The 144179-nt window shown below is 36.0% G+C and overlaps 3 protein-coding genes across 3 annotated transcripts in view; 1 reads left to right on the forward strand and 2 right to left on the reverse strand.

The window, feature by feature from the left end:
- Positions 1-2027: 2027 nt before the first annotated feature.
- LOC148835072 (GDNF family receptor alpha-1-like) lies at positions 2028-85126 on the reverse strand. Its single transcript, XM_088916870.1, has 9 exons — positions 84049-85126; positions 83072-83374; positions 81717-81800; positions 27537-27888; positions 22848-22957; positions 20675-20809; positions 11789-11988; positions 6179-6223; positions 2028-4773 (listed from the first exon to the last, which is right to left on the reverse strand). The coding sequence occupies exons 1-9, from the start codon at positions 84086-84088 to the stop codon at positions 4621-4623; spliced, it is 1422 nt and encodes a 473-aa protein (XP_088772996.1). The 5' UTR covers positions 84089-85126; the 3' UTR covers positions 2028-4620.
- A 7823-nt stretch (positions 85127-92949) lies between these two features.
- Positions 92950-118807, forward strand: ccdc172 (coiled-coil domain containing 172). Its single transcript, XM_088915451.1, has 8 exons — positions 92950-93028; positions 96451-96536; positions 99671-99787; positions 100374-100539; positions 105750-105851; positions 106408-106510; positions 115225-115312; positions 118763-118807. The coding sequence occupies exons 1-8, from the start codon at positions 92950-92952 to the stop codon at positions 118805-118807; spliced, it is 786 nt and encodes a 261-aa protein (XP_088771577.1).
- Positions 118808-134043: 15236 nt separating this feature from the next.
- Positions 134044-144179, reverse strand: part of LOC148835074 (uncharacterized) — an 11198-nt gene continuing 1062 nt past the window's right edge. The window contains exons 3-6 of the mRNA XM_088916748.1: positions 143256-143370; positions 141738-141850; positions 135382-135496; positions 134044-134825 (exon numbers count right to left, since the gene is read on the reverse strand). Coding sequence (XP_088772874.1) covers positions 134650-134825; positions 135382-135496; positions 141738-141850; positions 143256-143370 — 519 coding nt within the window. The 3' untranslated portion in view covers positions 134044-134649. The remainder of the gene's footprint in view (positions 134826-135381; positions 135497-141737; positions 141851-143255; positions 143371-144179) is intronic.

The raw sequence follows: 144179 nt of genomic DNA on the forward strand, positions 1-144179 counted from the left end.
TCAAAAGCCAGAAAAATGTCATGCAAGTGTCTGGATGTGGAATTAAGTGAGCTTTTGGGTCTCTTCTGCTTGTAAAATACCAAATCGTCCAATCTCCACGAGCTTCTTTGGCTCATGGAGGGTATTTTCTTGTTCCTGAAGACACGTCGTTTTGCTGATTAATAGAGCAGGGACTTTTCTGGATAGTAAATGAATCAGGTGCATAAAATATCCATGAAAAACATAACCTTTGTTTTGTCAACATTAATGTTCACTGAGAATTTGGCATTCAGTGAGCTAATGACATAGAGTATGGGAAACAAGTGAAACATACTTCCCTACACAAGAGCCTTTATTTGACCATGGAAATGAGGGTCCAAAATGTAATTCAGGCTGCTGTGAGTCTGGTCTGACAAGCCTACTCTACTCTTACTCAAAAGGACAAAATAGTTTTTAATTGTTTTAGAATATAGGTCGTTACTCATTTAGTGAGTAGTATTTAGGAATATTACATTTGACAAACTGAGCTGAGATTTAACTGGCTAGCGGAAATTGCCAGAGATTTCTTACAGAGCTACAGCAATTAAAGAAAATACACAAACCACAAGCTAACTTGTGATCATGAACTAAATGACTCCTGTCAACAAGGTCACCTATCCATGCTAATATTTTTCAGGCTGCTAAAACCCTTGGTAGTCATATGAAGGCACATCTGTATCCAACTCATCTTTATGAAGATGCTGAGTGTGATTTTTCCCCCTAATTTATTTGCTATTTTGTTTAACGAGCAAATCTATATTTTAATTACGGGTAGGATATATGTGTATTTGATTTGCAGAACAATAAAAATGAGCAGGCAAGAGATTTTATCTGTCTCCTGGGTATGTAGGATGAGGCTGTTTAAATTCATAAGGGGCATCTTGCTCATTTGTGAAATCTACAGAGGCAGTTTTGTAGTCAACTATTCCCACTTGGTCTCATAATGAGGTCTGTTTATTCAGTTATAGGTGTTGGTTTGCAGAGCAATGCTTGTAACCCAAAATCTGTCTTTAATTCTACATACCCAGAAAATCATTTATCGTCATATCAACTGTCTGTGTTTTTTAAATCACCAATATAACAGAAAATGTCAATGGACACACAACATGGAGTTTATAGCAGAAATTCAGTTCAGAAGTTCAGGAGGAAGGTTAGATCGTAATCTCTCACACTTCTGCTCGCTTATGAATATAAGACTCGCACCTGCACCCTCATCTACACCCCTGCAGCAGCTCCCCAGTTCAGTCCTCGCAATAGAGTGAGGGGGTTCAGGCAGCCTCTGCCAGACAGCCAAAGCTAAAGCTCTCTAAATATTTTGTCCCTCTATCATATTCATTAGGATCTAACTGGACTACTGAAAACCCATCAAAGGTGTGAGGTTAGGGAAGATCTAGATCACTTTCATTGCAATGACATGTCTAACTAGCCTACGAGAACTGTTGTACCAACAAATCTGTTTTGTGTGCATCTGAGTCATACTTCACTGCCACACCCTAACATGCTCTTCACCTTTTAGTCATAATTTATTATATGTATTTTATTAGGTAATTGTAAATAGATAAAATGGTCACATATCCATTTATATGTAGTATTTTTATCCAGACTGTACACATCATAAAATATTAAGAATTCACTCTATTCAAATAGTTAGCTGAAAGAGATGTTTTAATGCTACTTAGTGTTTTCAAGGTGATTAGACTGCAGTCTCATGGTTTTTTTTACCTCCAGCATTCTATACCTATTAGTCTTTCATATTTCTAAGCTAACAATTGTTTCTGGTATTTTGGGAATATTTTGTATTTGCTCTCCCTGTTGTCCACTAGTAATTCTAAGTGCTCTAGATGAATTTGAAGAAGTTACACATCTTTGTCAGAACCACATCAGACATGAAATGACATGTCTTTTGTCATGGGCACATCTTTATTGTATTAAAGGCTGACATTTTATAGGGTATCATAAAAGACAGAAGTTTAAGGGTACTTTCAAGAAAAACAAGACAGTATCAGAGATTGGGTCAACATTTTTAATGATCATTTTTGTAGAATAGGTCGTACATTTTCACAAGCTAAGTAGTAATGTGGCATATAGCTGAAGGATCTTTAAACTTCTTTCCATAAGTATAAATGTTCTTTTTTACAACCAAAATAATGTGGATTGTATGATTACAAATAATGAATGTTTCATTACATTGCATTCTGGGATTATAATTACTGTACCCAAACCCAACCTCTGCAGCATTTTCTGGTGTCTTAGATCCTCTTATTTAACCTATAAGAGGAGTTGTTCAATGCAAACACTCAGGTTCCAAGTTTGGAAAAGACTGCTTCTGTTCCTGTCTATAATACAAAGGCTACAATTTGCTTGGCCATGTGCCCATCAGCCAGTAACAAACTGGCATGCAAATATTTCCTAACAGAATAAACCCCAAATGATAACTGTTAGTTACACAAAATGTTAATATATTGAGATTTTGCTCATATTTTGTGCTGCATGTTTGCTTTGGAGAAAGTAGTCTAATACAAAAGATTAAAATTCCATCCAGGTAAAAGGAAAAACACAATTAGAAAAATAAAAAGGTATTTCACCATAATCAAGCTTATAGTTGGGCAGCAGCAGAAATGAATGTTTTAACATACTAGTCCTATTAATCTAGGACAGATGTAACAATAATATAAAAAAATACATTTGCTAAAAGCTTTCTGCATTATACTGTATGTATCACTTCTTTTTGAAAGCCTAAACCCCAAGAGAAACTACAAAGCATATTAACACATTTAAGAAAATGTTGTTTTTAATACACATTTTCCAAATTCTGTCCTCATTTGTGGTTTTGTTATACATATTTCATCTTCTCTGGTTAGTTACATAAGAATATTATATATTCTGTACATAGATGTGACCAATATATTTTTATCCTGAAACATGGTGTAATATATGCGAAAGCCACATAAAATAATGCACCACAATATAAACAACGGTAACGTATGTGTGTTGTTGAAGTATGTTTACTTTTGTATGCATATATTCACAGTAAATCATATTTATGGATATAACTAATTATTGTGGGATTGAGGGTTATTTATCTTGTAATTAATTGCAACTATTTAAACTCAGTAGACATGAATACTATGTGTTCACTATGGTGCGAAGGCAGTAATTTAGCAGCACTTTTACAAATTACAAAAACTTATAGAAGAAATATATTTTATGCTTAGATCAGGTTCATCTCTCTTACTGACTTTGTCTTTTTATTGCAGATCACGGACAACATTACGCAAATGACACTGTTTTTTATACAATATGTATGTGAATGTAATATGAAGTTACTGTATATACTGTATAGCAGCTGAATTGCAAACTGGCTGTTTTTGTGATTATGTGCAATGAGACTAACACTTTATATAAAGTGGTCATTATATTAATCCATATCTGATTGAATCTGATACAGAATTGGATGGGCTCTGAAACTGTTACAGAAGAGTCCTTACTGTAGTATGCAAGCAGAATCTGGCAGCATTCTTTACTGTAGTGAAAAATCTGCAGTTAACGTTTCCTAATGCCCTTTTTTTACTTCTGTCCCTTTTTGGAGCTATAACAATATGCATACCATTTTAACAGTGAGCAAATTAATATATTGAATGTGTGATCATTACAGACATTTTTAATGGACTGTGATCTGGTTTGGGGTAAGTTTACTGGATATAATAATTATTATATGACAGAAATAAAATCCAAATCCTGTAAATTTGTAAGTGTGAGATGCCCTCAGTTTTAACAAGCTGTTTAAGAATTTGCAGTTACTGTATATTTATCATGTTTTTTCCCAGGATTTGCAGGCTGTCAAACTGAAAGAAGATGTAATAAGACTATATGAACGGTTTTGAACTGAAGGGTTAATTCTTCATGTGGAGGTAACAAAATGGAGGACGGAACCAAGATGAAATTCATGTATGGAACAGAACTGACTCTTCAGTATTGTAAAACCACCTACATAAACAATTAAATAAGGAGGACATTAGTACAGGTAAAAGGTTTGGTTTTCCTCATTTAAATATCTGTAGCAATCCATCCATTAAAAAGGGTGAAGCCTTGAGAAGTCCTCTCTGCCGACCCATCTGTTCACTTCGTGGCTCTCAAGTCCAGCCAGCCACCCTGGCATTATTGTCATCCCTTGTCAGGGTGGAAAAGACAGATGTTGCACACATGTACACCACAAACAAGATTTTCAACAATGAAAATGCTCCTCACAGGTCTTAAAACCAAGTTACTGTACACCAATCAAATCCCTGCCCTTCGCCTCCTGCCCCTCATCTTATCTTAAAACCTTACCCTTTTTTAAGTTGTTTTCACTGAAAGACTCCATATGACCACAAGCCATTTTGGTTTGGAATGTAGCACTGCACTGAGTATTCATACAGCCCCCAAAACACCAAAAGCAGCTTCCATTTTTTTTTTGAAAAACAAAATCCAGTTACAACAAAATTATCTCAGAACAGAGATTCAAACCTAGCCTCTAGAACCAGAATTAAAAAAAAATACAAGACCGGGAACAATTTTTTTTAGTATTTGTACAAGTCTGTCCTTTTCTCTTATTTACTGTGGCTACAATATTTCTGCTGAGTTAAAAGCCATAATGGTTGAATGGACCATTGTGACCAAAATCAGCATCAGGCCACTCAGATGGGAAGATGTAGTGGCCCTAGAGGAGATCTTGGACATGGAGTTTGAAGGATTTGGGTCATTAATCTGCAGATCCTGTGAAAAGTGAGAAACAAAATTTTAACTTAGTTATGGACATTCTTGATCTTTTCCTGATCAAGGAATTACAATCATTTATTGCTTAGTAGTTGAAAAATATCAAAGAGTCATGCAGTGTTGTTTGCATTATGTCCTTTGCTCTTAAAAGCTGCAAAATTCAAAACCTCATGGCTCCTAGAACAATACTATTCCCAATAAAAGGATTGCTTTAGGAATAAATTGCTCCTAGACTGGATAATCACATACAGTAGAGAGCTGTTCTCCGAGGAAAACTTTGTGTTATCTATATTATCATTTTTATCAGATTTGGAATACTTCTATTTGATATCATACAACTAATTTCTCATTTAATTGGTAATATTGGTAATATTTGACTGCATTAATATTACAGACAAAATGTTCTGTGTAATGAGTACGTAACACATACAGTATATGCAGACACCTCTTATGTTTTTAAATACCTATTTTTACCCAGATATCTACAGTATATAAGCTTTTCAATAAGTTACACAAAGTCCCATGTAAAGCTTTTAAAAGGAAAAAAAAAACATTCAAAAATAGGACAAACCTTGACTGTGTGTAATCAGAAAATATTTTAAAATGGGTTCACCTGTTTTATGACACTTCTGGCTTTAAAGCAAAATACTAAATGTCACTCAATAGAATTATGCTGATTTATTATGTTGCATGACATTTAAAGAGCTTTAAATGGCAAAAGATAAGGAACAAACAAACCAAAGTACCACAAACTGAATGGAAAATTGTATGCTTGCACTTCTCTTTACACTAGCTGATGGTAGCGCATACACAGTATTGCATGGAGAAAGAGCAGGCAATTACACTTGTGTCTTCAAAACACAGTAAAGGCCTTATTTACTACTATAACAGAGGCCGCTGAGCTCTTGTCATGCAGTTTATTTTATTTTAAGTTCTGTGTAAAGCAAAAATCAATTCTTGTGTTGAAGTTCCTTTTTGATGATTTGTTCCAGCGTTGTAATAATGTTTTCAATATTATTCTAAGGATACATGTCTGGAGCCTTTGTCTATTAAAATTATTTTCACTAAGAAGAGTTTAATATACAGAGAATGCTCCATTGAAGTAAATTGTGTTTGGAAGGAAGCTATACAGTAGTTCCCTATAATTTAACCCTTTAAATCAGTGGGAAAGTTGTGCAGATAGAGCTCTTTACAATGATAAAGGAAGAGCTCCCTGGGTTCGCTGTTTGTAACAGTGTAAACTGTCTGCCATGATAAATGAAAATAAGAAAATGCTTATTTTATGTGTACGTGCAAGGATATTCAGTTTAGTACATTCAAATTCTAGAAGAAACACTGCTTTATCAAACATCTGCTCAACTGAGCAGTATTCTTTAGAGATGAAGAAAATGTCCTAGATACTTACACACTGATGTGCATCTACTGTAGCATTTGATTTCAATTTCTGAGCCTGCAGACATTAAACATAAAAAGGGTCAATTAAACAAAGGATACAGTAGCCACATACAGTACATAGTTATGACTCCCCCTTGCCTTTAAGTTCAGTTAATATGTCATCTGTTCTAAAAGGAGCAGATATGTCTCAGTATCACTACAAGAGCTGTGAGGTAAAGCTGTAGGGAGATAAACGTTTAAAGTTGAATACCAAAGCAAGTATTCCAGTTTTATTTAAGTATATAAATGGAAGCTGTCTTACATTCATGCTAATGGCATTGCACAAATATATTGTTATCTCACTCTCAAAATCTTATTTTTTTCAGTTACATATTTCTTGCAATAAATCACATTTTCCTATACAAATATTGCAAATAAATTTGTGAATCAGTCGCAAGGATTGTTCTGGAGATCTTTAACATTCAGATTTGTGAGCTAACATGCTGATTGCTAATTACTGTCACCAGAGTTTTCATAGAACTTACAATTTTAGTGAAGAACATTTTTTTTCTGAAGCCAGAAGAAACAGATTAAAATGAAACAGGTACAGGTGTGTAGATACACAGAAATTCCTGGTGAATCAGGTAGGTAACAGCAACAATGAATTTAAATGATTTTTTACATACTGTACTTATTCTCCAGTAGATACAGTAGTAAAAAAAAAGTTGTAGGCTAACAGCATCGTGAATGAAACAGTATACAGTAGCTGCAGCACTCATTTTCTTTCAGCAGGCCTCAATCTGGCTCATATTATTTTTAAAGCCTTTGTTCATACAGTATACCCCATTACTGATTATGAATAGTGGCATAATGTATTTAAAATCATATAAATTATTTCCCCCAAAAAGCTAGAGGTGTCTACCATAAACTATCTGCCAAAAATACCATGTTTTGTTAGCATCTTAGTGGATACTGTAACAACTGCTTCTTACTGTGAATTTGTCTTGTTTGAACACATCAACTCAAAAATATCGTGCAAGGTCAATATGCTGTTGTGTTTTCAATAACTTTTTTTTTCTACTGGGAAAGCCTCAAAGTGAAAAAAGTTAATTCCATCAGAGCACCTTAGGTTAGAGCACATTAAGCGGTGCTGTAGTCAGCAAGGCTGTTGCTGATGTCTGTATAAAAAGTTTTTATTTCCTGTAAATCCACCGACTTAATTAAAGGAGAATACATTGCTTGCTGCAAATGTGCCCAGAGCTGGTTCATGTAAGATGCAGTTACAGGAAAAGAAAACTTGAAAAAAAAAATTCAAAGCTAAAGCCAACATTGGCACGTTTTTAGGTCTTCGGTGAGTGGGAGAAACACGTTGCAATTTTCAAAAGAGATGTGAATACCTAATATAAAACAAAACCAAATGTCAGACGCATCTTTTTGAAGACACATCTGCTGAAATAGGTGTGGATATGACACCTAAGTCTGTATTTTTTCAGTAGTTCAGGGAGTATTTATTGTACTCAGAGACAACAAGTGCAAGAAGTTTTCCAGTAATAGAATTGTTGAGAAACAAAGTCTTGAACAGTTTAATTTCAGAACTTCCTATGGAGAGAGGTTTGAAAATGCTGGCTGTCAAACGTATATTTTGCTTACTCTTAATGGTTCCATTCTGTGGTTCATTATGAATTTATTATCTAATGGGCTACAACAAAAGCCACTTTGTTTTGGATTCCAGCTCTTGATACAATAAAGAAATACTGCTGCCAGTATCAATAGTAGTATTGTTCTCAGACTTCCTTTTACTAAGCACAGGAAAGTAGGAGTTCCAGTCATTTTGGTTCAAAGCATGACTATTGCATTTTTTTTTCAAAAAGGAACAAAAATATCTTTATATATATATAATATGTGAACCTAAAAGTAAGTTACAATCCTTGGGCTATCTGACATCATATTCTTATTTAGGTTTTTTGTTGTTTTGAAAGAAACTGTTACACTGTTCATAACACTGAAGAAAATTCATTCCTGACCTGTATCTCTGTCATAAAGGTACTAAAATGGATAATGAAATAAAGCCTAACATGCCAAGTCAACAACTTAAAAAATATATCCTTCTATATACAGTATCCTATATATTTCTTTAGATATTTTGAGAGCTACAGTACATGAATCAAACTAAACTAGTTTAGCTGTTGAACTTTGGCATTTCCCTTCAACAGAAAAGAGAAGGTTCAATTGACAAATTCCAGTAGCAGTCTTGGTCCTCTGCTATCTGCTATCTGTATGTGAGCACACTGGTCTACTGGTGGCTTTTATGTCAGTTCAGTTCTTGTCTTCTGCACAGTGGGACTGTAGAAACCTTTCGGCCTCAGTGTAGTAGGGCTAAAAGTTGTCACTATTAATGTTAATATGACTGCCAATTAGTTCAGACATGGCAGCTTGGCAGTATATTTAATACCCCAAGTTTGTACCTCAAGAGACTCCAAATAAAACATTGCAGTGACATTTTATACCCATCAATCATAGTAAAGCCCTTTTTATATTCTACAAAGACTGCTTAGCAAATATTATTGAGCACAGACAATAAATTAAAAACTATCTTTTAGAAGGTTTTTTTTGTTGCAAGCTGTTACATTTTAAAAGAAATTCAGTTCTTTGGAAACTCAAACAATTTATTTTGTGTAGATTTAGCAGCTCTCCTCCAAAATACCTAATTGTACCTACAGTGGGAGAGGTCAGCAGAGGTTAAATGGGTCAGTAAGAATTAGAACTATATTCATACTGTTGGAAAAGACTTCACAATCATATTAATGAGTATTTTAAAATTCCTCTCTAATTTATGCTTTCAAGTTCTAGATGCAGGCTACAGTATGAAAGGACTTCGATTTCTTTTGACTAGTTCAGTCTTGTACCAGACCCCTTTTCTTGCTTCTTTATTGTAAGAGATGGCCTTTGTCTGCATTATCAGTATGTTTCAGGGCTGGCGTTAATATCTTTGAATGTCTGTATTTGTGCTATATTTTCATTATCCTGTACTATTAAAACAAAGGTACACCTATTGCTGTAAGGTATGTTACTATCTGCTTTGAGACTTTATGCAAATAAGGCAGAGACTTTTAAGGAAATTATATACTTCATGTTGTTATTACATTCGAAGCATACAACAAATGGGATTAAAGAAGGAGCAATCATTTCTGAAAGCTTAGAAAGAGACTGAATTGGATGTAGAGGACAAGTTGCCCATCTTATTCAAAAATGTGCTTTATTATAGATGGTACTCTGTGACTCCCATTTTATTTTAGTTTAACCCTCACATCAGGAGGAATGGTAGAAATAGATGGTACTGATATCGGGTTACAAAAACACAATGAGTGGGTATGGCCCTGACCAAAGCATATTACTCAAAGGCATCCTTTCACTTTAAATACGTTGTTTCTAACATTCATAGGACAAATATGAAAGAAGAAAAGGTTATACAGGAATTGCTCTATTATTCCTTTTATTAATATACTGTTGGTTTTAAAAAGCTTTATCGAAGAGGGCCTTCAACTTAAAATGTTATTTTAATAACATTTATAACATCAATTAAACATCAATATAACAGTCCAAGAATTACAGTATATTAACTACTAAACTATATCATGTAATCTTCTTGTTGTTGTGCAATAGTATCTATCTTTGATGTTTGGTTCATAGTTTTTAAATGCCAGTCGCCAAAATCAGAATTTGTGAGTATTGTAATGTATATTGTATTTAATAGATAATTAATAGTAATGAGAAACAATTGGGGTAAAACTACTTCACTTTAAAATCAAAAGCAGTCTAGCTGCTTGCTAGCAGTTTCTCTCACCTATTTCTTGAAACTTGACATCTGTGTCTGATATTATTTGACTGATGCTTTAACACAGTGTCTTGTATTTGCAGTCAATTATATGGCTGGCTATTTTAATGAAGTACCTTGCTCAAGGGTATGACCACAGTGTTCCACCGAGGGATTTGAATCCATAACCTTCTAGTTATGAATCCAGAGCCCTAACCACTCCTCCCCTCTGCTGCCTGATGTTCTATCCAGTTTTAATGGCTAGAGTCTTTTTGTAAATTATTTTTGTCATGTCTCCAGGGTTTTATTATAGATTACAATGCACAATTCTTCACAGTATAGTAGTGAATGCATGCAGTACAGGCATGGGACAACACCACTTAGATTTGGGAAGGTCAGAGTCTTGTCCAATGGTGTCCGAAGGCAGGAAGGGTTTCTAAGGAAAGTGTGCAGGAAAGGAAAGGAAAACGTTTCTGTGAAAGATACTAGCACATTATTTTACAGAACCTGTGGAGTGATCTAGTAAGAGATGTGTGTGTAAAAACAACTGGAACTCGTTTGGAATATGTACAGCCCCTGCTGTTACATTTTAACATTTAGATTGCCATCTTTTGCTCCTGTGACCCTGTTGTGGTTTTGTCTGCTTAGGAAAGGAGGCTGAGCCCAGGAGGTTGGAGAATGACAGCTGTCAGATATCCAGGATGAGACTTTGATGACCATGAAACAGTGACAGTGCAATATACTCCCCAATAATGACACAGCTAGAGGCCAATAACCATGAACACCCCATATATCAAACACAGATAGTGTAAGATGAGATGATTATGGTGCTATCATTCCTCACATGAGTGTTCAGGACTCCCAGCAGCTAGGGATATGCTTTTGGTGTAATGGATTTGGTGCTCATCTTGGCTGGTGGCTTATGTGCTATGACGTCCCCAAGAAGACAGATGTTTGAAAATGGAATTTGACTGTATTGGACAGAAAGCAGTGGTTCTGTGACCTGGATCATAGTGAAGGATACCTATAACTTGTGGAGGTTGCTTTGAAGTTTATTGGGGGAGTACAGGTAGGGAGAATATAAAAACTCCTAGCAGAAAATTGCCTGTATTCTGGCAAAAATGGTTTAGTGCAGGAAGGTGCTGTGTGAATCTAGGGTCCAGGTACATAGGCTACAGCATGCAGCAAAATTATATATACTCTTAAGCAGCCTTAAGCCTTTTAACCCAAAGGAGAGAGGTGTTTGCTGAAATCGAACATGACTACCCATGAAGGACTGTGTTTACAGTCCTGTCATAAATACAGAGTCACTATTCTGGTTTGTCATGTATGTACTGAGATTCTTTTTGGCCTAAAACACTGAACAGCTGCAGCTTTTTATTTCATGCTTTGAGATGGGGTAAAAGAGATTTGCATGAGTATTTGCTGTATTATGGAGAGGTAGCAATGTTCACGTGTTGGCGTATTTATAGTACAACTTAAACATTATATAAAGTATAAATGAAAAAAATATTTGATTATAAATGATAAAAAACTTAGATTTTACCTACTGTAGCACTTCACTGTGCTTTATACTTTCCACGTACAGTTATTTTTTCCAGCTCCTATATTTTTATATGTTCTTTTTCTGAATTAATGAAAGAATGGAAATTGGAATACATTACAGAGAAAATGAAATCCTGCTGCATAGGATGAACCAAGAGTGTGCCTATTAGTAAAAACATGCTAATGAAGAAAACCCTGGAGCTAAAAGTTAAGGAGCTTTGGAAGTAGCATTCACTTGCTGCCTTAGAAGATGGGTTGTTTCATTGTCACATCACCTCTTACCTGCAAATTTGCACAAAAGGGATACAGAGACTCGTCGACAGTGTTGATCTCATTGACATGAGCCGAAGAGTTCAGAGTGGTGGTGGACCTGCCTTTGGAACCTTGGAACGGTGTTGTTGTAGAAGTTGTCGTCTGTACAGGTGGCATAGGTTGCCATACACTCAAATCAGTACCATTCCCAAAGGCCTGGATAGCATTCCCTATAAGAAGAAAATGAAAACAGAGACAGAATTTAGCTGTCAAATATCTGAGGATCCATATAATTACAGGGCTAAGAAGACAAAATACTGTACAGAGCACATGAGATTTAGTAAACTGTTAACATTGGAGTTGAGGAACTCTGTAAAACATGTCCAGAATGATTTTAACCACAAGGACAGATTATATCAGAAGTGATATGACCAGTGTTCCTATTACACACTGTGAAATAAAAACAATAGACAATTAACAGCTCCAATGAAGGAAGAAACTTTTTTCACTATGAGAACTCTGTGCTTAGGTTCTATAAAAATGAGAGCAGGAAAACTAAAGCAATCACAAGTTATTTTGTTTAAAAAATCAAAAACTAATAGAAGAATAAACTTTGCGAACACAAATTTAAAGGCATTTTTTCACGGTGTATAAGGACATTTTTGTATCTTTAATTGGAACAAAAAAAACGTTAAGCAATTATTCTGCAGGAACCCGAATAGCTTAAGAGTGATTATGACCAATTTATAATACCAGTTAATAATAAAACACTTTTCCTTTGAAGTAAAACAGTTAAAACCATTGATCCTTTAGTAGTTACGTCTCTGAGGAATAATTATGTATTTTCTCCTTGGGTCACTGAATACTTTTAACCTAGAGAAAAAAGCCCAGAAGTGTCTTTTCAACTAGTTTGTTCACATGTTTTGTTTATACTTAATAGTGGCTTTATCTTCACACGTTCTAGATTACAGTAGAAATAAGTACATTCTTATTCTAGCCACATTTCATTTTCTCTGAATTCCCACAGTTTTGTATATTTAACATTAGGAAGCAATTATTATTAATAGTAACAGGCTAAGCAGTGATATTTTCTAACAGTGCTTTATTTATAAGCACATTTTAAAATATAAGCTCTATGTGCTATGCAATAGCCTGTTGCAAGATAGTTGCAACAATTCTTTCTCAAGTCTGTCGCGTGACATCCTTTGTTTAAGAAGTTCAATAGGAGGTTGGTAGATTAATAGGTTGATAGGTTCCTCTTGTACAGTATGTTCAAGAAGTGCCTTTGTGAATTAAATTAGTCCCTTATTTTCTATATGATCCAGTAAAATGCCATAACCTACAGTACCTATCAAAAGCTGCAACTATATCCACAAGTCATCAGCTAACTTAGTAATAGCTGTTTAAGTATTGTGCAGCACTGTATCTTTTCATAAACCTCAAACGCGAAGGTTTAAATATCTTAACTTTAATCACAATTCCTAAATTTGGCAAAAATGGGCTAATAGGAACCAGGATGTTAGTTATTAAGCACTTTGGGTTCCAACTAGCTCTAACATAGATGTAACAGCAGCAGATTGTAAACCTTTAGTTACAGTACTTCACTGAAGTACTAGGCTTGCAGGTCCCTTTTATTGTTACATTCATGCAAATAAAAGAGTCAGTCGCTAAAGCTGTTAAGCTGTAACTTCACCATGACATCAAGCACAAGTAAAAACCACAACTGATCCTGAACTCAGTCCCAGGGCTAGTGTGTGTGAAACAATTCCATTAGCAGCCAACCAGACACCAAGTCAACAGCTGAAGAGACATGCAGATAAACAGTCTACAGTATATAAGCAGAACAAGCTGCTTTGGTAAACATTTACTGTTTGTTTTTTTTGTTAGCTGTTGTTGGGACTCTACAATGGAATTTACATAATTATTCAATACTCGCAATGTTCATATCATGTCACGTGGTCAGTTCAGGAATACACAAAATCTGCAAGGATTACTCTTAGCTATGAGATGGCACATCTCTACCACATATGGACTATAAGCACAAAGTGTTTCTGACTCACAGTCAAATGTTCGTCACAGGAGAAGACAGAATTGACACCTCCTGAACTTGGAGATCTGAGGCATTGGTTTAAAGGAAATAATCCGTACTAATTGTAAAATAAATTTGCTGTCTTTTAGGTTTTACTTTAGAAACATGTATCATATTTTTTATGTGACTGATAATATTTTTCTTGAGCAAAATACAGTAGGACCAACAAAACTGCATGTACAAAATATTTTAAATTGTGTCTTGTGACTTTCTCTTCAGGATTGCTGGTGTAAATTAAGGTCATTTGAATTTCGAATATCCACAACTTAAAGGAGCAGAAGTATTTTAAGGGCATGGCCTGCTGTCTTATACTATATTGTCACTCTGGCTGCAACTGTACAGCCTGTTGCTCCTCTTGATAAATTTGTTTACATCAGAGGTGATTAAATGGAAAATTTAGCAGATGCAAAAAGCTTTCTAAAATTTAAAGCAAATGCTTTCCATAATGCATTGATCCTGGGTCTTCCCATTCAGATCTATGGATTCTGCTCTTAGCTGCTATTGAGGAGAAAATCTAGGGCCTTACTTTAAGCATTTTATGAATGCCAAAGTGTGAAAGCTATGTAAGCTCTGATGTGCCATCTTTCCTGCCATCTTCAAAGCACACTGTACCCATGCATACTCCATTCCTATGTTTGGCACTGTGACTGATAAGTATTAAAAGGAATATTTTTTTATGAATCATTCTTGTTCTTCACAATATCATTCATAACCACTCATGGAGTAAGTAGATTGTTTAACCTTTTTAAATTTATACATATTTATCAATATAACAATATTCATTTTTGCTATTAATGTAATGTCTACAAACAAGACTAAATGTTTACCATTAAAACAAAAACAGTGCCTTTTCTTTGCTGAACTGAATGCCCTGGGTGGGTATGTTTTCTAATTTGCTTTGACATTGGTGAATTCTTCCTCTAATATGACTGATGAGATAAACACTCAGTTAAAATGTTCCTTGATGTGTAGCAGCTATCTGTCAGATAGGGAAGTGATAAGCTAAACTTACATGAGCTATTACAAATAAGAGATATAAGAATGAAGTTAAGCTGATGGGTGTAGGATTTGAGTTGTCTCTTCAAAAAAATAACAGATTTAGACTTGAGGCTACACATTCCTAGTTTACTAAACTTTGTGTTTTTGGCATGATTTGGCAAAGTACATGTACCATAGTATAAAGCACAACTTTTACAGCCAATACTATATAATAGTCCAGGGTTGTGTGCTTAGTCCATTGCTCTTCTCCCTCTACACCCATGACTGTAAGGCCAAACACAACAACAACTCCATCATCAAGTTTGCCAATGACACCACAGTTGTAGGTCTGATCACAGACAATGATGAGAAGGCCTACAGGGAGGAGGTCAATCTCCTTACAACGTGGTGTAAAGACAACAACTCACCCTCAACGTCAGCAAAACCAAGGAGCTGATCGTTGATTTCAGAAAACTGCAAAACGGACATGCCCCTATCCACATGAACAGGACTGAAGTGGAAAGGGTCAGTAACTTTCAAATTCCTTGGCGTCCATATCACCGAGGACCTCACATGGGCTCTCAACGCCACCTGTCTGATCAGGAAAGTGCAACAGTGCCTGTACTTCCTAAGATGGTTGAAGAAGGCTAAGATATGTCCCCAGATCCTCACTAACTTTTACAGATGCACTACAGAAAGTACACTGATAGGTTGCATCACAGTGTGGTATGGCAACTGCGGTATTGCTGACCACAAACCCCTACAGCAGGTGTTGAAAACTGCCCAGTTCATCACTGGGGTTGCTCTCCCATCCATCCAGGACATTTATGACAGACGGTGCTTGAGGAAAGCTCTAAGCATCATCAAAGACCCCACACACCCCAGCTACAGACTGTTTGACTCTCTACCATCTGGAAAATGGTACCGGAGCATTGGGCCTGGACTACCAGACTCAGAGACAGTTTTTATCCCCGCACTATCAAACTATTAAACAGCCTCTCTCACCTATGATCTGAACCTCACAGTGCCTTCTCTCTTACCAAAACTCAAACACACATTGAAATCTACCTCTACCTCACGTCAAGAAGCTCATTCCCCATAATTTCTTTGCTTTATTTCATTCTGTTAATGTATGATTTTGCACATTTAATGTTGTTTTGCACATTACCTGTTACCTGTTATTGTTTTGCACATTGCCTGTTGTCTCTGTCTTTCTTTTCTTATACAATTGTATTGTTGTTTTTTTTGTACTTCTTACCGTCTGAGAGTTAGCTAAATAGCATATACTGTACCTGTATAATGACAATAAACTTAAACGTGAATTGAATAATAGGGTTTATTTGTATTTAAAGGTTTTCGTAGCACACATTTCTTCTGTTCTTCTGTATGTATTAGGCAAACACCCCCACAGAATTTCAACTAAATGACAGATTGGGCCTTCCATTTTATCTGCTATCAGGTAAGGAGAGGGAAGGTACTGTATGTGTGCAAACAGTGTGCAAACATCTGCCTGTTAATTGTTTCCTGTTAGAAATCTAAATATGTTGACCTCAGTAGTCTGCAAACATTACTTTGGTAAGTACTGTATGATGACAGAAGTGCACTCTGAGGTGTACTGAATATTTATTACAATTAGTCTTCATCTCTTAAAATAAATGTATTTCTATGAGACATAAGTTCTATCCTTTGAATGAGAACTACAAAAAAATTGATACTATAGATGAATGGGAAAAAAATCCACTAAATGAATATACTAAATTATGTCACACTAATGTGTATAGTTCAGTGTGTTGTCAATTTCAATTTACTTCTATATACTGCACATGTACAGTACATGACAAGTACTGACATGGATGACTTGTTAAATTTGTTAAATGATGTTTATAACAAGTCTGAGAGGAATGACAAGACCCAAGCCTCAGGTGTAAGTAATCTGTTATCAATCAAGATGTCATCTTCTCACCAAAAACATTATTAATGCTATACTTAATCCCCCTTCTCTCCCTTGCATCTGTCTTTTTTATCTCACCCCCACCCCATCGCCAACCTTTGCAGCTACCCCTTGGTCACTCTTCACTCCACATGGGGATCCTACGCTGATGATGTTAGCCCTCAGCCAAGTGGGTCAAGCTAATTTTATAGTGACTAAAATATTCAAACCATTTCATTAGCTTAATATCTGAGTGTTGGTATTCGTAGTGAATTCTAGTAATAGTTCAATTGTGTTGGCTTCTTAGCTAATTAAGTACACAGTTCAAATTCTATCAACCTCTATAGCCAGACATCCATTCATATTACATTAATTAATGTGAATTCTAATTTCAAACTTTGGATCTGCTAGCAGTTGTCAATATAAATTCTAAGTAGTAATGACAGCGAAATGTGGAAAGTATTGTCAGCACATTATTTCAGCAAAGAAATCACAGAAATTTTAGCCTCCTCCGTGAACTCCTGCCATTTTCCACTTAGTGTCCATCACATCTTTAGTGTGTCCTTTGCAATACTGAAGTAAGTGGCTTATTATCTACCTTCCTGCTGGGTTTGCAGGTAACAAAACTTCTTCTGGCCCCCTGTTGGATTAATGGAAATTTGATAAGGCAGGCAGTGAGTTCGTGTGACCTTTCTTTGGAACCTGCTTGTTTGCTGCGTGCACTACCAACTGTGAGAAGGTGGGATAACCTTTTCTTTCTAGAACAGCTGGGAACTTGACATCTCTCCTATTTATGAATGCCCAATTGGATTTTCTTCAGCCCAACTGTGACAATCTATTTGCAAAAGAAAGGGCTTTATTCCTGTTTAGCTTGGTGCATTATTGTTCATGTATTGTGGTCCACAAAGTAATGGTGGGTATTCTACTTTCTAATGGCATATAACTTTGGAGGAAGGTTTTTTGTTCCTCTGAAATTAGATAGACCGTTGCATCACCTGATGTGTAGATGACGAAATATGCCTGAAATTTTGCATTTCATCATATGATTAATCCAGTTATTACCAGCAGCCAATATGCATTTATGTCACAAACTAGACATCCTTTTTTGCATCAGTGATTGCAGTGAAGATGAACTGTTCTAAATCTTGATCTAGGTGGTGCCTTGAAGATGACACTTAGATTGCCATCAAAATGACAGAGCCAGTGTTTTTCATCTTTCTTGTTTGTGTTGTTAAAGAAAGAGGGATTTATTTTTTTCTAATGACACAAAAGCTCTAAATTATACATCTGGTTATGCAGACAACATATCTGTAGGTCTGCAAAAAACATTTTCATCTACTCTACATCAGAGCAAATATGTTTGTGTATTATTTTTCTGTTTCACCAAAAACATCTTTTGGAAACTTGAGCCATATCTTATGACTTTATGGACTTCATATTCCACATACGTACGTGGGGTAAATCATGGAGCAAAAAGCATTGATATATATTCTATAACAGCATTATACAGTAGTTTTGCAACTCCAGATGCTGTTTAGTGCTGTTGAATTGCAATGCTTAATATTTTGTTCAATTTTAATTAATTCCTTTTTTTACTTTACTGTAAGACAATGTACTGCATCTGTACACACAACTATTTAGATTACCTACAGCTCATGTGACATAGATGTTAATTTGAAGCTAGACTTTATCCCCTTTTGATCTTTATCTTTTCCTAATAAATAGAACTGTCTTGTCTCCTAGAGCTCTCCATTAAAGTCAGTACATTCCTTGAGAATGGAACCTTTTCCACGTAGGTTAAATTGATTTTAAGTCCATAAAATATTGTAACAGTTACTCTAGTCAAAGTCAAAGGTTAAAAGAGGTGGAAAAAAGCAGCAGATTTTTACTCTCTTTTATTGGGAGAGCTCAAGGTCAAGTGCAGCCGTAATTATGTGAATTGGTTCATGTAGATAAAGGCAGGATAAACATTAAACAATGAGTGCTGGACATTGTTACTCTAGTGCTTATTTATACATTCTACCCCAATGACAATACTGTTGTATGTCCTTCTTTCATATTCCACACATCTATACATTGAGTTTCAAAGGAAAGAATTTAATATTTCAAACTCCCTGTCAAGTGTTATGGCCACCTGAAAAGTTTCTGTTTTATTGCTTTTGTATTATTAACGTTAGCCTGAGCTTTGTTTATTGCAAACAGTAGATGCGATGTAACAGTGTTTTTTATTTTCCTTAACCTATGCTCTCCTACCCAGACATGTTGCACCACACTCAAATGGAGACATGTCTTGTTGTAATTTGTGGGAAAGACATTATATGGCCCCAAATGAATGGAGGTGGACAAAATGCAGCAGGGTTTTTGACTTACGGGATACCGAATGAACAATTGTTAACTGTAGTTTTTATCTTTTAAGAAGAACATGACCATAGCCCTATAATTTGATGTACTCAGAGTGAATCACCTGGATAAACCATTCCACATACAGATATAGCCTTTGACCTGATGTAAGGGAGTTAATGTGCTGTTTTTCAAAATAAGGGAAAGTGCTGACAGGTGGAAGAACACAGACTCCAATCTGTCAGCTGCCATTAGCAAAGAAATGGTTTTAATCAGATGAGATAGGCTTCAGAGTCTGTTTAGAGACATCCACCTTTCTGCCTGAATGCATGAGAAACCCACAGCCTACCCTGTGGTCCACAGCATGTGAGCAGGGGTAATTGTTCCAGTTTAACCAGCATTAACCTCCAAATACAAGGCACTCTCTTCATTTGATACAGGATGAGGTGTGATCTAGCCACTGAATGTATAAACAAATAGAAAGGATACACATACTGAAATCTCAATCTCTCTTACTCATATATATCAGGTTCAGCCAGAATGTGCAAATTCACTATTTTTCAAATCCTCAAATTGAGGGCTCTACCTACAACTACAACCGATGCCTGGAATGGCATGGGATTGAGAGGGCACCTTTTTTCTTGTAAAAAAGTAAGCATAGGAAAGCTATATTTAATCTAAACTGAAAAGTCTCCACTGAGGCTTCACTAGAAGGCACTCTACAGACAGATGTAACCATACAGATTCACAAACTACAAGCTCACAATTTGAAGAGAGCACAGAGCATACAGTCACGCAACGAGGAATCAAACAAATGACAGGTCAATTGATTGAACTGTTGTAATGCAGCAATAACATTGAATGGATACTGGAACTGCCGAAAGCAAGTAATAGCTTCAATGTGCAGTGTGGCATCTAACGTAGCATATAAATGTTACAAGAACTTTGATACATTTTAATGTAAGGTCATGAAAATAACGTTATAAACATGCTCAGCTGGTATCTAGCAACCATTCAGTGCATAGCACAACAATTTGCATCCATCTACAAGTACATTGTATTGAATGTTATTTGTGTCAGTTGTGGATGATTGTGAAAGATGAAGTATGAATATTTCATCTGCAGGTTAAAACAGGTACTGGAATTCCACAAGATGATCATTGACAATTGAACTATGTAGAATATAATATTGTAATCTAGAATGTTAGTATAATTGATGTTTTAAAGATGACTTCCTTTTTACAGCAGGTTTAGTAAAGCTGAATAGTTTTTAGTGGACTTACCTGGTTTATTTAAGTTAAAAACTTGCAGTGTGTTTAGATATGATGTATTTTAAAAAAAACCCAACAACAATATTTAATTCATTAATCAAACCACAGAGACTTGAAGAATTGTGATATTGTCCTGTAGAAACCATATGCTGTCTTTTGTCTATGATGATGAACATTGCCAAAGCCGGACTTCAACCCTACAGTAGTCTGTTGGTCTTTACTCTTCTCTGCTTTCACATTACTCTGCTCTCAAAAGACAGAACTTAAAATGAACTTTAAAGAGATACATTTTGGAAAGCTTTGCTTACGAAGGCATGTGTTATTTGTGAAGAACTCCACAAACTTGTCACACTCCTCTTTATTGTTCCCACTGCCGCTACAGTCACACCAGGGCGACACGCTGATCTGACTGGATCTCAGGTAGTTCGGGGTCATGACAGTGCCTGGAAGAGACAGAGCAGCCAGACTATATTAGATCTTCCGATGCAAAGAAATTATCCTGTTAATGAAGAGAGACAGAATAATCATATTGGTATACAGGAACACAGAACTCTTCGGCTCAAATCTCCCTGTGCAATTTTTTTTTCATTAGTCACTGCAGTTGCAAAGCATGAAACTTCTATCCATCCATTTTCTAACCACTTCTTTTAATTCAGGGTCGCAGGGGAGCTGGAAGCAGCAGACACAAGGCAGAATACACCCAGGACGGGATGCCAGTACAGACACAAATACAGATGTGCACACACTCAAAAGACTTGCAAAAGACATGGTGTATCTAAGACTGTAACACACGACACAGTTTTTTTGCAAACATTGAAAAAATGGTCATGATAAACTGTAATTTATCTCTGACTAAAAAGTGACGAGACTGAATGAGAACACCCCAACAAGAACACTGACTGAGATTAATGTATGACAAGTACAGTATCTGTTTCAGTAAAGTATACGCAAATTTATTTTTGTTAAAATCTTCCATTTGAGTTCGTGTTTCACCACCCCATTAGACATTTCAAGATTACCAGGGGTGGTTGAAACAATTAATAATTGTGATTACGATGATCTGACAGTTTTTAAACATTTATTAGCCTACACAATGTGACTGCAACTTTTGACTAAATGATCAAATGTTCTAGCTCACATCATAGTAACAAGCCATCTACGCAAATGGAAGAACTATACACAGTTTCTACTTCTTTTATGTTTCAGAGAACAGTTTTTGCAAAACATTTAACACACACATTTTAAGAACAGTTGTCATTGTTTCTTACTATTACTATTATTACTATTATTCTTACTATAAATGTTCCACCTACAGTAAAAGTCCAACATCTTTTAACTGCAATTTTATTGAAATCTTATACTATCTTTGCAAATAGCCAAATGGCTGAGAACTTTCTGCAGCACTTATAATGAGGCTCAAGCTGGAGTCGGAGCTGCTGGAGTGGAACTTCTCCAGAGTTGTTCCGGAACTTGGAGCAAGGCAACCTAGAGGAGGAACTGGGGTTCTTAATTGGCTCTGAAGCCAGGCTGGAGCTGGAGCTGACCTGCCAGAGCCAGAAAATCCCAAGCAATGCCAAACCTAAACCCTGCCGTGAAACTTATTAATTACTGTTAATTACTGTATTTTGTTGTGTAGCCAGGCTACCAACGGGAACTACACTTTTCTTAGTTTTTACTAACTTTTTTTTAGTCATATAAAGAACTAAAAAATCACAAAGAACTAATAAAATAAAATGGTGTTTAGATGTTAAATGTTGGTTGATATGGATACTTTTGGTACACAATTTCCTTAATTTTCTTTTTAGTATGATGATATAATAATTGAAACCTCTCCAAACTTAAAAAAATATATATTTCCACTATCAAGAAGTAACAGCAAGAGTCAGTATTCATATACTAAGTGACATTTACATTTATTTATTTACCGGACACTTTTATCCAAAGTGACAGTTGCATAACCATATATTGCTCTATTCATGTCAATTTTAATTCTGCTGACATTTATTTAGACTATATTTCACAACAGACCTCTTCTTCAGAAATTACCTGACAGTCCTAATTTCTTCTTGCTAATCTCTAGGATCAATCATATTTTTACATTACTTTCGCGGTGTCTACCGCTGTTTCTACAATCTTTCTACACCCGTAGAGCAGGGCTCCCAAGGTCTAGTTTCATGGGCAGCAGGTTTAAATCATCAGTGCCACAAGTTCTCAGAAAGAGGCTTAAATTAGATCAGCTGAGGCTTATTTGGGCCAATTAACCAATCTTGCACAGGCCTGATGTGACTGACAATTTAGGGAGACCTACAAAAGACTTTCTGGACTGTTTCCTCCCCAAGGATTGTACTGCCACAGAGAATCAAGTGAATTCTGAAATGGAAAAACGCAATCTGACTCCACAGTGTGGCTGGGGTTTTTCATTTCAGCTGGTTAATGAAGCTTCTGAACGTGTAAACACAGGAGGTTTTGAGAAGGTCTTACCAATGAGGCCTGAGTAAGACAAGAGGCAGTCAGCATAGTTCTCCTTCAAGCAGCCACTCAGAGACCTTGGCTCCGGCTGGCAGTTTGTGAAGAAATCTGCAAGGCGTGACCTATACACAAAATGTAATAAAAATCATTAGGCATAATTTTTCATTTTTCACAAAATATTTTTTTAAATCACCAGGAGTCCTTTCATTGAAATTAGTTTTGGTAAGAAAAAGAATACATTTGGAATGTTTTGATAGTTTTGGTGCTAATTTTGTATGAATTCAAAATCAACTGCTTTCTGAATGATTCCAGAGAAAGAGTTTAAGCAATGTGTCTTTGTGAAAACCTGTGTTTCCTCTTTTCTATCTAGCATGAATTTCTACTTTCCATTCCGGTTCTGGATTCCCTGTTGTACTTAAAGTAGCTGTGAATAAAGATTAATGCCTGTTCATTTCAGAAGTATTAATATCTGGGTGAATCTGCAAACTTCATGCAAGGGGTATATAGTATATAATTCAGATTAATTTTCAATATATCTATAAATTAATCCATAAATTAATTGTGCTTGTGGTACCTGTTCTCATGGTTAATCAAGGATTATAAATGTTCATGCATTTTAAGTCTGTACTGAGCGTCAAAATGATCCCTATGCATGTACTTATATTTTTAGAAGACTGAACAGTAATCTTGGATCTTGGATATTGATTAAATGTTCATTGTGTTATTTAGATTAATTGTTCATTCAGGAGTAGTGTTATACACTTGAGTGACTGCTGAATAAGGCCGCTCACGTGAGAACAGTTTTCTTGAGAGGTGGGAATGTGACAATTGTGCCTAGATGCCTTGCTCACCAGGCTTGAGGCCCATTGAACATCAGGCCACATGAGCTGGGATGTCATGTTGCTTTTAGGTCTCAGAGACCAGTGAATAGTCACATACTTGGCAAAACCCTATGAAAGGAGTAAGATGAAAGATGATACACAAAGCTGTATATGCAACCTGATGCAAAGCATAAGATGCAGATGTACTGCTTGTAATATTTTCAAAGGTGACCACACAGGTACTAGTCTAGTAGACTCTTGATAACAAATGTTCATTGGTAAAATGAATTTACTAATGTCATGTATGTTCAATACTATGCCAGTGCACCTGCTTCAGGAAAAAATCTGTAAAATTAAATTTAGTGAATTTGTTAAAAATATATTAAATATTATAGTAATTTCAAGATACTGTATATTGTATATTTTTACAAAATCTGCAAAGCCTTCAAAAGTCTGATTAATTTAGAAACCCTGTGAGTTCTTGCTGAATGCAAATACTGTACATCATATGTTTTTAAGTCGCAAACAAAGCTTTCATAATTAAACAACCATTTGTTTAGGTCAAATGTTCAGGGGCAAATATTTTTCTATAGTTAAGAAAGACCATTTTTATTTAAACCTTGTGTACAACATAAACACTTGCTTTTGTAGTGTTTTGTAGTCATTAGTAGTATTTTCTATTTTACTCAGAAATATGAATTTTGCAATTCAAGATAATTGCATTAAGTATTAAGGGACAGGTGTTTCAGAAGTATTGTGTTAATCTCACAAAAAACAGAGAACTAAAATAATAAAATAATACTGGGCAATCTATTTTAAATAGATTTGAACTAATATTTAATACAGTCAATGGTGTTGAATTTAAATGGGTTTTTGATGTAGAAATTGTTTTTGGCCTGAGAAGCAGCTCACCAATTTCCATAAAAGTGTCAGAAGTGCAGAATTAGCATGTTGATGGAAAGGCTTATTTGTTAGAACATTGAAGTCCTGGTTGTTTAATATCCTTGTACTCTTAGGGCCCTAGAGCTGAAGAGCTCTTGAAGATGCACTGCAATCACTATAGAGTGTTTGATTATAGAAGCTCCACCCTTTCCATGCCGGTACAATACCATTTACTCATTTGTTAACATTTTCTTTCAAAACTCACAAAATAGATTATTCTGACTCACCCATCAATACCTATTTTCTTTTTCTAGCAGGGATTCTTACCTTCTATTAGTTTTTGCAGGCTGTACTACGATAATACAACTGCAACACCTTTCTCTGTAGTCTAAAATAGCATCGTCCCTGTTACACCAAATTATGCCAAATTTGGCTTTTAACAGTCATGTTTAGGCTTAAATAAATTTCCATAAATTCTGAAATTTTTAAGATCCAACAACTTTAGCCTTTATCTAACATGGCGGGCCAATGGAAATTAAGATGATGCCTAGCTTTCTTATTTTCACTGCCAGAGTCTGTAGCAGTTGTTGAATTTCCATGCTATCATGTTGAAAGAACCTCAAGGCTACTGTACATTCCAAATTATTTTTCTACTAATGCTTTTTTTTAATCCCTCACATAATTGTACTTGGAAGTTTTCCACTGGCTTAGCATTAATCATCTGATGAAACTGAATTTTTTGTTTAGTTTCATTACCGTAGTTTGAAATATCATATCCCAGATGTTTGTGTACAGTATATGCATACTCTTACTGTACCTGTTTATATTTATAGACTACAGCTCTGTCAAGCATATTGCTATAATACATTTTCATTTGGAAAACCACATTTCTTCCTTCAATTTGACCCCCCTCCAAATAATGCAGTTTTTGTGATTTTCAAACTTTAACACCTTAAAGTACCTCTACAAACGACAAACTGCTCATGTGTTAGAATACCATTTAGACAGTCTAAATGACTTTTCATAATATCTTATGATTTTTGTGTTGGGTATGGGGGGATTCTACCAGGTTATAAAATAACCTTTTTTAAAAATAATTGCAAGCTTTTAAATGTCCAAACAATAACTCAAGTATTTAAAAAAGCAATGTGTTTAATTTTCATGCAGATCAGTGCAGCTATTAAGCTTTCTATATGGGCATGGATTAGCTGTTTCCTAGTAAACATTTTAGCTGTGTCAGCATGGTGTGCCCCTGGTAAGGCTTCTGAAAATGACACATTCATCATTCCTGACATTGCTAAAGAGCCCTTTAAGTAACATTCAGAGCAGCTTTGAAATGTTTTGCCTTCATAAAAGAAAGAAGGCGGTTTACTAGACAGGATGTCTGTCTCAATTTCAGGAGATATAAAGAACTACAGTTAGCTTTGTAGTACGTAAGATTGCTTTTGTTTGAGTAATATGGTTTAATGCTATAGGAAGGAACTTGGGATGGAGTGACCTCACTGACATCTGCATTAATGGGGTTCAAATGTTTGTCACATTGGTTTCCATCATTCAGAAAACATCAGATGATGGGTCCCCTTGGAGTACAACACTGTCCCTGAAAGATTCTTTGTAAGAATTAGAACTAAAGACTGGCTCTGCAAATAAAGCAGATTGGCTATTGTGCAAAGCAGAATCAATTCCTGTTTGCTGTTACAGTAACATTCTAATTGAGAGGACAAACGTATATTAAAGATTTAGTGTCTTTCAACATACAGTAATGCATGAAAGATAATAGCAAATCTGGAGATAGTTTAAATTTTTTATAAGATTTCAAACTGGATTATTTCTTGGCTTAGAACTCTTATATAGCTATGAATGGCCTTTGCAGTTCATGACTTTACATGTACGTATCCCACTGAAGAGTTAAACTCTTTTTTACCATAAAACCTTAAAGGTGAAAAGTAATTAAACCTCATGCTATAATGGATATTTAATTAATATCTTCTTTATTTGTGGGTGCTGATCTGTACATCTTTTATATTCCAGCATGTATTGTTTTTGCTTAGTAAATTAAAGTTCCTAAATCTGAAAATTGAATCTGGAAGATGCTTTGAGAATCATTCCAAAAATAAACTAGATTTCTTTGAAAGTGCTGTAAATCCTGGTCGTCGATGAGGCATTATAACATGTATAATAGTGATAATCAGAGTATGATCTATATGCTATTACCCCGTAGCGCTCTCGGGTTCATGTGGGTATGCACCCTCGCTGCTGCCACCTCAGGTCGGCCCCCCACTGCTGGGGACTTGAACCCAGGCCTCCAGCGTCATTCAACAGGGACCCAGCCAGTTGAGCTAAAAATCTCCCGTCAGCCCAATGGCTGCAGTCCCTGCTATTCACAGGGAAGGGTGGTGACGTCACCGCGCTGGTAAGCCGGCTCACACAACCTGCAATGTCGGCCGTATGCGTTACACTCTCTGTAATCAGAGTATAATGGGGAAATGGAGTTGTTGGATGGTTCATTTGGTCTGAGACTGCTGCTATCACTGTCATGTTTTGTAGCGTGATCCCCAATGGACCTCAACTCAAAAATAGTATATTGCCAGTATAATGAGTCATGGACACCTTCCCACCCACTGCAAATCCTTGTGCTGCCAGGAATTTCTGATAGCCATGCATGGAAGGAGCAATGCCAAACAGAAATAACCGGATTTTGCATAATGTGTTAATTAGGAAGAAAGTTTTACTTTTCACAATAACATGTACAGTATAAACTTATAGATCTGTCCACTTAATAGTCCTTATAAAAGTTTTAGGAAAACACCCTAACCCCAAGCGTGGCAGAGTTTTTAATATCCAACTAAGCTGTTGGTCTATCTTTTTCTGCTCTTTTTTTCCTAAGCTGCCCAATACCCCTGTGGAAATTGTAAAACCAAATCTTAGTCATTTTCAGTGACTTGAAAAGCTTCCCACTCCCTTCTCATTAATCATGCCATGTCAGCAGCTATCTTACCTGCAGATGTAATTCGTCTTGCAAGACACTTGCAAAGACAAGCAATTTGGTTTTTCCTTGTCCTCATAAGAGCACACTGGAACGATGGTCTGCCTCCGACGCTCCGTGCAGGCTAACTGATCCACAGGGGGACAGGAGCAGAACAGCATCCCATAGCTGTGTTTGGGAGGGACTTTGTCGAAGAACTGCCGAAGAGCCTTGTGGCACTTGCGCTTGTTGCACACCTCCGCCGTGGAGACCCGGCTGGTGCAGGGGCTGATGTACGCTGAGCGGTACTTTTTGCAGGTGTCATTCAGGTTGCAGGCCTTGGCAGCGTTCAGGCAGTTGTTCTCTTTTGTTACTGCGGGCTCTCCTGTGGAGGGAAAGGAAGTAAAAGAATGAGCTTTTCTTCAGTGTCATCGAGTCAACAAGACAGACAAGTGAATGGGGACAACTAATTCACATCCACTGGAACTAGACTTTGCAGCACTGTCAGGTTCTCAATGCCTGTTATTTCATGCAGCTTCACTTTTTACCAAGAGTGTCACCAATAAGGCAAAGCTTAACATCTGGATTGCTACCATATTGCTTGAATATACCTGCCACTAGAAATGAGAAAAATACATAAAATGACCAATACAGGACCAGGGTATCAGCTTCAACAGCATAGCTGACTAGCTTGTTCCATACCCCCACAACCCTTTGGGTAAAGTGCCTCCGGTTCTTGGTTTTAAATACACTTCCATGCAAAGTTGACTTTCTAACTGCAATTGAGGACTTTAAATACTTGTATTAGGTCCTCTTGTCATCTTCTCTGTTCAAGACTAAAGGGTTTAGTTCCTCGGGCCTGTCAGTGTTGGACATTCCCTTACTGTAGGTCCTGGCATGTACAGTATGTGGTTTCTCTTCTCTGAACTGATACCAGATCAGCATTATGATTTCTATAAAATGGTGACCAAAACTACATAATATTGTAAACAAGGTCTTGCAATATATCCCTTGCTTTAAATTCTATGCTTTTAACTATATATTCTATAATTGTGTATAAATGTTTTTGCCTGGCCACATTATCTAGAAGATATAAATTATGTGCCAGCATAAGTCTTTTTCATAAATGTAATTGAAAAAAGTAAATGTCTCAGTTAAAATGATTGATCAGTCTGAAAAGTCTTGAATTCTGTCCAGTTCAAATTCTTCCACAGAAAGTGGAAGAATATATCCCTTGCTTTAAATTCTATGCTTTTAACTATATATTCTATAATTGTGTATAAATGTTTTTGCCTGGCCACATTATCTAGAAGATATAAATTATGTGCCAGCATAAGTCTTTTTCATAAATGTAATTGAAAAAAGTAAATGTCTCAGTTAAAATGATTGCTCAGTCTGAAAAGTCTTGAATTCTGTCCAGTTCAAATTCTTCCACAGAAAGTGATGATAAATATTTTAATCACTAAGTTAAATCACAAAGAAATATGCTTCATCTATCCTTGTTCAGTAACCCCGAGTCATGCCAGCACCTGACCTAACAGACAATGGTTACAAAGAAAGATAGGATGGGATGCCAGTCTATCACAGGGCACATATGGAAATGCACATTCATTTGGGAGAAAAGAGATGCCAATCAATCAACCCAGACAATATGAGCTTTGGGAAGAAACCCAAGTGCCAGGTAAAAACCCATTAAACAACCTGCAAACTCCACTCGGGAGTGTTTTCTTCATGTAATGTATGTACCTCCTTCAAATCATTTCTAGATTTTTGCTAAAGATGAAGTGAGGAAAAATTACAGTCTAGATTACAGTAACTCTTCATTTATCCATTCCTCTGTCAAACTGGAAGATGGTGATGATAATAATAATAATGATTATTATTATTATTATTATTATTATTATTATTATAATAATAATTATTATTACTTTATATTAAAGTATCTTCTCATAGCACTTAACATGATGTAAGTATGAGTTTTGAGTAGCTGTAAAAACATAAAAATATCTCCAGATTTGCCATTATCTTTCATGCATTATGTTGTATGAGGCCCGGACTAGCTCTGTTGGTGCAATGTCAACAACAAGCTTTGATATTGACAGAAATATTTGAATTCTAATATGAGGTACCTCTTTATAGAAGATTTAAAGATACCCTTGTACTGTAAGATATCTTCTGTTAAATATAAAAGAAAGCAGGAAATCTTCAGGCAACAGTCCTACTGTACATTTACTGTAGGTTCACCTAACCCAAGATTTCTTCCTACGTAATGTCCTGAGACTTTTTCAGTAAATGCAATGACATCAACAGTATTTGGTAATGACCTCCAATCCAATTATTACTTCCAAAAAATGTATAACATATATTGCAAGCACAGAGACCAGTCCTCCAGTCTCTTAGTAGAGTTTCTTGATGCTTTACACAATTCTGGGACTGCTTCTAACAAAGGGCAGTGTCCTCCTCCTAGCTAACCCAAACTGCTTCTTGACTGTCCCTCAGTTTGACCTAATAAATTAACTCTTGAAGGTCAACACTTAGTCATGTCTTTGGCTAAACGTATTCTGCTGTCCCAGAGTTCCGGCTTTTGTTAACGAGTATGAACACAAAATTCTGGTACTGTATGTCTGTGTTCATAAACTGTATGTAAGGTTATGGGTTTGCCTGTCTATGGCCATATACTGTAGAAGCAAGTGTATATAAGTTCTATTTCAAGCATAATACCAGACATTGTCTTGATTTTTTATATATACAGGTATAAATGTATTTCAGCATACCCTTTAGCCATTATGTAAATATATGCACTCACTGAAGCTTGACTGTGCTAAGTGTTTAACAGAGACATCTTTTTTGGATAAGGACAGCATTTCAGAAAATAATTTTAGATATCATTTAATGAGTACTGTATTGTTCTGTCTCAAAACATGGCTATTAGGTTTATTGAAGCAAACATTTGGGATAGCTACTTGATTTTTAGCACATACTGTACAGTATCAGCTAATGTATCTGAATTTACTTAAAATAACAAGTAAAATTCAGATTGCACATTTTCTGATACAGTGCTTATCTCTGCTAAGCAGACAACAATCTTTCTTCTATCAAAAAATGACAAATTAATAGAACTTTTATATAGAGTGTAAATATATTTAAATCATAAATTGATTTAATGCAGATTTATTAAAATACAGGATTAATCAAATTGTACAGCCTAATAATATTTCAATTATATAACAATTCATTTACATCAAACAATAATATATCTAATATTGCTAAAGAGATTTCAAGGCTTCGTGGTTGGTAGAGCTACAGTAAATCTTTACCTATACTTTTACTCTGGTACATGTAATGAGTGCAATCAGAGCTTGGATTCAAATTGCTGTATTCGACATCTCTGAGCAGTGAGTCGACAAAACAGGTGTTTAAGGCTCTTCACCAAAAATCTGACCCCTTGCTTTGTGGAATATGAACTTGGAAGTTCTGCCAAATTATGTCATCTCAGCACTAACAAGTTACTGTAGGTGTACTGTTCATTGTCCTCCTCTGAAGTATGCAGGAACTTCAGATATTGATGTGCAGTTGTCTCACTGACTCAAGTGAAACTCAAGTTTACTTACAGTATGACTTTCTTCTTGGCTGCCTCTGATTGCCTGAACCACATGGTCCACAAAAGCATAGAACATTGAACATCCTCACTGCTAGAGAGTGTTTGACCTTCCTGATAGCTCTGGGAGCTCGTTGTAATGGACTCATCATACATAATATCTGTATAAAATCTGTTAAAGTATTAGTATTTCAAAACTTGATATGTTTACAGAAAATTAGAAATGAATTGTGATTTTCCTGTTCTTGTATAGATTCATATAGCAAAGCATGGATGGAAACTTATTGACTGCATATAAACCTGCAAAACATTAACAGAAATCAACAGAAAACCAGATACAAATCTCAGCTGTGCTCTTGAAAGTATATTTTTGTACTAGTAAATAACGAGTAAATAACTAATTTTAGCTCTGTCTTCAGAGCAGTTACAATAATTGACAGCTTACTCAACAATATTTTCTACTGCTCAGTAACACATTTCAGTTGTTTATCTGTCAATGCAAAAGTAAATAATTTCAATGCTGATAAACACAGTCCAAACAAAGTGTTACATTTGGTGGCTCAAAGCGCATTACAAATGAATGCAGATTTAGTATACTGTATCAGTCACTTTAAGCAGAACACTAAACTTTAATGTTTGCTGTACAAAACTTTTCTTGCATCTCCAACCTGAGTTACACTGTCTACAAAAACAACTCTATGGGGATAGGCGTCTGTGCAGGAGAAATATGGAGACAATATTCTTTATAGGCCTCCCAGGCTGCAGGATACAAAAGCTGTTTTAAGAACCATATGTTGAACCCAACCAGTCATACTGACAGATGGATCAGAATTCAAAATTCAGATGACAGGAGGCAGGCTGTCCCTTATATTAGCCCTGTTTTTTTTCCTCAAAATAAATAGCTTTTCACTGCCCTGCACATGTGCGTTTATTATATATAATTTCATGGTCTTCAGAGATCAGCAGTGGTTCCTCCTTCCCACCCACGCTGCGATTTCCGAATCTTAATTTGGCAGAAGCCATCTGGATGACATGCTCTTTGCGACTGACATATCTGTGAGGTTGAAAACCTTGAGCTCCAGTCTTATCTGTCTTTCCTGACAGACGGTCTGCGTAATAAATTAGTGTCACCAGTTCCTGGGTTCCTTCTCTAAGTCTTAATCAGATAGTTAAAGAAAATAACTGCATCCTCTAGTATTAAAGAAAAGATAAATTTACAAACAAAATCCTTTGGGGTGATTTTTCCACTGTGCTACTTTAGCAATTTGATTGATTATGTGGAATGATGTGTTTAGCTTCTCCTAGACTATGTTCAAAGCTTCCAGACGTGTGAGTCAGTTTAGCATGGAAATTATTCACCACTGAGAGGGGATTAAAAACCTACATTTACTGGTTTGCACAAGTTTCTGACCATCTCCTATTTACAGTATATACATAAAATGACTTGATTTTTACTCTCAAATATTTGAAAAATGCAAAACTGCAAAATCCTCTATAGTATTTGCTTGTCTGGTCTGACTTACAGCAAACACTTTTAGCACAGTCTCTTCTGAGTAGTCTCCTTGACAAACCCAGTGTTCACGAAGAAATAGGTAACTTGCAAATAACAAACCAGCTAATAAATGGCTTGTGTATTTAAATTGACAGAAAGGAAACAATTAAAAAAACAATTCTTATACAAGTCCAGTTTAAATAGCTATCTGGAAGCTTTAGAAAGTTTCACAGGCGTGACGATTTAGCTGAATAAAGATAGGTCAGAAATTGAATCACCCATACTGCATAGCAAATCAAGCACAGATGAAAGCACTACTACTACTCAAAATTCCCTAAACTGCACAATTGCCTAAAGCAGATGCTGTAAAGGATGGTAATAGTTATGAGTTTAATTGTCTGAATTAGAATTGTTTAACTGTCAAAATATTAAAAACAACAAGTCAGATATCAAGAATCCAACAGCTGCTCACAGGTTCTTTTGATGTGTACTTCCTTTGATAGTGCTGGTCATCTAATCTTAACATGTAATTATCAAACCCCAGATGCTATATTTTTGATTTTTGTTTTATATACATTACAGCACATGCTGTACTTTACAACTGCACAGTTTTCAATGGTTTAGTAGGTGAGTAATGTGAGATCCAAGTTTGGCCTTAACCTACTTGGCTGAAGGAATGACAGTCTGGCCGTGAGTAAAAGGCTACTAAACTGCCCTCCAAAAAGTTGAAAGAGTCAAAGAGCTGCTGCTCTTTGTAATAGTAGAGATAGGAATAGATTTTTTACTGGTTTTTACATTGTGGTACTTTCACACCATGCTCACTTCAAAGCGACTGAAATCATATACGAGAATATGTGCCAATCAATGAATTATTTTTTTACTTTTTGTGTTATTTACTATGTGTTTCTATTAAATACTTGCACAAGAATTGGAATGTGTCAAATGAGCTTTGCGTATTTCTCTGGAAAGCACAGTCCCTTTAGAAGATTATTTTTATATTATTTCTAAATCACAATGGGGTCCCTTTCACCTTGCTGACTGTATTGTCGATGAGCAATCATCCCTTATTGACTGTTTATGAAAAAAGGTTACATATTTTACATGCAATCAACTAGCTCAGCTATTTTAAGTATCAAGAAACCTTATCTGTAGATGTTGATTTGTAGTTTCTGATTTTGGTGCTTTTTTGACAAGGTTTGCATTGCATGAGAGTGCCAATGGCAACGTACTACTCTGGCAGTTGGGTAGGTTTAAACTTCCATAGTTTAGTTTGTGATTTTTTACTTCACTTTGTTAAAAGGCAAAAGTCAAACCGGAAACATATGAAGTCCTCTTTCAAACAGAGAGCAACTTTTCAAGTGACCTTAGCTTGTTTGGTTTCAATGGTATTACATGGTTTTTGCAGGTTTTGTAACTGCAAATGAAGTGAACTGACCTGCACTCTGCATCAAATACACCAGGTGAGTAACTGGCAGACTGAAAGGTTTCAGTTTACAGAATTTTCAGTTTACAGAACATGGAGTCAGAGGAGTTGGGTGCATTTTCATTAAACAGAATGAAGCACCCCTTGTGGTTTTACAGAAATAGTCATGTCTCTTTCTGCAATTCCCTTTTTATTTTAATATTTCAAATTGCATACTCAAATGGTGCTGACATGGACAGAAATGTTACCCGTTGTCACAAGAAGTGGATTAACGTTTTTGCTCTTTGCTGTAGCTTAAAGATCACTTAGTCAAACTGCAGTGAGTCTGCAGTTTTATATTTTTCCATGTGCTTTCATTTAATAAAGAAACTGAAAAGCATCATGAGAAACTGCTTAGCTGCACTAACCTCAGAGCTTTGGGTTCTGTCCTTCTGCTATATCAATCTGACCTTCACTACACTTCTAATGAGCTGCTTGAGAATGGTAGATGGACAGCAAAAGTGGTTCTTAATCAAAATGAATTTCCTTTTGTGATAATAAAGACTTTCGGAATGATATGAAAGAGACAGCCATTCTTAACCATTTATAAATGTGTTTAGAGTATAAATGAGTTTTTATTAAGACTTTCCTGGATTCACATTGATCAAAGCAGGTTTTTCTGAGCAGCTGATATTGTTTGCAATCCAGGGGAATACATTACATGTTGATTACCTCATCCTCATTCCTTAGAAATTGCTGTTTTTTTCCCCATTTACAGTATATGTCAGTTTTGAAATAGTTGTGCTAGCCACTACAGCCCTCAGTGAACAATGAAATCATCATGCAAGTTTTCTCTTAAAAACTTTCTTTTCACAGTATTAGCTTGTGATACAAACTTTTGCGATAAGGTGTCAACCAAATATGTTCTTGTTGATAACACAACAAGCTCACAGGAAACCAGCTTGTCAGAGGAATTCCTGTTAAATGGAAACCATTGCTACTTTCAGACCTCACCAATATTAGCTGCATTTACACCAAATGTACACATCTTCCAGGGAGGAACGAGTTATGCTGGACAAGACACATGGTCCAGTGATAAAATGTCCCCCATCCTGCACTCCAGATGAAAGCTTTGAGAGTCAAAGCACTTCATTTGTGTCTGCTTGAGTCAAAACAGGCAAAGGTTTGCCAAGGTTTTGCTGAGATGGACTAGATTTTAAGCAGCTAACTAAAGGAAATGAATCTCTGGACATTGCTTAAAATTTGCCATTAAAAATTCATAAGGGCCAGATCATAATTTTGTCATAAGATAACATCTTTACAGGTACAGTATGTGCACGTATTTAATTTTTACAGTTACTCAGTGGGGTCTTAAAGCTACTTCCTCTGTTGATTTGGTTCATTAATAATGGCAAAACACGACAAGTTTCTTTAATGGGCTGATTATGAAAGTGCAAAGGAAGGCAAAAAAAGTAAGGGGAAGTAGCCCCCAGGTTTTTATTTACTTTATTTGCTTAATAATCTTACTGTTTTTCAGAACTATGTCCCAATCCAATAAAACCACATGGCATTACAGCAAATCAGATAATACAAGGCCATGACCCTAGTAATTGATCCTGGGAGCGTTTTTGCCTTCCTTCAGTTGACATGGCAAGAGCTGCATTTAAATGTGCACATTGACTCTGGGGAATTAACTTTGTTGAGGATATACAGTACACTATTTCTCAGATATTGCATTACACTTTGATGAATTTCTTCTGTCTGATTTTTCATTACCAATCAACTAGCATAGAGATCAGGCTGTAAAAAGAGCCTCCTCTGGGGCAAGGCATGGAGAAACAGCAGGACAGCAAGCCTTTTATGATGTCTACAAATAAAAATCTTGTTCTTTTCATGCAAAACCTTCGTTTATAGATGCATGGTGATGCACAAGCCAGATATCTTCTTTTTTATGGAATGGAGGAATACATCTTCCAGTCTGTATTTCTAACATCATGAGGTACCACTGAAAGAGATTCTCTTGTTTGTTACTGTACTTTAAAAGAAATTCTTTTAGTCTGTTAATTTCAGATGTGTCCTGTAGAAATTCTATAAAGGGTCTTTTTGGCTTTACATTGGATACCTGAGTGTAGGTGTAGTTTAATACACTCTCTGATTGTCTGGAAAGGTAATTTATGACCTTCTCAATGCATTGTCACTGGTGTATATTTCCCTTGTTCTTCAAGTATTACATACCAATATCAGACAGGAATAAATGCCATGTCTATGTACACAATGGATTAATAATAGTGAATAATGATGAGATTATCTCAATGTAAATTATAGTTCAAAGGAAACAGATGCAATTCATTGAGGGCTGAAACTGGAGTTTCTGGAGATGTGCAGCTACACATTTAATGTAATCATTGTGACACAAATGGCCCTCTGAAGATAAATGGTTTCAGCTTAATACCAAGAGTTATTGTAATGATAACTGTCTACAATGCAAAAACACGTCATACTGGAACTGCACTGTAGTCTGTACCACAGGGTTTTGGTACTGGACAGAGATGTAGCTGCACAGCACATAAGGGAGTGATTTTTTTGTGGCAGATGCAGATGGATGCTTCCTTTGGGGAGCCTTGCGACGTAATTGCAGAGCTCTATTAACTGTGAATGGTTGGCAGACCCAAGGCTTCATTGCCAGGGATGGTGCAAAAAAGGAGCATAAGGGTCTTTAGCCATAATTCAATCAGATCAGATAGTGCTGTTTGAGATCACTAAGGGCCCCATTTTTAAAAGTGATGGGACAGTGCAGCATTATTTTCTAGATTGTACGTTCTGTCTGAAAGAGAGTCACAGCTGTGCCCAGTTTTTAATACTAGATCTGTGGTGAAAAAATAGTCTTGCCTCAATGTATGTAAGATGTTTCAGGGCATTCCCTGCTTGCTCTGACTCGCATCTCAATTTTCAGTCTTCAATATGATCACCTACTACTGATCTCACTGCCTCAGTTCTATTCCAAGGAGTTTTAACTGACTCACAATTCGTTCACTGAACATCATCGTGAATAACAAATAATTGATATACTGTAGTGGTCATACAGCAGTAAAGTTGTTAGGCTTACTGCAATAATAAACACAATTAGAATACTAACTTTCATGGCATCACAGAGAGATCTCTAGAAGGTCAAAATCCGGTCACTTTAAGGAAGCGACTCAACTGTTTGGTCAGCTGTTTTGAAAATCAGCTCTTTATTTTGTCTGTGAAAATGCAAACCTAGATGCAAGATTTAAGCATTATGTGGATCAGAGACTTTGGGTTGAACTGTATTTTTATACTGTTGTTTCCCCATAGTTAATGTTTATATGATTTTTGTATGGAATTTTAAAGGGTACGCAATAAAATAGCTAGGCTGCAGCTAATAAATAAAGGGCAGACATCCCATATATTTGACATCTGAAGAACAAAACCATCCATCAACATCCAGGGACAAATCGATCAAACAGCACAGTATTGGTAAGAACCTAATATTAAAATGGTAATAATGTAGCCATAAAAGTGCTGCCTGTAATTGACTGCTTTCACTTCTCACTAACATGGGCAAAGCAGTTAATAATATTCATCTGAAGATGTGACTTAAACTAAGCGACAATCACCTGCACCTCACACTGTTCTCTAGAGGCTGTAATATCTCATAAAGGCTCTGGGGCAGAAAAAGGCAACAAAGCAGTCCTGACAAAAATAAATGTACTGTACAATAATGGCATGAATGAATTTTAGAAGGCCTCTCTCCATAGTTGTACACTGATTTTCATAAGTGCCAGTGGGTTTTAAAACAGGAGTTGCCTTACGTAGTTGAAGCCCCGACAATATTTCCTATGCTCTCCAAAAAAAGCAGTACCTACAGAATATAAAATAACACTTTTAGTTATTGGGTAGTTTATGGTTTGCTAAGGAAAATGAATTGAAATAAAAAAGTTAGCTTGATGTATTGTATTTAGGAAGACAAATGTTATTGATAACTGTCTACGTTTTGTCCATATATTTATGTATTTGGTCCACCCAGGGTGTTATTGTTTTGAAGGAACAATGAAGAGTTAAATCTCCAATGTATTTATTGCTAAGCCAGACCTTTGTTATTTAGTTTTTATCTCCAAAGCACATTTCAGTGGTTTTATGAAATCACTCAATAGGTGTTCTTAAGAGCCTCAAAAACACCTATTGATTTAGTGATGCTACTGTACATTGTTTCATAGGTTTTTGTTGTAGCTTTCTTTCTGCAAACAATGCAAACTTGGCAGCAAAACCAGTAGTTTATGAATAAGGTCTGGTACAGTATGAAGCAACAAAAAACCCTTAGATCTTACTGTCTTTCAGGCATCATTTTAGAAGCTTCTCTTTAAGCACATGTAGTTCTCTGCAATTCAAGCTGAGAAACTATTATTTAAGTGCTCAGGGAGTTTTAACAGAGCTGGGGAACATTTCAGGCGGCCCAATTCTCTTTGATATTTACTTAAAGCTAATTGGCAAGTCCTATTGATGTATTTTTAAAGACATATGTATTGATTAATAATGTCTCAATATTAAAGAAGCACTTTCTGCAACACGAGCACCATTAGGAGTGCATCAATATTCCAGACCCCCATTCTCCACAACTTAACAACTCTCCTATAGATCTGGGGGACAAATGAGGAGCCTTCTGTCAATCCTGTTGTAGTGAGAGAGAGTTCATTCAGTTCTCGTTTACAGGCCTGTAGTATAAATAACTGCAGCTTAAGATTACTCATTGGAATAAAAAAACATGAGAATCTCCCCGATTTCCTTGGTTTTAACTGCACAGAATTTCTTTATCAGACGAAGACCTAGTGCTGATGATGATGTCATTCTCTCTCACTCATAAAAACAAGTTTTAAAAATTTATATTAGCACAATTCTGGTATTCTCAAAGAATACAGGCAGTTTTCTTTCTTTCTTGAATGTTTCTTGAGTGAATGTTTCCTTGATAATACACCTCAGCAATTGGACAGTTTCCTGCAATTGGACAGACCATCTCCACAGCTCATGTGTTTGCAGTATTTATTTATTTCAGTTAATCTAGTCAAGAATATACTGTACAGTAAATATGAAATAATTTCTCTATGTTTAGAAATGACAACAATACTCAAAGCTCCTATTCATAAATTCCATTGTGATCACAATTATCAAATCACATTGGAATTCTCATTGCTCATTATTTGTCGTACCATATGGATAATTTGCATGTATGGATGAGCCATATCAGATCATCATGTGATAAGTGGATATCACATGACCCTCAGACAAGACAGTGGTCCATCACAGGGATAACCCCTCTAGAAATGTTGGTTGCCACTTGCAGTATGCAGCTGTGTGGACTGGAGCAACAGGAGTAGAGTATCCTACTCAAGCAACAGTATCTGCAGTGGGGGTTTGAACCTACAACTCACCAATTATAAGTCCAAAAACAAACCTACTACATTATACCACCCCTGCCATACCATGTACTATCCTCTCCTAGTTAGAAAAAACTTAAATATCTTCCAATATATTTACTGTATTCATGCATGTTTGCGTGGGTTGATACACATTTAATGGTCTCTCTGTTTTTGTAATAGATGTAAAATATGAATATGAAGTCCACCCTAGATTATAGCAAATGTATAGTATATCATTGAATTTACAGCTAAAATCCTATTACAGATTTTAGATGTTAATGACTAAACTTTTTGCTCAATTTTTTGCAGGATAAAAGTACCTTATTTCAGTCTGCAAAAATGTATTTCAAATGATTTATTTCTACATGAATGTATTTTTAACTTGTGGCTTTGTAGAATTAATGTATTAACACATCTTTTATTCCAGTAGCTATTTTTTTTTAAATAGGACATTTTTCTGCTGTATCTCTAGGTGTGACCAAGCCATGGTGTAGATATTAATGATGAATTGTTCCCCTTATATTTAAAAAAAAACAACAGGAATAAAAGCTCCACCTATTTAGGAGAAAGGTTAAACAGATGGTTTAGCCAGGCATCAAAATGGTGTCTGCGACCAAAATTTTTCTGTGTTCCTACCTTAAATCTTAGCCAAACACCTAAACACTTGCTTTCCAACTGATTCTTAGGATCCATACAGTTAATTAACTTCTTGTCAAAATGACTGTCAGCACTGTTTATTAGATTTGAGTCCTCTGTCATTGTAATGTTTTAAGTGCACAATAGAATCCTAGATTCATAAATGGGCTTCAGTTCAATGCACCAGTAATAATGAATTGGAATAATGTTGACTTTAAATTGTGGCCATGTCACTTGGTCTTTTGTTTCCTCTTGGCATGTGAGTGGGGGAGAGCTAGATTGGTATTAAAAAGGTTATAAAACTCAGGCTCTGCTGTGTAATTGAAGGAACACTTAGCAAGATCTTTTTGCCCATGTCATAGGCCTTATGTGTTGCTCTGTTGACATGCATATTAGTCATAGACTTCTGGAAAAGAAGAAAGCTAAAGCTTTTAGCACTTAGTGTACAGGATGTTTTATTTATGCATTAATGTTTTAGTTCTTTTTGAGGTATGATTGTGAAACAACAGCACTGACTCCTAAGATGCAGACTTTTCGAATTTTTAATATATCCTCTAGCTAAAATATTAGGAACCCCTAATCAATGGAAATGGACTCTTTCAGTAACAGGCAGTGCATGATCGGCTTATGAATCATGAGACAGTAAGCCATCATCAGCCCTAGATAAAAGCTCCAGATCTTAATTTACTAGAAGGTTGGGATTGAATTTGGTTGCAAATATTTCAAAGTTTTGCTACTGTACAGTATGTCATACTGACACTATTGTTGCTGCTTGCAGAGGTCCAGTGCAGTACAGCATGTGTTGGGAGCTCGGAAAATTTTGGTAAGGCAGTGCATAAAAAGATCTTAAATTGGGCTGAATGTTTTAAAATTGACATATCATACGTTGAGGCCCATACTTCACAAAATTCATTTTATGAAGTCAATGCAATAGACATGTAAGAACTTAAATAACTTTTAAGGATAACAGGTTGTGGCAGCTTCACAAGTAAAGATCTCTACAAAACTGCTTTACTGAGCAGTTTTGTCTCCCTCTGTTTCTGTTTATAGTCCTAAACTCTGTAAATAAAATCTGTTTGATGCATTCCTGTGCCTTGTAACACTATCTTCTACTTCATTCAGAAACCCATTCAAAGCCATACACCCATGAGATTTTTTTATACCTGTGATCACACTTGCACAATTATGTACAGAGATAACTAGTGAGAACCCATGTTTTGTAAGTACCAAAGAGGTATTTAGAACTAATTAATACTCCAGTGCATCTCATAAGACTCAATGTGCATAGCCGCATAATCTGTTTCTGGTTTAACACATTGCATGCTCTTGTACAAATTATTCTGACAAAGCAGAAAAAAATATATAGCCCTTTTTGTTTGTTTATGCTACGTGACTGAAAACTATGTTTGAGGCACTATATAGGCACCAACTGTTAACTTATTATCAGGAGCTCATAAAATGTAAAAGCATTGTGTATAATAAACAGAATACCTGTGGCACAGATTTAATATCTCAAGAAGGTAGCTATTTGAATGCTAAAGACAGATTATTGAGATCAAAAGACATGACTTGAAATGAATTATTTCTAACATCATTAAATTCCGAAAACACAAATTAAGAAATACAACTCTAATATAAACTATGAAATTTCTGTATGAGAGATTCTGGTGATGCCTATGGTTGACAGATTTTCTTCATAACACCTTAGAGGATACTGAACTTTATTCATATAATGCAAGAAAGTGAAACAAATATTTGCTTATTGTTTTATTATTTGGGAGCTTTTTTTAATTTTTGTGCATACTGTCACAGTTCACAATATAATTAAATGTTATTAAACCTTTTAGAAAGAACTGTTCTATAGAACTTGCAATAAAAGTTCACAATAAGCATTTTTTTAACTGAAGGGGTGGATGAATGACTTAAGACTACTGAGAACTGCCTTGATGTTTAAAAAGTCCAAGAGGAGATCTTTCCACAGTGCCCAACTTAAAGTGGTGTCTTCATTCTGCTCTTCATTTATGAGTTCTTAATACACTTCATATCATAGAATGGCAGCCTTTAAGGACAGTCTGTAAATCCAAAATTGCATCAGTAAAGCCTGACAAGAATGATCAGTCCTTCCTCCTTACATGGTGGCTGCTACTCACATTTAAGTAAATATTGATACAGTATACAGTATGAGCAGCCAAGCAACAATTGTGTACTTTAAATAGCAGTACATGTCCCTGGTGTGAAGGAATGTTCTGGAAGACTTGACAGTTTACCTCTTGACTTGGAAGAATCCACAGTGTACTTTACTGTACATACAAAAAGGTTCCTTCAATATGTACTGTATGATCTCTTTCATTGTTCTTAATTTTCATGTGAATTATGACTACGTTACAGTATAAGTACAGTATATGTTAGTTTAACAAGATAAAGGTGATTGTAATCATTTGGAATATAGCAGCCAGATTTTGCCTAAAGGATTGAAATCCGTGATAATTGCCTTTATTTATTATTTCAGTTCAGTGTACGGCCAGCAGTCACCTCCTTAAAGTTTAATATAAGTCTCTATGATTAATATTTGCTTCTGTTACTGAATATGAAGTAGCAATTAGCAACCAAACTTTGACTGGAGGTTTCAGTTTTAGCTTGGTAAGAAAAGCATGGTTTTAGCTCAACAGAAATATAGGACCTGTTGAACATCACACTGGTAGGCAGCAAGCTTAGATCTGCTTCTTCAAAGTATTAAATCCTGGACTTTCTGATATTCTTCAAGTGTACATAAGCTGGTGGTTGAGCAAGAAGAATGGGCTTTCCTCTCTGCAGCATTTATAAGAAGCCTCTGGCCATAGCCTGAACTGAAGTACCAAACCAGACAATTTATCAAGATTGTTAGGAAGCAATGTTAACCAGAAAAATGGCCATCACTCATTTTTGTACATGTACTGTATATGTTTTCTGTAACAGCCTACTGAAAGGTAAATCTAAGCTTACAGCCAAGGTCAAACTATAAATCAAACACCAGGGTTATGACTAAACACTGCAACAGTTTTTGTTGTTGTACCTTTAAGAACAAACATTTTTTTTGGTTACACCAGCATTCAAGTGTCAAGTAATAAATCTCATTGTTTGTGGAAGTGATGCTCTCCACACAACAAGTCTCTAGGACCTACATTATAGACTACAGTAAACCAACTAATGTTCTTCAAAAGGCCAGGGAGGGGGAAAGTGTTTTCATGATATTGTAAGAAAACAATTGCTTTTCCTCTTTACCCTGAACTGGAACTGGAACTACTTACTCTAAGACAGGCAATTAAGTTTCTAAGATGTTGAATTTAGTAGTCTGCTGTGTTATCCTTTAGTTGTATAACTTACCGTGTAATACTCACAGGTGCATCATTCTACTCTATATAAGTTTATATAATGTTAGTGAATTAATCATGTATTAGTAAGTTCCACATTTATTCATAGCTTCTCATTTATACAACATGAATTAATTACAATATGCACTTAATTTTATGTTACTGTTTCACTACTGAACTACTGTTCAGAAGTTACAATCTAATAAACTACATGAGAAAGACTCTAAATGAAAGGAATCCATTTGGGCACATTTAAGTACTAGACCTTTGGTGTCTAATAGCTTAGTCATCTCTTGAAAGAAGCCATTATTCAACAGTTTGGCTAAGTAGCTTCTTCCAGGCTCCCAAAACACTTTGTATAAAAATGTATCTCCTGCACATGCTAGACCTTACCCTGTAGTTTGTGTTTCACTGTTGATTCTGAAGAAGTCTATTGAATTTGCTGTCAAGGCCTTTGAAAATTTGAATACTACAAATGGGTCCAGGGTAGTCTTCTCTGTTCATGGCTGAAAAGGTTCAGTTCCTTTAGCTTGTTAGTGTAGGACATTTTATTAAACTTGGGAATGTATAGTATCTGCTTGTTCTTCTCTGGATCAATTCCAGAGCAGTAATATTTATTAAAAGGTGGGCAATGCAGTAATCAAAATTGTACACAATATTCTGAAACCAAGTCTTACTAGTTTCAGACAACTTTAATATAATGTCGTCCATCCATGTTCTAACCTCTTCCTCCAATTTAGAGTCACAGGGAATCCAAAGCCTATCCCAGCAAACTAAAGGCACAAGGCAGGATCCACGCCGGATGGAATGCCAGTCTATCACAGGGCAGACAGACAGACCTATTGTAGACGTGTTCTCCCAAGAGCCAATTAACCTACCAGTATGTTTTTGGACTATGGGAGGAAACCCACATGAACATGCAAACTCCACACAGATACCATAGCACCCAGAACCAGAATTGAACCCATGACCCCAGTATTGTCAATGCTAACCACTGCTACACTGTGTCACACATATTGCATCACTTAATTTTTATTCTCCACTTTTAATTAGACAGTATAGTTTATTATAACATTGTTTGCCTGTTTTATTGCTGTCCCACATTGTCTAGAAGATTTCCAGAGGTAGCTTTTTCAAGCAAAGTGTTTTCAATTTTGAATTAGTACTTCGTTTTTGATACCTAGGTGTAACAATCTTCACCTGTGAGATCATCTGCATGGTGTTTGCCCAGTCCTGAATTCTAATGAAATCTTTTAAAATTAACTTTGCAGCATCTACAGTATTTGTCAATCCTTCTATTTTGATATAATTGAAACCTTCATTAGTTTACTAAAATAATCATTTTCTAGATCATTCATATAAACTAGGCAGAACATTGGTCCAAAGGTAGATCCCTGATCTACTGTAAATTACTTTGATTGGAGCTTTCACCTGTTATTTGTTCTCTGTTTTTCAACCATTACCTTGTTAAAAATTCAATCACATTACTTTTAATTTACAATACTTTTAACTCCTACAGCCTGCAATTTTTGAACTAACCTTTCACAAAGAATCTTACAAAAACCCTTCAGAAAATCAAAATATACAATATTGAGAGAGCTTTATAGGGCTTGTTATTGTATTGAATTAATAATTGTATTAATACAAGTCATTTATAGTGTCCTCTAAACAGCAAAATGGAATAACATCTACAATATTGATTTAATTTAGCTTTTTGCTTCAACACTGTAAAACTTGGATACTAATTTAGTTGTCTTTTACATTATTTCCATTAATAACAGGTCTAAGATAAAGGTCATTGATAATGAAGAGAATAGAATTTAGTGACAAACACCAAAAGAATAGTACATTTTGTTAATATTTTCCTTTCTCTAACTAGGCTAGTTGCTTAAGATTTGAAGCTAATGTTCAGAGTGAATTTATTCCTAGTTTAGCCTTCTGAACACACTGCCAACATTAGAGGGTTACAGACTATTACAAAAATCAGATTTTCCCGCAAACTGTTTATTTACAGGGTGAAGTCATTTATGCGGTGCACAGATAATTAGAAGGGAAGATTGTTTTTCTATTCTCCTTAACCTGTCACATTATATGACTCAACAATATTTGTGCTAAAATTTCTAAAATTTAATTTAAATTGCTGTCTTGGAGAAAGTGCTCATAATTTATTTTGGCACATAAAGCTTTAGAGTGCTCTATGTTGGCATAATCCCATAATGTCCTGAATATACCGTGCATTAACTCTGATGTGTTCAGACATACCTTGCTGTCTTGGTTCACATTTTGTCATCTTTTCTATCCCAACTGAACTGAGTGAAATTTATTGCCTAAGCACCAAATGAATGCAACACTAGTCGTCTGTCACTTCAGTGTACCTCCAGCTGTGCTGTGCCTGTATTCCAGTTGCTCCATGTGCTTATACGCTTATAACCCCCATTCACCAAAGGAGAGATAAAAATGCTTTACTGTACTGCACTGAAACACCACTCAACCCAGATGGGCCAATATTTTATTCTGCTGAGAATGTGCACAGCTATTCTAGAAGTAATTTTACATTCAGTGTCATCACTATGATAGGCCATTGCTCATCAGCCCACTGGCATGCAGTTTATTAGTGCTGTTGTCAGCTAATACACTGGCTGGTTAGCTGGAGAATATATAAAAAAGTCCAATCCTAGGGTATTCATTTTAAAGTTGTAAACAGATATTGGGCAAATGTTCCAATAAGAAAATACACTTTTTAAATTCATTTAATCCTTTAATCTTTAATATGTTTTTAAATGAGTTTACTTTCAGATCACCTCCCAGTATATCTCTGTGAGACTACGATTGGTATTCCAAGAACCTTGAAATCCAGTGTTGGTAATTATTCTGCAGCTGCCGTGTGACATCAGACTTTCACTCATTAGCTAGTCATTGGAAGAGTGAAATGCCAGATCACAGAAATACAGTATGTAAGAGGCCCATGTTATCCTAGTAAATCTGGGAATCTTTAAACTAAACCCCAAAAAGCAAAGATGTGGAAATACTGTGAGGCATTCAGCATTATTGTCCTAGAGAGAAAACCTCTTACTGCTCACTGAAGACCCCTTTTTTTAGATTAGTGTTGGTTAAGAAGGTCCTTTAACATGGCAAACCATGCATCTTGTAAGCGATTTTTATAGTGTTGAATGGGTACTAGGATCTGAGTCCAGCTCTTTGGCTTCTGACACACAGATATGTTGGCTTTTGTTAGGAATAGGTTCCCTTTCTATCACTGTATCTGTTCCTAGTCACCTCCCCAGGAATGAAGGGAATTCATATTGCTGTTTGTATCGTGTTATACAATGTGGGGATATAAATGGCAGCGTTTATGGTTTGGAATCTGGCTGGTTAAGAATGGCTGTTTCATTTTACTTATTGTACAGTATGTCATGACTGTAAAACATACAGTGTTATTTTTTCTCTTTTGTTGGTTCAATGTGACAAATATATAATTTTTCCAAAATGTCTGTTTTGCAGTTGTAAAGATACAGTATATTCCTCACTAGATCAGTCAGGAAGACAGAAGATTAATTAGAAAATATTGTACCCTCCAGAAACTGATCAGTAGTACTTGTGAGTAGTAAGTTCTTACAACCTCTTGATTAATTTTCTATACAGTTTTTTTTTACAGTTTTACAACATTCGTCTGTGCCACAATCAGCAGAAAATGATCAGAAATTGTATGTAGTAAAATTATATTACAGAAACCCAGTACAGTGGGTGGCATGGTGGTACACTGTTTAGCATTGCTGCCTCACAATGCTGCGGCCCTGGGTTCAGTTCTTGGGGTGCTATCTGTGTGGAGTTTAAAATAATAATAATAATAATAATAATTGCTTACACTTATATAGTGCTTTTCTGGACACTCCACTCAAAGCGCTTTACAGGTAATGGGGACTCCCCTCCACCACCACCAATTTGCAGCATCCACCTGGATGATGCGACGGCAGCCATAGTGCCCCAGAACGCTCACCACACATCAGCTATCAGTGGGGAGGAGAGCAGAGTAATGAAGCCAATTCATAGAGGGGGATTATAAGGAGGCCATGATTGGTAAGGGCCAATGGGAAATTTGGCCAGGACGCCAGGGTTACACCCCTACTCTTTTCGAGAAACGCCCTGGAATTTTTAATGACCACAGAGAGTCAGGACCTCGGTTTTACAGCTCATCCGTAGGACAGCGCCTGTTTACAGTATAGTGTACCTGTCACTATACTGGGGCATCAGGACCCACACGGACAGCAGGGTGAGCGCCCCCTGCTGGCCCCACTAACACCTCTTCCAGCAGCAACTTTAGTTTTTCCCAGGAGATTTCCCATCCAGGTACTGACCAGGCTCACACCTGCTTAGCTTCAGTGGGCTGCCAGTTATGAGGTGCAGAGTGATATGGCTGAGTTTGTATGCCCCCCCCATGTTTGTGTGGGTGTTCATGTTTCCTCTGGGTGCTCCAGTTTCCTCCCACAATGCAAAGACATATTGGTAGGTTATTTAATTTATTTGGACAAATTGTCCCTGGTGTGAATGTGTTTGTGTCTGTGTGATAGACTGACATCCCATCCAGGATGTATCCTGCCTTTTGTCTGTTGTTTATGTGGGTAGGCTCTGGCTCCCTTGCAATCCTGTATTGGATAAAGCTTTTAGAAAGTGGATGGATGGAAACCCTGTATTATAGCTTTTAAACGAATACAGACTGAAAACTAATGGATAGATCCTAACAGAGAGGAAATGATTGGGATTCCCTGGTCACCTCCGAGTACCTCTGAGGTATCTAGCTTACATAAGGATGTGTATAAAATAAGCTTGGTGGTCTAGTTTTGTATTAGAATCCTATCTGCTGTGTGGTTTGGAACATTCATTTTCCAGTTTTGCTCATCCCCCTGCTTTCAGCAGCAGAATTCATTACAAAAACAATACATTGGCTCAAATACTTGTATTGTCACTTCCTTGCATGCTTTATAATTATGTAAATAGCTCAGGGTTATTCACCAAAAAGTAAAAAAGAGGAAAATTTAATTTCAAATCTTAAGCTCTTCTCTAGAACAAATATGTTTAATATCTTGCCCCTTAGGATATTTTATTTCTCTGTTTGCTTTCTTATCTGGCTGTATGAAGTAATAACAGTAGTTAATTAGAAAAGCTGTTCTGCCACAGAGACGCTGTGTCAGCCTCTGCGCAAGCACAGGGCTGGAATTAGAACTCCCCGCAAAGCTGTTAACAGTATTAGCGGCCCTGTGTGAAATACATAAGGTGCTTAGTATTACAATGCCTCTTAATCCAGTGAAAAAATCAATGCTTAATAACCTGTTAAAAAGTATTTGCTGTTTTACCATAGCTAGCAGCCTAGTAATACACACATGGGACCATGGTTTAGGCTTCACATGCATTAGAAGGAAACAAAGTATTAAAAGTAAAGGAAAACAAGAGGACTATTCATTAAACTCTGGGGTTATGACTACAGTACGAAAACTAGAAAGCATTGACTTTCCTGTAACTGCATATATTTACAGTATGTAAGATATAAATTAGGTCTACTATCTCATTAAGTTTCTAAAGAACAACATTTTTTTTTTCACTCGCTGTCAGGGTAGAGTAAATGTGTTCAGTCTAAAAGACTGTACATGTAAAATATATCCAGTGACTTAAAAATACATTTTTAAGTTTATTAAAAATAAACAAATACCAGTCGATAGTTGCTGAATGAACTTAAAAGAGGAGCCCTTCCATTTTAAAATGAGGAGCCTCAACATGAGGACTACGTGTTGCACAATAACATAGCAAAAGACACACAACTGTAGCTTCAGCTGGCCATTTGGTGGGGAGATCATGAAGGGCCACATGCAGAAAACAAATGTTTTTGTGTAAATAAAGACAGACCTGTATCCCCAGACCCAGTACTGGCTGTTATTAAAATCACTGACACAAAACGTCTGCACTTCATTTCTTCACTTCATTTAACTGGTGCAGAAATGGAAGAACAGGAATGCTGAATAAGCACTCTACTCATGAGGATTTTTTATACATCTCTTATAAATACATTTTTTAGTTCTCCTGGGCTATATTCCCAACAGCTGCAGCTTTCAATCCATCAATCCTTGGCTCTCCCAAGTGAAGAGCAGTACATTCTTACTTTATAGTACTCCTACCTATTGTTTTTAGAACATTTTCTTAATAACATACTGTACATGATTTTTCCCTGGCGAAAACAATTTTCAATGTCCTTAACAAACTGAAATTAACTCCTGAAAATCAATGCAGTAGCTGATTTTATGTGTATTTGTGTGAGTGGCTAAAATATTCTATGGAAACAATGGAAATTTTGAACCCTGGATCAAATTGTTTCCTGAAATTGGCATGTATAGAGGCAATTCAAACTATACCATTAAACAGTAGAAAAAAATGTACATGACAGTTTATAACTTCTGTCTGTCTTAAACCTTTAGGACAAGTCATGTTCATACAGTGATGGTGGTTGAGTGTTGTTGAGTCGGTGTCGACTCATGGCGACTCTATGGACAGTTCCACCGTCACTGTCCATAAAGTTTTCATGGCAAGATAGGGAAGTAGATTGCCAGGCCTTTCTTCTGCACAGATAGTGCGAGTGTTGTTGCTGTTGTCACAGATATGTGACCCTGCGCAGCCAACACCACCCCATACTGCTGCTGCCCAGTAGGGGTTATTAGAGAACCTTGCACCCAATGTGGGACACGAACCCACTACCCACTAATACTGAGATTATGAGTCTCATGCTCTACCAACTGAGCTAGTCGGGACTTGTTCATACAGTACCACCATGTATAATTGTAGAGATGATTTTTTAATTTGTCTGAAGTCTTCATCCACATTTAACTTAACAAGTGTTCCAGTTATCAAAATATACCAAGTGTACAAAACAGTAAAAATGAATGCTACAGTACAACAACATTCAAAACCATTGTTACTGTTATGAAATGTAGGCTTTCTGTTGCTGCACACATCAACAATCACTCAGCTCAATAGTTAACTTTACTGTGAAAACACACAAATGCAAGTTGGATAGTCTTCTAGCAAGAAAAACAAATTTAAAACCATCTGTAAATGTTTGGACATGATCTAAAACTACTAATTCTTAATAACAAATGGAAAAACTCCAGACTGAGCCTCCAATGAACCTCACTGAGTGGCAGTGAGGTATTTATAGGAATGTACTTTTACAGAGGAATAAAATATCTTCATTATTTATTTTAGGTAATTACTGGTGTTTTTCTTATGACTTGCATTATGAGATGATGCTTATTGACTTCATCAAGAGCAAAGAATATGCAAATATTTTGCATGTCACCGGCAATGCTTATAGTTCCCTTCAGGATGTGATTAAATTAAACAGGTAAACCGAAGTAATTCATATATTAGTATAAAATATTTTATATTACTGTATGTTCTGGTGAATAAAGCTAGATTGTGAGGGAAGACAATGCTATTCTCTATAGTATCTTACTCTCCAGACAATGCTCTACAGTCTTTCACAAAATGTGTTAAAAGCAGACAGCAGCTGTAGGTTGATTTCTCTTAGCTAGCCCTCCTAATTAGGCAATGCTAACATGAAGCATTAATACATTCACACTGTCAGTAAACATCTACCAGTGGAATCTTTGCATTAATATTTATCTGTCAACACTCATCTCAAAAGGAAAACACTAGTGAAATGCATAGGGAGTGAAGGTACATTTTATTCACTGCACAGTGCCTGATGCAGTCAAACAGACAGTGATTTTTAACTCCCTTTTGATAACAGATGTACAGTATCTTTATAGTACATGCGAGCTTAAATCAATAGATGTACATATCAGAATAAGCTGTGAAAATACATGAGTAAACCGTATATAAATAAGGGATATATAGAGGTAACTTCAAACTTTGTCATTTCCAATGAGAAACTGTAACTGTAACTAGTTACAGCACTCTAATGGTCTCTTCAGTGAATATAAGATTATAGACTCCGAGCCCAGCTATTCTGGAGCGTTTTCACTGCTGATCTGGAGTTGCTGAATCTCCTGATGTCAGGCCGGCAGATAAAATACATGTAGCCTACTTCAACTAATCACACTAGTTTTTCTTAAAATAATTTTTTACAAAAAAACTACAATAAGAAATACTGTATAGGAAAACCCATTAGACATACAGTTGGCATACATGGAATACATTTTTATTTACTGTATGTAAAGTGTACAAGCTGATAGAGTATTACTTGTGTAACTTTAGCTGGACTGTAGTGTGATGATAATTGGGAAGCTTTCAACTGTCAATGCCTTTTTTCCACTTAAAACTAATGTGTTCTTTAAACAGTACCTTCTACAATCTGAGATGATTATTAAGAGACTTGTTGCTTATTGATATGTATATATTTACCATGATCTTCTCATTTTATAGCTAGCATGTTTGATTTCTCTGATTTACCTGAAAGAGACTGCTGTAATGCTGTAGTTCCACAATATGTCAGTTCTGTTCCAATTGTAACATGCCTGCTGCAGGGATCTTCATTCTTACATGCTCCTCTTTGTTTGGTTTCTCTGTGGTCATGCTGTTTGGTGCTCACTGTAGTGGAACTCCTATCTGACAGTCAAGCCTGCCTGCAGCTACTGTCTTGTCCTCCACACTTGTCTACTCCCTGAAACCAGAGTATTTCCCCATTACTTTTCTTCTCTTCATTAAGGAAGTAATATCCAATTCTTTGAAGTGGTTCTAAATGCTTTCTTCATTGGAATGAATTCCCATATATATCCAAAATCTTTCATGGTTTTTTTCACAGACCTGAGAGTGATGTCAAGTTAATTTTTTCCTTGTTAGAAAACTACACTTTTGGTAGAAGAGTCCTCTCACAGCTTAAAAGTTTTCCACTGTGATGCATGCTGGACTTTGGGAAGGGAGAAAATCAGGGTAATGGATTACTGCACTCAGTTAGGAAGCAGAGGTTTCTGGGTAGTGGGTAGACATTTATGGGTAGTGTGTGTTTCTGCAGCAGGAGATATTTAAGGTCCAGGAAATATGAATAAAGGAAGTAAAGCCAGCTGACTATAAATCACCTAATGATTTGAAATGAAAATGTGGAGACCTTTGTTTTTACCTCTGTACAAGTCCAGGTGCCATGCTAGAGCAACATCTATTGTAATGATTCAGTAAACTTAAATTATTTTACAAGAACCACCTCATTAATAGGACAGCAAAACAGTTGAAAACTAACCTGTAAAAAGACACTACAATTCACATTCCTAAGATTTTCCTCCACATATGTACAATATAAACACATCCACCAACTCTCCTTAAAGTAGGAGCAGGTGCAGGGTGTGTGTTTCCCCAATAGGAAAGCTAATCCTATTCTGAAAACCATCACAGTTTTCTTTTTCACTTGGGAAGCAACATTCTCACAACATGCTCATTGTTTTATCTTGCTCTGGGCTCTCCCAAACATGTTAACACATTTGTTGACCAAAGGTCATTTAAGACTTTTCCTTGCCCACATCAAAGTAGCTCTGCAAGCTTAGCTTTTAAAGGCCAAGGAAAAAAAAACAGTGGAATAAAAACTTTAAGTGCCGTTAGACATCCAGCTTAATCCTTCTGTGCCGATATTCACCCTGCAGTGCAATTCACAAGCACAACAAACACCCACCAGCACCATTTCTGAAAATGAAAAGCAAAGCCATTTTAAATAACTATGCTATCATGACTACAAAAGTTACCACTTCGTCTTACCCTTTCAGTGCTCATAAAGTGGTATGTGTCAAATGATTATTCATGTACGTTCCCCAATCCATTCAGAAGTCTGTGCTTTCCAGCTGTTATTCATTATTCATTCAAATTCAAAATAACCTACGTGCAAAAAGTTTTACTGTATAGGCTTTCGTGAAATTGTCTTGATAAAGGGAATGGGCATATTATTGATGTGAAAAAACTTTGGCTTGGGAGAGAATTACCAAGAACTATAGTTCTAAAACTTGCTATAGTCCTTTCACAGTTTTAGCGATTTATTATACTTTATGTGGCCCCAGATGACATTAGACAACTTCTGTTGTTTGTTAACAGTCTTCATAATAAATAATAAAAGTTATGCTCTGTAATCTCAAAAACTAGTATTGATTGTTTCTGAAGTATAAAAGCATGGACCTGTATTTTTCTGCTGATAAAAAAGTGTTGTAATTCTGCTTGTCTAAAGAAGTTAGTAATAATAATTGCTTAATAATAATCATTGCTTACACTTATATTGAGCTTTTCTGGACACTCCACTCAAAGCTCTTTATAGTTAATGGGGACTCTCCTCCACCACCACCAATGTGCAGCATCCACCTGGTTGGTGGTGGTTCAGATAAGGTGGTGGTTCAAAACGTTGTTCAGATAAGATATACAAAGTGTATATCTTTAAGTGTTAGATGCTAGAGCTAACTCAATTTTTTAACCTGGACACCAGATGCCAATATACGGTACCAGACCCACTATTAAGGCAGGTTTACATTTAAACCCACAAAATTTCTGGTGAACAGAAAGCCATCAGCATGTGTTTAAGAATTGTAATAGGTGGGTGGGTAAATGTTTGGATTTAATCACAGCCATACCTGAGTCTAATTCAGTCACATGTTATATACAACAGAGTGTTGACCAGCTTTACTACAGTTAACTGACTTTCCACTGCTAATGGGTTTTATGTCCATAACAAACTACCTTTTTGATCTTTAAAACAGAGTTTGGAAAAACTAAAAAAATAGCATTCCATGGAGTGAAGCAAGAGAAAAGGAAATGAATGTATGATCAATGCAAAGGGGAGTATAAAAGGAGAGAACAAGCACGGAAACATTTATAAGAACACGGTCACCATTTATCCAATCTATTACATTAAAGAATCAAAGGAGAAGCTGTTTTGTTCTCTGAAGAATTTTATAACACTTGGTTTATTAATTACAGTGTACTAATATGCTGTATTTTATTTTGCATTTAGAATGCATAGTACTATATTAATGTACTATATAATATTTTATAATTGCCCATCAACCAAGCTTGCTACTTCATGCTCTGTATCAACACAGGGAGAATGCAGACCTGTGCACAGTCTCCTCTGGCATGTTCACCTGTCGCAGTAATTCATCATTTGATAGCATGTGAGCTTCAATCAGTCATACAGGAGACATCACACCACCTGGAAGAATAATGTACAGCTTGCTGACAATACCGCAAATGTACTGGCATCAAATTGCAGGGGTAATTGTTGTAGTAGTAGTGTTGCAAATTCAGTCTTGGTAGTGCAAATCTAGTTATGTGCCACCACATGGGGAATCACAGTCACAGTAAACTAACATTATACTTATGGTTGAGCCAGCAGTGTCTGGACTCTTGTGCAAAATCTGGACTTCGAGTGAGCACTTTTACTGGAGGACTCTAGAACCTCAGACGTACATATTTTATAATAAATACTGGGATATTTTGACTTAAAAACTCAAATTCATCCTGCCACACTTCTTACAGTATGAGAAATAGTTGTCTTTATCTGTGGTCTGATAGTATTCTAATGTGACTCGGTTTCACTACAGTTGTATTACAGTATAGCTCACACTCATTGATAGGTTTCTTTCCATATTTAAGCAACATTTTCACACATTATTACAACATCCATTAAAATTAAAAATCCCAGCTAAGGAAAAGTCATAATCCATAAATTAAACCTTAGAGTACGGATTCATTGTACTGTAGTTTCATTAATCTATATGTAGTGTAATCAAGGTTTTTAGAAGTTTCTATTCCTTAAAGTGCATCCTTTTCCTGTAAAGCCTTTCATTTTCATGTATTTTCCACTAAACAGACTATATTCCACCCATCTACTAAAAAGCTAAGTGCATAATGCAAACAGTCCAATATCAATATACTGTAGTACATTCTGAACTGTTGCCAGCACTAAGGTTAAAAGGCAATATTACAGGCACTCTGCAATGGCTGCCTACTGGGAACCATTTGTTGAAAATTGCTTTGCCCATCATTTAGTCAGCAAAAAGCACAAAACTAGTATGTTAGCACTCTATTGAGTAAGGAACTATAAATGATTTAAATGGAAAGAGCTGCAGGCAAAAATTCAGGAGTCCAGACAGTGAAAGACAAAGCTGCTCTCACAATACACGTGTTCCACTGTGAAAGTTAACCACTACTGCCACTCTGAAAAGGCCATACTTACAGATGACATCTCCCCTCATACTAAAGGCACAATTATTGTTTTTTTATTTCAGTGTTACAGGTGTCACTTAACTGATTGATTTAAATAATTCATGAAGTGCTTATGTACAGGCATGTTACTGGTCTTTCTTTTAGGCAACCAAGGCAAAATGTGTTACTTGTATAATAGTCTTGTGATTAAAGCATGTGTGCTGGATGACAGAGTAGCGCAGTTATTAGCATTGCTGTACCCTGGTTCAACTCCAGACTCTATTTGCATGGAGTTGATATGTTCTTCCCATGTTTGTGTGGGTTTTCGCCGGTCGCTCCAGTTTCCTCCCACAGTCCAAAGACATACTGGTAGTTGAATTGGTTTCTGGAAATACTGGCCCAGGTATGAGTCGGTGTGTGTGTCTGTGTGTACCCTGCAATGGACTGGCATCTCATCCAGGGAGTATCCTGCCTTGCTGCCTTGTGTCCATTACTTGCTAGTATAGTCTCCCTTGTGATATGTGCAATTTGGGTAATGAAATGAACACTTAATAGATAAGGTTGAGAGAACCCACCATAGATGTCTAGAATTGTCCCTGCAGTAATCTGCTAAGAAAGCTTTGGTTTCTCCCCTAAGTGCTAAGCATTAAATAGCATGGGTCAATTTTTGCCTTGATGTTCTGATTCCAACTCCTTATTTATTTATACAGCACATGTACTGCATTTACACTGTCAGAAAAATTACCACACACCCAATAATTTAATTTGGTTTAACATTAGATACACGAAAACATTTTATTTTTGGTATAAAGCTCTCTGTTCTGAAGCTTTTTATGTCCTGTATACTTGTCAACACTCTCTCCCACAATGCAGACCTCTGCAGTACATAATGTGTCACATCTAACCTAATCTATCAGCCTTTCATTTTAAAGCCACAGGCCTGAAGGCCTGATTCTGATTGGCATCTGCAAAGTATCAACACATGCAATAACCACATAATCATGTTGTGTTGTAATTTTAATTGATTGATCTGATGGAAGAGAAGCTGTCTGGCATTTCCCGTGGGATGGAAGTGAGGTAAGGCCGTGTTCTCGCTGAAGAGTAATAAACAAGTAATTAATGATGGAAATCAGGAGCATGAGGGAAATGAAAAGTCTAATTTGGTTATGGAATAAGTCGGACAGCACAGTGACCCAGTTCCTTTGTTTTTGCATATTACTCTTCTGGCTTTGTTCCCCAAGGCATTGTTAGTAGTACATTTCAGACGTACATCTACATGACATTGAGGACTAATTTCTGTTTCTGACATGACTCATTTTTAAGGTACAGTACTAACACTTGCATTATGTGTGCCTAAAAGACCGTTAACCAATGTGATAAAATTACTAACCTTTATACACTGCTAAGGGCAAAGCCAAAGAAATGAAATGCAGACAGAATACCTTTTTTTGGTCAATCGTTTGTTCTAGGAATGACATGCACTGTATTTGAATATGAGCCCACCAGTTCCAACAGTAAATTACTTTCTGAGTTGCTTTGCTATACGTCTACAGAATATCTAGCGCTAATGGGAGCACTGCACTCTGTAGTGGTTAATAGATGCCTAGTCCCTGGTGTTTGTTGGTGGTAAAAAAACCATGTCTGCTTCCATCTCCCCATCTCTGATACAATCGAGGCAGGTGGCACTATAGTCAACCTTTACTGAGAAGTTGGGCATAGAGTTTCATGGGGTCCTGCTCACGGTGGCCCAGCTAAGGAAGACAATTACTGTACTTCTGGGAGTAATTGCTGGTGTGGACACCAATCAGTTCAAGTAGTTGAAGGCCCACCACAGCAAAACTGAGAAACCACAAGGAACCAGGAGATCTCCTGATCTGTGATTACACTAATTTACAAGTGAAATGATTTAGAAATTGTTAAAAGTCCATACATTTCATGCCTTGTGGAATACATATTTTAAAGTCAGCAAATAAGTTGTTTAACTTTAGTAATACATGCATGATTAACTTCAGCAAAGAATTAAGTAAGCTTTATCAACAACAAATGCCTTCCAATGCACTGCCTTTCATTTATTTTTGATTGTGCTCATAAATGACTCAGAAATTATCATATTAATGTTTTGATTTAAAGCTTAAACCAAAAATGTGTGTAAATGTTATACTGTATATGAAATGATAGAGTGCATACACTAGGGTACCATACAAACACTGAACAATGTGAAACTCGGCCCAGTCGTGACATGTACAATACCTGAATGATAAAACAGAGAGATGAAAAAAGTACTTCTGTGTCCTTGCAGACTTAGCACTGCATTCCATGCCAAAGTAGTGATGTATACAGTACCTGAATGTAAACACATAAATCATACTGTAGTTCTATATACTTCCTAATAAAATCCATATACTTGAACTATCTACAGTATATATAGTAATATACACACTAGCAATACTTAAAATCCCACTTTACTCTTCTCATACAGTATAAGAAACAATGTTTTAAAGCACAGACTGCTAGTCTCCATAAACTGTTCCAAATGAATCCCTTTATTCTTAATCAGATGAAAGTATGAGGAAACCTGAGAGAAGTATTCAGGAACCTAATGGAACATGAGGCAATTGAGAGGCAGGAGTCAAAATAACAGACATTTCTTCACACATGAAATGAATGTCCATTGGAGTTTCTTTCAAGAAACATGGATGTGAATATCAATAAGTTATCAACCAATTGGAAAAGGAGGACTGAGTTGTATTCTTCATTGTTAATGTTTCTTATGTATGTATCTGTTTAATGGTTTGTATAAAACAATAGTATAATTGGTGCTTATGTATACAAAAGGGCATTTTACTCAGTGATTTAAGGTACCTTGCTCAAGGGTACAACCACGGCACCCCATTCAGAATTTGAACCCACAACCTTTTGAGTCCAGAGTCCTGGCCACCAATCCACACTGCTGACATTACATGTACAGTAGCTAACAGTGTCAGTAAAGAGCTTTCTTAGTGTTCCTGTTCCTCGATTTTCTCATGGTTTAGTTTATCCTGTAAGTTTTAAAAATGTAGTGAATATGACTAAAGTTCGTTTATTTTGATGGTGCTTTATAGGAGTACTCTTTAAATGTAAAATTGTTTTCCCCCAGTTAAGACAGGGTCCTGGGCAACAGCAGCACAACACAGATGCAAGGTTAGGATGACATTTTAGTTTCACAGCCCGATTTATTGAAGTAGTATTTCTAATGCAGCTGTTGGACAGTTCATTATCTTCTGAACACAATTTAGCAAAAAGTGCTGTTGTTTTTTCCCTGTATCAATTGGAAAAGTACATCTAATTACACAAGGTGGCCTATGAATTAAAAAAACAACAACAACTTGCTAATGCTTACTGATAATTATTTATTAAGGAGAACACCCAATACTTTAATACAGGATTTAATCCTGATAAATTACAAAGAATTACTGCAACCCCTACATCCCTTTTATACTTATTGTAACACTGAATTATCAGATTATTTGGGAGTTTTTACATGGAAAGTGTTTCTCTTCGTCATAGGTGAAAATGCACACTAATGTAACTGGAACATAAGAAAGAAAATATAGAGTACAATAACCATGTAATGTGCTCTCTGCAGGTCATGCAGGTCACAACAAGCTGACCACAAATGGAACTGGAACACTTCAGAAAATTGCTTACAGCCCTTTGATATGAATAAGCTTATTTAAAAAGTATTTATTTTGGTAGGCTATGAGGCTTTATTTATAGCCTCCACGGGGCACTTGCATGATGGCTATAGGCGCCACTGCACTGAATTTCCTAATTGGAAACAAGTAAAAATAAATGCGAAACTGCAGTCATCAAGCATATCCATTTAGTTACTGTATAAAACTGAAGTGCACTATCGTTACTGGAAAGGAGACTTTCTAGCATTTTTAAGTCCCTTTGACCTGATTCTATGGAGGAAGTGATTTCATGCATTTCTGTATTAAGTCTCCATATTATTCATATTTAACTTTATTCCACTTTTCTTGGGTGCCTCTGAAACTGCTTCTAGAATACACAACTGAATAGGTCCTTTGATCCACTTTAGGGGAATCTCAACATAATGTGTATCCCCTTATCCCTATAAAATTACAGAAACAACACAGCTTTGCTATACAGCTTGTCACATTCAAGCTTCAGAGATCTGAAGAGATATGATTCTGGAGGGTATATTTTTATATATTTTAATGGAGCAATATAGATTGTTTTCTAGCAGTTACAGTATGCAAGGCACAATTCAAGTGAATTTATTGATGGAAAAATTGAATGACTTTTAGTTAAGTTTTATAATAATAAAGGCTATAATAAATTTAACTTTTAAGGCTTTGATATAATCATAACAAATAAGATGGCTGATATGCTAGGTTACAACATAAACTAGAAATCTTGTGGCTTTTAAGGTACTGAGTTTGATACAGTACCTCTTCTCTGGCCAGTCATGTTCAGTGACTGCAATTTTGAGTCTGTCCAAAACTTTCTGATGCTGAAGATAGTGGAAATTAAATTAAGGACCTTAAGTGCATGTGCTGTCACACTAACATGTCTGTGTGACAAGTCTGAAAAATTGCATTCATGTCTAACATGAATATGGGTTGATGACATTTGTTTACAGACAAATCGGACAGAATTATCGACGGTTTGCAATATATACTGTAGATACTGTATCTGACTGAAAAGCCAATAAACCCTTAGGATAAACTATGACAAGACTAAGGTTATGCTCGTAAGTACACATCTGCTTTGCAAAGCTTGTGGGTATGCTGTTGATGATGCTGAAATCAGCCTCTTGATAAAATCTGGAGACCTTGTGTTACTCTTGACCCCATGATGACATTTAAAATAGCATGTTAAGATCATCACAAGATTTTTCTTCCAACCATGTAACATTGCTCGGTTATGGCTTTTGCTTTTTTTTCCATCTGATTCCAAAGTATTGATACCTGCCTTTGTTTCATTAAATTAGATTGTTTTTATATATAATTTATTTGGGTATCTTCTATGGTACAAAATAGTAAAAAAATTCAGCAGAAATTTTGAGTGGACTAAAGTCTTTTTGCTCACACATAAAACACTGAAAGGTCTATCTCCATCTAGCTCCATATTATTTTAAAGACTTAATCTGCAATCTGCTAATTCAAAGCTTTTTATTTTGACTCTGTGCTACAAAATGAGTAATAGAGCCTTCTTCTCATCATGTGAAGCACCATGTCTGTAGATCTCACAGTCCAAAAACATTGATTTTACAGCTGCTGATATTTTCATTCTTGCATAAAAACCTATACTGTATTTCACTATAGATTTTAATGTGCAATTTAGATGTACTTATCCTTTTACTAGATCTTTGCTTTTTCTTCCTTACTCTTTTAGCTTCTGTTATGTGTGTGCTTTGTGTTTCTTGAAAAGGGCTCATAAACAAAATTGTATTATCATCATCATCATCATCATTCTTATGAATAATCTTGTGACAGTCCAGTATTCATTCTCATAACTGCTTGTCATTCTCCTGGCATCAGACTTGGCATCCTGAGATTGCTGTCTGAATCGTTAGGACCTTTCAATAGTGTGATTTAAGATGGTCAACATTTTATGGATTTGATTTGACTAGAGCTTGTTTGGTTTTGACAACGTCAAGGTAAGAGGGTGAAAATGTAATCCAGCTCAAAGTGGTTCTGTATTATATATGCAAATATGATTCACTCCAAGCACAATCTTACACTGGCCAAGCTATGAATTTAATATGCAAGCTAATGTAGTAATTGTGTAAACTAATAATTAAGGATAATTAGATTCGGTTTCTGGTCTTTAGAAAAAATACATTTTGAGCCCCTACACATTACATTTCAAGCTATATTTATATTTCTTAATTGAGCCTTGCAAGGATTAAAATTAAAATATTTGTACTGTAATTAAGCACAAGACAGAATAAAGCATATAAAAATGTAGCACTGAATAAGCTTGTTAAATGCTTTCAAAATAAAGAGATTAATTTCAAGCTATTGGACTTCTTCCATTAAAATATGTTAGGTGTAATATATAGGGTATTTTTTCAGAATGTCTTTCATAAGTGCACTGCTTGTCAGCTGGAGGTCTTAGAGGTTCCTGATAAAAATGCTAATTGACAGCGGAACTTAAATTACACGAACAGTCTCAGCACCTTTTCAATTCTCTTCATCTACACTCTGGCCAAATGGGACTTGTTACTTATAGTCTGCTAGAAGAGATGAATTATTCATGAAGAAAGGTATGTAGGACCTTTGAAAAGAAGAATAATGATGCCATCAGTCTTATCTTCAGTTTATTTTTCCATTAATGTTTTCAGATTGTGTTTCTTCAATAGTGCAGTCAGAGAGATGGAATAAGTTTTGTTGTGACAATTTATTAAAATTCATTGATATGATCAGTGAGTTGCATTCCACTATGCTTAAAGGAGGGCGCAGTCATCTGACTGCATTACTCACTGATCCATATAGAGTACTGCATTGCATTTTCTTTACAGAAGCAAGTGTTGAACTTGCATGACTAAGTGCATATGTCAAAATGGCACAGATATACAGTGAAGTGCTGTTACATCAACAAATTCCAGCACCATAACCGCAATTCTGTATGGTCAAGTTTTAGTTTAAGCTGAGTATACATCATTAAGTCCTTGGAGTTATATACCATATAATCAAATAGCCTAGCTAGGCTGAAGGTCCTTCTTCCATCTGCAACCTTTCTTAAGATCTTATGTACAGGTGCAGTACACTGTTTCCGGTATAATGAATACTGATCTTAACATTTTGTCTTATTTTTTTTTATTTTGTGTGATGGTAATGATGAGGTTAGTAACGAAAAAAATCAGACTTGAAACTGCATTTCTGTGCCCCATATTCTTGGGGATTCTGTTTCCTGGGACATTGAAGACACCTTAAATAACTGGATTAGCAGGAGTGCAATGAGAAGCAAAATGATTTAATTAACACATTCTTACTATTAATGAAGCCTTTACTATTAAAAAGAAATGCTTTATTTTTGTGCTAAAGTGAGAGGGGAACAGGCAAGCACTTTGATAATGTGAATGTTTTAAGGCAATCACTCCAAAGAATTTTGTTTTTTATGTTAAATTATGTTAAATACTCAAAGGAAAAAAAATATTTGAATTTGTTATATACTATACATCATGTGCTTTATAAAAAATGGCACTGAAAAGCGTGATGGCACAGTGGTTAGTCTTGCTGCACTAAGGCCCTGGGTTCAATTCCAGTCCTGTGTGGAGTTGGTATGTTCTTCTCTTGTTTGTGTGGGTTTCACAGTCCAAAGATGTATTGATAGCTTAATTAGATTCTAGGAAAATTGGCCTGTGTGTGTTTGTCAGTATTTGTCTTTCTGCCCTGCAACAGACTGGTGTCCCACCCTGCCTTTTGCCCTTTCCTTGCTGGTATAGGCTCCCGCTTCCCTGCTAGATCTTCCTATGTATTTTAAGAAGCGATTAGAAAACGAATGGATGGCACTGAAAAAGTTCCATGAGAGTAAAAACACTGAAGATACTTGGGCAGTCCAGATGGGCACATCATTCCTGCATTTTCCACACAGTTCACTGCTCAGTGCTTCCCTTCACATTTTACATGAAACTGATACATTAGCCAACATTTGCCTTATGAATGCGTTTTAGTACAGTACATCTATGTAGACATCTTACTTGAATCATTTTGTGTATTTTTAATTTAGAAGTTCAAACCCCTGGTTGGGAGTGGACCCCAGAATGCACTTTAATGGGGAATTAGTTTTTGAGTTACTGTATACTGCATTTTCAGAAAACACATTCCCTGTGTAAATCAAGAACTACCTGTACTAGATGACAGACTCCATTTCCTATGTTTCCATTGTACAGCCCCATCTTTCTTTAGAAACCTTTTAAAATAGAAACTTTTAGAAGCAAAAGTGAATTTCTGGTTCCATCATAAATGGTAAAGCTGTATGACCAGAATTCAGAACTGTGATAAGAGATAAATAAAAGTATTAAATAAGAACACAGTCAGGGAGAAGTGCATAATAGCTGGTTCCTCCACAAACATTTTTAACTTCACCATTTCCAGACTCTGAGATTTGGGGAATTGATACTGCAGATTTAATTCCAAACAATGGATGTAAAAGACTTACACATTAATAAAACAAATAAGAACCCTGCATTACCAGTGTGGATTATTTACAGCCCATTTTCAGCAGCATGGAATAATTAAAAATATTATGAGCCTGTCCAATAATGGTCACACTGCTCAGGTTTACTCTCTGTGGTGGGTCAGAGAGTAAGAAAATTCTTTAACTTGTAATCTTGATTTTTTTTTCTACTTCTGTCATCAGTTTCCCAGGGCTAGGCCAAGCATACCTGATCTAAAAATATTTTCCAACTGCACCCTAACCCTGTAGTTAACGTGAATAACAACAGAAGACGCTTCTGATCATATTATATTTTCTCTTAGCCTGAAGATATTTTGAAGAGTCTAGCTGAGTGCGTGAAAGCATGATCTTTTCCTCGGTTAAACACCTTTTGAAATTCAGAGTATCAAAAATGAGACTAGTTCACCCCTCCATGAATTTAATTCTTAAAAAACAGAAAATCCTCAATTCAATGAACTCTGTATTAACAGACTTTATTTAATGGACAAAAAGGAGAATTATGCCTGTAAAATAATAACAGTCTGTCCCCACAATAATGATAAAATGCACAAATAATAAAGTTAAATGTTACAAAGGTTTGGAATTCAGGAATAACAATGGTGCTCTATAGTGGTAGATCAGTTGCTTATGATGGGTTTGTGTTTTGTATGCTTTAACGAATGATTTATCCAGTATATTTACCACACCTGGAAAAAGAGCTTGTATGCTTATGAAAAAAGGCATAGGAACAATTCTCATTGACTGTATTGATTGCAATTGTTAAAAAAGTCAAAATATCCAGTTAGCATATACTATACAGTATAGTATTAATATATGTATATTTTCTCACATGAATGTGTGTTTTTGGCCTGAAAAAAGTCATTTGTGATTTAATGGACATTCGCCAATAAAGGCTCCAACTCCTCTACTGGTCTGTTTAGCAGAGTTTTTTTTTGTTGTTCCTTAAAAAACATTACTTATAATATAGTCTTGAACATTAGCTATCCATACTGTACAGTACATGTTTTCAAGGCTATGCTTCCTTACACATCCCAGACAGATAACATACTGATCATCAACTAGATGCTCTAACTAAAGTCTGGTAGCAAATCAGTACCATACCAAAATCTGCCAATTGGAATAACATTTACTCTTTTACTTACTCTTCAATTTTTTTCCCCAAATTTAGTAGTCAAAAATAGGATCACAAACTTACAGTAGATCATAAACTGACAGCATGAGGCTTTAAAAAAAACAACTTCCAATGTCTTTCTTGGGATCTTATTAAGGCATGGTGATTAATCTATCTCAAAACAGCCCTTGTGTGCTCAATTAAAATAAGCAACTGGATAAACAAAAACCTTCCCAGCAGACCTGAGGCAGTCATTAGTAAATCGTTTAAAAGTTCTTCACTTACTGTTATTGTAGTTTCTTTTTCCTTTTCAAACTGTGACATACTCAAACGAGTAACCATAAAAATGAAAGGTGCAGAATCCTATGAAATTTCCTGTGTGAGGAGCAATTCTACCCCAACGTCTGAGCTCTGTTCCACCTTACAAAGATTCTTCAGATCTTATTTATCCAAGACAGCCCAATAGGGATGTGCCCTCCTGTTTCTAGTAGGGTCCTGTGGTTTCAGTGTTCGAACCCTGCCCTGGACACCTCTCCCAACAGGCACTGTGTTGTTCCATTGACTGCCGCCCCTTCCCTCTGCAAGACATGGGTTTATTGAGGACTCAGTGAATGCTCACCACAGCACACTCACTATAACAAGGTATGGCACAGAGCTGAAGGAAGGGAACAGGAATACTGTATACTGTATAAGAACTGACAAAGAACAAAGGTTTCCTTAAATGAATTTCTCTTTCGTTTTTTATAGATGGCATTAATTGAGTTTTTTCATGAAAATTCAGTAGGGACTAAGCAGCAACCAAGGTTTCCTTCACCTTTACTATTGTAACTTATAATCCCTCAAGGTGTCACTTCCCGAAAAGCTATACATTCCATTGCAAGCCCTTCTCTTACCCTTGCATTTGTCTCTTTGCATCCCTTCTCCATCCCATATCCACCTTTGCAGTTACCCCTTGGTTAACTCAAGACCAACTCAGCCAAGTGGGTTAAGCCAAAAAGTCATATGCCTAATGTCTCAATAAGGTTTTCTAAAAAAAGCATTTTCTTTTCAGGGGTTGCTATTCAATAATAATAACCATATGCCCATGATAACTGCATTTTTTACCAGAATGTTCTGTTAATAGTGGTTCTTGATCTGTAATGCTGTTATAGTTAATGCTGTTGAAATACCTGTCACAGAGTTCAGGAATAAGAGAATACAGTGCAGTGGGGTACTGTATACAGTATACAGTACAGTATAGTACAGAGTACACACCAACCGCTGTGTCCAAAGAGATATCCGAAATATGGTGATCCATTCCAGTACTGATTTTTGCAAGAACATCAAAAAAAGCTTTGTGAATCCAGATCTGGTGAAGAAGATACAGTCTTCGTTGTGTACTCTAAAGTATGGGACATACAGGGGTCACCGCCTGCCAATGTCTCTTCTAAAGCACAGACATTTCTCTGACAGCCTCACTCTGTTCACAATAGGGTTGTAGATAGAAGCAGGGAAATCAATTTCCTTAGTATCAACCTGTGCTTATCACTCTTAACTTGACACAAGGATGGTCGATTATAAGGCAGAGTCTCAGCTAAGTGCAATGCAGCCTACTCCAAATTCATCCAAAGCTAAGGATACACTTACACTTGTTATTGATGTACTGTATAAAGGAAAGCTGGCTCTGTGCTGGAGCTGCTTAGGAATCGTCAGGTTCCTTTTACTTGCTTAGATGGAAAAGACACAGCAGCACCTGTGAGATGCTTTTGTTTACATGAATAGATTGTAATGCATCCCTCAATCTGACGGAAAGCCGAGAAAAGAAGGGAAAAGAAAAATAAACCAAACTTAAAGAGAGGACAATTGTGCTTTTGTTCAGTAAAAGCAAAACGTAGCCCTAAGGTATGGAAAGGACCAGCAAAATTAAGAAAATGGGGCTTTATAGTCTGAAAATCAACCTTGACTGCAGGCTCTTCTGAAACAAGGGGTATGGGTGGCAGAATTGGAAAGGCAGTTGATAATGCCTCTTCAAAGCACATGTAGCCTGGTGAAAGAGAGGAGGAAGTCAGAGACCTTTCCTAATTACCTCCCTTGGATTCAAGGTCTTTTTGTTGTTGCCTTGTATTTGGCTGAAGCTGCAGAATATCTAAATGATAACTTCTGATTGATGCCCTCTTAATGATGATGAAAACAGTTTTGGATTTACATTCGGAAAATTCCCCTTAAAGCAAATGATTGTATTGCTGCTTTTGCTGTGCATTAATATGAAGCTTGTGTTTTATTTTATTTTTTTAAAGAGGGAGTTGTCCTTTTGGTGACTCCCTTTATCAGTTCTTTAAGACAAACTTGATTTTACAGCTTCACGGTAGTGGTGGAGTGAATGTCTGCTGAACTCATGGCCGAGTTTACTGAACAAAATAAGGAGGACATGTGGAGCCAGAAATTGAGAGACGAAAGACTAAAGCTTCCTACTTTTATTTAACCCTCCGTAATTCATGTAACTGTAACTGAAGTAAACATAAACATTAATTCTATATGCTAGTAGTTAAACTGAAGAAGTCAGAACACTTTGTATGGTTTACATTCTCTGCAAAATGTCTTTAATGCTGGTCTGGTCATGTTACTTACTCATCATTAAGTAACAGTTCAGTGATGCAGTGTGGGTTCAAAAGACCAAAATGCATTTATTCAGCAGCACTTACTGGAATTATTACTGAAATTAATATTTCATGATATGTCAATGCCACTGTCTGATGGTTCTTACTCTGAGCATGCTGCCTTTACTGAACACTTTCATGGCTTTTTGCTTAGAAGAAATTTTCATCCTTTTTTATGAAAATAATACTGCCTGGGATATTTAAACGGTGGAGACTTATCTAGCAAGAGAAATGTTATCAGAAATTTTTCAATTTTTCCACACATTTACTTAGAAAGTTTGAAGCAAATTATTATTTTATTAATTAAATTAATCATTGTAATTGCTTGCACCGCTTTTTTTTTAACACCAACTGCAGTGACACTGATGGAAATGTAGCACTGGACAATCCTGTTAGCAACGTATGCTGACCTTTTAGAACCTGATTCACAGGACATTATGATTTGCATGTTGTAAATTATTTTCTTCAAAGTCTGTTTTTAATTTGTAACATGAGCAACTGTCATACGTTTGTGCAAATCTTTGCTATTCATTGCAGACTGTGTACAGTAGATGCCCTACACAGTTACAAAAATGAAGCAGCTGCTAGTTAATCACCAGATAATGCCTGTGATTCCAGAACTAATACAAGCTTATTTTGCTTTCACTCTGAGCTTTTCCTATTAAAGTGTTGTTTGCTGCAGGTGAACAGATTTCAGTCCTCTTGGTTGGTTTTCAGAATAGATATTTGTTTTTGCAGTGATTCACATTTTAACATAGTTTTCAATACAAATAAAAATTGTCCTGAATTAATGTGATTCTAATGTAATGTAATGTTAAAGGGAAAAAAAACCTTCTATTATTAAAAATGTCTATTACCACAGCACTTTGAGAAGCCACGTTTAAAGGCACTATATAAATAATACAATTTATTAATGTTATACTTTTTTTAGATGTAATTGCCAAAGAAAATTACAGGAGATAAGGACCAGATTTTGATAATTGAATAACTCACCAGCGCTAGGGCTAGGTCTTAATTCCACATTAAAAAGATCAAAGTTGGAGCAAGGTATTCCAGTGCAATTGAGCTGCAGTGCAGTTCAGGGACCATGCATAGTGTGGGGTTTCAGCACAATCAATAACACCATACAGTAGTGTGGGTTCATTAACATTAGTTTGTGAATTGATTTTGATAATAGCAAAAAGCCTGCTTGCATCTTCCATGCGTATTTTAAATGTCATCTTAGGCAGGCTTTTTCTCATGCAATACCAGGGCTCACATTTAAGCAAATTACAAACAAGGGGCATCAAGCAGAAACTAAAATTCAAGAACAGACTAAATCAACAACAAAAAAAAACAACAAGTGGGAAGAATTTGGACAAACCCTGAAATGTGGATTGTGTTTATGTACAGGCATCAATCAAGATGGTAACTTGAGCCACTTCATCGATAATATTTTTTTCCCAAAATTTCAAACTGGTCGCATTAAATTAAACATTAAAATTAGTAGGTTTACCAGAAAAAAAATCTCAATTTACTTTGTGATACAAAAAAAAGGTACTATAGTCATTACCCAAGATGGTGACCTGATCTGTGTATTACAAAACATTTTTTAAACCTTCTCCTTGGGGACTACTAGAAAAAACTGAATTGAAAATGGGCAGATTTCATCAAAACCCAGAGTTGTTTATGCCTGACAAGGTGCTATGATCATTTTTACACCCAGTGTAAAAATTTGAAGTGCCCCTGCTCAAAAAGTGGGGAAATTAACTCTAAATTTGGCAGGTACTGTATTATTGAAGTGCCACAATGTTTAACAGCTGTTTAAATGTTCTTTCTGTAAAGACCAGGATAGCTACCTGATTCCATTTTATCTTGTTTATTGTCAAAGCTTGTACCACTAACCTTTTCTGTTAAAACCTGTTTGTCCAGTTAACTTCATCTTTGGTATCATTCTTGTGACCATACAATTAACTTATTATACAGGGATGCTCCAGATCACGCTTTTCTCCTCATTGCATTGTCTCAAAATTTAGAACATGGGTACATTTGTTTAAGGTGCTTCTGATTTGCTTTTCACATGTTGCTATGCTATTTTTCACACTTATACTAGGTTTGACATTTTTTAGTGAAGGGTTTGGACTTTGTTGCCTGCCCTTAATCTGCTCTGTTCCTGATAAAGAAAGAAAGCAGTCTGTATGTTGTATGGAATCCTAATTTAAGTGACAATAAAGAGTGTCAAAAAGATCTACGTTCTTTGTTGTGATGTTTAAAAAGATGGCTATACCACCTATACCATGTATGGTAACACATTCTGTGTTTAAATTTATGCTGTGTCTTTGACCTAAATGCAACATTTATGGTAACACAAGAGGTTGATCTGCGCTGTGCCTGGTTTATATACTTTAAAGTACGTAGTGTGGGATTTCAGCACTAGTAGTAGCGGCAGTGTACAGTGGTATGGGCTTATTAACATTTCTTTACAAAGTGATTTTAATGAGGGCACAAAGCATGCTAATGACTTTCGTGTGCAGAGTGGACAAAGAATCACTAATCTCTCCAGAAGGCCTTTTCTAATAAAACTTTTTACAAATAACTACTGTACACTCTCAATTCCCGCATCTCCATACTTGGCAAAATGCAGCCTGTAACACTAACTACTCCTCTCCAAAAACTACTTGTCCAATGACCGTCAGACGTGACAGATAAGAATCTTGTGATAATGCATTTACAGTATGGTAAAATTGTAAAATGGGATTCCTATGGCCTGATGACCATTTTGCTCTCTTGCTGACATGTGTCCTATACAATAAACTGCCAAATCCTGCTTTTCTGGTTAATTTCACATTGCATTAGTATCTTCTAAAGAGAATTCATTTGGAGTAGTATACAATGATTCTCCCATGTTAACCAATAAAGCTGTCTGACAGCCATTGGTAATTTGCACTATTGTATACTGAACATTTGAAATGGTTCAAGGCCGACCACTGTGTAATCGATCAATGTCGACTTGGCAAATAGCTCCAATTAACAAGTGCCTTGGATGATAAGTATAATATATAAACAATTTTGGTTTATTACAGTATTTCTGAACAGGAACTGTTGTTGGTGCTTCATGCCTCTCAATTACTGAAGAAAAACATTTCACTCTTTCTTGGTTATTAACATGTAATTCATTATAATTCAATGACCCCAGTGATTTACTAAAGTTTACTTATAAACTTGTTTGGGAGGCTTCAAAACTGCCTGATAGTGGGGCCATCTGAAGTGCATATTGGTTATTTCCACAAAGCAGTAACACTTAATGACATTTTATATTGTACATAATACTTGTTATGGATGAGTTATATAAAGTTCTCATTATTTGAACACCACAGAAAATTAAATTACATTAAAAAGGCAATCAGACAATAACTGAAATATAGTTTACTAAGAACACAACAGATCTATTTTATTGGTCAAGACAGTTCAAACTCATGTATGCTGAATCACTCATTTATCTTTTCCTGGTGGATGTACAGTACACTTGTGTTGTCACACTGTACCAGTTACTATGTTTTTTTAAAATCCTGAATGTCCAATCACTGTTGTAATGTCTAAAAGACTATGTTAATGGCTCACAGCTGGGCAGTTGGTCTAGTGCTACTGTAACTCATACTCCTTTCCCTAGATTTAATTTGTTCTGTGCACTACAGTATATTGTTAAAGATCACTCTTTTGGGATAAGCCACTCCCTTCAGTACTAGGCAATTACTTTGCCAGCTGACCTTGTTCTAGCACCCAGTTTATCAAAACTGGCCTCATAGAGTCAAAAATCGTATCAAACAATCAATCACTAGACTACAAATGGAAGCTCATTCACATCAAAACACAAAAAGGCAACTTCTGTCTCATTACATTCACTTTGCTCTTTATCACAGGGTGTAATCACAATGGACAATTTTCCAATTAGATAGAAGTATCACGTTTTTCTTTTTTCTTTTATTCCTTTCATTTCTGTGAGCTCTAACCACAGCTTTCTTTATTATGGCAGTGAATGTCTTGCAAAATTAAGTTTTGAAATGCATCCTGTATTTAGCCCATACATAATACATTGGGAATACAAAACTGTTGATTTCAGGCAGTGTGCCACAGGATAATAGGGTATGCTGTTGTGATAGATTTATACAGTTGCCTACCCAGACAAATATAGTAAAAGAAAAATTAAATAATGCATCTTAATTTGAACATTGATATTAATTGTATTTCTTTTCACATAGTTTCCAAACATAATAATGATACTGAGAAATACCAGCAAAGTGTAATCAATTATAATGCAGTTCTTGTTGAGATTACCAGCTCAGCTCTGCTCAGCTCTGTCATAAAACTACATTATAGTAGTTTTATGTCATAAAACTACATTATAGTTCTTTATTTAAAGATATTTAAAGGCCATTCCTCATAGATCTGTAAATTCTTGCATTTATATATCTGCAAAGAAACAAATGAGTTTTTATGCTGACTTTTGTGTTTTATTATTAAGTTAAAGTTATAGTGCATTTTGTGCATTTCCAATAGAAGTCGGGTCCCACAAATGCTGTTCCAAGAGTTCTGTACTAGTCTCTACATTTTATTTATGTTTGCTTCTTGTAAGGGTAATAGCTACTGCTCTAAAACATTATTTAACTTTCCCTTGAGTTTCTTGAGCATAGTAACACACGACAAACCGGATTTATCTCAGAGTTGCATAATCATGGTTTTTACTTTAATTATTCATAAGTGTGAACTTATTTGTGGTTCTGACCAAAAAGACTTTCAGTAAAAGATGCTCTGCCTGCAAAAGAACAGGCAGTTTGTGTTTGTGTTCAAACCAGGGACTATGTCAGGGTCTTGGATTCTTTTCTGAGGGTCTTCAGGGTTTTGTTCCACCCTGGCTCTTAATGACAAATTTGGTCTAATTATTTATTTAAATACCTTAATGGCAGTACATCAAACCAGACATCCAGGTCTTTAAAAGGTAACTAACTATACCTTTCAATGAAGATACTGTTTTTAAGTAATCAACTGTAAACTCTATTAAGAGAAATCCTATATACTGTACAGTATGTGCAACCAGGAAAATATAGGGAAACTGTTTAATTGACTAATCAGGTTGGAACAAATACCAGAAGACACGATGGGCCTCTGGAAATTGAGAGAACTTCTGTATGTGCATGTTAGCCAACACAGCAGTTCAGGGGGTATTTTGCATGGTATTTTCTGTCTTAGTCTGTGATACTGTACCTGCCAAAGTGCCAAACCTCATGTTTCAATATGTTCAATCCTTTTCTTCCTATCTTACATGCCTCCTCTGAATGCAGTGTGGCAATGTATATTCAATATGGATCTAAAAACATTTGGACTTACAACAAGTTTACAATCGAATATAGGTATAAATACCATAAATGGCAATTTCATTTAGGCTAATTAACTTTAAACTTTATTTTAAGGGCTCTTTGTATGAACCCTTCTCCTTGCTGATTGCTTCCTACCTGGCTAACACTAACAAGAGCATGTCTGTTTTGTTGTAATACTAATATGGCCCTGTACTTTACCATTTTTTCAATTATCAATTCAATTTCAAATTATCAAGCAGTGGGGGTAGCATAGCGTTGTGTGTACAGTAAGCCTTTGGACTCAGACTAACACGTTGTAGGTTCAAATTCTCACTACAGACCCAGCTGTCGTATGCTTGAGTGAGATTCTTTATCTCAGTTGCTCCGATCCACCCAGCTGTGTAAGGGAGACCAGTATTGCGGGGGGTACTTCCTGTGATTGACCAGCATCTCATCCAGGGGGAGGTAATCTGCTCTTTACTTTAACGCTACAGACATCAGAATCAGCTGTGGTCCAATGAACTGTTGTGGTTCTATTATGTATCTTTCTTTGTTTTACCTTTCAATAATATATTAGATAGATAGATAATAATACTATCTATCTTTTATTAACCAATAATAAAAAACAACAGTACTATATTCTTGCAAATAATAAACCTGTAGAACTTTAATGCAATAGTACAGCCTGGATAACTACCTAATCCTTGATTATTAAATATTGTATTCTCATTCAAAGATTTTTTAGATCTTTTGGTCTCTAAGGAAATACTTTGTAATTTCATCACATTAAAACAAATTGCTTTCATGGGTTTTGGGCTTTGCCTTACGAAACAATAAAAGACTGCTGTTTCCATATCTTAAACTTTGTAATGTTTTCCTTCATTCAAAGCAATTGTTTAGAAAACCAATAACTTCCTTTATAAAAAAATACAGCACATACAATATCTACTTTCTGTGTATCTATAATGAGCCAGCTCCTGTTTGAGAACAAATGCAACAATAAAATGTTTTACATGTCACTGATACTGTACACCTAATGACAAAGTCCATTATGAAGAGGTTTCTTTAAATCTATCCACCAGGTTGAGTTCAGGAAAAAGAAATACCATTTACAAAATTAAAACACATTGTTGTGGTCAAGATGTATTATACCTATGCAGAAAAGAAAGGGATGCCAAGTCAAAGGAAACCAGTGTCAGTAATATGTTACTTCAAAGGACTATATAAGTCCAATGCATTACATCATTTTAGAACAAGAACCATAGAATATCCAGTTACCATGTATAATGAGCAATTTGAAGGGTATTATACAATGACACTAACAATTTGGTAGAAGGTAATTTGATAGTTAGGAAGTTTGGGTTCTCTCTGCCAATGTGCACATTACAAAAAGAGGCAAGCTTAAGCTCCTTTCAAGGTAGAGAAAGCTGCCCAGAAAAATAGTTTAAAGGATGTCTGTTTGCTCCAAGAACTCCCTAGGGGTAAATAGTAGTTTCTTACTTTAAACTCTTCAGGATGAGCTGTCGACCTATAAAATTGAGAAAGGGCTCTCTTATTAAAGAGCTGAAATACAAATCCATGCAAATCACTTGCACATGGGCTCAGGAACCTCACCCAGCATGAAAATACTGCTCTCTCTCATGCTTCCTTAGATTATATTGAACCAAAACCACCTCCCAAAAGGCATCACCAGGCATAACGCTAATTATCTGAGTAATTTATAAGTCTTAAGCAGCGCTGACAAGTTTCCCACATGCCATCTGAATGAGGGATTTACAGAGCTGCGTGGTCTATGTGAAATGATTTTTTACAGGCTTGATTTAAGTCTCAGCCACCAACCAAGGATATTCTAACTTTATTTATTGCTGTCCATCATTTGATTTCTGTCAGTGAAAAGCAAATGTGATCAATAAAATATGAAGCAGTATTGCAATTAACCATCTTGTTAATCTAAGATTAGGTTTTAGCCTGGAATTATGGTCTTTGCAGTCACCAAAACATACCTTTTGTAATTATAGTTTAACTCTTTATGACTTTTTTTTTGTTTTGGTGTGAAAAAGTAAGAAGCACTCATAAATAATATGCCATTATTCCCACGTGGGTCTTTGGTAAACAAACTGACCAATGTCTGCCTAGGTTCTGTAGTCTTATGTCATTGCTCACTGAAAATCTTTTTTCCTTCTCTTTGAAACCCTCTTTGAAAGAGTTCATAGACTTTTTCCAACAGGCCTTAAAGCGTTTAAGTCCTAATGATTACCCAGTTCTTACAACTTATAAATAAACTACTGTATAAACAAATTCTCAGCCATATTTATTGTAGTTTTTTCCCTCTCAAACAGATGTCTTTCAAGGTTTTATTTGTGGAAAAAAATATTCTCTAATATACCAACAGATTCCTTTTGTCATTGTACTTTTTGTGCATTGAACCATAACACATCATCAACTCGAATGACAAGCAGTTTATTGGGAAGTGTGCTCCAAAGACATCAGGGAATGATGAAATTATGTGAAGACTCATCTTTATTCATGGCTCCTATTCCAAATTGTTTGATGTCCTCTGTTTTTTTTCCTTTTACTCCTACCCTATCATTTGTGCAATTTCAGTACAGCCAAGAACCATCTCTACTGGAGTCTGCTATTACATTATGTGTCACATTTTCCCTCATGTTTCATTTTTCTCGTCTGAGCAGAGAACAGTAAATGACAATGGCCTGACATTAAAGGATTTTTATCTGCAAACTGAACAATTGCACCATGCTTTCCACAGAGATAAGCTGGGAATTTTGAAAGTGTAAATCTTTTACACTGTTCACTTCGTTTGAAGGTAAAATCCTGCCTTTCAAGTACTTAAGCCTGCCTATGTTGCTGTGAATTATGCTGACTACATTTCTAAGAGTTTGTGGATGTATTTTCAGATGTCATTGATCAGAATTGAGCATTTACTGTATTTTATTTTTTCAATCCAGTTCGTTTTATGATTAAAAAATGCCAACACGGCATACACATTTTGGTATTCAAGCATAATTTAAAACCATGCTCAGACTGGGTCTTATTTCTTTACATCTGGAACAGAAGGAAACTGCTTGAGAGAAATCAAAGTTAGCTTGAAGTGTAGCAAAATAGGCTCTTGCTGTTATTTATGGATCAGTGACTTAGTAGATGGTAAAAGTCGCTAAAGAGTAAAACTGTTTCTTAAATGTTAACACATAAATGTCACACCCCAAAATACTGAATAAATGGACCACATTCATTGGCTGCAATATGTACACAAAAGTGCATGTTAGTACTATTTATCTCTTTATCTTTATACTCTTAAATAGAATACTGTATAACTGCATGGGGAACTTCAGGATGGAGCTGGAGCCTGGAGTTTTTCCTGGTGTCACCTTCCCTCTCTAATCTGGTCCTTATCCTCCTTTGCCTACTTTTCCCCTGTTGTTGAAGCCATTATGAGATTCCTCCAGCATGAACCAGCAGATGAAGTTGCTGCAACAACCCCAGAGCTCCCACCTCTTGTCCCAGTGAATCAAACTGACGAGTGCATTTCAAACCACAATAAAAGTAAAATCTATACTGTACATTTACTTGTAAAGGATCAAATGTACATTACAAAATAGACAAAATTACTAGGTACAGATTGTGTAACACCATATTCCGCAATTTAGAATGAGGTAACAAAACGTCTAATGACATGATGCGGCCCTATTACACTGTAAACAAACGGGCTTGTGAATACATCCCTTTTAATCCAATAGAAGTATTGCTCTCGATTTCGAGACAGTTTTGCCGACAAATACATCTTACTTGTTAACTCTGCATGCAGATCATGTTGGGATAAGTTTTTGCAGTGAGTCGTGAACAGGAAGGGCTGCTACATGTTGCAATCAACACCCATGGCGAGACCAGGGGTTTGCAACAACATGGCAACTTACAGCACTTTGACAAAGTTCACGATTTTGTGCTTAATTCGAAATTTGTCAATTGTATCTACTGCATCAATGAATTGTTTTGCTTACCGAAATTTTAATTACTGGTCTGAGAAATTGGGAGTGCAGTTCCCCTTCAAAGTAAAACTTAATTGGAAACAACTGCAGCAAATGCCTTCAATTACTTCCTTCTCTAAATTGTCCTTAAGTCAGCCTCCAGTGGCTTAAACTGACAAGGGCAGCTCAGATACACAACTTCTGTGTTATTCGGTGTTTTCTGTCTGAGACATATATTCCAGTTCCACACTGGCACTTACAGTACTTAGCAGGCAGAAACACAATTACTTACAATGCAGACCACAACAAAAATAATGTTAGGTGTTCTAACAATCTTGGGGATGTACTGTCTGATTTTTTACAACTTCTTTTCATATGAATTGCATTGTAATTCTATTCCACTTTCTTATGAGTTCTGTATCTTCAGTTGGTGTGTAATTAATTCTGAAATTCTAATACTACTGCATGCTCTGTAACATTTGCATTATGACTTTTCACTGTTCAGGAACTGTTTTAGGTTAATGATATCAGCTTGAAAAATCATAATAAAGTTTCTGAGTAATGAGCTACTTGATCAGACTTTTGAGACCGTTGCATTTGTATTTTTTAGAAATCCTTTGACTTTAGGATTTTTAAGGTGACCTTAACACTGTGATCTGTAACACAATAACCAGAAAGTGACCAATGATATGAAAACATTTGTGGAAACTGAAATGAAGCTAATGGTTTAACATTTTTTCTTGATACAGCATTTAGAGTTTTCTCTGAAATGTCTTTCAACAGTCCAGCAATGAAAGGCCATACAAAACATATCACACTAGAGAAAAAATAAAACAGGACTGGCAAGTCTGAGCCAACTTTGCCATCTAGGTAGAAATGCTAACATCAATTGAAGTGGCATTAAGAAAGTGCTCTACACATGTGAATGAAGAGCAAAAAAGGAGTGCATGTTTCCACATAAAGAATAGGATTATGCCAGTATCCAGTATTTAGTGTTAGTAATGAACAAATGTTGCACCAGGCATACTTTACCACAAACAATTCGCATTTATTAAAGACTAATAAAACTTCAATTAGAACACTGTTACCTGATTATCTGTTAGGCCCAGCGTAACAATGATCAATTTAAATTTAGAAAAAAAAGTTTAAGGGAAGATACATGAGCTAGAATGAGTTAATTTGAACGAATGCTCTGTTTAAATGAATTACTGTCATATAAAATTTTCAAAGAATTATTTTTGTCACTCCCTGTGTGCCACGATTGATGAAAGCTATTGATATTATGAATATTTTAATGTAGAGCATCTGAAATTTAAAAAGTAATTGCAGAAACACTCTTTCCAAAGCATTAGCGATAGACTTAATGGTCTGATGCTTTAACAGTTTATAATCCATGGTGTTTTAATCTTTATTCAAGAGCATTTTGAAACCAAGCAGTTCATTTTACTTCTCTCAACTTTTTAAAAGATTCATATGTATACACAGGTGTGGAGATCTTCAAGCAAGCACTTCACTATTGATAGGTCTCAGTGGAAATCTACTCTGATTTGCTCAGTAAGTACCAGGACCATTCTTTTGAGACAAAATAAAAAAAAGACACAACTGAGTCTCCTACTTATGTCTCTCAGTTGTGACATACTGTACTGTACTTGATTGCAGTTCTTAAGATCTTGACACTTGCAGATATAAAATCCTTCAACATAACAATCTAGATATTTAATGTTTACCTCATGTGACATGGAATGTAATTGCCTATTTAAAATATGGCACGTTACTACTAATATTTATACATTTCCATGAGGCAGCTATTCTGGCTTTTTCAACTCTTTCAACTTGTTAAAAAAACAGGTACTATTTGTTTCATACCTAAGGAAGTTTGTGCAGAGGAATAGTGATCTTAAAATATAATTATTGTATAGATAATTTGTTGTATAAAGATAGAATTTATGTGATTTCATTAAATGATTGTGAATGTTTTCTTATTAAATTAAAGAACTGTATTGAAATATTCATTGTGCTATAGCACCTTGATTTATTTCTACTTGTTATGCACTACATTGATCTGTTTAAAAATCTAAACATTTTTAAAAGGTAGGAGTTGCTAAATAAACCCATAACTTCACTAAATACTACAAATGCACAAGAAGAACAAACTGTATAAACTTTCTGTATCCAGTTCATAGAAAAATATGACAATCAATCAATGACAAGAACTGGAGAATCTGAAACACATCTTACTCCTATGTAACTAGAGAGACACTTTTTTAATTAAACCTTAGCATTATTATTTGTTTTAATGATCAATTAAGACTTTGCTTGAGTGCAAAATTGATCATTTTTATGGATTGATTAATATAGAATTGTTCATTGGAAAAAGTAGGATTGTTTTTTAAAGAGGAAATTCAAGACATATGTTACACTATTCTGCATGTTTATCCATTTCATTAAAATATGTAGCAGATAAGCAGAATAAAAGTCCTTTTACATTTATTGATAAATTAGCAAAGAAATGCGTAGCCTTCAGTTCTCCAGTTATTCTTTAATAGTCTAGGACCACTTATACTGTACATAGCAGAATTAATATACTATGGTATGGATATTCTTTAACCTATACTACAGTACTGTATACAGTATTTTTAACAGCTTTTTAAGAGTTTTAAAAAATCAAACTTAATCTGTTTGCATGTACATATGATATTTTAATGTTACACTATTATCCTTTTGTCCTAGGAACAAAGAATTTTACATTTATTGTTAAACCATTAGTACAGAGCACATAGCCAGTAATTATTTAAGCACTCTATTCTCAGAGAGGTGGTTATTAAACAAATGGTTACACAATCAAGCCACACTCAGTCTAACACAGGTTTGCAGAAAATTATGTTATGAGCTTGTTAAATTACACTGTGGTGCTGTCTCTTTGGTTCCATTTAGGTGTTTGTTAACAAAGGAAAAGCATTACTCTACCTAGGAAACAAAACAAGCTGTTTTATTCATTAGCAAATATTTCAAGTCAGTAAACAAATAGCTCTACCTCTTTGCCCAGACAGAGAGGGGAATGGAGTATCTACTAATTTTTTGGAGGTATAGTTCTCTATTGATCCACCGTAAGATACGAGCCAAAGTCATGAACAGCATAAAACGTAATCTAAGTACAGGCAATTTAAGTCATAATTTACATTTTAATTCAAAGTCAATTAAAACTACACTTTTCTTCTATTTATCACCTGAATTAGCTCCAATACAAACCAGGCAGTTGAATGAAGGCACCTTTATTAATTATTGGTTTCTAATCCTATTTGTTTCAGGCTACATAAAATTAGATTGGGTTTTTTATTCCACTATTACACTTCTGCATGCAATTACTAGAGGAATTATGTCCCAGGAGAATGCAGAACTACAGTGATCTTCTTGCACTTGTCTTCAGTGTTTTTATTCAATAAAATGTGATATGCTGGAAGGTAATACGAACAGACTTGTAATTGTATTTTAGATTTATGGAGCGCCTGCTTTGGAACCATATACAAGAGATGATTCGGCAGAATAAAATGAGTTTTTGAAATTTGAAATGACCTTTACCCAAAAAGTGATTTGAAAATACTGGATTAGGTAATATACTTGAGTCACAATACTACAACAACTAATAACACAAATATGCATATGTCTTTTAAAGTGAAATAATATGACTTTTTTTTCTACAAAGGCTTGTTCACAGAGACATCTACTGTATAAATGCTGTTACAAAAACAACCGGGTTGAACTTTGGAGCCTGAATATTATGTAGGGTACCTTGCCAATTTTTAATGCAGCTGACCAAATGTATAGTACTGTACATAGTTATCACTGCGAAACCTCAATATTATAAGAGTCATAAAGGCTTTTTATTTGTAAATCAGTATTATTTGCAGTATAGTCGTTTCAAACAGATTTATTGCCACCGTTTCTGTCATATGAAACTATATAATTCAACTGTACTTTGATAAAAGAATGGCCACATACCCCCCAAAACCTGACCACATGCATCAGATGTGTTAAACATATCAAGAACTTTCTACAATCCGCAGTCCGTATACTGTAGATTGACACAAGGGAGTTATCTTGCTTCTATCAAACATACTACATACATAAAACATCCCAGCTCATACGCAATTCCCACGCCCAGTTATTTGACACAATATCTTCCGATCCCTGCATAATACAGTTGGCAGGTAATTACAGATATCAGATTTCTATCTGTACCACACGCCACAATGATTCCAAATGAGGGAATAAGAGTGACACCTAGAGGCAAAAAATGTTCTCCACAGAGCCAGTTTCAAATAGTTACTGTATGTCCCTCTAGTCTTGCTTATAGACAGTTAACTAAATCACAAGTTTAAACAGGCACAAGCTTTTTCAACAGCTCTCTGTCCAATGTAGTTTACAGTCTGAGTTCATATTTACAATGTTCTCTTTCTGCACTATAAGTTCCTCTTTACATGTATTAGCATGTATGTTTTGCTTGTGGCATTATTATTTACCTGCAGAGTATTGTATTGTTTGAACTTATCACATCTTTAGGTTTTCCACTTATATTTAATGTTTAAAATTTAGGAAACCTTGAGGGGTTGATTATTTTATTTAGTACTGAGGAATAATGTATTTTATTTTACTGTTCTTGTTTCTGCATTATCTGCAACTGGGTTAAAGACATTCACAGCACTGTGAGCAGGTACAGTACCACAGCTGGGATGAGGATACACAACAGAAAAATAATGTGGATTATCAAAGTTCAAATCATAAATGTTTTATAAGGAAGCTCATCAATGCTCTAACTCTGACTCTAACTCTAAAGTAACAAAATTCAATACATGCACAACTTTCTTACCAGATATGATGGGTGCTAATCGAAATATGTCAGAAAGCCTGTTGTTCACTGGTTCATATGGAGAGTCTTCCAGTAAATCATTTCCTGCAATGAAACAGTCATATGATGAAAATGACATGAAACAAAATTATTTCCTAAGGATGTCTCAGTCTTGAGAAGTTGTGCGAAGTGGGTATGCTTGTTCCACCAATTCTTCATATAAACAATTAACATTATGAGGTGTGTTCAGATTGAACGTGATTATGTAACTGTATATGCAAGGTGTTTTAATAACCACTGTAATGTACTTTAGTTTACTTTTTATACCAGACTAAAATGCCAAGCTAAGGCAGTACAAGGGTGAATTTCTTAATTGTTTTTTATATTTTTAACTTTTTTCTTTTATAGCTGTTTAGTTTCATAGATATAATATTTAAAAGAAGTCACTTAGAAAGTCATATCAATTATCATGGCAAATCATTTCACTGTCTCTGTTTGAAATGGAGCGGATTCTTTTCACCTTAACATATCTTCAAAATGTAAAAACATTGCAACAGAAGTTTAACGTAACTTGAAAAAACAGTTCTATAATGTGTTACATGTTTTGGATAGTGTAAAGCCAACTCTTTTGTTTTCTCTTTTGTATATCAATGTCCTTTCTAACCATTTCAAACATGAAAAATTGTCTCCGTCCCACAAACAATGAACTAACAAGTAACATTAAAGGGCAGAATGTCTGAGACAATTAAGTGTTTAGAAGATTTTGGGTTGGGTCAGTGATTTTCATTTTCTTCTGGGAAATTGTGTTATTAATGGATGATCATGCGTGTTGCAGGTTATGCAACAGTGGCCACAATCTCACCCTCTGGCATGTCCTGCCTTTAAGCCCCCAGAGTCTTGATTAGCAGCAGGCTGCACCACAAAGCCAGCCAGTGACCAAATGGGTTCACACATCATTAATTTGCAGGAATCTTTTTAATGTAAGACTGGAAACTGACCCTGAAACCATGATTCCTGGGTCAATCACAGAAACCCAATTTTCGCAAAGAATAATGAAATATAGTTGACCCCCCCCCCAAAAAAAAAACAACCTTCATTACAGTGTATTGTAGCACCCAAAAGCAAGTTGTAGTTTTTTCCATTGTTATTCAGGTATTGTCCTTGTGTAGTGTGCAATTGAGGTTATTCTATACAATATATGAAGACGCTTACTTGAGCTTTCAATTCTAACAGCTTTCTCATTAGTGTTGGAGGGTTACTTTAACATTTCGTGAGTGTCTGTGCATTACAGTAGGTCAGGGGTTTTTTTTTATTTACAAAAACAGATCATTGGCTCCTGAAAGGATTAAAGAGAACTGTGACATACTGTACTGTACCTTGTAAGCTCTGGTAAATGCTCCAGTATATGCGCAAGCAGTTCTTTTCCTTCTTCATGCCTCTTTTACACCTGCAGTTGTACAGGGGGCTTTGTTTGAGCGCATCCATGGCACTTCGGCACTCATCCTTAGCTTCCAGTCCAGACACCATGCTGAAGTTGCTCTCTTTTCCCGCAACGCACTGCCTCATCGTCCGGTACTTTGTGCTGCACCCCTGTTCCTTCAAACACTGCTCGCTCGCCTTGACACAGTCCAGTCGGTTAGACCCAGACAACACATTCACGTCTGCGGACAACAGTACATCTGTCGAAGGAATAAAAGCCCTTTATTAATCAGGGGTTTCGCTTGAGGAGGAGAGAAAAAAGACTGGGTAGCCTAATATTCGCTGAAGTTTCCTTGCGTATAAATTAATGTAAAAAAGTTCAATTTTGTATTGATTTATTTTTTAATATTGAAAACTTTTTCCAAGTGAATTTGATAAGTGGAATGTTATACAAAGCACTAAACATACACATTTCACCATTTAAACGGCATATTACCATATGGACACACATTTCTTTACTTTCAAAGCAAACTAAAATGTTAAACAGTCGCTTACTAAGGAACATTCCCAAATAAAAATATAACGCGTTAAAAGTACATATCCTTCTCCAACAAAAGAAGGAAAAAGATCACTGGAAAGCTCCACAGCGTCACCGTTTCTTCACAAACTTAATTGAAGTGTTTTGATGAAAATTCCACCTTGGATCATTTAAGGACAATTAAGCAGCGCAAATCACCTCACAATCAAACAAGACATGCACATTGTTTTCCACGTTTTCCCCATATACAGTGTGAGATAAAGAGATGTATTTTTTTTGTTTGTTTTTCTATCGGCTATTTATATTTTTTCCTCTACTAACAAATATGTGCCAATATTTAAAGAACACACTGATGGCTTTTGGTAATAACAAAGAAAGAAATATAATTCATCTTACCCAACAAAGGCAACACGATGTATAAAGTTGCAAGAATCATTGCGATTCGTTTCCTTGTTTACTTTAAATGTTTTAAAAACAAAATTAATTACAAATTTGACTCCCCAGAAAAATCCATACAATTCCAATTCAGATCCATTGAGTTCTCAGAAGCAACTGATACTCCAGATAATATCCAGGCGATTTGGTTGAATTTAAAAAACCCCAAATTTAATCCAGTTTTGTAGCTGTCAACACCGAAACTGCAACAAACGTTCCGTGCACGCAACGATCTAATACAGACACTTCACCAGGAAAATACCGCAAGATTAAAAAAAAAACAGACAAGCGAGCTGCCTCCAAACTACAGAGCTCACACCAACGTTTGCTTCAGTCTGAGCACACAATGATGCGTCCACTCAGACGTACCCTGTACAGTAACCCCAACAAAGCGGCAGCAGTTTCCAGCTTCCAAATCAAAGCCCTTTCAGATTTTCAGAGCGCTGATCAGTATATGATGGATCGGTCTGGTTTCCCTTTTTAATTTCCAACACAACGTTGGACTTTTGCCGGTTCTCAATCGTGCCAAAAGAAAAATGCTCAGTATGTCTGAATATTTACGAATGCAAACTTGCACGTTTTTCTCCCCCGTTTCCGTTGCGCTAGAGATACTGTATACTTTGCTATGCAATCGGAACCACTGTGCTTGATAATACTTTACCCACGAGAGCTACTGTCTCTGACAACAACGCTGCTGGAGACAAAACGATTGATTGGTATCAACCGTACTATTAAAAGGCCCTTAAAGTTAGGGAAATCATCAAATGTTTACTAACTGCCCTGTATTACGACGCATTCGCCTACAGTATGCTTTCGGTTAAGTACAGTTTGAAATAGCCTATACAAATATGGAAACTTTCGATAATAAAAAAATGTTAAACAAAATAAGCTGTCTGTAATCATACAGAAGTGAAATTCTCAAAGATTAAAAGTTTGAAAGCAAATTTTCATTCACCACGGCATTTAACTGGACCAGGAGCAAAAACACCCATTCCTTTGAATCGGTTTTCAGTTGGACTTTTTCCCCCCCGTTTAAACCGAGGCAAAAGACTGAACCCTCTTGTACTTTGTTAAAACGAATCAGATTCACAGCGCTAGAAGGGGTCTGACGTCAGTTTCATCGCTGATGATGGTTATAGAATTGCTTTATTCTGAGGCGCACTGGCTGCAGAAAGGGGGCTTCAACGAGACCTGCAGTGATTGCAAAACTAATCACTCAGAATTTCAGATTGTAATTGAGTATGGACACTAACAATGTGCATTCTGACATACGTGGACTGTGATCTGTCAGAAAACTATACATGGTGGTGCATTATACACAGTCAGCGCACTTCAGTGTTTTACACATAAAACTAGCAAGAAAATCTGTACAGCTGGTAATTCAAAGTAGTACCATGCCTGAACTAAAAGCGTTACAGAATTGCAAATGGATTTCAGTCACCAGTCTGACCCTAAGAAAACAAGCTACTGCACTTGTTAGTCTGCGCAATTGTGTTCGCCCGTTTTGCTCCAAGCCGCATTCTGTCTCCAAACGATGACATCTCATAATTGCTCATTTAAAGCTTGCTATATATTATGTTAATGCTAATGATTATCACAACTAACTTGTATATCATGTCTAAAAGATGGCATGAAGTGTGGCATACAGTATTACCTACAGTAAGCGTTCGTTTGAATATCTTGCAATTACAGTAATATGCCCCCACCGGCTCGACAGATCCATTGGTCGACGTACAGGTACAGTACATATTCGTGTATTCAATGTTAAGCATTGCTAATCACCTCGATAACGACTACATACAACGATTTGAAGTCCTTTTTGCACAATGTGTAGCCTGCTTTCTTATCCTTTCATCATCAGGCTATTATGATTCTAAGTCTCCATAACGCAAAAAAAGTTGATTTTTCTGAGCATGCCGCAAGCCTTAGCAGGCAGAAGCGATTCAAAAGTACCCGTCTCAAAAAACCGAAGAGGTGCGTTGCTGGGCTCACCTTGGACGGAAGACCAGTCCAGCGCAGGGCACCCACATATGGACAATTCGGAGACACCAGTTAATCTATCATGTCCTGAGAAGGGGTGAGGAAACACAAAGGAATCTGGAATAAATCCTAGGACACAAGCTGTGTGACCACTGTGACCCACCTAGATCTACACTTAATGAAAAGTTAATGACAGATTTGACAAGCATTGATAAACTATAGAAAACATACAGTATCTGATAACAATAATGGACGCAAAATTCATGTTTTTGAGGAAAAGACAGCTAGTTCGTATTTACCATGCCGAATATTTCTCTGTTTTTAAAATCATAACCTGCCCTGGCAGATTTAACCATGCATAAACCTGCCTCGCTTGGTTTATTTATGCATAAATCACTATGATCCGCTTATGGGTTACATAAACTATATAGCCTTCAAATACTTAGTGCACACCTTTTAGAGAAAAGAATTCTGAGAGCAGAACTCGGTTTACGAGAACAAAGACCTTTTAGTTCCAGTGCTCACCTTCGCATTAACTTCAGGCTTTGGTGCATAACACACAAAGCAAAATAAAGAAAAAATATAGTAAGAAAAAGTTCTGTTTAAAAAGGACAGGATATTTCAAAGAAGAATATAGTATAGAATGTATACAGCACATTTATACAGTACAAATCTAGTGGTAACGAAAAGTTAAACGTTAGTTTCTTGCCCTTTCACAGGTAATAGTGGAGTTACAGTATGAAGGACACATCTATCCCTTTAAACGAGATATTATGTAGCGAAATAAACAAAGTGAATAATATAGTTTTAAATAGGAGACTGCAATTCTCTATCGCTAATTCAAACGTTCAAACGTTGAGAGGCAGTCACACATAATGTACTCGATAAGCACAGTGTACAAGTCGTATTCGTAAAAGACACAATAAAAGGTGATTACAGACTGAAACCGTGAGAACCTACTGTACCGAATTTGGTTTCCCCGTTGTGTTTACCTGAACTGAGGAAGGCTGTGTCTGAAAGACTAATAACACCAAGAGAAGAAACATGGACCAATGGAGCCGCCTGGCTGTTTCCAAAGGCATTTCAGCATTATCTCATTAAAACGCTACAGTACCCACTGATAAATTGCAGAGTCTAGCACGAGCTCGAGATAAACAGAAAGAACAGGACGACAAAAATATACTACTGTATTTACAAGGCGAAGGGCTATTCTAACTGCTGTAAATATGTACAGTACGAAACCGGTTACAATCGGTTTCTGCTCAAAGAAAGACCTTTAGCAACGACGAATTTTTGAATAGCCAATTTGAGTTTAAGCGTGATTTAGGCTTTGAATTTCAGAATTTTGCATTTTTTTTTCACATATATTTTAAAGGTAATAATGCAACTAAAAATAACCTACAGATGCGGGAAATCTTCACTGTCAGTCTACTGTAAACAATTTTCTTAACAGATAATACAATTGGCAAACAATGTTTAGAATTCAGAATGTAAAAGATAGTAGAATATTAATCGTTTAAAATATAAAATATTACAACATTATATTGGTAATTAGAGAACATTTGATATATCTTAAATAAGGAACAGTATTTCTGGTCATATATTTGGTCACTCGTCATAAAGGATGAAATTTAATTTTTATATTTGCAAAGGACAAGGGAGAAAGCAGTCAATTTTGATCATTTAGGTGCGTGACAGACAGTTCTCGATCTTAAAATTGGTTTGAGCAGTTGGAATCATTTTCTTTACACACCCTTTACCTGAACATCTTGTTGACCATTAGTGTATAAAATGATAAAGTAAGAGAACAGAAACAAATCAATTACTGCATTCAGAATAGCCGTCTGAATTGTTAAACCTCAAAGACAAAGAAGAGCACATGTGACAATGGGGACACAACAGCAGGAACAGTCTCTACCACAAACCAATTCCAAAATTGAATGGAGCTGCCCCATGGCTGAAAATCAGTCACATGGGTCCACGGTTTTTGTTTGGGGGAGGGGGTACTTTCTCACTAAAAAATAACATTTTTATTGAGACCTCCAGGATAACAATCTTTGAAGGGTTGGCAGCCTTATTCAGAAGCTTCAATACCTCTCTGTTCCTACTGTAAGTTTTTTTTTCACTGAGTGACTTGCTTTTTCACTACAGAGATCCCTCTCATTATAGCTTTTCTCCTGGCCCTGAAGTCTTGTTGAAATTCTCCCAGAGATAACCCAGTTTATCGATTGTTGCTTATGATGATCACTTTTAGGAGGTGGAGCACTGTGGGATGAGAAGTTCAGTAAATCTTATTCTACAGTAAACCATTTCCTGTAGGTAGCTGCAGTTTTAAACATTAATTGCATTTTATTATATCCTTGGTAGTGTACCTTTCTGTTTTTTTACAAATCTTGAGGTGCACAACTATATCTTTTCAAAGGGTCCAACACGATTTCACTGTTTGCTATCTACCGGGTACAGAATGATGTTAAGAGCTAAAACTGAACAAGTTTGAATAAGCACAAGGTGAGAATACACCCTGAATGGGATAGCAGTCCATTGAAGGACACCCACTTACAAAGACATGGATAATTCAGACACAGCAATATGCTGAAACAGCACATCTTTGGAAGGTAAGAGGAAACTGGAGCACCTGGAGGAAACCAATGTGAAAACAGGAAGACCATACAAACTCCACACATAAGGTGTCCAAACAGCAATGTAATACTGGACCCAAGAGCTGTGAGGCAGCTATAATATTACAATATGCTGACTGTATTTTGGGGCTAATGCCCTAAATTACTTTTGACTTTTAGAGCTTTCTGAAAATAAATAAAAACTAACACATCTACCTGTAATTTGTGTTATGTAAATATAAGACACAGTTTTAACTACACATACAGCAAAATCCATTTCTTTAGTAAGGGTTTAGATCTTGTGTTTGACACTGCATAACCCAGTGCTTTTAAAGTCTAATCATTACAACTGATGTGCCAGGATGTGCTAGACCTGGATTGAAAAGCAGCACTTCTGTGACAAAACAGTGTTATCAAATCCCACTGACATACAGAGCTTTCAATAGTGCATTCTGGTCACCTCCATAACTCATGGGCATTTTGCATAGATGCTGTGAAGAATGGGAAGTAAAGAGTTAATTGTATTAAGATGAATCAAATGTAAACCTACAAGTAAACACATTTAATTATAAACCAACAAGCACAAGATAACCGTACATGATTGAGCATGGGTTTTTTTATTGAATTAAAATTCTGTATTCCCTCACAAATGTACAGTAGATCACCTAAATATTGATACATATTATCAGTATCAGTAGCCTTGTCACTGGAGAATTCAGTCTTGGATTAGTGGATTAATCTCTGCTTCCCTAGTTATGTACTGTATAGTTATACTGTACAGTACAGTATATAGTTTTTAGAACAGATTGATTTGCAGGTTACAAATAATTGACTGAAGATTGACTTTTCGTTGACTGCAAGCACTCAAGTTATATTTCTTTAAAAAATTAAAGAAGCACTTTTATCTGTCGCCTCCTTACTTTTTAATCATTTAAACCTTGTACACAACACACTACATCATATATTTTCAGTTATACATTGTATGTACAGTACCAGGCAGCAGTTAACTTCTGTTCCTAGGACAAAATATTTAAGTTATGTTATTCAGTGATTTACTATGCTTTTTGTTTTTCAGTTTCCACCAATTTAATGATATGGTATAAACATCTGTAAAATGTTTAAGGACATTTTAAACATACCATGTTTATAATATTACACAAATACAAGTGTATCCACTTGTTAAGTTTCAAAACTGGAGACTGGAATGCCATTCTTTGTAAAGTCCACAATCCCAAATTAAGTTTTTATTAGAAATAATCTTCCTTACCAGGGATATGTTTTTAAAAGAAAGTCATGTTCAAGCTTTGTGACCCTTCAATTATGTTCTTACAGTAGTGTGAAGTTGAGGTATGAAAAAACTTACATACTCAATAAGCTCTTGCACATACTGTACAGTAGACTACAAATGATGATTGGACTACTAGAACAGTTTTCATCAGGCTTAGGGTCCAGGGTGAGTATTGCATTTAAAAAGAATGCATTAATTTTACATAAATGCAATTTGATGACTCTGCACATTTTTGCAAAGGAACAAAATTGCCAACCTCACTATAAAGGTGTACAGCATAAATCTGGGTTTTATGTAAAGCTTCAATCAATATTTACTATTAATTTTCCAAATGAATGTCAAAATGATATAGTCTTTGCTATATAAATGAGCTCCCATTCACACTTTAATGTGCTTCATGGCACTGGTTCAAAACCATTCTTTCCACTGCAGCGAGGAAATTGAATAAAGTAAAGAATGATGTGACAAATCTTAAAGGGCCAAATAGCATAGAATTAAAGTTATTGATTGCTGACTATGCTTACAAACGTCAAACAATACTTTTGCTGGCAGCTCTAATAGCTCACTTAAAGGCAGCTGTGATAAACTGGAGATCTAAAATGCTTTCAAATGTTTTACCTGCTGGTGATTTTATGCTATTCTTTTTGCTCATTTAGAAAAGTGTAACAACTATTGTCTTTGTCTTAGGGAGGCAGATACTGTATACAGTACTTGCCAAACAATTGATGAATGGATACTGTACATACATTTTTTCTAATAACAAACCTAACTTATAACAACAACACACCAGAAATCAATATTTAAAATATCCTTTAGTGTTTTTTTTTCAGAGGCTCTTCAGAAATGCAATTGGAAGGACATTTTAATCAGTACTTTAAGAAGAATGCAGTACTTGCTACACACCTTTGTTTGCACGTGGGTTATTTTTTCAGCACTTATCATTAATGTCATTAATGTCATTTTTTTAGTGTTTTATTTACAGGATTGGTGTGTATCAGTAGGGAAATTAAGCAGGACAGGATGTGTGTTGTACAGGGTTCCTACCTGGGGTGTTTGGGTGTAAATAGCTTATTACACAATGGCTTGTTTCAACAAAGAGAGAAACATTTACAGTAGCAATACTGTTTTTCCATTAGAAAAAGTTATTAATATAATTGGAAGGTATAGGTACAGATAATACAGCTTCATGTTTGTTGTTTTGTTTTTGCATGCAACATCTTACACTCTCCTGCATTATTACTTCCTTATTGTAAAGTTTTATTATTACTTCTACCTATTTTAAACACTTGATCTCATCAGGTCAGATCTTAACCTGGTTTCTGTTGTCACAGCATTAAGCGGGTTAGAGAGCATGTGACTCTCCCCCTGGATGAAGCTGGACCATTTCAGTAATTACCATGCTTAAATGCTGGTCCCCACCTTATACAGCTGGGTGGCCCGGAGTAACTGGTGTAAGGCATATTACTCAAGGTACAGCAGCAGTGTTTGTTTTGGGGACCTGACCCCACAACTGAATATAATATATACTGTAGGACAGACCTATATACTGTATACTAATTGTTCCACTATTTCCTAGGGACACTTGGCAGCTTTGGTGATATGGTATACAGTATGAATGCCCTGTATCTGGTGACTATGTTTCAGACTTGCAGGAACTTCACCTGTGATGCCAGGATAACACCACAACTCCAGTCCCAGCATTCTCTTTTTCTGCCATTGTAACTGATTTAAATTGGCAGAGTTTGACAAGGTAAATCTTTTATTAGTGCTCTGGACTCATCAGCAGAAGAGCAGTTTTGGTTTGAAAGCGAGTCCATAGTGGGGAGCATGAGGAGACAAATTGAATATTTCTTGCAATTGACAAAACAAAAATTGAAATCTGATGCCTTAAAATCCTAGTCTTTAAAGTCTAGCTATATTTTCTATTATATGAGTCCTTTCCTGGCAATCTGTTTCATGTAATTTATAAATGATAAAAACAAAAACAATTCAGAATTTGGAAGCAAAATATTCCAGAATCCACTAATAAAATACTAAAAAGACACAAAAGGTGGCTAGAGTTTGTATAGACAATTTCAGAATAGCAAAAATAATTGCATTAAGAGATACGTTTTACTAAGATCTTAAAAGGTTAAAAAGCTGGTCCAGTAAGGACCCAACCATGACCCCTCAAAATATTATTAATCTTCCATTCCACTGCTACAGGTAGGTGCCCGGAAATCAGCGGAAAAGGGAGATACATTTTGACCCATATTGTTTATAAACATCCAGCATATTTATATAAACAGTGTAAGAAAAATATAAACGTGAAATATATAATTAAACCATTTTCTCCTGAATGACAAGTCATGATAGAACGGATAGCGTCCGGCAGTCACTCTGAAATGCAAGCAGCGATCAACTTAAAGTATGGCAAAGAAATCCGTCACTGATTTAAATTTAAACGTGGAAGAGTGGTACTACAGCAAAATAAGTCTTAAACTAACACATTTGACCGTGCGTATCCAGATGAGTAAAATCTCATATAAAACTGTAAAAGAGCCCAACTCAACCAAAAATCATTTTCTAAAAGCAACATTCTGTTGAAATCCCTTATTAAAATAAAAGCCCAATAAGCTACCGCTGGGAAAAAAAACTAACAAACCAAAACGCTACAACCATCGATCAGAAAATGACAGCGACCTTTTAAGGAATAAACAATTACAAATACTCGTTACCATATAAATTATATAAAAATTAAGTGAATTTACGTTGCTACTGTACTGTACAGTATACACTATAAAGCAATCTCAGCACCATTACATTTGTTTTAGAAGAGTCTATCACGGCACCTAAGGGGTGTTCTGTGGTCACCACAGATCTTAGGTTTGTGACTCGTGCATTACCCCCGCAAACAGAAGAATTCGTATTCTTCTGTAATGAACCGCTGTTTTTCTCGAACTTTTCCAGGTGTAGACGTTTGAATGAACTTGCAATATGAGTCTGGACTCGTTGTTTCACCACATTTTAATTTCAGAACAAGAGGCTGAAGAAAAAAGGCGTCGTTTACTGGAAGGTAATTAAAAAAAAACATATCGTCATATTCGACTGACAGTGGAGAAAAATAAAACTTCGTATTTTATTTGGTGTAAATATTATGAGCACAAAACGTGTTCTTCGTTTTGAAAAAACTGAAGAGCTTGGTTTATGTCGCAAACAGAATGGGGGGACTGTTGTTGGATGGGACGTTATATTTTTTCTTCTAATCTACAGGACAAATTTATAGTATAACTGGAATGTTATAGAAGACCCATGATATACTTTTGAATAGTTAAATTTGCAGCGAAACCACTGAAGTTATTGTTGCTCTCTGCGTAGTACTGTAATGCAGTGTCAGAGAAATATACATCTTTCCCAGGAGTAGTCCTTAACATTACAGGAAAACTGTTGTGGTCGAACAAAACAGTTATGCCACATCATTAAAGAGATATAAACGCTTGAGAAATCGATAAAGATGACATTATTACCATCCATCGAGACTAAACACGCGATAATGTTATTTCTGACATTAGGCCTACACCATCACTTAGGATTGTAAAAACAATATAAACCATTATTTAATATGGTCGTTTATTACTTTGTAAGTACATATACAATTCACTTACTGTACAGTATATCGTAATACCCGTTGTGCTACTAATACTGGCCTTGAGGTGCCGTCTGATCCTGTTTAAGTTTGTAAATTAATTAGGTTTATATTTGTTCTTAAAACGAACTTCTTAAATTGTAAATTATTGAAACAAAGGAAAAGGCAGGTTACTGTATATTGTTGTATTGAAAGAATATTTACAACCTGTACTTGAAACCTGGTTAATATCGGTAACAGATTACCGTCTGTCACGCAGATAATTTGGGGTTTCCTTCCTCAGACCGTTCTTCCATATTCAGCACTGCCAGTTTAACACACCTTTCCTGGTAATACTGCCAAAACAGTTCTGACATACTGTAGGCCTTGAGACACTGTAGCACTTTGCTGGGTTGCCAGACAGCTATTGGTATTGTAGCATATCAGCATACAGTACCTTGCATTAGGTAACATTTCATTTGTAAGATATAAATTTATAATAGATAACTTGTATGATGCACCAATTTCCTTTTGATGATTTTTTTTACATATTTCAATATAAGGCCAAAACAAAACTTTATAAATTCCTGCATCACCTTTGACATTGATGTAGTACTGTAGTCTTATTTCCTCGGTTGTCCAAAATGAGTGAAACAATGCGTTTTAATTCTGGTACAGTACATTGGCTACTGTTCCTGCAGTCTCTTTTAAACCATTTTTTTGTGTGGGATTGGAAAAAAGTAATAGCAAATACCATTGACAGGTCACATGTGGGAGACAAAAATAAACCCCAACTATTATGCTGGCTCAATCTATTATTACCAGGGGGACCATAATTGTTACACTAATAACCCAGCTAATTTATAATATTATTTCCCAGTATGGATGCTTACACTAAAGCATTGCAGTTTCATAGAACCATGTGAACTACAGTGGAAGCTGTTGAGAACAGCAACGGATTCAGTTAACACAGTGAAAGATGTTAACTTTTTCTTTCACTGTGGCACACCAGGTTCAAAGTCGAATATAACAATGACAGTCTAAAGTCATCATAGCAATGTGGAGAACAATTGGAGTTTAATTCAAAGGTTATTCAGAAAGCAGACTCTAAAAAAAAATCATAACAAGGGAGTTTCTGTTGAGTTCCATACTGGATGAAAGCTAACACAGAAGTTGACTGAATGGGGCTGCAATGAACAAAATAATTAGGAGTTTTCGTATTTTTTATATTTGTAAATCAAAAGTCTGTTTTATGTGTTAAAGAGGTCCAGATTCCATTGAGATATTGTAGTATGTAAGATTTCTGCTGTATAACTGTCAACTGTACAGAGAGACGGAGAACACAGATTTGAGGGAAAGAGGTGGGGCACAGAAAACAAAAGAGAGGGGTGAGAATGGCTCTAAGGCATTTGCTTAACGTCTTAAAAATAGAGATCCTGTGTTGTAATTACTGTGGTGAATTTTAGAATCACAGGAAATGGCAATGTACAGATATTGGACCAAATAAACTGCAACACCTGGGTAAATGAGGGTGACCAAATGTGTTGCATGTGAGGGCCATGACAGGTGTGGTCATGAATTACAGTAAATAAAGCAGATTTCCCAGCATGCTTAGGCTCATGCATGAAAGTGCTGGACAGGCCTGGTTGGTAATTAGACATTAGGCAAGAGGAGACTTCATAGAAAGAGAGTAGATTGTTGTGGTGTGTTTGGCAGGAGCTTCAGTGTCTAAGACTGCTCCACATGCTGCTGTTTGACGAGCAGTGATGTCTGAAGTTATGTCAGCTGTAAACTCCCAGGGAAAGATTTAATCAACAATGATCAACAGTGGGCTAAATCGCATACTTCAGGATTGGGGATTGGAGATATCCGTGCGTTAAACTCAAGGGAAAACAAACAAGCACCTGCAGATGAGTTTAGTACAGACGTCAACCTGAGGCGTGAGCAGCAAATGGCAAAAAGCATCAAAGTTGTTTTAGTCTTAATCTACTGCAAACCTAATAATTAAAAAAAAAACTTAATGGAAGAGTCTGCCATATTCATTTGACTAGTAAGAAGGTCACTTCCAGCTAGAAGGTCAATTACACATAACTTTAATTCTGTTATACTTCCCAGATTAACATTAAGTATGATTTATATTTAAAAGAAAATGCTTTGCTGAATAGATTTACCGTGCATGAAAATGTTTAATCATTAATGTGTTACAGATCTAAAACCATAAACTTCAGCATTTATGAACATTGTTTAAAGATGAGGACAAATCAATATATAATCCAGTACATCAATCAACAGTGAAATTTCATCACCCTCTGATATTAAATGAGGTCAATTTTATTATTTTTGTCAAGGTTCTGATAAGTCTTTCATCTGCAAAACCTTCAGGTCTCATTATTTACAGTTATACTGAGTGTTTTATAGATGCTGTGGAGTTTTTATTAACTGATTGTTACACCAGGCCCAACAAGGTGTTGAGATGGGCTCGAAATTTAGTCAATGAGCCAGGATATGCGGTGATCAAGGTAATTTATTTGGTGGCAGCACTGAAGAGGATCAACAGAGCTGAATCAGGTGAAGACTGAAGACTGAAGACTGAAGACTGAAGACTGAAGACTGAAGACTGAAGACTGAAGACTGAAGACTGAAGACTGAAGACTGAAGCAGTTAGCAACTCCATGTCTGAGCCCTGAGGAATGATTCCTCAGGGCTTAAATACTGTGCAAAGTTCCCTAATTGGCCTGATAGTCCCGGCCTGATCTCGAGGAAGGACCCATTGAGTCTCCAGCATGTGCGGAATGCGCATTGGCAATTGATGGAGCTAATGCAGCAGTGCTGGAGCTCGTTGGGGCATAACACTGATCTGTTTTTTTTTTCAGTTAAAGCAGAAATTGACTGGTATCAAGAAAAACACAAGACTTTAATGGAAGAACTAGAGTGTGCAAAAATGAAAGTAGAAGAAAAGGTAAGCTAAAATTGTGAAGTTTCCTAGGAAGTAAATATGGGTAATTGAAATGAAGCCGTAGTAGCTGTAATGATTAATTGGTATGCATTCTTATTTTTTTGTGTTTTTAAAAATGGTACAGTAGATCAGCTATGTTACTTGTGTAATGAATGTTTGTTTTTCTGTAGTAATTTTCTTTTTGTAGTAATTGGGAAAAAATTCCCAAAAACATTCAGCTGTTTAAAAATTGATTAAAGTCACTGATGAGGAAGTTAGATGTGTAGATGTGGTGACATTCAGATTTGTAGTCTGAATGAAATCTGTCTTAAATCACATTTCATTTTCATCAAATCCAAAATATAACTCATAAAACACAAAAAGAGTGTCAAATGTGCAATGATTCTGCCTCTTTTTTACTTGCAGCAAATTGTGCAGGAGAACTCATTTCATCCACTCTTAATTTCTGCTGTTAGTCGAAATTTGTTCAGTCAGGAAGACATGCAAAGTATGGTATAATTTGATGAAATTACCAGAATCTCTAACCGTTTAGCTATAATGTTCCCGTGACAGAATACTTGTAAACTTCAGTTAAGTGACCCTGTTCTTTATCATGTTGAGATTGTAATCTCTTTCACATACTGTTATTAAAACCATTGAAATATTGATAATCTTCAGCACTTTTAAATGATGATTTGTTTAATGACAAAAGCTCTTTAAAAAAGATCAATCTCAAGCTGCAATTCTAAACCTTTTAAACAGAGGCTCATATATATGATAAGGCTAGATTAACCTTCTTCTTAGGCAATATATGGCAGAAATCAAAAGTGCTTTCATTTACATGAATGCCAGCTTTGTAAGAAAAATAATTAGTTTTACTATACAAGATGTACAAGATGTTGGGGAATTGTGCTAATAATAATTGGTCCCATTTGTATGAATACCAAATATAATGTCAGCTGACAGTCACTTTAGTTTTAATATATTATCTTTTAGCTAAAAGACACATAAATAAAATTATTGTCATAGTATGATTTGAAGTTTTAAAATTTGTCTTCTTAATTAACATTTTATTTTACAGTTTGTTGAAATTAGAGTGAAAGTACAATGTACTAAAGCTATTGAAGAAGGAAATACAGTACTTAATTTGTAATAAGAGGTCCCGGGGGTCAACCAATGTTTTCAGTTTTAAACTTGCTGTATTGGTATTATGACAATAACTGCTACAAATTCAGAATAGTTGTTGGAAAGATTATCCAATTCAGTGTTCTGACGTTATATATTTACAGTTATATTATGAAACTACTGTACAGTGTATTTTCAGTGAGAGATTCCGTTTTCTTTAAAACAAGGCCAACCCAAGGCCTGGGTAATTTCTGACAGATGTAGGCTTTTATATGAATACTATATACTGCATTTTGATTCATGCTTCTTGCATAATTCACTGCAGTGTCCCATCAGGTAGCAGTAATGTGTGTTTTTAATGAGAAAAGCCATTGTATAAACTGTAGGTTGATGCTTGTCATTTCTGCCATGTAGCCTGAGCCACCCTATTTCCTTTTGACTATTAAAAATTGTATGCTAATCCACTTTTTGTTGGCTAGGCAGCTTATATAAAAAAAAACTATTTTGGCATAAAAGATCAGAGGAAATTAATGCAAGAAACACATGCCAAATGAAATGGTTATTACTTTCAAGTTCACGCTCAACATGAGTCCTGAATGCGATATTTATGACAGCTACTTCGTAGAGAATGCTTGGGGGTCATAAGAAAACATCTAGCAAATATTAATTTACTTGTGTTCTGTGAAGGCAGGTAGCATGTAATTAGAAGCTGAATGATAACATTTGCCTTTCACGGCTGAATGGACAGTTTTAAAAAGCTTGTTGAAAAAAGGTGAAATATTCAGAATCTAAATGCCAATATAGTCGTAATTACTGAATGACCTAGAAAATGTGAACTGTCAAAATAAACAATTTTCACTTCTTGCCATCTGCTTTCAGTGTAGAGATATTTTCTAATTTTCCAGTTTTGCTAACAGATGTTTCCAATGATTATTCTTATATTTTTACCTGCATGTTGCGTCAAGCTTTAAATGTGTTTAAAAGACGATAAAAGTGAGAGTTACTAATCAAATTAAGTTTATGTGTAGTTGGTGATAGAGACAAGTGAGTGGGTATGATAAGTTTGAATTCAGAAGCTTGAACAATCGGAAGAGTTTTCCAGTAATCAGTGCAATGGGAAAATGCCCTGTTTTCCATCAGCAAAATGTCTGTAGAAAATGTTGTAGGGACAAGGTTTATTATTACACTCAGAATTAAGTGTTATTAAAGATTTCTAATAATCTTTGTATGCCTTGTAAAAAGCAGCCTGGTGCCTGTCCCTAAATGCAGAGAAAGGAGGCTAAAGGCACCTCTGATAAGAGACATTGTAAAGCTGTATCATGCTGTACATTTAAAGATACATAGCGCATATAGGCTCCAGCCAGTCTTGAGGTTGGTTCCCAAAAAACACAGGTCAAAGGTGACTATCCATCAAACCAAAGGAAGATCCACAAATTAGGGATCTGTAGGTTGGGTACCAGAACCAAACCTAATGGAATCTCAACCAATCATCAAAACTTTATTTCATCATTCACATATTAATTCTCGAGAGTTGAACTGTTATTGCCATGCATGTTTGATGTTTAGACTGATAGAGCCTACGACAGACTGCAACTACTGTAGTCGATGAGTATCTTGACTCTGAAGTTATTAACTCTGATCTTTGTAATCCCCGAATGATTACATCAGGATCAATCCCTGATGTGAACGATGAGACATTCATGTTCACAGCTGATTGTTTCACAGATATATATATATATATTCTATTACGGTGTTGTTTTTATGCATATTTTGGATTGGTTGTATATTGTATATTTAGAATCCCTGGGAGAGACTGTAAGTTATGTTTGATTGATTCCTAAAAGTCATCAAATTCTCTCACAATTGTACAATTCCTTGTACAATTTCTGATTGTTACAAGAAACTAAAACACCCAACCCCCTACAATGTTATGAAAGCATTTACTTCTACATTTTCTGAGATCAGAGATTTATGGTAAAAATGGTTATGTAAATTTCAACCCTAGAAACATTCTTTTCTAAATTGTCTTACAGACCCGGATTCTGTCTGAAACTGCTTTGCAGTGTGGCCTATTAAGGATGCACAAAGAAGCAACTAACAAGCAGAAAGCTGACCTTTTAAAACAAAAGCACAATCTCATAGAATCCCTGGTAAGATTATTTATTGTGTGTATTACATGTTGTTCATATCTATTAGCATGCTTTGTGGATCTGTACTTTAGAGCACATACTGTAGAACTATTTCTTTACTATCTAAAGAAAGTTTATAAGAACTGTACTTTCTATTGTTTACTTACTTGCCACCTCATACTGTACTGTATGTGTTTAGTGTGATTCTCTGTAATTATAACATGCATAAATGGAAGCAAATTATTATTACATAAACCTCTGAAATGCAGTTGGGAGGCCTTGTACAGTGCTGATGTATGTATAAGACTGATATAATGCCTTGCTTGATTTCACTGCGATTAGCCAGGAGGAATGTCATATTCATTTTTTTTCCAAATTGTAATCAAGAAATCAGATACAGTACATCCATTCTTTTAATTGTGCAAACGAGAAATCATTTAGTATTTTTTTTTGTTTTCTAACCTCCTTATTAGTGCTTTGCGTAAAATGTGTGCTTTCTCAAATTGTTCAGAGTTGTGCAAATCTTGGTGCCAAATTTAAAATAATAAATAGAATTTATTATTTCTAACATTTGTTTACAATTCTGTCTTGACCCTGTAATATGCAGGGGAAAATACGTCAAAAATGCTCAGAAGAGCAGGAGAAATTTATGAAAGAGATCATGGCTTTCAATGATGATTACAGTCTACTGACAGACAGAGAAGCAATTATGGAATCCAGAACCAAGGCAGAAATACTTAAATTGGAAGAGGAAGAAACTTTTTTAATCAAGGGTAGGTACACTTGACTGGTGCACAGTAATAATTCTTTATTTAACCAGATAAGTCAGTTGACAATTGCATCCTTGCCAAGAGGCTTTATACCATTGTTCCAGACGCACAAAGCAGTAAAAGACAGAGCAATCAATAATATGCAACTACAATAACAGTACAGGTTGTGGCAGTGTTAACAAGTGTATGTGTAAAAAAACGTAATGATACAACTAAAAATGCCCTAAGATACAAAAGGGCTATCAGTCAAAGAGAAAAGATCCCAATGATGAGAGAGTTATATAGGGCTTGTGAGGTAGTCAGAGGTGGCTTTGAGGAAAAGCCACCCGTTCATGAGAAAACCAAAAGTAAGGCACACCTGGTGAGGGAAAGAAGCTCCTTGCTTAACAGAGCAAATAGTAAAGGAGGAATGACATCCTGCATTCATAATGTGTAGTAGGTTATTGTACTGGCTCAGTGGGATCAAAGTGCCTTGCTGAGGAACAGGTTTAGCCAGCTGATCCAGGGCTGAGTGGAGGTATTTACAGTAAACCTTCTCGTTCCAAAAGGGATTGCTCACAGATATGGAGACTGAATCCTGTGCCAGCAGGCACTGATATAGTTAAAAGTAATGCTTTTGACGCTTCTTAAATAAGACGTGTTTTGCAGTCGAGATTTCTATAAAAAACTTTAATGAAGAGGCATTAAAGGACAGAATGATGGAAAGATGAAAGATTGACATTGACATTCAGGTTTTCAGTCTTCTTCTTCATATTTGGGTAGTTTACAAAAGTAAATAATTAGAATACATTATCAAATGTAATACACTGCATACTATTTCAGCAATCTTGCTTTAAAGGAAAAAAAGTAATGTAAGCCTACACTATTTGTGAAAGATTTCATATATTGTTTTCAATGGGTCCTTAGTTTGTCCCACTGCTTTAAAGTAATAGGATGAGTATCAAATTGGTCATTTGTGCTTTATTATTTTAGTTTAATGGCATTGAGTATGAAAGCTGGAGCATTATGCTATCTATGGCAGAATAAGCCTTCCTTAAAATTTTCCTTTCATTCCATCTTTACATCATTCAATTTCCAGTTTATGCTTTTCAGCATAAGAGTCCTTTCTGATCTGCAAATCTAAAATTTGGAATATTGTTTGAGGATTCAGATAAATATGTAGCATTGTACCTCCTGAAAGTAGTCAAGTGCCTGGGTGGGTTTGTTTTCTGACAAAGATCATCTTCATCCACCTGAAAAATTGTCTTAAGGGTTTAAGATGTGTGTGCTTTTAGACACTGACACAGAATCTACCCCTGTAGAGCTCCCATTTAAAGGCTTACTGAAATGGAAGAACATTATATAAATGAGTTTATTTTCCATACATTTCATTTTGTAAATGAAGTAATTAATAGTGAAATGTAGTGGTTGCCGCTGGGGACAATTGGTAACAAGATTAAATAAGTCTTTGTAGTCATTGAGAAGGAAGCTACAGTGTTCTGGTAAGAGAGGAGTATGTTGAAAATGGTTATCGTCTTGTGTAAAATCTGAGATATCATTTCCACCCTAATATACTGCATTTTCATCTCCACTACAGCCCCTCACTCAAATGCTCCTTTTTAAAACACATAACAGTCAGTACTTTCCTTTCAATTGACCAATGTGTCTTACTCACAGTTTTCTCCTTTACTGTTCTTCCCCCTACAAACATTACTCTCTCTTCCCCCACTCTGATCCAGATTTCTTCTTCTCCCCCCCCCCTTTTTTTTCTCTCTGGCACATTCTCTAGCAGCTACTGTATCACTCCCTGTCAGTGTCTGTCTCTTCTCCTGAGCTTATATCTATTAGAAGTGCAGACACCTGGTCTTAATTGGATCACCTGCTTTAATTAAACTACAACTAAACTACAAGCTCCTGTCAGCTTCCCATAAGTAAGTGAAAGGGGAACTGCAGTTTCAGTTTCTCAGACTGGGTATGAAATCTTGGTAACAAGATAAATTCATTGAAGGTATGGCAAAATTTTACAAAGTTTGAAGTTGGCACAAAATTGGGAACTCTGTGAAAGTATTGTACATTCATCGTGATGTTGAAACTGCTTGTCTTACCTTGAGTGAGAGCTAGAGTTCATACAAATTGTGACATAAAGTGGTCCTTTCTGCTCTCTAGTCCCTGTAAGTTAAAAGGGAAACTTGGTCTTCAAACAACATTAATACCCTTTTGGCTTTCTTAACTTGCATATACAGTATATTTTAACAATGCTTCACTGTTGAGCATTTGGCTGCGCAGAACATAGTAGTTGCACACAAAACAGAGGATTGGATCAGCAGAAAGTGGAACTGTTTCTTTTTCCAAGGGATATTCAACTATCCAAGAGATGGATAATAAAAGATTCAGAGAGGTGTACAGTATGAGTGAATAAGTATAGGTTGTGCAGCAGACATTTCACCCCAGAAATGTTCCAACATGATCTACATGCAGAGTTAACAAATAAGTAGTATTTGTTGCCAAAACGTATTAAAAAAAATATGTTGAATTCAATTTAATAACGCTCATTTAAATCGGCTGTGTAGATAATGTATCTAAATATATCGCCTTGTATACTTCAGTTTTATAATATTATATTTAAGTTAATACAGTAGCAAAATTTGCTAGGTCTAAAGCATATGCTTTATTCCAAAAGATGTTTTTTTTAGAGTATTGTAAACTTGGGATAGGACGTGTATTGAAGTTTTCTCTGATTTGGAGTTTACATGATAATGAAGCCTTACAGTTCGTTATATAAAATACATTTTTATTTCAGATGAAAATGAAAAAGTATTCAATTTTCATCATTTTCATCTGAAACAAAACTTGTGCTCCAACTACTGTAGGTGCCATTCCTACAATTTTTGCCCATAAGAAGTGACCAATGAAAAGAGAAAGCAGTGAGAGGGTGATATCATGGCTTGATAGAAAAATAGAAGAAAATCTGTCTTCACAATTTAAATGATTCTTTTTATCATAATTGTGTTGAAGACCTAAATTAAGATGTGTATTAAATTTGGTTTTACGATTAAAGAGCAATATTTCTATTGGATTATAACAGATGTATTCACAAGTACAGTATGCTTGTGTACAATGTAATAGGACTGCTTCACATAACCAGAAGTTTTGTTGCCTCGTTTTGAATTGTGGATGATGGAAATATGACACTACAGTATGCATACCTGGAAATGATTTTGTCATGTAAATTGGAGGTGCTACACATTAACATATACTTTGTACTTTCATTATGGTTTTAAATGCACTCATCAATGCCAGTTCTTTATAACCCCTTTGTAAAAATAACGTTGCAGTTCCCCTTTAAAGGTGCAGTACTTCAGGGAAAAGGCACTGCCCTCACCGGACCCTGCCTATGGTGGCTTCACAGAAAGTAATTATTAGTTTACACAAATAGTAAGATCTTGTTCTGAATTTACATCTAAGAAACATCTATTATTTTTTTAATATTCCATAAAGATAATTTGCCACATTTTCAGTATAGTAGTTTATATACTTTACCGTGGTGAAGATGCTGTAAAGCCCATTGGAATAGTGAAGCATAGAAATGTAGCGAACCATGATTGTGTAAGAAAGTACTGTGTTTTGCAGTATTTCTTAACTGTAGGAAGCATGTTTTTGATAATGTTTTAACATGAGAGTTAAATGAGAGCCTTGTGTCTAATATAACGCCTAGGTTACGTGCTGAATCTGTGAACCAAATTTTTTAATCCTCTGAGTTAAGTGCTAAAGTTATAGTAGTCCTATCAGTATTGTTGCCTCCAAACTACAGAACCTCAGTTTTATCAGAGCTGAGTAACAAAAAGTAAAACAAATCTATTTTGCTGAGTAAGTGTTCTCATAATTACAGTGTAACATTGTTGTGGATCATATGTAAATACTGTAGGTGTTGACTTTTTCCTGTATTGATTTCTCTTATAATAGAAGGTTTAAATAAAAGATATGATACTGATTTTGAAGAAGATCATCCTGAGTTTATAGGGCATACTCACATTGTGCAGTTGTGTAAGTTGATTGTATCGGTTGTTGTTATTGAGTTAAATAGCTCAGCTGTTAGTGTACTGCCTATGAAAGGGAGCTGTTTGGTAGAGCTATTACTGAAAATACTATTTGGAAAGTACAATTCAATCTGGGATACAGTAGTCAGGGTAAGATCCAGCTATTTAGTAGACCCATATTTTTTATTCTTTTATTCTGAGCTTTGCATAAACCTTGAAGTTTACAGACAATATTTTCATCTACTGTTATTTTTAAATTTAGCACTGGGGTTTGTTAGCATGTAACTGAAGGGGTAGTTAGTGGAAGGGATTTGTTAATTTGTGTATAAGGTTCTGTGTCATTGAGTTTCTCAGATATATTTGCATCTTACAAATGTTCAGTGTTGTATTTTTTTACAATCAATAGAATAAAAATTAGCTGCCATGCAATATGAAATAAAGCTTACAAATCAAACTTTCACCTGAGCCTCAGTTTTCTTCTCTTTGGCATCAAGAGGTATAAATTCTGCTTTTCTGTTGCTAATGATTCCTTCCAGAAATTATTTTTGTAAATCTGTGAAGTAATAATTAGATTTTTTAGATACAGTTTATTACATAGAGTTAAAAAGTTTGAATGGAAAAGATCAATATATTTTGCTTTGTGTTACCTCTTCTTCTTTTTACTGTTCACTTTATTGACAATTATTATATTAATGAAAAGTTATTAAGTACTTAGCTAGGAGAATTAGTTCAAATGTAACAACATAGGGTATGTAAGAATTCCCTTGTTTCCTACAAGATGAGTCTTTTTCTCTCTCTAATGAGGTTATTAGTTAAACGAATAACTAATATTATGCATACATATTAATTTTTGCACTTCAACCCCTTATAAAATGATCATCCTGTGTAATATTTAAGGTAATACTGACTCAACCCTGTCTAGTCTTAAACTTTGCAGCATGCTTACCTACTCTTGCTACTGTAGATTTCCATGATTGTGTCCATTGAAATTCGAGCAAAAAATATCCAGTAGTGCAGCACAGAAGAATGAAGTGGTACTACTGAACAGATGTACCAGTGTGTAATTACTGTACATAAGGAATGTTTTCATTACACAATTAAAAAGTGCTATAAGAGATGCACAATACTGGAAAAAAAACAATCCAGTCTTATTTATTTATAACTTTTCCAAGTTAATGCTCAGGTTGTATGTTTCAGAAATGGAGTGTATGGAACAGAAAAATATTCAATTGAATGCTTTGCAGTCAGAAAAGAGCTCACTTCAGCTACAGATGGTGGAGCTCGAAGACAAAATGAAAGGTGATTTACAACATTGTTCTGAATTGCGACCTTAGTAGACTTCTCAGTAAATAGGTTCAGTTTATATGAGAAGAAAACGCAGACCCCTTACATAATCATCAATAACATACAGTACTGTATGTTACTCCTTTTTCAGCTATTTAATGTTTCAGCAGTATTGTAATTTATTTTATGCTATCATGAAATACGTAACCATGGAGATAAAATAGATTAATGATTTGTTTATATTGTTATTGATTGCAGTTTTCCAAAAAGTGTTAAAAATATGCCTGCTTGTAGACTGAAGACATAAAGCAGTTAATAGGTATGCCATCTTATTTATTGCAAACTGTGCACATTCTGATTAAAGGTTTGATTTACAGTAGTTAAAACAGTGCACAGTGATACTAGTGATACACCTTAGTGGAACAGGTTTTCCAAGGGCTTTGTAAGTGCTCAGTGAAAATGACAGAAATTCTTACTTCTGTTTTGTTGTTTAATACTATTTCATCCTGAAGCAGTTTTTGTTCAGCTGTTTGTGGACTCAAATTTTTATTATTTAATTATTTTCTCTTAGACCTTGAAAAAAACCTGAATGAAGCAATAACTTTCACAGAAACTTTGAAAGCTGAAAAAATAAAAATTCACCAGAAACCAGAGACTGATGGTGAATTCCTTAGGTAAGAAGGTACATTTTGCTTCAGTAAGCATTTGATTTAGCCGTTTATGAACAGATTTAATAGTTACAGTACAAGACTAACAAAGCTTATGTTATTGAAGCATTTCCATACACTCACATATTCCTACAGTTAATGAACTATAATTTTGAATATTTCAGGGAGCTGATTTAATGCAAATTTGTTCTAGGATTGTAATTGATTTACAAGGCAGAAATGTTTTACCATGTCGTGTGACAGTTGTCCTTGCAGCTTTACTGTGCATAAATAGTGTACTTTGTTTTCACATCACTGGGACTGTGAGCTGCTACATGTACAGTTCTTTACCGTGCTTTTCCTTGGTAAACATTTTGGGCAAAATAAAAGCACAGTAAACTACATGATTAATTGGTAGATATACAATTGGTGGATATAAGTTATAAGAAATATTTTAAATCTGTACAGTAATCACTGAAAAAAATATAATTAAAACTTTGAAGTATAGTACTTTAACCTTAATTAATTGTCTGATTGACTGTCTGATCTATAGTTTTTAGAGTAAAATATTGATTTCAGTTTATATTTTTAAAGTATTTTTTTTTACAATTTAATCCATTTTAATACTTTTTAAAAATTAAAATATATTTAAACCAATGATTAAATAAATGATTGAAGGGTTTTGGCTTCATAATTTTCTTTTTTTTTTACGAGAATTTCACTCCTGGAGACTTCAGTAAAAATATGTGTTCTATTGAGCTGTTCCCTTTGAAATGCATAGTCGGGTTATTCCGATTAATGTACCCCATGATCAGATATTATGGCATATTGAACTGTTTCTTGTTCTATTTTCTTATTAACTGTATAATATCAAGCTTTATAAAGAAGAATGTAGTTTTCTGGCTGTACAGGACTTTTTAAAATGAAATAAAATTGATATCATAATGGGTCAAATTGGGCGGCATTTTGGTACAGTGGTTAGCATTGCTGCTTCACAGAGCTTTATCCAATACAGGGTCGGGGGGGAGCCGAAGCTTATCCCGGCAAGCAACAGTCGAAATACAGGATACCATGGACAGGAGTCCAGTCCATCAAAGTGCCTACTGTGTCTACACAGACACAGACATACATTAACTCACACCAGGGCCAGTTTTCCCAAAAGTCAAAAGGACTAAGGAATGAAGCAGGATCACTCGCAGGAAACCCACATGAACGTGGGGAGAACATACAGTTTCCACACAGATGGCACCCCAGCAATTGAATCCACAGCCCCAGTACTGCGAGGCAGCAATACTAACCACAGCTCCACTATGCTGCCCACAAACTTACATCAATCATGTAAAAATGTTTTTCTGTTTAGTTCTGATATCTGTGCAAAGATCTGCCCAATTCAAAATTATTATTACAGTCATTTAGGAAATAAGTGAAAATTTGTATCTCATATTCATCCTGTCAATAAATAGCTGAATGTAGTTAAACCTAATGTTTGTCCTAGAGCTAGTTTAAATCCCTTTTCATAAAATGGACATTTTGGAAGAAACTACTAAAGCTACAAAGACTAATTCCATTTCCCCTCCCCATTAGGGTATTTTTATAATGTACTTTTTAATAATTAAAAAGAATGTTTTGGCTTTGTGATTTTATTAGCATCAAAATAATATGTAGTTGATTATATCAATTACTACTAAAATGTCTTTTAACTTGGACCCTACAGTTTTCAAGCCAAATATAAGTACTGTATTTCATATTGTCAAAGTGAGATCTGATCATAACTGGTACAGTATTTACAGTATGTACATAATTTATGTACTGCCGTTTTTCTTTTTAAATCATTTTTCTGTAAACACCATTAAACACTGTTTTGTAGCACAATAAAATACAGGGTGTGCAAATAAAAAAGCAACATAAGTTCCATCTATGTAATTAAGACTTTGATCTGTTTCCTGTAGATCAGTGTAAAGAATAAGCTTTATGCAGCATGCTAAGAACTTAATGAAAGGAAAATCAATACTAAATTTGTAGCAGGAAGTAAATGACGCTTTTCTTAGATTTAAATCATTTGGAAAGATTTTTTTGGGTACAGTTGCCTCACAGTTCCTGTACATTACCAAGAGAGTGATTGCTTTTGGTTTTGCTGAAGTTTGTGATTTTGTGATTTGTAAATTTATGATAATTCTCCTTAAGTGTTTTCATTAATCACAGGTATAATGGCTGCTAAGCAATATAATGTGTACTGTCAATTTTCATTATTCCTATGGTGAAGCTGACATTTTAGAAGACGGCGTTTTCTAGAGTGCAATTATGGCTTGGTAAAAGATAAAGTGTGATTGTTTCTTTTTCCACGCTCAATTTGTGTCTGCTATTGTGTTGTTGTCTCTCTACCTTCATATAAGCATTCATTTTCACATTTTTAATTGACATTCTATCCTTGTTCATATCCGTTTTAAACCCTTGGCTTAGCCTGCTGTCATCTTCAACACACTAGGTGTGTTTACACTAATAAACCAGAATAATTCTGCTGCAATTCAGGCAGATTTTTGTTTAAATTATGTTTGTTATGTGTTATCAGAAGGGGGATGAGATCTTCCAGGAGAAGATCCTGTGTCTTGATTGGTATAGAAATAAAATTAAGCCTTATATTAACTTAATAATTTATTTATTTGTACAACTTAAAATTGAAGCAGTTAGTGTTGCCTTATTAAAATAACACCAAGCACAACAATGTATTAAAGGAAAGTATAGAATTGAAGACAAAGTAAGAGAGGATAGGAAAACATATTCCATGTGTCATGTTTACAATATAAAAATAAAATGGAATAAGTCTTCTGCTCATTCTTGAATATTTTTGTAGTTTAACACACTCTTCCTCCATATTTTTGAATTCTTCTCTCTTGGTAATTAAAATTGTTTTGATATAAGGATGATATATAAGGATGCTATTCCTCTTTTACCTCTTTTAGGATAATTTGGATAAAGGAGCCAATAAAATAACTGCATAAATACAGTTTCTTTAGTATTCACTTTGCATTGAAAAACATTGTTTTTAATGACGTGACTAAATGCTGATGTATCCTTCCCTGTTCAGTGCAGTAGCATCAGAAAATACAGAGGTGTTGAGCATGCTCTATTAGGGCCTTTATTTTTTTTATTTTTTTTTCAAATAAATAATATTTTTCAAATCAGGCATTTTAAAAAAGACGAGATTTATGGAGGTACATTATAAGGCAAATGCAGTAGAATAAATTATCTTTAATGGAACCTTTGACTGTACCATTTAATGTGCCAGTTAGTTATTGAGCCATGATAGGTAGGAGTTGAAGGATTTGGAGCTTGAAACTGCAACTGAAGCATCTTATTTTGTAATAGTGGGGTATTAAAATACCAGAGGGGCCATGTGATTTATTTGTAGAGATTTATTGGCACAGAGTGGCAGAAACAGGTGTGGCATTTAATTTGGCAAGTTCCAGCAGGGATTTGGCCAGGAGATTTAAAAAAATCTGGTTTAGTTATCATAAGTAAAGAAAAATATGCCAGTTAATTGCATTGGCCCCTGTCCCCAAAATAGAAAATTTCAAGGGGAGAAGCAGGGTTTAGTAAAGTTAGTAGAAAGTATCCAGACCACACGGGGAACCCAAGTGGTCCGTTTGGGTTGTCTGACTCGGCAGCCTCCGTGGCATGAAAACATTAACAATCCCTGAGTCACTGAGAGTCACTTGAGAGGAGCTGCCTCATGACTAGGCTATGTCCTCAGGGGATAGAAAGGAGGAGATAGACCCTTAACTCGCTGAGAGTCGCATGAGAGGCACTGCCTTGCAACTGTGGACAAATCCCTCAAGGTGAAAGAGAAAGAACCCCTTGACTTGAGGAATCATTTTGAGAGGCGCTGCTTGAGGGGTTGAGAATGACGAGAAAGTTATTTCAGAAGGAAGTGAAAGAAGTCCTCTGATTCGCTGAGAGCTGCTTTTGAGGCAGTGCTTTGCAACTGGGCTAGGCCCTCACGGGACAGAGAAGATGAGAATTAGTAGGTTAGAGCTGCTGAGAATAATGTGGCCGAGGCTCCCCTCTGGGTGGAAGTGACCTTCACTTACCCCCCAAAGATGGACCCTCCGCCCAAACACTTTCTCTCTCAACACCCATGAGGACAAACAAAAGTGTGTGTCGATGCATAATAAAAGAAAGAAGAGAGAATAATAGGTAAGGAAGATGTAGAGGCTATGTGTGAGCCTGACTTACAGTGAAGAGGAAAAAAACCCGGGGAAAACTGGTGGCCCTGGCACAACAGCCACCCCCATTCCAGGCATACTAGCAGTGCATAATGAGCAGCTGAAATGTCTTGAGGGAGTGGTGTGGACATAAAGGTTGACTGCATAGGAGGATGCCCAGTGTTTTAATGATGAATATCCAAGATAGCTCGGGCAGCAGAGGTGGTGGCTCCAATTCTGAAAGAATGATGAGTGTATAACAGGATTCAATCCAACATTGGAGATTAAAACTGACAGTCATTGAGAAAACCTGCAGGTTACTGAATGTCCACAGCGAAGGGCATCACTTTAGAAGAGCATAGAAAAAGAAAGAAGTGGGAGTCTGGGATACAAGACAGGGTACAGAGTCGAATACCCGATTGTAGCGCCAATGCTTATTAATAATACAGGAATTAAGTTTGCTCCCCCCCCGCCAGTCTCTCTCCCTCATCTCTGTGATGCTGGACACAGAGAGGCCATTCCTGTGGTTCAGATTTAAGGTGTTTTTCTGTCTCATAGAGTTTTCTCATAAGGAACCGTTCCCAGGGCTGAGATTCTCCAGCCACCTTAATGAATGGTTATCTCTGGCCCCTTTCTGTCTAGGAGATTCCAAGGGAGAGTCTCATCCCAAGTTGTTTACAACCCTGTCAGAGAGCATTGTTACCCATCCTCCACCTTGATCAACCAATCAGGAACTGGTAGAGCGAGGTAACTCTACCAGTCTCGAATGCCGCAAAACTTTCAACCAATGAACGACTGTAGTTCCTCCAGATAAAAGAGGCAGCATAGGGAGGGCCCAGTGGGCACCCCTCCAGGATGTTCTCAGACTCATCTCGGACAATCATGTGACGGCCAGTGTGTCTGAGTGCCAGGACTTTACCTCGTTTTAAGAGTCGAGACCGGAGGTTGCCTGCGCGTAAACAACAGATCCCCCCGAGGTTAGCCCAGCAGCAAGCCTCATGAACCGCCGGTAATCCACCATGGGTGCTCGCCTGATCAACAAGTGAACTACGGTCGGAACTTTTGACAGCTGAATCTTAGTATTCAGGACTAGTGCTACATCGGGAACAAACAGGTCTTCTTCCCGTCTAAAGAGTGTGACTTGCTCGGACCCGCAGTCACTTTTCATGTACACAAACTCTGCTAGTTCAGCCAGGACTAACTAGCCGGTCCTCAGAGAGTCACTTCCAGTGGGCCGCAGCAGGAATCTCTCCCTCCTTCTCCCACATCTCCAGCTGCACCAGGACTGGCTGGCACCAAGCCAGACGCCGCAGATTGGATGCAGCAACAGCCTGTCGTTGTTCCTTTGTGTCCACGGGAGATCTGAATCCACATAAATTGGATGAGTATTTAACATTCTACATTGCAGCTCAAGAATTCAATTGTTACCTCAATCCCTGTTGATGTCAGTTTAATTCATATGACTAATGTACTTCCTTTTGAGTATCAAGTGTAGAAGTTGTAATCAAAAAGCTCATTAACGGTATAAATGAATGGTATACTGAATGTATGTATCTCTTGGTATTTGTAACTCTTCGTGATTGAATACAGTATATGCCTTTTGTATTCTGCTAACCCTCACTATAAGATCTGTTATGTTTATATGCACATTTTATTATTAATAAATGTATTCTCGTGTATTAGTATCTGTGTGTATGCGTTGCTGAGTTGTTCCGCAAGGTCGATTTTCTAAAAGCCATCGAAGAATCATTTTGTGATTTACTGCTACAATTAATAATTGTCACAGTAAATGCGCAAAACCCCTACACTGGAAAATGGGATACAGAGGAACTGGTGAATTCTGAGGCTATTAAAAAACCGAAAAGGCAGTCAGATACATTGCATCCATAAGTGTATCCTCGTCTTATTGTGAGGGTTACAAAGGTACAGAATATATCAGAATCACGAAGAGATACAAGACAAGGAATATGCAATATCTCATTAATCAGTCTCATTAATACAGATTCTACATTAGATACTCATAGGTAAATACAAATTGATATCAACCTGTGTTGAGATAACAGTTGAATTCTCGAGGTCGATAATGTAGAATTTTGAATTTAGACTCATCCAGTATATATATTTATATCTCCCAGTATGGAAAATGAAGGAACAGCTGACGGGCTATGCCGAAGCAGTATCCAATCCATGATATTCTGGCTTGATGCCCCACCTGTCCAGGTGTGGGTCAGAGTCGTGGGGAGAAGGAGAGAGTGTTCTTCTGTCAGCTTCGCGCTGGACCGTTGTTACTCTCCCGGGACCTGGTAGTTATTGTCGAGCTGGACAAGTGGAAGTGTGTGCGCAGAGGTGACTGCATGGTCAGAGCAAGTCACACTTTGGGGGGAGAAACTTGGTTTGCTCCCGGCATAGCAGCTACCTTTGAATAAAAGTATTCAGATGTTGACAAAAGTCCAACTGTATTGCTCTGGTGATCAAGTGGATACAACGGTGGTTGCTAGCAGCTCATGAAGTCTTGCTGCAGGCTTGACCTCAGGCAGAATTCTGTCTTTACGTAGGGCTTTCTCTGGCTCGGCATTTGTGAAAAAGTTACAAGTCCCAACACTCAGGTATCAGCACTGGCAGTCACGTGATTGTCAGACAGCCAGGTTGCTCAAGCATGTATAGGACCACAATCCAGACGTGCTTAGGGTCTCACTAGACAACCAGGCGTCAAGAGTGGGCATCTATCATGGTAGCTGCATCCCGATCCTGGGAACTGTTGCTTATCAGGAAGAAAAACATCCCTAAATCGGTGCATAAACATGAATAGCTCCTCTGTGGCTTGGACCACAGAGATAAGAGAGAGATTGGCCTCACTGGGAAAAGCACAGCAACACTTAATTTGGTTTTATTAATAAGCATTGCTGCTACAACAGAATGAGGTGGAGTGGGCAGCAGATGCACAAATCCTGCAGGTGTGCGCTCTGAGGCCACTAAAAATTTGGTGAAAAAGGTCAGTATTGGGACAGGATCAGTCAACAATCAGTCAACAATATTATCTGCAGTGAGACCAGCCTCAGCTTTAGCTGAAAAGGCTTTGTGGTGTTAAAATAAAGAACCAACATAACGTACAGAAAGATCAACGATATAGTACATGTAGTGGTCCAACTCCTGGTGCCTGATGGGGTAGACAGAACAGATGACAACTCTGAAAATAGAGAAAGCCAATATAAATTCACTTTTGAGAAGACGTGGATCCCAGGATTTTAGAGTAACAGCAAGATCTCCACAATCCATTACTCAGCGATCAATAAATTCAGAGCTGACTAAGGAGAGAGAAATGAGATTGACATCTTTACCTTCAAGAATTAGGCACAGCAAATGAGGAGCAAGAGTATGACGATGGACTGTAGCTTCAGCCTGAGAGCCTGAGGCAGTAGCTGTGCTGAGGGTGAAATCTGACAAGGGGATGGGTAGAAGGAGACTGGAAATGGGTGGGACTGAAGTGGGAGGCAGAACTGAATGGAGGGAATTTTCAAGCTTCAGCAGACGGGAATTAATGTCGACTACAGAGCGAGAAAGGGGTTCGGGAATCTGAGAAACCTGCTGGGAAATTTGAAGAGAAATGTTATCAATTAGAGAGATCGGTGGCTGTGTGAATCAGAGCCGAATGAAGGAGGAGGAGCTGTCTGTTTTGCAGAAGGCAGAGCTGAATAAACTGCAGTGGAAAGAAAAGGAGGAAGAGAGGTATCTCTCAGCTGAGTTCAGCTGGGATGGAATCGGATAAGAGTTGAAAAATATCTAAATGCTCAGACAGGTGGAATAGGAATAGATCTGTCAAACAGCGATTTAAAGAGCTTTGAAAGAGGACAGTTCTTATAAAAAAAAGTCGACATAGGTGTGAAGAAGCCACACCCGAAAAAGGCTCCACAGCCGAAACGTTGTGTTTCTTTTCTTCGCTTTTCAGCATGGAATAAACCTTTACTTGTTCCTCTAGGAGAATAGTCAGCTTTGTGTGCCCAGGAACCACATAGGCTATTTTAAACTTGGGTCCTCTGCTGCATTGTGTGGTTAGCAAGTGCTTGCATTGAAAAATGAAAAATTGTGGTTGTTTTGTGGAAATAACATCTTATTACAATTAAGTTGGAAGATAGGGTGATTTATGTAAAGGATAATATAAACCTTTGTACAATAATTTCTCTTTACTACCGTGGTTTGTCTGATGTGTACAGATGGAGTTCTTGTTTAAAAACATAGTACAGTATACCTTTTAGAAATATCTCCTGCTAAACTAATGACATTGTAAACTATTAAGCCTCAATTTATGTTTTTTTTACTGTGTGATTTTATTTTTTTTATTAGTTTTGTTAATTGTCTACTTCTATTAACATTGGGGGATTAACTTCAGCAGTACAGTTTCCATTTGCATTACCCTAGATTTGTGTATGATTCAATAAAAAAGCTAAAATTACCTTGGATTGTTTTGAAATATATGTAACCAGCAATTTCAGAAATATTTAATTCAAAATATTTTTTCTGTAACTCATTTTTGTTATACAGACTTCAAAAGGAGCTGAAATTCTACAAAGAACAGAACCTAGAAAGTGTCAGAGAAGCTCTTTGCTCGGAAATCCATTTCCTCCAAATGGTACTATTTTCTTCTATTTAATGTAGTGTAGACATGCATGAGCTTTGCAACTTTTATCACTAATTATGTGATTAATATTCAGCATCTTAAATATTTCTGCATCAAATATTTATATCTGCTACAAATCCCCAGTTCTTATTGGACAAATGAACATCTTTTTTGTAGCAAAAAAGACAATTTATTGTACAGGCATGACATGGGTAAATTATTATATATATATATTTAATAACACTATACTGATTACCATGTATTATTAACTGGGTTAATCAACAGGGGGTCTTCTGTAAAGGTCTACAGTGAAAGACTCAGTAGAGACTCAGTCTAGTAGGGTCTGTGGCCACTATTGAAAGCAATACTGTACCAACAATTGAAAAGGATAGCAGTTTGCATCTGAAATAATCCACTTGTTCTGAATTTATATTGTGAAATATAAATATAGATTGCTTGCAGGTATAAACGTTTATATCCTGCAAAGCAGAATTACCAGCAATTTCAAGTCCTTCCCAGTTTGGTTGTTTAGTAATTCTGAAACATTTTTGACACACAATCATAGATCCAAGGTAAGTACTTGACATAATAGGTTTACTGTATATACTATATAATATGGCTGTGGAGCTCCACAGCCTAAACGTTTTGTTTCTTTTCCTGTCTTTTTAGCATGAAATAAACCTTTACTTGTTCCTTTTCAGCCAATGCATGCTGACGCAGCATATTTCATACCAAGGAACAAGTAAAGGTCCATTTCATGGTAAAGAAAAGAAACATCCTTTCAGCTGTGAATCCTTATTGACACTGAACACACTTTAACAACAAAAATATTTATTGTGTTAATTATTAATTATTATTATTATTCTGCAGTAATATACCTAATAATGTCCCTCTCCATCTTTAACTCAAATTTGGGATGTGGTTTTGATTCCTAGAAATATTTCATGGAACATTATGTTTATTTCTGTCTAATCTTTAAAGACTCTGCCAGAGCAATGACAATGGTTAAAGGTTATTCACATGTAAAATGAATATTCTACAGCAATCAGTGCTTCATGTTGATTCAAAATTGAAGTACAGCACCCCAGGTGACATGCTGTTTATGGCTGAGTATCCCACCATTCAGAATGCATGCTGGATAATGTTGCACATTGCACCACACACAGCTCAGGGTACCATGGTGTGCGGTGCTTTTTAAAAAATATTCTGTTGTGGGACTGCATTACTTTGTAAAAGCTCCAGGTGGAGCAGTAAATGTTTAACATGGCATATGGAAGCATCTGGGCTGTCAACAGAAAACGCCTGGTTTCAAATTGCGGTCAATGCTGAGCCCCATGAGACATTCTTTTTCCGATAATAGAATTGTGTGTACTGTTTAGACTTCTATTAATTTTTAACTATGTATTACAATGTGTTAAATATTAAATTAATTTAAAAAGAGGGTATTATAGTAAATGCAACACTTTACATTCACAATCTCATTGCGGTACTGGGGACATATCAGAAGGGAGATAATAACTTCAGCCCCAACCCCCATCCTCCATGACAGAGAAGGGTAATAAAGGTGATGAAAATTCAGTAAAAAGGGGCCAATGTGTTAATACAAACTCATCTGCTATCACAGCCGCGTGTATCAGCAAGGTGACTTTCTCCTCAATGAAATGAAAGCTACAGTACAGTCAGGCAGACAGATTTTAAATGCTTCAAGCAAAATTAGTTATTTATGTTTGTCAATATCAGCTACTTTGCAAGCAATACATGACTTCTCGAAAGGTAACCCTTTCTCTCATGCAAACACAACAAATGTTTGATATTTTTCATAAGTTCAAAGCCTTGGACAGTATACCTCAGGGACTAATTCATAGTATAATCAAAACAAAACACCCACTGGGTCTCGTTTCCCCATGCGAAACACATGAAGTCACATCCACAGATATACTGTACCAAAACAGCAGCGTACACATCAATGGACTGCAATGTGATCGTATACTGTATAAATACACTGTACACTATCATACCGTATGGTTTTAAAGCCACTGCAGTACAGTACGTGTAAAATATATTTTTCAGAATCAAAATCTAAAGTTAATTTTTTTTCCCCAATTACTCGTTGCTGAAATTTGCCTTGAGACTTGAAATTTGCCTTGAGATTTGCCTTGAATATCGATTTTCTCAATGCGGATGTAAACCTGAAAGAGGCACATCACATTCACAACAAGCTACAATAATATATTTTTTAAATATATCCAGCTATGTAAAAAACAAACCAAAGCAATGGACTGTCTGGGATTTGAACTGTTCATCTTCTGTGTAATAGTTGGCTGTCTAAACTACTCTACTAAAACCGCTGTATGGGTGCAGTGCAATATATTACAGTCTATGAGCATTTCATTGTGCATTACCACTCACTATAAAGAAAATATAAGTTGTTAAAAAACAAATTTCAAAATGTTTCCAAAATATCCACCAGTAATATTTTTAATATATTGATTCCATATGAATATTCCCTATCAGGTAGTATTAAATCAGTATTAACAACTTTTTTTTACAACAACAGAAAGTGTTCTTATTGCGTATTCTTAAAAAGTATAAAATATTACAGCTTTTTATAAAGTACGTAAACGTTATATACTTAGAGCGAGCACGTCAAACCCTTTCCAAAATAACCACTGTAAGTTACTGAGTTAAAGACTTTGATGCATAAAATGTTTATGAAGAAGGTGGAATACTGCTTTGTACTTTTGTTTTTTATATTTAGTATCACTACCAACTACTGTAAGTACATTAGGTATAATGTACAGTATGTGTGAAATATATTCAATCAAAATTTAAAGCAATTTTTTTTCCTGATTACTAGTTGCTGAAATTTGCCTTACATTAGGTATATATTACATTATACTTCTGTTTTTATTTTCAGCTGCCAAAATTATACTTTAGTTGTAAAATTCCATATTAGTATTCCGTATTAAGCGGAATTAAACATGCACAGTAGAGAAACAGAACAAATGAAGCAATGGTTTCACTAACATCTAATGCACCACAAGTGCCACCTATTGATCGTCTTTGGCCAGTGAATCGCAAAATACAACCCTCCACATTACAGGTAATGTATTTGGAAGAAATACTGCGTGTTCTGAGTGGCTGTATCTGTACATCTCTTCCCACAGAGCTATATAACAACTACAGTATATGATTAAAACTGGTAAACTCATGTGTCTTTTAATATTTACTTTTATTAATATTTTAGTATTTGATTTAATTTTCGATGAAAATTACAAGCTTAATATTTGAAAACCCTAAAATTGAATACTTCGGAAGAGATGCACTTGACTACTGTACCTCTGCTACTGTGCAGGTTTTTTTTCTTAGAAAGGTTTAGGTTCTTAAACTGTTCTTAGAAGTTTTATTTGGTGTGTTGTGTCTTACATGCATCTGTCTTACTGCTTTCTTTTTGCATTCCAGAAATTAGCACAAAAGGGCATTCAGTTTTCAAGCAGCTACTGTTGATTTTAAGTTGCATTGGAGAGATCAATGGCTGAAGATGGAGGTGTGTACAGTACGTACATCTATCAAGTACCACAGCAAAGGCAAATAGCGAATGCTTCTGGAAATTGTTAGCTGCTTCTTATCTTTTTGCTGCACAGCACAAACTGAGTTGACACAAGTAGAACAAGTGGAACAAGGCAGACAGTAGCAGTTAAGATTTAATGTGAATAGAGCTTACGATGCTAGCTTTGTCTTGCTTTTCATATTGTACTGGAGCAGATTTATAGTTTTGTTTTCGACAGTGATAAAACATGTTTTGTACACACTAGATGTAATTAAAAAGGTTTTATTTAAATTTATTATAATGAAGACTCTTTATTACTAAATTATTTTACAGATCCTGTTACTTTCTTAGGTTCTTTAAACCAGGTCTCCATTCATTTCTCATGTGGAATGCTCATTCTTTTGTCATTTTGAAACAGGAAAAAAATACAATAGATGACATCAAAAGCTCTGGAAGATATTTGCTGTACAGCACACCTTAAATGTCCAGAGTACAAGAGTTTTATTCTGTATGCAGCTATGGTTATAGAACAATTTAAAGGCTCTGTAATAATATTCTGAAAAAAATGGCACACAAATTATGAATATGATTCAAATCAAATGAGGAAAATTCACATGGTGCAAATGGTACTCATTAGCAGCCTTTATGAAGCTTTTGCTTTGCGGATTTTAAAAACATTTTTTACTCTTGTAATATTTTCACATTAGTATTATGTCCGATTAAATACTTGTAATTTATATTATAAATAATATTGTTATTTTATTATAAAGCTGTATCAAAATACAGTTTTAAACAGCAAATTACCAAATAGAAAGTTGCCAGTGTTTCTGAATACAGGGCTTCAGTTCTTTTGGTACAATGTGCTGTTACAGAGCAGAAATGACTACAAAGGTGAATGTACTGTACTGAAATCAGATGCGAATGGTGAAAAATCTCATTATAACATGTTATGCTGTTCTCGTATGACAAGGGAATAGTGGGCTAAATTTTAGTAAATTTCATGGTCAACTGATATTTCTCAGAAAACCTTATAAGACAAAGACAGTAAAAAAAAGGAAATGTCTTTACATTATGTATATAAAACTGTATTATACAATGTTATATGTGAAAGCAGCCAGTGTAACTCTTCAGTGTTTTATGTTATCTGGAAAGTATGAATTAGTCAGAATAAATATTAATTGTTTCTTTGTATTAAGTTTGCAAATTCAGATGTGCATCAGTCTCCATGATATATTAATAACACATTTACAGTACGTGCCTTTGTATTAGATTTATACTGCAATAAATACATAAAGGCATTCTGTGGGAATAGTTTGGAATATTTTTTTAAGGAGTATGTTTTTCCCTATAGTTTAATGCAAACCCAAATTACATATGCATTGGAAGTTATACTTTCTACCTGACTAATATTTAAGAGAAATCTATGACTATTGACATTTTATGGTGTAATATATTTATTATTTTGCATATAACCCTTATTTTAATTTATTCAAGCTCTTGCACACATTGCTTGAAATATCATTGTTAGTTCCTGACAGTTATATTCCGTTATTCGATTTAAAATTGATGGTTACAAATAACATGGCTTGTAAAAAAGTTGGAGAAACTATACAGTACAGAATCTTTCCAACATGCTTCAGTCATGCATACTTTTTATAAAACATATGAAATATAATTTTGTTTTTGCACACAGGCTTAAAACTGTTAGATGATAGTTAGTTTATATTCCTTGTACTGTATTCATACTGTAAAACAAATTCCAGTTATTAAGAAGCAGCACTTTCTCATTTACCTATGATTAACTTTTCAACTAATGTGTACCAGCAAATTAAAGCATTGAGTTTTATTAGTTTTAGCATTGTAGGTTTTAGGAACATATAGAAATAAAAAAAAAACTTTCAGAATTATTCCTGGTATTGTGAAGGAAGTCTAGTTTGGTTTAGATTTAAAATTGTGGATATCTTTTCTATGTTTTTGGGTTAGATGCCCCCTTTGGTATACAAATTGCTTAGTTCTTATGTTTCACTCAACTTATAGTATCTTATAGTTTGTTACTTCTCATCTTAAAATTCAACCTACAGATACTACCATGGCAAATATGAGCTGCAAGTGAGTCTGGCCCGTTCTGTGTTTTAGTGCCCTGGAGTGGCAGGGGTGCATGACAGTTCCAGTGCCATTAAACCTGATTGCCTATTCAAAATTCCATGCTGGGTTTATGTTACAGTTTTAGACTTACTTCCATTGCAAAAAATCAAATAAGAGAACAGCCCCAAACCACATTTTAGTGAAGAAGGTTTATTGGTATTGGTAGTGGTTTCTGTATTGGCAGTATAGTATACTAAAAATGTTGGCTACACAGTTACTTATCAGAATGCAAGAACATTACCTTCTACTTCCTTCAGCTTGAAAATTCACCAAAAAAGATTTCCCAAATCAAGCTGATCTGTTACAATAAGCAGTAGTGCATGTTTAACTGCATCCTCTGATACTGCATGGGGTGGTGTGGTGGCCTTGTGACTAAGGATCTGCGCCTGTGGCTGGAAGGTTGCTGGTTCGTATCCTGCGGCTGGCAGAGGAATCCTACTCTGTTGGGGCCCACAGCAAAGCTGTTAACCCCAACTACTCCAGGGGTGCCGTATAAATGGCAAACTCTGACCCCAAGCTTCTCTCCTTGTTTGTGTGTCTCATGGAGAGCAAGTTGGGGTATGCAAAAAAGACAAATTCCTTATACAAGAAATTGTAAATGACCAATAAAGTGATGGGCACTTAATGGGCAAGGATAGCCATATTCAATAGTGCATATTGAATTCCTTTCATATTGATAGAATTTTAGATTAGATTAAGAGGCATTGCTCCAATGATATGTAATTTTGGAGCATAAAAGTAAGAATGATAGTGGATTTCAGAATTTACATGGATGCATGATGTTTTCAGAGTGTGCAGCTATGTTAACTTATTATTTCACATGGTGCAGTTTGGACTGTGGATCACCACAATTACCTCATCCTCATCGGTATCTAAAACCAAGCTGGGTTTATGTTAAAAGGCAAGATAATGCATATTACGCAGCTTTAGGAAGTGTGACTATTCCAGCCACTTGGTATAGAATACTTCAATTATATTTATTTATTGGATAGGCCTGGCAAAACAAATATTACAGTGTTTGTTAGAAGAATTGAAACTACATACTATCTCTTTAAAGTACTGAAAACTATAATAATAAGTGAAGCTGATGTTGTGAAAAGGTTAGATTTCCTGATTGCTAAGAGTTTACATTTGTCCATGCCAGATAATGTTGGTGCACATTGTAACCATCATGTGATCCTCTGATGCTGTTCATTTCAAATGAAAAGTGTCTTGTCAGGAAGCACTGTAAAACAGGCCTGTCTTATCCATATTATCATTGTCTACAGTGTATCCATCAAAAAGTAGAGGCAATTTCATGTTTCAGAGAAAGTGTCCTCACAAAACTGATGCAGATGCACCAGCTGCCACTTCGAACTTGCAGCTGTCTTTAAAGCATTCCAAAAAAACTCTTGAACAAGTGATGCATGAGTTCTATGTCAAAACTGTCAGCATTCTCAGCAAACAGCAACCATGTTTCAACCATATATGAATGTTAAACCAGTTCAAAAACATATTTTCTGCATCCTTATACTTTGCTGTATGTGCTCTTTTAGTAGTGGAGGTCACATGAAAACAATGACAGACACCTAGATTGCTTCTCTTTAAAAAGTTTTGATGGATACATTGAAAATGTGTCAACCAGAGGTTTTCTACTTTCTGAGAAAAAAATGATTTTATTCTTTATAATTAAGGAATCCATGTGTTCGCTAACAAGCTTTTTACATTTTTATTTAGAATAAGCAAAGTACTGTATCCCTCTGTATTAATATGACTTTGACTCACAATAATTAGCACTGTGCAGCTGAAATGCTTATGTGATAACAAGTCGTTTACAAATATGGTAGACCAAGCATGCCAAAACACAGTCGTAGTAGAATGGCAAATCAAAGTGATGTTAGGGATTGAAATGAATTGGATGTCTGTTAAATTTTATACAATTTGAAGGTGTTTCAATTGGCTATATAAGGCTTTTTGACTTTAGTAAGAGTGATATTAACCAGTTTTGCCTGTATTTGTAGTAACCTGCAGAAACATAGTGTAATCTTAGATACTGTATGTGCTTGCATTCTAGAAAAATAGAGCCTTCTAAACAGCACTCACAGATGTCTTTATAACGTAGTCCTAGTAGAGGTGTGTTCCTTAAAACAACATTGCTTACCTATTAAAATGAGGGCAACATGAGTTTATTTCTAATTACTCGAATATTGATGAGTGTACATTCAACAGCCTAATCAAGCCTTATAACCTGTATTCTAACAGACTGATTCTCTGTTTTGACATTTTTGCCACTTTTAACTGTGGCTCTCTTTTCTGATATTGTTGGATGAAAGTGCTAATAAGTAAAAATAAGGCAAAAGCAAATGTAATTAGTTCACCAGCTTTACATTACCTCTACTTGCTCTCATTAGTAAGTGAGTCCTTTCAACCAGCTTAAGGATTTTATTTATTTTATATTATATTAAAAAAGACACGCTTGGTATGCTTGTACAATGTTTTGTGGTATACATGGGAGTCATCATATGAAAATTGTATCCTTAGTTGCATACAGTATCTCACAGTTCGTAAGATGAGTAACATAAGTGTGGTGTCACCCGTAACTTGCTGACCTTGCTTTAGGTCTGATATCCATTCTGACTTTGGTGTTCCAGGGACAATAAGAAGAGAAGGCAATTAAAAGCATAATACTATATACAGCAGATAAACTTGCAAATCTTTTTTCCAGTCTACATTACTATGTGATAATTTGAAAACATATAAGTTGCAGAAAACTGAAAATCATTTATTTGTGTAGTGGCATTTTGTCTCTTGATGCAGAAACTGCTTTGGCGTCCAGTTATTTTTTAATTTCAAAGTGTTTCACAACAGGATGTTAAGCTATTTCATAAGACATTCAAGAAGGACATCTAGTGTGCACTACTGTCATTGCAGGCAAGATTGCAATATATTTATGGTCTTGGTGGTAAGGCTTTCGTTTTTTTGGTTTTCAGTATCTTAAAAATACTATTGAACTTTCTAATATACTATACCTTCCCTTTTTTCTGCAGATGATCAAGCTGAAAGTTACAAAATAAGATGAAACAAAAGAAATGCACATTGAAATACAAATAGCAAAACAAAAAGTCCAGCTAGACCTATATTTCTAGAAATTTAAGGACTATATCTGGCTTTATATGTTTCTCCGTATTGAACTGTTTTATTTTTATTCATACACTGTTTTATTGTTCAGGTAACTATATTTGCTAAATGTGCAATTTGTGAAGGAAGTGTTTGTCACGAAAGGCAATGCAACACTTAGCCTTCCTTAGTGTGCTTATCTTTAATGTGATGCTAAGATTCTCTTGTTTTTTATGTTTGAAAAACAATTAAAAACATGTTTTTGCAAGGAATATTGATACCATAATAGTTGTATATTTTGCTAGTTACTCGGACATCCCCCATTCTCTAGAAATTTATTTAATAAAGCAATGTGATATACACAGTAGTTAGTGTCTGGATGGGGAACACAGTTAGAGAAGGCAGCAAATTCCTTTTCTTGAAGACTTTTAAGAATATCTGCTTAACCATTGTATTTGGAGTATTGAAGAATGTCTAAGTTGTAACCTAAATCTAAACACAGATATTCTCACTTTGATGATAGTATACATTTTTGATAAACAATGTGACCTGATGCCAGACATAATAGGTACCTAATGATCACACGTGCAGTGATTCTGCTAATCCCATATACCGTATAACAATAATTGAGATGTTAACAAAGAAACTATGACCACGGAAACATAAGCTTGTATTTTTGTCTTTTCTTATTGTATTTTTCAGAAAGAATATTGTTCAGTTTGTGTTACATTATATTTTACAATGATTACTCTAGAGGCAATGAATACCATGACTGAAATGGAGTCTGTAGTTACTGTTTCTAAAATAAAACACTGACAGGGAGAATTAATCGTACTGTTGCAGAGCTGGAAACTCTCCAGTGTGTCTCTATGACTTTCATTGAGGGGGTAGCAATGTATAATTGCTTTGAATTCAATCCAAGGTTAAAAACAACTGAACTTCAATATTGAAAAATGCATCAATATCTCTAAGGTTAAAATAAACTTCAGAAACACTTTTGTTAAATGGTGACATGGTGGGATGGCAGTTAACATTGCTGCTTCATAGCTTGAGTCGGGTCTCATTCTGGACAGAAACACGTTATGTGTGGAGTTTGCATGTTCTCCACTAGTTTGTGGAGGTATTTGGACTCCTAAAACTAGTTTCCTCCCACTGATCCTATTCTGGGGTTAGCATTCCCTCCTGGCCCCACTTACACCTCTTTCAGCAGTAATCTTAGCTTTTCCAGGAGGTCTCCCATCCTGGTACTGGTCAGGCTCACACCTGTTTAGCTTCAGTTAGTTGCCAGTTGTGAGTTTCAGGGTGATACTGTATAGCTGCTAGCATACTGTATATAACTGCAACATACGTACAAAGAGCAAATCATTTTGAATTTAAGCATGAGAGTTAGAACTATCTATCTAGCTAGTAGAACGGGTGGAGTGTTGGCACTGTGACTAAGAATCTGTGCCTGTGTCTGTGGATTGAAAGGATGCTGGTTCAAATCCCATGGCTGGCAGAGGAATCCTACTCTATTGGGCCCCTGAGCCAGGCCCTTCTCTCTCCCTATCTGTGTACTTGTGTGTCTCATGGAGAGCAAGCTGGGGTATGTGAAAAGACAAATTCATAATGCAAGAAATTGTATATGGCTAATAAAGTGATTTCTTAGAGTTAAAATCCATTGTTCTGGTGGGTTGATTCATAAGGCAATTATTTTACTTTTATGAATTTGTCCCTTATCATATGTTTACGGTTATTGGAAGTGTTTATTAGCCCTCTACAGCTAGAAGGCACTCCTACTCTGTCCTGTCCCTAGTTTCCTGTGCTTTGCTGTCCTTCCAGTGTCTCTCTGTCGGGGGCTATATATTTCTGAGTCACGCTTTCAGCATTCAGGTTCAGATGTCCTGAGACCCGCCTAGCACGAGGTCGCCCCACATCCATGGCCTGAGGGCATAGGTTTCTATACGGCATTTCCTGAACTGCTGAGCCCGGGCTAAACCCCGTCCCACCGCTACGCATAGGGTCTTTTTTCACTCTTCCTGCCATTCCACGGTTCGTCCCTTCCGACATCCGTGACAGAGTGCTGAGCCTCCTGCTGACCCCGCTAGCGGTGCCTTTTGTCTTTCCGCAGTGTTTTGGGCTTTTTTTTTCAGTTCTTCTATTCTAATTGCGGGATGCTACTCCCGACACCCGTGCCTGTGAACGGGTCATTCAGCGGTATGCCGTCATGACATGCCCGTTCTAATACATGGCTTTCCTTAGGTTGCCACTCTCGGGATCCGTGATTGAATGTTTAGCTGGTTCTCCTATCCTCATTATTGGATATCACTCCGGACATCCGTGCCTGTGAGCGGGCCTTGTGCCTGGCTCTCCTCGGGTTGTTAACTCTGATATCAGTGATAGGATATTGAGCTTTTTTCCTGCTCTCCTATTCTCATTTCTGGATATCACTCCGGACATCCGTGCCTGTGAGTGGCCCCTGTGTCTGGCTCTCCTTGGGTTGTTCACTCTGATATCAGTGATAGGATGGTGAGCTTTTTTCCGTTCTTCTATTCTCATTGCTGGATATCACTCCTGATATCCGTGCCTGTGAGCGGGTCTAGTGCCTGGCTCTCCTCGGGTTGTCTATTCCGATATCAATGATAGAATGTTGAGCGTGTTTTTTGCCCAGTTTGCAGTGTTTTTCTGTTTTTTTATTCCCGGGTTTTACTTTGTTACTTTGTTTTTCTCTTCTTGTTTTGTTTTTTTGTTTTTTCACTTCCTGGTTTCCCCTTCTCTCTGGTCCCCCTGACCCCTGTGTTGTGGAACTCTTGGTTCCTATCTGTTTGGTGTGGTTTTGTTACCCTGGTCTCCCAGGTTTATTTTTGTTGTTTGTGCTTTTGTACGTGCTTTTTGTTTATGCTCCAGAGCTCTTCCCGCCCACCCCTTCCTCTATCCAATAAAGGTTTCTACCCTGGAGGAGGATGCAGCTCTCAGCTGTGGACTCCCAGAGGTTTCTTTCAGTTAAATGAGGTTTTTCCTTCCCCCAGTGCTGTGCAGCTTATTTATTTGTTGGGCATCAGGAGCCGCCCATGAAGGGGAGGGGGGGTACTGTCATGCCCTCTACAGCTAGAGGGCGCTCCTACTCTGTCCTGTCCCTAGTTTCCTGTGCTTTGCTGTCCTTCTGGTGTCTCTCTGTCGGGGGCTGTATATTTCCGGGTCACGCTTTCTTCCTTACTCAGCATTCAGGTTTGGATGTCCTGAGACCCGCCTAGCACCAGGTCGCCCCACGTCCGTGGCCTGAGAGCATAGGTTTCTATACAGCATTTCCTGAACTGCTGAGTCCGGGCTAAACCCCGTCCCGCCACTACACATAGGGTATTTTTCCGCTTTTTCCACGGTTTGTCCCTTCCAACATCCATGACAGTTCTTATCAGCCTTTAAGACCAAGTCTCAGTTAAGTATTGGAACCTTGTTAAGAGAGCTTGCCATTCTGTTGTTTTTAGGAAACTCTGGATTCTGCTATAGAGAATTCCTAGTTTAAAAAACTGCCTCTCCTGGTCAGTAGATGCATTTTTAGAATAGAGAGATAATTTCGTAGCATCTGGATTTATAGACAGATTTAACTCAAGGTTATATTCTGTTTTGTGCCGAGTGTAGATTTACATGTACAGTATCTCTATGGGCCTAGTAGGCATTGTATAGAATTTGAATACTTAGTAGCAGTCTGGGGTTTTTCTGGTTGGTCAGAATGTAAACCTTTGAGACACCTTATTTGTAAATAGTGTAACTTGCATGTTGTATGTTTATGTTGTGTGCTATTTTTTTGTGCTTAACGCAGTGTGCCTGATTTATTACTCTTTTCACTAAATCTTGGGTATATTTTTGGCAAAATCTTTCCAATTTAAATTTAGTGATTATTTAATTTAATTATTGATTATCCCCCTCGCACTATTCCAGACATTTCAGGTCTATTTTCATAACCCCCTAATTATAACAATATTTTACTGAGAGTTGTATAATGCAGGCCCTTATTTGCAGTATAAGGGCAGAATAACTGACACAGATGTTAACCTAATTTTTCATAGTCTGAAGAGCAATTCTCATTGAGATAATCACTAAATATACATAGTAAATGTGCCATGTTTTGTAAGGATTACAGCAATTACTGAATACATCTGTTTCTCTCAATTGGTCTAATTATTTGTATACTGCAGTCAGTGGAGTAATTAAAATATTTTGTGCTTAAGGAGCATACTGTACTTTTTCTTGCTCTTTTTTCTTTATTTGATGGATTTACAAATTAAACTGAAGTGTTGCTAATGTATGTATAATTAAATTTAAATATATATCTCTTCCCTTTGAAAGGGAATTTGATAGTTGTGCTGGACAAAACAAAAACTGTATTATGAAAAATACATCTGTTTGCTTGTGGCACTGTAGACTCAAGATTCTGATGAGCATGGTGATGAGCACTCTCAGGTGCACCCGGATAAATAAGTAAATAGTAATCTGTGGTGATGTGGTGATCTGATGTGAATACATTGTACAGTGTGTGCATAGATGTCAGTGTAGAAAGAATATGCTACTTGCATTAAATCTAAAGACAGAATAATCAAACTGTTCATTAGCTGTATTTACTTTTAAATTGTTTTTTTAATTGTTTAAACTTTTGAGGTAAATATTTTTAATTATCAATATTTTATTTAAATGGGACTACAAAATGCAACACCACCTCTATACAAACTTAGAATTCTATGTTTTTAAGTTAAAGATCAGTGTTACAGTAACAGATCCCCCTTGATGGTGGGCATGGGGGAAATCTGCCACATTAACCCCTGTGTAACTAGATTTAAGGTGTCATCCAGACTGAAACTGCTGTATCTAACTAGGATTTAACCTTACAGTAAGTCTTTGCATGCCTTACTTAAATTTGTGTACATACTGTTACAGTTTTGGGTGACTGAGAAGTGTCTCTTAGATTTTAGATAATGTTTGTGACACTGGGAAGAGTGAACACTTCTAACTTCAAAGCAGAGAGGATGTTTGCTGAGGTCTGGGGTCCCTTGAGCAGAAACAATAGTAAAGTTTATCTTAGTATGCCTGGGCAAGTTGTGGAATAATTATTGCAAAGGAGCAGGGCAGAAAGACACAGTATAAGTTCACATGAAGAGCACAGAAAGGAGAGGCAAGAGAAAGAGGCAGGAGGGAGAAGACAAGAAGGAGAGGAGAGAGGAGTTAGGACTTGAAGCTTGTGCCAGGCGAGAGCCCCTACTTCTTGATCATCCTAATCAAACCTGACTGGAGCTAAGTATTTGAACCTTGCTAGAGAGAGCGTGCTTTTCTGTGTGTTTTTAAGGAACTTGGGTTTCCTGGGTAAAAGATACCTCAGTTAGAAATGTCTTTCCTGATTAGGGCGCATTTTATGGATAGGGATATACGGTAGGCTCCAATTTGTGTTGTGGCATCCAGAGTGCAAAGAGAGAGATTTAACTTCAGGTTGCTTTGTATTTAGTTAGAAGGCAGCACATCTCTTGTGTGGCCTCTGTAGGCATATTAAGAGTTTAGTACTTAGTAGCAGTCTGGGGTCTTCTGGGTTTTCTGGTTAGGTCGGTCTTCTCTATAACCGCCATCTTACTTACTGGCACGCTGACATGGAGATGACCAAGGCTGCTACTTTATCAGAGCTTTCCTGGTTTCAATAACAAAATATGTGTAGGGGTCTTCCTACTCCCAGCACCGTTCTAAATTTGGGAGTGTTCACTATTTACCAGATGTATTACTGAGATTGAGCTCAGTACATATTTAAAATGAAAGCATTCAAACTTGTAATATTAATATTTTTTTATTTTCTGTTCTACATGAAGTCCTGTAAATTATTGTTTTTTTTTTTTATTTTTAGTGTTGCAGCTTGTCTCATGCTCTCTGGCAGATTGAACTATTTATACAGGAAGCAGCTGCAGGCAATATTGATGTTGCACTTGCACGTATAAAGAATAAACACATTCAAAGAAGGCTCCACAGCTGAAACATTGTGTTTCTTTTCTTCTCCTTTCAGCATGGAATAAACGTTTACTTGTTCCTTTATAGAATAAACATGTTTATAGCAACAGAGGAAGTAAATACAAGTTGGAAGTATTAATTTCAATATGGGAATTGAATAACATGTTTACCTTTATCAAAAATAATATTCTAATAGAGATTTCAAAAGGCATTTTAATTGGTTGACAGTATCAGGTAGAAAAAATATTTCTTTATCAAAGGTATCTCGATAAAATCTGGGGAATATAGAACATGAACAGTGCAGCCAATAACAGAATCCAAGGGAAATAGACGGAATGGTTCAGTAACAATGATTAATGAATTCATAACAATTAATTACACTTCATAATAAATAAAAATAATTATTGTATGTAATGCTGAAACTAATATTCTTCCACCAGCTGTCTCGGTTTAATATAAGTTCATCACAAATTGAAATGCCCAGAGCCTCTTAAGAACCTTTGGCTCACTAAAATTCTGCTGATGTACAGTACCTGTACGGCTATAAAATCAGATCTAAAAATTGATTTAAAGTGATCCATTAAATTTTGTGAAAGTTTCTACTTTATCTATAACTTTATATTATTAAATCACTGTTCTTGTATTAAACATATGTAAATCATAGAAATTTGTAGTAAACTGTAAGTGTGAGAACTAGTGATGCAGGACCAACAGTAATTAAAACTAACTTTATTTGTAAATTATTCTTAACATATAGTGCACATTAAATACGTTTTAATTTACTTAGAATACAGGCAAATATAAGACTTGCAGGGATTTACAAGGCCAGTTTACAGAATGTACTCTCCAGTTTATGGTAAAACTACTTTGGCTTTATGTCCTTTCTTTGTACTGTATAGAGTCATGACAATAATTTTAGTTAAAATTGAATAAATTTTAGTTTAAATATTCAGCTAAAAAGTCTTTTACACACTTGTTTCCATCTTTTCATGTATATGTAGTTATATGTACACAGGGTGCAAATACTAAACAGTATTTCTACTTTTCTACTGCTTGATACGCTTCTATGGAATTCTGTTTTCCAGGTTGGACTGATCAACTTAGTTCAAAGCCACAATGCAACACAACATTTTCAGGAATATGTAATTTCTCACACTAGAAAATAATTAGAAACTGTACACCCCTTCCCTACTGCTATGGTACTTCATTTAGTTGTGGGCAAAAAAATAAAAAAGGACAGATTTTGCTTAATAAACATGCTAGAGTTTATGCACACAATAGCAATAATGCATACTGTGTAAGAACATACAATATATAGTATAATATATATTAATATATAATATGTATAATATATAATACAATGATCTGTCCGTGATTCCTTCATTGTGATTAGTTTTATATTCGTTTTTGGGAAAGAAAACAGTATACCAAGGTCACCACAAGATGGTGACAGAGACCATGAGTTTCTGTAGCAAACCTGGATACTCGGGAGGATTTCTGTTTCCTCGTTGAATCAGCCATGATGTAGCATAGCTGGGGGAAAAGGGAAGCGTTTACCTTTTTAAGAGACTAACTTGTCATAGTTAGAGAACCTAATGTTGAAGGTAGTAGCTTATAGCTTGTTCAAAGTGCTCATTCAGTACATCTGAGAGCAAAACATTTAAGTTCTTTCTTCACGGCATCAGCAAGAGAACTGTGAGTTGTGTCAGACTGTATCTTGAATGCTAGGTTAGTCCAGGTTTCAGTCCATTGGCAGTAGTAAACCTGCATCAGGAAACCAGTTAGATGGGTTTTCCTTGTGTAAAGGCAGTATCCATGCAAAGGTCCCAGACCACCTTACCATCTTCTGCACCTTTCATGTTCCTTTAGAATGCAATATACTAAAGATTCAATTTCATGTAAGAATACAGAACTAATAGACTACTGCTTAGAAAGTAGTAGTCTTAATAACAATCCTATTTGCAATCAGACATCTAAAACAGGGATTCTCAATCCTGGTCCTGGATGACCACACAGCTGCTGATTTTTGTTCCATTGCAGCTTTGAGTTTTGTATTAAACCCTTTAATTGACTTATCCATGGGATTAATTTGAACTGTTTGACTGTTTTCAACTCTTAAATGTGTTATAGGTAATCTTTTAACTATTTAATTTTGGCAGTGAAATATAATCCCAGACTTTCAAGTAGAAAAAGAAAGTTGCAAATATTCCTATCAAACCAGTTGATAGTGGTTTCATTTTGGGTAATTGGGCCTAGCTGGAATGAAAACCATCAGGTTTGTGCAAGTTTAGAAATCAGCTGCCTAATTAATAGATGGTCAGCATGTGTATATTAGTACTGCAGTGGAGAGGATTGGACACCCACAGGTTGAAATGCCTTGGCCTAATTGAATGTAAAGATTTTTTACAAAAACTTGTTTCCATTTATGTTATCATTAAGTAGAACAGAAGACCAAAGATATACTGTATTTCTAAATGAGAACAACACTATAAAGTGTGGAAAAGCAGAGTAGCTCAAATAGCTATTGTTTTCACAGCTATAGATACATCCATATTTATATACAGATATTGAGTATTTTTATAGTTAGATTAGCAGTATACTGTATATGAAATTATTCTGCACATTGCTCAATGAATCCGTTCATTGTATATTTTAATCTGTTTCAGGTGGAAATGTTTTGATGTGAGTAGAGCTAACATGCAACACAGGCTTGAAAAAATGTTCTTTTCATCAAAGCCATGGCCATTTTTTTACAATATGTGCAAAATAAAAAAAATCCTGAAATCTCAAGTGTGTTTTGGATAAACCAGATGACCTATTACCCTGACGAGGACAATTTACTTGCTGCAGCCCTCAATGCTTGTAGTCCTTTAATTCAGACCTTTTTTTTTTCTTAATGTTTATTTTTGTTTCTTAGCTGACTCTTTAAAGCAGTTGTGACTAGAAGAGATACTGTACATGTATATGAGACTAAAAGTCTATTTTAGACAAGGGTGGTGTACAGTTGTGTTGTATTCTGCAGACAGTGGAAACAGCTGAGGTGTAATTGCCAAAGATTCCAATTATCACTTCATTAGACAGAATGCTGGAGAAATTCACAAATACTGTAACATTGTGTGTTTCTTCTGCATTTCTATCACTAACGCATTGTTTCCCTTGCTAGTGCAAGTTAATGCTCTTTTTTCATTAATGTTCTGTGTTCTATAAAAGATAAGATTAAAATGTATGCCAACCATAAATGGATAATATTTTGTTTAATGTTATATGTATTTAAGTGTGAGTTGTGATGGTTGCCCTGCATTCAGTTTTTAACATACCTAGCTAATATATAGTCAAAATTTCTGCTAACAAATGTTAGAATGGAATAGCAATGAAATATAAGATAGAAGAGCAAGCCAGGAAATTGTTCTGCAAATTTGCCAAAGGTCTTTTCTGCAGTGTGCTGTGCAATGTAAAAGGAAGGCTAAGGTAATGGACCTTGTAAAAGGCAGAACTGTTGATGTATGTGCTTCTTGTGAAACCAGCAGCAGACCTGACTGACGTATTAATTTAGACAGCCCCAAGGATTTACAGACAGTGATTGAGAAATGTAACAAAAATGCTAAAAGGACATTCATCTGAGTTGCACTATGCATGTCTCATGTAGAGTTGAGTTACCTCCTGTTGGAGCAGTGGTTCCATATAGTATCTCTGTGAACATCTGACAGCAACCTATAGAATCAATGCTGTGACATGTTGCCCCTGTAATTGGTAGCTGTAATAAGCTATTAAATGTAATTATATTAGACATGTGGTAAGACACTATATATTGTAAACATTAGATGGCAGTTTTTAATGGTTTTTAGTCTCCTCAAAAATCAGTGCTTCTGTGGTTTACGTTAAGGCCTATAACTTAAATGTTACTGTGGAAATATGTTACAATTTTGTTCCAACTAGCATTGCTTTGAACAACTAAATATCTACAGTTTAGGTTAAGAGAAACAGGCAGGAGTAGGTGGTATTTTTTAAGTTCTGCATTTTATTTGGTTATTGACACGCACATTGTGTCTAATCTAAACAAATGAAAAGGACTGATAACACATCAAATTTGACCAGTGTGAAAAGATAATGATAAAAACAGGCATCTGTGAAATAAAAAGGCAATGTCAAGCAACCTATTCTTTCATGCCATTCCTGGCATGGTCCTATCGGCCCTATTCATTATCTTCCCCCGAGTGTTTTACGATGATCCCATCTTCCCATGACACTAGTCCTTCCTTTTTTACTTTCAGTTACTTTATTATAATTCTGACTTTGACAGCTCATCAGCTTTTCAACTAATATATTTTAATTATCTGAAACACCGACCTCATGGTACAATTATTAAAAAAAACCGACTTTCACAACACTTACCCTGTACACTTACAAGAGGGATGTATTGTAACCATTTAAAAGTTTTTGAAATTGTAAATGTGTTTATTATTTTATAAGTAAACATAGAATAAGTAGTGAATACAAGGAGTTTATGTGTAAGTTAAAAAGTGAATATACTGTTGTGTAGACTGGAGACTATTTTTAAGCCCATACCCTGTGTATCAGTGGATAGTGGATATTTTTTTTATCCACAGATAAGGCAGTCAAAATCCTTCTTATGGTTGTCTTCTATGCCACGGTCAGCCAGCTCCTGAATAAAGGTGTTTATTATCTGTTGTTTTTGATCATACTTCGTTTTCTTGCAGTCTTGGTCCTTTGGAAAATATGTGCTATTAACTCCAGAAACATGCAATGTAGATTCTGTGGGGAAAAGTATTCAGCATATTCGTTAAAGTAATTGTGAGGAGAAAATAAAATAAAGGGGAAAGGTTAAATTTAAGGATAGTATTTAATCTTTAGTGTTTACCAAAACAGATGTGTAGCAGAGCAGTATACCTCAGAGAGAATATACTATGGTAAATGATAACACTGACAGTCTCTCTAATGTTGTGATCTGACTTTATTAGCAGGGAAGTTTTCTAAAGTGAAAGTACCTTTAGCATGGAATGTATCTACAGATTAAGATTATAGTTGATCTCATATATTATATAAGAGTAATAGTCCTTCTTCCAGGGATAGAAAAATCTAGGCACTACAGTCTAAAGGCTATAGTGAAGAAGAACAGTCAAAGTCAATAAATTTTCCTAAAATTCCTAAATTTTCCTCTGGGAGTAAACCTTTTTCAGAATGCCTCATATGCTTTTTTTTTTAAAACATGAATTAAAGTAATACATTTAATGCAGTACATATGCAGTATGTGCTACACAGTGATACAATTGTTGAATACATTTATATATTAAAATATTGAAAAACTCACTGTTACAGACAGCCAGTGTATTTCCACCAATGTACTGAGTGCTCCACGTGTTTTTGTTGTGTTTTCCACACGTTTCATACAATCGACTTCTCCTCAAGAATGCAAAATCAAACTCCTTAAAAAAAGACAAAGCCAGTTAGTTGGCCAGAAAGTTGGCTATATTTTCTCGTTGCTGAAAACAGCTTTGAAAGTCATCTGTAAAGCATGCTTTTTAACATAACCCAACAATATAATAATTCAAGTTAATGGGGACTCCCCTCCACCACCACCAAGGTGCAGCCCCACCTGGATGATGCGACAGCAGCCATAGTGCACCAGAACGCTCACCACACATCAGCTATCAGTGGGGAGAAGAACAGAGTGGTGAAGCCAATTTATAGATGGGGATTATTAGGAGGCCATGATTGGTAAGGGCCACTGGGAAATTTGGCCAGGACACTGAGGTTACACCTCTACTCTTTACGACAAACACCCTGGGATTTTTAATGACCACAGAGAGTCAGGAGCTCAGTTTTTTGTCTCATCCGAAGGACAGTGCCTTTTTACAGTAAAGTGTCTCCGTCACTATACTGGAGCATTAAGACCCACATGGACTGCAGGGTGAGCAACCCCCTGCTGGCCCCACTAACACCAAATGCAGCAGCAACCTTAGTTTTTCCCAGGAGTTCTCCCATTCAGGTACTGACCAGGGTCACACCTGCTGAGCTGCTGTGGTTTGCCAGTTGTGAGTGGAAGGGTGATATGGCTGCTGGCATACAATACAATATAGCATCGTATGCTATGCTGCTCTTTTGATTACGAAAGGGGCAATCACGAGTTATTGTCAGCAGTGTCATGACTAGGATAAACTATTTTGTGAAGCTGCTGCTGAGCAAATTTGTATAAGCAGAAAAGAGCAGAACAGTCGAGAAAATATTGAATTGCTCTGTAATATGTCAACACAGTATTCAGTCCATTAATAGGGTAATAATTAAATGATCAAAATAACAAATTATGGGAAAAAATAAGATGGAACATTAATTTCCATTTAATATTATTGTCCTTGTAACTGGGATTTTAGTGTCATAAATATTCAAACTTTTATTAAGCCTCTCTGAAAAGTACTTAATTGCCTGTCTGCACTTGTTTCTGTTTACGTATGTACTGTACATATACTGTATAATGGTAATTGAACACGATGCAGTTATTTATGGTATTGGTACTCCAGAATTTAGGGTCTTAATTTGCTGGTGGACTCACTTTACAACTTCAACATTTGTTGAATAATTGCAATAATGGAACTACAAATAGGAACTACAACATCACAATATATTTTGATACTCTGAAGTTTTTTTTATAAAGGCTATTACTTAAAATAGTCAAGATATTAGTTCTAATAAAAACTACAGAATTATATAGAAACAGGAGAGTAGAGATAAGGGATGAATGTTCAGATTGGGGTGTTGTAATAAGTGAAGTAGCACAAGGATCTGTATTAGGACACTGCTCATTACAATTTACTGTATACTGTGAATTGGAAAAATAAATTCTGGCAAACTAATTATATTTGCAGATGATACCAAATTTTGAGGATTAGCGTACACTTCTGAAGCAGCAAAGTTATGAACAGACACCAGTCTGGTAACATTTAACATAGATAATTGCAAAGTGCCAAATGCAGGTATCAACAACATAAAAAAAACAGAAGATGGAAACACTATTACATTGACACACTATTGTACTCCTCTAGACAATGTGTGGAAGCAATAAATAAAAAATAAAAAAGCAACCACAATTTTGGAATATATAGCTAAAAGTATAGAATTTAAATCAAAGGATGTTATATCTATCTTGTACGATGTTTCATGTGTACAAATTTGGTCACCATATTAAAATTAAACAATATAGCTTCTTTAGAATTAGTCCCACAAAAACAGACACCATAGTAGGCACATTTTGGGGTCAAAGAAATGCCCTACACTGACAGGCTAAAAGAGAAGAATACAAGGGGATCTGATTCAAGAATCCAGAGTTCCTAAAGGTTTTGAATAAGTCAGTCCTGTAGACTTCTTCAGAATCAACAGTGAAACACAAACCAGGGGACACAAGTAGAAATTATGGGTAAGTGCATTTAAAACTCAAAACGAGACACTTTTTCGCACTAAGGATTGTGGGTGTCTTGTTAAAGCTGATAAACTCGCGTGTTGAAAGAAAAGGGGTGGATGTGATCCTCAAATCAATTTGATACTAACAACCCAAGGAGCTAGATGGGCCAATTGACCTCTCATTTTTAGCCTTTTTTATTTTGTTGAGGCTGCACTTACTTCCAAAGAGTCATTTACAGTATGACTCATATACCTGATGGAATACGTACACTCATCTGAACAAAAGCTTTTTCTTATAACAAGGATGAAGCTTCTAATGCCTTCTGCTTTCGCTGATTGAATATTATAGATACAAGTAATACGTTTATTCCATGCTGAAAAGAGAAGAAAGAAAACGCAACGTTTCGGCCGTGGAGCCTTCTTCAGGTGTGAGAAAGACAAGGCAGTAAGCAAAGGTAATGTAGCAGGAGAACAAAAGCTGGGAGAGGGGAGGTGCGGGAGGCGGGGCCAAGGGACAGACAGTGGCCAATCAGGTAGTGTGAAATCAGGATAGGTGAAGAGAGGTGTGAAATGAAACCAGCAATGAATACAGAGAATTTAGAAGAAAATTAGTCTGTCGTTGAGAGAAGGGGAAACGTGTGATCCTAGCTGCAGGATAATTTTAGTTTCTGTAGACTTTCTGATGTTGGAGTTAGGAAAACCAGCTTTGAGAACACAGACGGAGAGATTAGTGTGATCATGGCCATCAGAGGTGAAATGAGAAACAATAGGTTTGAAGAAATCTTCAATCTTCACAGCCCTCACATGTTCTCTGAAGCAGTCTCCGAGTCTCCTTCCTGTTGTCCCAATGTAGATGGCTGGGCATGTACTGGAAGAGATACAGTAAATAAGGTTGCTGGAAGTACAAGTTGTCATCTGAGTGATCCAGAATTGTCCTGAGTGGCCTTGAATGAGGGGAGTGGTGGCACTGTGGCTAAGGATCTGCACCTGTGGCTGGAAGGTTGCCGGTTCAAATCCTGTGGCTGGCAGAGGAATCCTATTCCATTGGGCCCCTGAGCAAGGCCCTTAACCCCAACTGCTCCAGGGGCGCTGTATAAATGGCTGACCCTACGCTCTGACCCCAAGCTTCTCTCTCCCTGCCTGTGTGTCTCATGGAGAGTAAGCTGGTGTATGTGAAAAGACAAATTCCTAATTCAAGAAATTGTACAGTATATGGCTAATAAAGTGGTCTTATCTTATAAGTGTGGTGTTAGATATGTATTTGCAGGTAGTACAGCAAGCTCTGTTGCAAGGGAAAGTGCTGGTGTGGATGGTTGCTGAGGGTGGTCAAGGGAGCTGTGAACAAGAAGGTTGCGCAGATTAGGTGGTCGGCGATATGAGATGATGGGGTGGTCAGAAAAGAGGGCTCCAATGGAGGGATCATCCAGTAGGATGGAAAAGTCCTGGGGATAGAAAGTGTGTTGGGGTGGTAGGGAAGCACTATAATAATAGTTGTATAATATACCTGTTGTTTCTCACTTCACCTCTGATGGCCATGATCACACTAATCTCTCCGTCTGTGTTCTCAAAGATGGTTTTCCTAACTCCCACATCAGAAGGACTACAGAAACTAAAATTATCCTGCAGCTAGGATCACACCTTTCCCCTTCTCTCAACAGACTCATTTTCTTCTAAATCCTCTCTATTCATTGCTGGTTTCATTTCACACCTCTCTTCACCTATCCTGACTCCTCACTACCTGATTGGCACTCTGTCTGTCCCCTGGTCCCACCTCCCGCACCTCCTCTCTCCCAGCTTTTGTTCTCCTGCTACATTACCTTTGCTTACTGCCTTGTCTTTCTCACACCTGAAGAAGGCTCCACGGCCGAAACGTTTTGTTTTCTTTCTTCTCTTTTCATCATGGAATAAACTTATTACTTGTATCTATAATATTCAGTCAGCGAAAGCAGAAGGCATTAGAAGCTTCATCCTTGTTATAAGAAAAAGCTTTTGTTCAGGTGAGTGTACGTATTCCATCAGGTATATGAGTCATACTGTAAATGACTCTTTGGAAGTAAGTGCAGCCTCAACAAAATAAAAAAGGCTAACAATGAGAGGTCAATTGGCCCATCTAGCTCCTTGGGTTGTTAGTATCAAATTGATTTGAGGATCACATCCACCCCTTTTCTTTCAACACGCAAGTTTATCAGCTTTAACAAGACACCCACAATCTTTAGTGCGAAAAAGTGTCTCATTTTGAGTTTTAAATGCACTTACCCATAATTTCTACTTGTGTCCCCTGGTTTGTGTTTCACTGTTGATTCTGAAGAAGTCTACAGGATTGACTTATTCAAAACCTTTAGGAACTCTGGATTCTTGAATCAGATCCCCTTGTATCCTTCTCTTTTAGCCTGTCAGTGTAGGGCATTTCTTTGACCCCAAAATGTGCCTACTATGGTGTCTGTTTTTGTGGGACTAATTCTAAAGAAGCTATATTGTTTAATTTTAATATGGTGACCAAATTTGTACACATGAAACATCGTACAAGATAGATATAACATTCTTTGATTTAAAGTCTATACTTTTAGCTATATATTCCAAAATTGTGGTTGCTTTTTTATTTTTTATTTATTGCTTCCACACATTGTCTAGAGGAGTACAATAGTGTGTCAATGTAATAGTGTTTCCATCTTCTGTTTTTTTATGTTGTTGATTCCTGCATTTGGCACTTTGCAATTATCTATGTTAAATGTTACCAGACTGGTGTCTGTTCATAACTTTGCTGCTTCCGAAGTGTATGCTAATCCTCAAAATTCGGTATCATCTGCAAATATAATTAGTTTACTCTGCCAGAATTTATTTTTCCAATTCACAGTATACAGTAAATTGTAATGAGCAGCGTCCTAATACAGATCCTTGTGCTACTTCACTTATTACAACACCCCAATCTGAGCATTCATCCCTTATCTCTACTCTCCTGTTTCTATATAATTCTGTAGTTTTTATTAGAACTAATATCTTGACTATTTTAAGTAATAGCCTTTATAAAAAAACTTCAGAGTATCAAAATAGATTATGATGTTGTAGTTCCCATTTGTAGTTCCATTATTGCAATTATTCAACAAATGTTGAAGTTATCCCACTCCTCCTCTCTCCCAGCTTTTGTTCTCCTTGCAGTAAAGTTCTCCATGCAGTATGCTACTTTACCTTTGCTTACTGCCCTGTCTTTCTCACACCTGAAGAAGGCTCCACAGCTGAAATGTTGTGTTTTCTTTCTTCTCTTTTCAGTATGGAATAAACCTATAACTTATTATTATAGATGCCCAAAAGAAGGCATCTGAAGAATACTGATTACAAAGCATAATTACAGGTATTTGGTATAATAAATATAGCTTGGAGGGAATCTCTACCCTAAAGAGATTATTTAGTCTGTCTGTCTTTTCAAACATATCAAAATGATGTTTAAAAGACTGGCCTCAACATATAAACAGAAATAAAGGCCTTGTTTTCTTTAATAAAATGGTATGCTTCTTGTGCAGTTTTAATTTATTCCTCATTTTAATGGGAGACAAAGACAATAAATGCTCTACAAAAATAAAGCATAGGCTCTTTGGTAAATTGAGACCTTGGCTCTTATTTTCCTATGGGCACACTGCCCACTGCATGTGAAATGCCAGATTATCTTTTACCCTGAACACTTGTTCATCCTTTAGTGTCATTGACAGTATTAGTACATGTAGGCTGGAATATGATGTCATAAAGGTTTAATTAGGTGGTAGTGATCAGCAGAAGCATTTTCTAGCTTTCTGAGTTCTTTGTAAGCTTTCGGGTGCAGTAAAAAGATTTCAATATCACAAGATTTCTTGTGACACAAATGGCAAAACAAAATGTGGTTTTTAGATATTTGTACTATCTGTATGTGAAGGTGTTAGAACTTTTTCTGTTAGAGAAAAAAAATAGCTGATATTTTTTGTATACTCCAAACACGCTTGGGAGGTTGCTGAATGAACCCAGCAAAGATGCTTATTCAGAGTATGGGCCCTGTAGTTCAGATGTCACAGGTCCACATCTGACTTTCATAAAGTAAGTGTCTGAAGGTCACAGTTCATTTGAAGCTACATTAATTTAAATTGAATTTGCTAACATTGACACAGTGTGCATGTTTGTTTTTCTGCAAACCTGGCTTAGTCCTTTTTTAAATCGATAGCTGGTGACACTCCAGGAATGGGGTTTCAAAAGCAGTCTGTTACTTAATGCTGGTCCCCTGGCTGTTTCCTGTTGCAATGTGGTTACCTGGTTGCACATGGGTTTGCAGAAGCGTGTCTCATTGAAAGTGACACACACCAGGCCTCCATCACTGGGGGGCAGTGGGGCTGGGCATTCTTTTGGAACAACATCCTCACAACCTAAGTCCAAAAATATAGAAATACTCTTTAGATTATAAAATATTCTTTTACATGCAATATTTACAGTCATTTTAATGGCATTCAGTGCCTTGTAATTTATATGTATTTCGGGACTCCTCCTGTTAAAATATCTTGATCGATCATTTAAAATTCCTATGTTGCCAAGATGGTATTTGGATGAGAAAAAATGGGAGGGGTGTGCAAAGTCCATCATGAAGACAGGACTTGCTAGAGCTGAGCCCAGCATCCAACCACCAATCTACTATGCCACCCTCATTGTCACTTTGGTCTGTAGAAATCTGCAGTCCTTTGTATTTTATAGACCTTTTCTGTCAGTGACATAAGATCAAGCTATTCTTGCAGCAAATGTATGGCACAATTAAGCATTTCACAGCTCCTGTTCAATCAAAAACCAGGACAAACCTGCAGATCCCCAAAAGATAGCAGCTTTGTGCTTTATGTTGTAAATCTACTGTAGCATGCTACAGCATAATGTGGAAATGGCTTTAAGGACAGCTTAATACTTTCTTCAAAGAAAAATGGTGTACTGTATAGTTGATACATGTCATGTTATATACAAGTATTACAGTATAGTATATGTGAACTGCAAATAGATTTTAAAAATTAGTTACTGTAAATGATGCTATGAAATTATTTAAATTATGCTATGTTCTGTGGCGTCTGGTTTAAATAGACATGTAAAACTCTGTTTTTTGTTTAAAAGGGAAATGTTCAGGTTTAGTCTATTCTGAGAAAGAATATGTGCTAAAGAAGCTAAACCCTGTTGAGGCTGGAAGGCTCTGATAGTAGGGCCATTCTTGACTGTACTTAGAGATTTACTTTTCCATTTCAGAGGTCTATTTTTAATAGAAAAGATGGTTCAGTATTTTTGGAATTCTTCACAGGTTATTAATAAGGTTTTTTTGCCTTAATGTCTCCTGTAACCTATGATAAACCACCACTGGGTTCAGTTAATTTTTGTTTTCTTTATCCCAGTTTTGTCTTCAGTGTGGCTAAGCATTTCCTACTGTTTTCGTTCAGAACTGAAGACCTGCCTCATTATTTTCACTATTACCAGCTCAACTCACCACCTCACTCAGTGCAATCATGGGTATGTTCTACATGATGTGACCAGCAAAGCCACATTATAGTAGCTTTCAGGACTCTAGATCAAGGATAATACAAAGCACTGATGGCAAATTTCATGTGCCTCCTAATGTTTGTGTGACTTACAGAGGGAATAAAACAAGCAGGTTTGCTTTTAACATAACAAAATCAATCTATCTCCTGTCTTGCAAACAGAACTGAAATTCATCAGGTTTTAGAACAAGAAAAAGCAAAAGGCAGTTTTTGGAGTGGAGGAAAAGGTTTGCAAACATGTACAAGTATTTTGACTGTGCCTTACGTTGTCTTTGTTTCTTGTTGAGTAAATCCATAGCTGTTTGCAGGGAATCCAAAACAGATGTAACCTGCTCTTCATTCCAGTTGTCAATGACCTTTCCTACACATTCTGCCAACTTCTATGAGAAGAGAAGAAAATCTGCTTTAACTTGTTATTCATTATAAGTAACACATTATCTTACAGTACATGAAAAGTACTTTGTTAAAAACACAGGTGGCAAATACTCATATTATGAGTACTGTATGTCTCAATAATTATAATGAAGATGTTAAATAAATCAGTATAATACTAAGAATCATTTTGTACAAGCCTGCATATTCAATAAAATCCAGTGTAAACTCTCAGAATGGCAGAATGGCAATAGTGATACTCTGAATTGAAATGTAGTTCTCAGTACTTTGAAAAGTATCCCAGTATAAAACAAGGTGCCTGGAAAGTAAATTGGTATTCAAGTAAGGACTGATAATTTTATCTTTACATTCAGACATTTCCAACAAGCTTGGAATTGTTTCACACTTGTAACAGATGGTTTGGGCTGTCATATTCTCCAGGTCCAAGTCAGTGTGATTTTGTTCCTGCTGTGATTGGTTAAATACAAATTGTTCTTTAACTGCCCACTATTAAACAGCTTTAAAGTGTTGTTGAAATCCCATCGACTGATGCGCAGAGAGGTACAGTATGTGAAGTTAGGAGTATATATGGAGTTGGTAGGAGGGACAGCTTGTTCTGTGAGACACTGTTAAGATTGCACCAGTGGCATCCTGTGAGGCACTGTGGGATTGCGCCTATAAGATGGTGTGCAACTGTGCCAAGGTGGTTCTGACATGGCACCCATAAAGAGAAGGCTACAATCATTCTCATGTGGCTAATTAACTTGTAGTTTAAACATGAAGGAGCAACCTGCAGCCAAGGTTAATAGAGTAGTGT

Source organism: Atractosteus spatula, chromosome 5 (genome assembly GCF_055471065.1).
Source record: "Atractosteus spatula isolate fAtrSpa1 chromosome 5, fAtrSpa1.hap1, whole genome shotgun sequence".
Taxonomy (NCBI): domain Eukaryota; kingdom Metazoa; phylum Chordata; class Actinopteri; order Semionotiformes; family Lepisosteidae; genus Atractosteus; species Atractosteus spatula.

What these genes read in the sequence shown, in the direction of transcription:
- LOC148835072 (XM_088916870.1), bottom strand. Translation starts at nt 84,088, where the DNA reads ATGATTCTTGCAACTTTATACATCGTGTTGCCTTTGTTGG. An exon ending in CATCGTGTTGCCTTTGTTGG is followed by an intron (nt 83,375 to 84,048) that starts GTAAGATGAATT and finishes TTCCTTCGACAG; the next exon opens with ATGTACTGTTGTCCGCAGAC. An exon ending in ATTAGCACCCATCATATCTG is followed by an intron (nt 27,889 to 81,716) that starts GTAAGAAAGTTG and finishes TTCCCTCCACAG; the next exon opens with GAGAGCCCGCAGTAACAAAA.
- ccdc172 (XM_088915451.1), top strand. Translation starts at nt 92,950, where the DNA reads ATGAGTCTGGACTCGTTGTTTCACCACATTTTAATTTCAGAACAAGAG. An exon ending in AAATGAAAGTAGAAGAAAAG is followed by an intron (nt 96,537 to 99,670) that starts GTAAGCTAAAAT and finishes ATTGTCTTACAG; the next exon opens with ACCCGGATTCTGTCTGAAAC. An exon ending in GCTCGAAGACAAAATGAAAG is followed by an intron (nt 105,852 to 106,407) that starts GTGATTTACAAC and finishes ATTTTCTCTTAG; the next exon opens with ACCTTGAAAAAAACCTGAAT.